At 33.9% G+C, this 144,179-nt stretch overlaps 1 protein-coding gene across 2 annotated transcripts; it reads left to right on the top strand.

Annotated features, from left to right (window-relative positions):
* The first annotated feature begins 28,952 nt into the window (after positions 1-28,952).
* Positions 28,953-114,064, top strand: LOC129235308 (cytoplasmic aconitate hydratase-like). Of its 2 annotated transcripts, XM_054869041.1 has the most exons (23): positions 28,953-29,214; positions 30,593-30,685; positions 31,940-32,114; positions 42,369-42,506; positions 51,478-51,816; positions 57,008-57,077; positions 59,667-59,850; positions 69,465-69,604; positions 70,606-70,777; positions 70,983-71,083; positions 71,824-71,940; positions 72,545-72,704; positions 78,049-78,184; positions 79,478-79,562; positions 80,233-80,389; positions 86,780-86,844; positions 90,873-90,932; positions 93,044-93,148; positions 101,955-102,097; positions 108,338-108,485; positions 108,643-108,765; positions 110,892-111,077; positions 113,412-114,064. In XM_054869041.1, exons 1-23 carry the CDS (start codon positions 29,202-29,204, stop codon positions 113,529-113,531), a joined length of 3,030 nt encoding a protein of 1,009 aa, XP_054725016.1. In that variant the 5' UTR covers positions 28,953-29,201; the 3' UTR covers positions 113,532-114,064. The 2 variants fall into 2 exon arrangements, with proteins under 2 accessions (XP_054725016.1, XP_054725017.1); XM_054869042.1 differs by lacking the exon at positions 51,478-51,816 and having other exon boundaries at positions 28,973-29,214.
* Positions 114,065-144,179: the final 30,115 nt, after the last annotated feature.

Genomic DNA, 144,179 nt, shown 5'->3' with positions numbered 1-144,179 from the left:
TAAATAATAACAGAAATCGTTCAATTAATTTATATAGCGAGTCTTTAATGAATGCCTAGAATTTTTTTTTCTTTTTTGGTTGAAAAAAAACACTGGTCTGCGAATGCTTTTTTTTTTTTTTTTTGGTGTATCACTCAATTGTGGGTTAAAAAGAAAAAGATTGAGAAACGCTCATCTGGCAGACATGTGTCACTTTGCGTTGTGCTTTTCTTGAAATAGGTTCGCATTTGGGGCCGTGGTAGCCTGATCGGTAGGGCATTGGACTCGGGGCCGGAGGGGCTCGGGTTCGATCCCCGCTGGTCGAAGACCCACCCTCGTCATTAAAGGGGACTGGGCGACGTTAAATATGCTCGTGGTCTCAATGTCCTCCAAGTGAAACGATACCTCTGGGGGTGCTAGTACTAGGTAGCTATTAGCTCTTGGACTAGTTCTAAATTCTCATTAACTGTCCGATCCGGTGATGATGCTGCCATCTATCGGTATATAAAATAATGGAGGCAAGGCACTTAGTATGCAGATCCCTCGACATAATACAGTTGTAGTCAGTTGTGACTCTTGAATAGAAATAGAAATAGGTTCGCATTTCTCCTAACACCAGTCACAGGTCATAATTTTGCCATTACTGCTAAGACTGTCTTTTTTTTTTGCTGAATAGAATGAGATTTAAAAAATTAGAACCTGTATTCGCTACAATATTTTAAATATCACTCAGAAAACTACAGCTCTTTTAAACTTTAAATGCTTCGAAGGCGCACGTATTTTCCTTAATTTAGTTCTGATTTTTGCAATGACATTTTAGTTAAAATGAATAGATGTAAATTTATCGGTGGCCTCTATGAAGCTACCATATTTATTTATCTATTAGTTTTTATTTTTTAAACTGAAGCTGGTCATTCGTTTGTACAACGTACAGAATACTATTTTTCTCGTTAAAAAAGGTTTAAAACGTCCATTTCGGCGGCCTTTAGTTTAGTAATCTTATTACACTACAGAATCTTAGAGGTTCTTAAACAATATTTTTAAGATTTCATTTTCTTTTGAAATTCTAAAAAAAGCTTTCTTTTGTCTCTTTTATTCCATTTGTTCATTTATAATTGCTATTTCAAATTTTTAAGACTGCCAAAGTTCTTCTCTTCTTCTTTTTCTTTTTCTACTTCTTCTTCTTCTTTTTTTTTTTACTCCATCACTAAAATGAAATTGGCAGCCCCACTTCTGAAAGACAGAAGGGGGTGGGGTGAGGGAATATTTCCCCCAGCGACTTCCCTGATTGTATATCTTAAAAGTAATCTAAATTCGTACAAAAATTAAGAGACAAACGAATACGAAGCCCGAATGGAACTTGTACTGATCAAAGTTTGGTTGCAGCTCAGGTTCTAACTAACGTAGAAGCTCTTATGCGGAAAAGTTCAGTTCAGGCAAAACTGAATGAGTCCCTGAGAAAATTCTGATTTTTTAAATTCTCGCCACGACCTCTAACTCATGCAGTTCTCGACAAGATTGTAAGTGAAAATATTTAAATTTAATTCATCATTCACGTTGGCAATTTATTTGAACCAATTAAAACTCTCCCAGACAATAACTAAAATTTACTCCTTAAAGCGATTTGCACCAAAAAACGAATCAATGCCTGTTTCCATGCAAAAGTTGCCTTGCATGCCAAATTTTGTCTGAATACGGATATTACGTCTTGAGATATATAGCCAGTGTCGGATGTACCAAACAGGGGAGACGGGGGATACTTGATCCCCACTTTAGTTTTCAATTTTTTCCTCTGCTGCAATTATCAGTTTTTTTTTTAAGTAGTTTTTTTCATAATGTTTCAAAAAAAAAAAAAAAAAAATACAATTTCTAATTTTCTTTACAAGATTATAATAATGTAAACACAAAATAACATAGTTTCAAATTTCCCTAGAGATTTGTAAAAAAAAAAATGTACACAACTTTCATGAACTTATGATGCTTTTGATCAGTTACTTATTATCCAATACAGTTGCGAACAATACTATATTTTATGAATAAAACTAACATTTTTTTAAGTAGCGTAATGAAGCTAAAATTACAACAAATAAAACAAAATAGGATGACAAGCACGAAAATCATTTTATTTGCTTCTTGTCTTGCAATAATAAAATTAAGACATACATAAAAAGTAGTCGAAAACTTTGTACTGCATAGTGAATAAAATATGACAACGTATATAAAGTACAAATTCAAAATGAAAAAAGGTTAAAAAACCAGCAAACAGCTGTTTCGGCACTCTAAAATACAAGTGCCATCATCAGTGCAATTAAAAACGAAGACAGGTTCAACCCGACTAAAACACAGTCGAGGCGAACATTGGAATGAGAGACGAGTTGTAAAAGATATGAGAGCAGTACCAGAAACGATGACGTCAAGGTTACGTCAGAACTACAGAGGACAGTTGCACTCAGGAGAAAACGTCACGGACAAAAAATAAATCAAATAACAGACTTCCAAACATTAGGAAAAGGGGGAGTGCTAGACAAATCATTGACGATTAAATTAGCATTTTTCCATATGTAATATGACTCCCAAAAATCTAAATCATGAATGGACGAACACTCGTGAATAACTTTGGCGGAAGAAAAAATAAAATTATGGCCACAAGACCAACAATGTTGAGCAATAGAGGAGCGTTTGAGATCCTGTTTTTTGACGTAATTTTCGTGTTCTTTTATCCGGAATTTGAGGGATCGTCGAGTCTGCCCAATGTAGGCCAATTTGCACTGGCAGGAAACACTATAAATGCCCCATTTGTCAAGGTTCTGAACAGGGTGTTTAAGCTGTGAAAATTTTAATTTATTAACAGGAGAAAAAGTGACGGAAAAATGAAACTTTTTTAAGATTTTGGCAATTTGTAGACTGATTTTAGGAAAAAAGGGTAAGACAACGGAACTCGAATAGTTCACAGGAGCAAGTGTTTGATTTTTGTTAGCTGAGCTACATAGCTTCTTATAAATGGTATCAATAATATCTGATGTGAATCCCCGATCAACCGCAATACCTCGTAGGTAATTCAGTTCTGATGAAAGTAAATTGGAATTTGAACAAATGGCTAAAGCACGGTAAATAAAAGATCTAAAAGCAGCCAATTTTTGTTTAGGATGGTGAACGGATAACTTGTGGGGGGGGGGGGAAGAGAAACAGCAAAGGGTTTACGGAAAACAGTAGTTGTAAACATATTGTTATGACGAGTGATGGACACATCAAGAAAAGAAAGATGATTTCCAGATTCCAATTCAACAGTAAATTGAATATGTGGGTCAATAGTATTTAGGATGGATAAAAGGTTATCAAGGTCACTGACAGACGAGTCCAAAAGCACAAAAATGTCGTCAACGTACCTGACGTAAAAATCAAATTGTATAATTTTAAATAATTTAAGTTCGAAATAGTGCATGTACAAATCACTTAGAATTGGACTCAAAGGGTTGCCCATAGCAAGACCTTCAGTCATACGGAAAAAATTACCGTCGAAAACAAACGTGTTTAGTTTTAAGCAAGAACGTGTTAAATTGCATAATTCATTGATCTCAAAATCGGAAAAGTGATGTTCAGTTAATCTCATTTTAAGGCAGTCTAACGCACCTTCAACAGGCACGTTAGTGAAGAGTGATTTCACATCAAAAGAGGCCATTCTATGGTTATTTAGCTGAAAAATTCGAAGTTTGCGAACAAAGTCAAGAGAGTTCCGAACAGTAAAACAATTGCTGGAAAGAAGAGGTGAAAAAACGGAAACTAAAAATTTGGCCAATTTGTAAGAAGCACTACCAATGTTAGAAACAATGGGACGGAGAGGAATGAGTGGTTTATGCACTTTAGGCAAAGCGTAGAATCTGGAACATTGTGCAACAGAAGGAATCAAGCGTTTTTTGTGAAAATCTGGAATCAACGGAGATGACTTAATGGCGTTACTGATAGTTTTTAATTCTTTACCACAAGGATCTTGTTTGATTTTTTCATATGGCCCGTCTAAAATTAAGTTATTGCATTTGTTGATATAATCTTTTTTGTTTAGAACAACAATTTGGCCCCCCTTATCAGCGTTTGTAATGACTAAATCAGAGTTAGCACATAAATCTCTTACGGTACGAGTTACATTATATAGCTTGTTGTTATGGAACTGTGAATTGAAGTTGATGTTGTTAGAAATGAGATGACGGATTGAATCTTTCTGTGTGGGAAGTTAAAGCACTAAATTTCAAGGCCTTTTCGACCGGAGCAATTAAAAGAGGAAACGACGGTTTAGATGGGGTCGCAAAATTACTATTGAATTTTAAAGCATTAACTTGAACAGAATTTAAGGAAACATCTGAAAGATTGACGACAGCATTAACATTAACTTTTGGTAAGTTATAAGTTGTAAGATTAGAAGAAACTTTACATAAACTGGTTAACTTTTTATTAAGTACTGATTTGTGTTTGTTTGAATAAAAAGCAGCTCTCTGCCAAGACCTCCTGTCAAAAAATTCAAAATGACGACTGGAATTAGCAACACGTAAATGTAAATCAAAAAGCTCCTGCTCAATCATTGCAACTTTGTGTCGCGTATCTTGGATGACAGCTCTTAACAGAGCCAATTTAAAGTTGAACAAAGTTTTATCAATTCTCGTTGACCGAGATAAATTGCACTCAAGTGAAATAAAATTAGGAATAACTCGTCTCCTTTTACATTCACACAAAAAGGATAAATGATCTAAAAATTTAAATTTCTTAACCCGTAGGTTACAAAACCTATTAATGTCAGACATGATTAAAATCAAGGACAGAAACAAACAGAAGAAAGGAATGGAAAAATGGAATCCACTTACGACCAAAAGCCCGTTGAAGCTAGTGAATACATAAAAAGTAGTCGAAAACTTTGTACTGCATAGTGAATAAAATATGACAACGTATATAAAGTACAAATTCAAAATGAAAAAAGGTTAAAAAACCAGCAAACAGCTGTTTCGGCACTCTAAAATACAAGTGCCATCATCAGTGCAATTAAATTGCTGGTACACCTACACACACACACCTACACTCACACACACCTACACACACCTACACATACACACACTCATGCCTATACATACACACACACACGAACGCCTACACGCACACACGCGCGTACACACACAGCACTACATACACAACACTAACAAACATGCATACATACACTCACACACACACGCACCCACACACATGCGCCTACACAAACACACACACATGCGCCTACACAAACACGCACGCGCATACATACACACACACGCTCGCGATTGCGAAAAACATAATTTGGATTCAAGATGCCAAAAATTTAAATTAATATACATTTTTTTAAATCTTAAATTAATATAACTAACCATATCTATTTTACAGCAGCATTTAGTTGGAATGGACAGTATGCAAATTATTTTCTTGAATATATTATCGTAGAACGAAATGAAAAATGTTTAACTGCGAGAAAGAATTTACTTTATTGCTTACATTCTCAACTGAAAGGTTTCGCCAAATTTGTTTAGGGTTATTGTTTTAGTATTGTGCGAGCAAAGAACCCTTGGCGAGATTTCGCATGTCAGTTAAACCATTTTTATTTTTTATCATGAGGGCAATTCAGGTCAACCAGAGGCCTTCAGGTCATACAGGCAGTAAGGTCAACCAGATGATCAAATTTTCAAAATTAAAATTTGTAAACAAATGAGGTGTCATTTTAAAGATAAAGAGTTGTATATTTTGAAATGCTTGCCTAAAATTTGATCACTTCAGTTATAAATAAGTTACAGCAGGTTAAACCAAGTTCAACATCTTGAGTATTTTCAAACCATATTTGGAGACTCTCGAAGAAATTCTGTTTTTTCCAAAAAATACATGCTAATATTATGAATCGAGCTGAATAACCATTTAAAGATACAGAGTGTTGCTGGTGATGTTGCAAAAATTTGTGTCAAAATATAGTTCATTTTGATTTGTAAAAGAATTCCTCTGGGGTACATTAAGTGGTTTACGTCTGACACAAAAATGGGCAGTTAATTATGCTGAGCCAATAATTTTAAACTACATACATGTATTTTTGGGTACAAAGTAAGAATTTCAATCTCTTTGATGTAACCTATTTTCATTTTGTAAAAAGTGAATATTTTTTACTAAAATCTAGGTGTCGGACATAAAAAATTTTTTACGTCCGACACCATTTACGTCCGACACTGTTACATTCCTTTAAATAACATATGTTTTCAACTGTGTTTCTCCTTTTTTTGCCTTTAATTTCAAAGTTAAAGTGAAACATGCATAAAAAAACAACTTAGTGAATTTATTGTATGTACATTTAGGGTTGATAGGGGTAAGTAGGACCCCTTTTGAGAAAAGGTGTGTTGAATGAACGTAATACAGTTGATTAAGATCAATTTTGGAAAATTTGCCAAAATTATAAGTGTAAAAAGAAATTAGAAACACTAAATGACTGCGTCTATGTAAAGTTTTCAAAGGAAGAACCATTATCAACATTCAACCCATATAAATCTTGATGGTTTTCTTTCATGTAAGTTTCACAAATAACTAATCACCAGCTTTTGTAGCTGAACTATCAATTCCTACTAAGTCATCATAGTTGTCTTGTATTTCACTAATACAAATATTTCATCAAAGTTGCTTTTGATTTTCAAATCCTCACTGTTGGGGGAGGGGGGAACTACTTACCCCATAGTGTGGGGACGTCTTATAGCAAAATTTTACGGGGTAAGTGGGGCCCCTCCTCTAAAACAGTTTTTAATAATATTTTACTCAAAAATTCTGACTGCAGTATGCACTTTAAGTTAAACTGTACATGAATGTTTAATAGGGTGGGACGAAAAAAAACAAAGTTTTTATTTTCGAATCGTAATAGTGCGGAAAAGTTGCGATTGGTGAAGACTTACAAAACAAAACAAAAATTTTAAAAATCGGATAATATCTTCCGATCCCGCAACGAGCCTGAATATTTGAAAAAATGGAAAAATTCGTGTTTTCTTAATGATTTTTCAAACATTTTGTTTTAATGTTTCTTTTTAAGGCTCTAAGACGGAAAGTTACGATTGGTAAAGCCTTCAGAAATAAAAAAAAATTGAAATCGAATAATACCTTCTGATCCAGAAACAAGCCTAAAAAATCGAAAAAATTGAGAATTTCAGGTTTTTTTCCGAATTTTTAACATTTTTGGTTCAATGTACTTTTTCAGGGTACAGAACGGAGAAGTTACGTTTAGTGAAGACTTCAAAACAAAAAAAATATCTTTTTGAAATAAAACAATATCTTCCGATCGCGCAACGAACCTACATGTTTGAAAAAATGTAAACTTTAAGCCCTTTTTCAGCTTTTTTTTAAATTTTAGTTTAACGATTAATTACAAAAAATTAGGAGAGAAAAGAGCCAAAATAGAAAGGATCTGCAAAGTGGTATTAAACAAGACTCCGTTTGTGGTATTTATTTTGACGGAAGAAAAGATGATACTTTATATATAAATAAGATTGAATCAAAGCAATTTCGGCGAACAGTGAAAGAAGAGCATTATTCTATTATCAAAGAATCTGATTCCGTTTATATTGGCCACGTGTCTTCAAACTCTGGATCAGCCAAAGACATAGTGAATAGCATTGTTTCATATCTAAATGAACAAAGAATTTCACTGGATGATTTAGTCATCGTAGGTTGCGATGGTACTAAAACCAATACTGGGTGGGAAAGTGGCGCGATTCGTCAATTTGAAATTTATATTGGACGACCATTGCAATGGGCTATTTGTTTATTACATTTCATTGAATTGCCTTTCCGCCATCTTTTTCGGTATTTGGATGGTGCAACAACTGGCTCAAATTCGTTTTCTGGACCAATAGGAGATCAACTCAGAGGTTGCGAAAAACTGCCAGTAATAGATTTTCAAGCAATTGACTGTACAATTCCAGATGTAAACAGAAAGTGCTTGAGCAAGGATCAAAGATATCTTTTAGATGTATCTCAGGCAATAAAGGGTAGCAATTGCCCAAATGATTTGTCAAATCGTGACCCCCGGCCCACTCTCACATTCCAGATGTCTCACTTGTGCAAATAGAGTCCTTAGACTGTACGTAAGTGTATCGATCCCATCAGGTGACTTAAAATACAAAGTGACTTTTATTTTGAGATGTTACATGCCGGTCTGGTTTGAAATAAAGAACCGCAAAAATTTCACAGACGGTGCCATTCATGTTTACAGAACAATTCAAACCTGTCGATACTTACCTGACAATCTCATACAAGTTGTTCACCCTGTCATTGAAAGAAACTCTTTCTTTTCGCGTCCCGAAAACTTATTAATGGCAATGGTGTTTGATGAAAGGAGGCACATAAGAGAACTAGCGTTTAAAAACGTCTTAAAAGCCAGGGAGTCTGTTTCTAAAGGCAAAAGCATTAGAAACTTTGTCATTCCATCTCTAAATTTCAAAGCAGAAGATTACACAGAGATTACTAATTGGAACACGACAAAGTTATCTTCTCCACCTTTTCTTCGAAAAGTTCCTAACAAAGACATTGAAAATCTTATTGCAACAAGCACTATACCCGACTGGGATATAAAACTATTCCCCTGCCATACGCAAGCTGGCGAAAGATGTGTGAAGCTAGTGATGGAGGTTTCACTCCAAGTGTGTGGATTTAAATCAAGAGATGGTTACATAAGAGCAACATTGAAATCTAGGTCAATTATGCCCGAATTTTCCAAAAAATCTGATTATAAATTAGCTTTAACAAGTAACACTTAAAACAATAAGACTTGTATACTGGATTGTAAATTTGGTAAATATTTTATGACTTTCTATTATTTGAAAATGTTTCATTGTTGTAAAGAATGGTAGTTTTGCATGTTTAGAAGATACCTTAAAAGTCATTAGATAAATTAATGTTTGAAAAAAAAACAAGAAGAACAATTTAATTTTTAATCACTATAAGAAAAAATGAAATTCTCCTTTTTTTTTTTTTTACTTTTCATGCTAGTTCCTGGATCAGAAGTTATTATTTGATTTCAATATGTTTTTTTAAATTTCTGAAGGCTTCAGCAATCGTAACTTTTCCGTCTTAGAGTATTAAAAAGAAACGTTGGAGCAAAGTTTTTAAAAAATCGCTAAAAACACATGAAATTTTTCCATTTTTTTCAAATTTTTAGGCTTGTTGCGGGATCGGAAGATGTTATCCGATTTTAAAAATTTTTGTTTTGTTTTGTAAGTCTTCACCAATCGCAACTTTTCTGCACTACTACAATTTGAAAATAAAAACTTTGTTTTTTTCGTTCCACCCTAATGTTTAATGATCATAAAAAAATAAATGCTAACAGGGAAACACTTCTTTAAAAAATGCTGCTTAAACTCGCGAAAAAATATTGTTCAGATTTTTTTTGAGCAATTACGATTGCTTATTGTTCTCATTTGACTGTTTTTGGCGTTACGCTGATTTTTCCCACTGCCACCCTCCGCACCATCACCGTGGACCGGCTGGCTCCTCACGATGCTGCTCCTATAGCGAAAGCCGTCTCCAGGTTGCATCCATGTCCTACACACACGCGCATACATACACAACTACACGCACACAAACACATACACAACTACACACACAAACACATACACCTACACACACATACACAAACACATACACACATACAAACATATACACACACATACACACACACATACACAACTACCCACACATTCATACATGCACACAGACACAAACACATATGCCTACACACACATACACATACCCCCCCCACACACATTCATACACACACATACACATAACCCGTACACACAAACACACATCCCTACATACACACACTCGTGATTGCGAAAAACATAATTTGAATTCAAGATGTCAAAATTCAAATTAATTTTCTTTTTTTGACTAAGTTCTCTGACCTAGAAAAAAATTCCACTTAACCCAAATATATGCAAAACTAATCGCTATGATGAACCATGACATGATCAATGTAAAAAAGTATAAAAATCGTATGGATATTTCAGTTTTTGGGGTGTGACCCACTTACCCCAGTGTCCCACTTCCCCCAATCAACCCTACTTTTGAATTTACTTGGTAAATTTTGTTTCAGTATATGTAACCTATAATTTACATATTTATAACTGTAATCATTGTTATGTATTTACATTTAAGAGCAATAGTTTGCATCCAATATGAACAATTTACGTCCGACACCAAGCTAAAAATATTTTTTAAAATAATTTTATTCCTCATAAGGTCATTTGGAAACTGTGATATATGCTTCAATAGTAAGTGTACTTTAGAATTATGCTGTTTGTAAAATTAAAATGTAAGCCAATTCACAGACTTTTAATAATTTTTAAGTGAACCATTAATTTTACTATTTGTGTGTTTACATCCGACACCAACTCTTTAAATTTTTTTAATTTATACTTTAGAGATCTATTTTGAAAAAATAACATGATTTTTTATTCAGTGGGATGTAGTAAGTATCTTGTAAATAAATTTTATCATTTTTTAACAGTTTATATTTGGTAAATGGAATTAAAACTGAGAAATTTTTCTTCATTTTTTACGTCCGACACCATGGAATTGCCCATGAGTGGAATAAAATGGTAGAAAGATTAATAGAATTCGGTAAGTTAAAAGAAATAATGGTAGATCAATTGAAAAGAAAACTACCACCATATATCCGTGAGAATTTTGTTGATGATTTGCATAGTATGACATATTTAAATCATTGCTCAGAAATCAGAAACATACGAAATAGAAAAATTTAAAATTAACGATTTGGCAATTTGAGAAAAATAACCACCTACAAATGCAAAACAATAATTCGTAATGCCATATAATTAAATTATCTAGCATTAATTGTTATTCTTGTTGGGCCACAATTATTATTTAGTTTTATCAAGAATTGATAAATATCGAATTCAACATCGTGGAAATGGCTGCTTAGAACTACGAACTAAGTAATTTGCATTAATTTTTGACGTTTAGTAATGTTTCTTGAATTCTCATTTCTTTCTGCGTGGACCAGAATATTCACAAGACTTTGAAAATTAATTTAAAAAGAATAACGCGAAAAAATCATGCATACGAACAAAATTTACTATACATTTATGAGCATTTTCTACGCTACGGCATGCGTTTGTTTTACCTTTTTCATCCGCCATTAGACAGTGACTGCAGTGCCCCTAGAGTTTGTTGGAGTTGAAAGTCAAATGCGAACAATTCGTTTGATGTAGTTCTTGAAGTTCCGCTCAACCCAACTGGATGTGTGCAGCTCAACACATTTTGTCAATTTCTCAGGAAAAATAGATTGATTAAACATATTACCTTCTCGCTTCAGAAAACTTATTTCAAACTCTAGAAATCAACTTTGCATTCTATCCACTAATAGGTCAACATAATGGGCAACTCAGTTTTTTGTTTTAAATCTAACTATAGTAAAATCATTTATTTTTTCTTTCAAACAGATTTGACATCTATTTCAACTTGTTCAACCTCATTTGGCTGATCAGTAATTTATCAGTAGAGTTAGTTTATGTTTAGATGTTTGAGGTGTTATGTTGGTTACAAGTGCGAACTGATATTTCAATTGTTTAGCATATTCGCAACTCCAACGAACTATAGGGGGCACTGTAACCACTTTCTAATGTCGGACGAAAAAGGTAAAACAAACGCACGTGGTAACGAAGAAAATGTTAATAAGCCTAGTAAATTTTGTTCGTATGCATGATTTTTTCGCTTTATTCTTTTTTAATTCATTTTTAAAGTCTTGTTGATATTCTGGCTCACGTAGAAAGAAATTAGAATTCAAGAAGCATTAATAAACATTAGAAATTAATGCAAATTATGTAGTTCATAGTTCAAAGCAGCCAGTTCCACGATGTTGAATTCGATATTTAAAAGTTCTTGATAAAACTAAATAATAGTTGTGGCCTGACAAGAATAACAATTAATGCTAGAAAATTTAATTATATGACATTACGAATTATTATCAAAAGAAGATGATACTTCTTTGCCTTGCTTGGCTAGCGCTGATTGTTTTGCATTTGTAGCTGAGTTATTTTTCTCAAATTCCCGAATCATTTAATTTAAAAATTTTCTGTTTCGAATGTTTCTAATTTCTGAGTTATGATTTAATTATGTCATACTATTCAAATCATCTACGAAATTCTCATGGATATATGGTTTTAGTTTTCTTTTCAGTTTGATCTACCATTATTTCTTTTTACTTATCGAATTCTGTAATCTTTCTACCATTTTATTCCACTCATGATAAAAATTAAAAATGGTTTAACTAACATGTGGAATCTCGCCAAGGGTACTTTGCTCACACAATACTAAAACTATAACCCTAAACAAATTTGGCGAAACCTTTCAGCTGAGAATAAAAGCAATAAAGTAAATTCTTTCTCGGTTAAACATTTTTCATTTTGTTCTACGATAATATATTCAAGAAAATATTTTGCATACTGTCCATTCCAACTAAATGCTGCTGTAAAATATGGTTAGTTAAATTAATTTAATATTTAAAAAAAAAAACCCATATTCTTACAATTCCCACAAAACAATAAAATTTTTTACCTGGTATAATGTTATCCAAGTTTGTTAATCCAAAGTTTTCTTGTGTTTTCGCTTTCACCATTTCTCAATCAACTCACTTTTTAGAAGGAAATAAGGAAAACTAACATTATTTTGAGAAGCTCGAGAATACTATTAAGGGACGAAACAATTTCTGTAGCTGAAAGCAATCTAAGACACATCGATTGCGTTAATAAATATTCAGAACAAACTGCCTGTGTTTACGTCAACAGACACACGTGGAACGCAATGTGGCAATGCTTTACTTTTTTCGGAAGTTTTGTAAATCAACGCAAGGTAGCGTATTCGAGCGCTGGAGTTGCGAATTTACAGTAGTGATTGTTTAAATTTATCACTCAAACTATGACTAATTTTATAATGTGAACATGGTTGAATGTTTAAAGTTTATGTCAAGTAAGTAAACAACACTTATATTGTTTTCATTGCGTTTATAATTATGGATACTTGATCCCTACGATCATGTATCCCTCTAAACGAAGGGATCAAGTATCTCTAATATACGATTTTTACAAACATACTTGTTCTATTATTAACAATCAGAGGCAATTTACTAAAAATATGTCTCAATTATTAAAGACTGTCTATACTTTAACATTACATTTCGGATTTTTTTTAAAGTTGTATTTAACCGATAATGTAAACTTCGGAATGCTTTCCTAAAAAAAAGTTTCCCTTGTCACATTCATACGATCATTTCTTGAGTTGAAACAAAATGGCTGAAAAAAAAAAAAAAAAAAAAAAAAAAAAAAAATATTGCCAGTTTTTATGTACAAGTATAACTTTAATATAATTGTCAGGTTTCAAACTTCTACTTAACGATTTGGTACATTTTTGGCTATGGGATCATGTACCCCTAGGGATCAAGTATCCCTAGTCTCCCCTAACAATTGTGAGGGGATCCGAAATAGATTCAAAGCATATTTAAAAGTATTTAAACAAAGTATCCCCGAAAATGCATTACGACGGGCATCTAAGTGTAAATCCGCCACCGGATATAGCAATCAAAATCAATCAGAAAAAAATTATGACGTTGTAATGCATTGGCACTGTAAATGAATAGCACCTGCAAATCATCTTCTATCTGCTCTTTGGACTATCTGCATACCATATTTTGTTTGACTCTTCGCACTACTTCGTAAGGTACAGCAGTCGCGCTTAATGATAAAAGACAATTGTTATGAATAGGAACGAATAACATGTAAAAAGAGTAAGCGGTAAGGTCGATTGAAGTCAGAGGCACCAAGAACTATTTGGAAGAAAATTATTTTCCTGTTAATAGAGGCGGATCCAGCCAGAATTGGGGCATTTTGAGAGGGGCCATTCGACACATTTTAACAAACTTTCTTTGGATGCTTGTCCTAATGGTCACCTCTCAATCAGTGCTGGATCATTGACTTTTCCAACAAACCACCGCCCCTACCCATCTTCAACTTTTTATATCAAGATTGAATTTAAAAATGACAACAGAAATAGGGTGAATTTGTAAAATTTAAAATAAGGTAAATACCGAAAAAATCTTTATGTGTAATTTATTGCTTTGAAGGAATACATAGTCAATTCGCGATAACTCGAATCTAAAGGGATTGACGAAAAACTTCGACTTATAAGAAGTTGAACTTACCGCTAGTTTCGGTTTTTAATATTTTAATATTAAAAACCATCGAATATTTAAATTAATATGTACATAGAAAAGAAAAAAAATAGAGAACTTAAAAGCTCTTAAGCACAATATGCACAGTTTAATCAAAAACATTGTGAGAAAAAAATTCAAAAGCATGGTTTTGATTTCGATACTGCTGGAACCACTTGAATGGAGCTGATTCTACTTCAGGAAAGGTCCACATTTCATTCGTTTCAAATTCGGATTCGTGGATTCTACCCTTTAGAAGTTTCTATTCTTTTAATATCACTGACAGAGTACTTGCTTAGTCATCTTTAATAGTAAAGAAAACTCACTCTGTCTCTCAGGAACTTACCAGCAAATGATCGAACTAAAGAATGAAGGTAGACGAATCTTAACTTAGGTCAGCCTTTGAATAAATGTACAACTTGAAAGCTTAAAAGCAAATTTGTAGTCCAGCAACATGTCAAAGTGTAAGCAGTACAGTGCAACAAAGAAAAACAAGCTAACTCATTTCCGCACGTGTAACTCCTTTATCGCACATTGGCTCAACAGGTGTTCTTCTTGCTTTAGAGGTCGCAAGGAATCGCAAGTGAAGGTGAATTAATTTTTCTCACATAGTCACTTCTTTCTTTTTTTTTTTTTTTTTGTTCCTTCTTTTGAAATAAATTTCGAGACATCTTTAAGAAAACATCGAGTTAAAGGGAGTTAACTTCGAGGTATTGAGAATAATTACAATGGAATTAAAGACAAAAGGGTCGGGATTTGATAAAAACTTCGAGTTAAAGTAATATTTGAGTTATCGGATTTCGAGTTATCGCGAATTGACTGTATATCAATTTTTTAGTTATCGTTCGTGGCATTTGTGTAGGAGCATGAGAATGAGGGGGTCTTCTCCAGAAATGCCATTAAAGCCCTAAATCCAAATTTTGTCACTATTTGGCCTCGTGAACAAATATATGTACGCAGAAGACAGCAGCATTTATAGATCGTCTAAGTGTCTAAAGTTAGCATCAAGAAATGATGTAAACGAATGAGCAAAATTTTATAAATAAAATTGTTTTTGTCGGATGTCTTTTCATCCATAATCTCATTACTTTTTGCATTGAAAAAGGCTTTCCCCGTAACGCCGAAACACGTGTCTGCAGTAATCTGCAATTTGTGCTTTTCTGACGTTGTTATTTCTAACTTTATATAATAGTTTGTTTCGAGGAGACGGATATGTAATTTTTCTCCCAATTAAAACTTGAATTTCTTTTAAAGTAAAACTCAAATGTTGAATTTTGTTATTTTCTCATAATAGTTTTTTTTTTCCTTCTTAAAAAAAATTCTGCACTCACAAGGTTGTGGGAGGGGTCATGGCACCCCTCTTAATCCGCCCCTGGCAGTACTTGATTCTAGATAATGCAGCCGAAAACAAATATAATTCCAAATAAAAAATTGGGTATTGAAAATTTAAAATTGTATCAAAATTTTTAAATTCGGAGATTCTAAATGCTTGAATTTGTTGACTTCTCGTGTCTCCAAGTATTAATGCTATTTTCGGGGACATAGGATTAAATTAATAAATTAAATTAAATTAAAAATCTTCGAAATTATTTCTGTCAAATTAAAATCGGATTCAGGATTAAGATAGTAATTTTTCGAAGGGTAAAAAAAATCTATGTGCGATAAATAATTTATTTTTTTCTTCTACATCGGTATAGTAGTTGAATAAATATACTAAAGCGTAGTGTTTCGTAAAATAGAGTTTCCAAACTAAACAAAATAACATTTTAAATAAAGACAGAAAATCCCAAAAAACCCTCTTTAAAAACTTAAAGTTTTCAAAAAATTAAAAATAAATTAATTAAAATGAACAAACAAAGCAGTTTTTACTTACTTGAAATAAACGTACATATTTCACAAAAAAAAAAAAAAAAAAAGTGAAAAGATTTATCGTTCTGGGGGGAAAAAAAGAAAGAAAAGAATGAATAAGCTGCTCTTTCATGAATTTCACTAATCACGCCGTGACGGATTACGTGACTACCTACCAATTGCATAGTCAGCAGAAACATTAGTACATCGGCCATGGGAAATTAAAAAAACAATATTGATTGCAAGAAAAAAAGTTTGAATTTCGAGAACTTGAATTATGTTTTTCGGAAACACGAATTGCGATAGGTCCACTCGTTAGGTTTTTTGTTTCTACTAATGGCCTTTATTGCAACCACATTTTGAATTCAAGACGTCGAAGTTCAAATGAATGCCATTTTCGCTGGATGTTATCTGCTGGATGCTGTGCGCTGGATACTACAGGTGCAGGGCCGACCAGAGGCGATGTCAGCCAAGTTGGAAAAAACTTCCTAGGGTCGGACTGTCTATGCAGGTATTTGGGCAAATGCCCTGCGCGCCGCTCCAAAAGGCGCCGGTCGACCGTTGTCTTTTTTTTATTGAAAATTTTACTGTATTAATTTTTGTCAGTTTAGAAATGAAGGATGTTTTTGCTTGCAATAGAAAATATCGGAAAGGGAAAAAAATCTATTTCTAGACTTCCCGTAATTCATTTCCTTTTTAACCACCCACCCCTCATAAGCGATCGTTGCCACTTCTTATCCTAATGACCATTGTAGGAAAAGGACTAGAGAGGCCCTGGGGCAGAGGATCTCACACCACGTACAAGTAAATGAGCCACATTTGTTTTTTGTTCATCAACAGGAGCATTATTGAAAATTGCCCCTCTTTAGCTGATAACGATGTAGTACAATGTACAGTACTCAACAGTCAACTCACATGAAACATCTCACGGAACATCTTACCGTTTTCGTTTCCAAAAGTGCTTCAAGGTCCCGCCCTGTCTCTGTCGGAAGATTTCCAAGAGAATTTTATTGAACTTCTTAGGGCCCAGTGGCGCCGACTCCATGGGGCCTGAGGGGGCCCAAGCCCCCTCAAAAATATTTGGGGGGGGAGCCCCCCCCCCGATAAATCAAGAAAATTATTAGTTATATTATGCTTTCTAAGCTCATAAATTTATTTTTTATTTTCCTTGTCTTACTACTATTATACATGCGAAAGTTTGTCTGTATGGATGTATGGATATTTGTTACTCTTTCACGCAAAAACTACTGAACGGATTTTGATGAAACTTTACAATAATATAGCTTATGCATCAGAATAACACATAGGGTAGTTTTCGTCCTGTTATGGGGCGCAAAACCCTCTTAGGGGAGCAAAAAAATACAATTTTCGTATAAATTCTCTAATATAGGGATGAAAAAATACTTGCACATATTTACATTATATGTCCATCGAAAGCTCTGATTTTTCTGCTGAAGATGGCACCTATTCGAAATTTCTAAGCAGAATAAAAAACGAGTTATGAGCTTTTTAGTTCCATGTTCGAAGGCTTTCCTAAACTCAATACAGTATTTAGTGTATCATCTCAACTCCCTGTCGATAGCGACAATTGTTGTATTGTTGACTATCTTTGCTTCTCGTGACTGTTCAAGGCTTTTCTCAAGTCAAATCTTGAAGTAAGATTTTTTGCACAAGATTGGCAAATAATATATGATTTGGCTGATCATTTTCCATTTAGGCGGAACTTCAATGTAATTAATGGTTTTTATTATTATTTATGCTGATTGAACACTTACTCATTATCCAATCAACCAGCAGATCGCCAAAATTTTTGCAGAAAGATTTCCGTAGCTGCATTTGGCAGTTTTTTTTCAACGTCGCTGTTTTTGAAGCCGAAGACTACGTCATAATGTTTCTCAGCTTTCACTATGTAAACAAAATATCGCCAATCAAAGAATCTTTAAAAAACTTTCTTTACTGTGTTAAATGATCCAGCAACTAAATTAGGCAAATCCATAAACAGCACAAAAACTTCCATTAATTTTCCTTTTTGCACAATTTCAAACAATCGCCAAATTTTACTACTTATTTTGGAAACATTTCGGATGAAACTCTTTAGCACCATTTTATGGTGACCAAAAGTAACTCAGCACCTGGCGATAATATCTTTGTAACGAAAATTAATATCATATCGTTTTACAAAGTAAATAAAGAAGGAGGGAGCATCATCGAAGGTATCCCAAAACGATTCCCGCAAATTCGGTAAAATCGCACCAAGAGCCCACAATGATTGAAATTTCCAAAAATAACTAAGCAAGTATAAGGGGATTAAGAGCAACTTCAATAGCAATACAGAGAAGGTTTTAGACTCCATGTTAAAAAAAAAAGTATCAACAAATTAATCTTTTTAAACATGAAAAGAATAAATTCATGTTTTGGAAATTTGTGTATGCTTAAATATAGTGCTTTCGTTTCTAAATTAATATTATTTTGTTCTTTATACTTATTGCTATTTTACTTTTATGGGTAAGGAAGAAACTCGATTTTTAATCGCGTCAAAAAGATGTGTTTTAAATTCTTTCACTTAAACCAGGAAAAAAAAACAAGTAACGATTTTTTTCTCATAATTATTACTGAGGTCCCAGGCAACCCCGGGTATTTTTGCTAGTTTGAAGATAGTTTACCTCGTAAAATACATTCAGTAATGAATTAAAACAAATAACTATTACGGTAGTAAGCAGGTTAACTTCAAAACAAGTGATGTGAATAATGATGATGTTACGGTGCTGCAAGCACACTTAGAATTTGTCCTAGTGCGCGAACTTACGGGTCAAAGTCTGTCGTCGGTGGGCAGCACTGCGGAGCGCTCATCTAAGTATTGCTGATCTGGAAAAAATATATGAGGGTTTGATTTGTATATTAAATAGGAGGCGTGATAGTTATGAATACTTTTGGGAATTGTGTTTTTTAGAAGTGTATTTAAATTTTTTTATACAACAATTGCTTGAAGTATAAGTAAAAAGATTACTTTGAAATGTAAGTAAAAAGAATGGTATATACGTATAAATATATTAATTGATTTATTATAATTATTTATTATAATTATTAATTTTGTACTATCTTGTTAACAGAATGTTTTGTTAAGATTTGTTAACGATCGATTTTTCTTGTTGGTGTTGTAAAAACGGTCCGTTCACTAACGCTTCGCAAAATTTTTTTTAGTGCTGTTTATAACTATTACGCAACAATAGTTGCGGCTCGTGCCTTGAAAAAGTGAGGGGACCAGTGGGTGCACGTACCCCCCCCCCCCCCCCGCCCCACCCCCGTCGGGTTTTGAAAACAAAAAAGTGTTTTTTTTTTTTTTTTTCAAATATTCATTCAATATTTAAATTTTCTCAAAATAGTTATTTGTGTTATATTAATAAAGTTAAATCCTTTTTAAACAAGGGACAAGCTACAAAATACTTAAACTACTAAGTAAATCACGAAATATATTAATCTCATGTTCATGTCCATGATTGCCGCCAGGGTGGTGCACTTTCACTCCCTGACTTTCAAAATAAAAATTTAAAAATCAGATTGGGAGAAGCTACAAAATACATCACGAAAATTATTAATCTCACGTTTATATCCAGTACGCTTTCCGGCGCTGCAGTATGTCTCCCCGTGCAGGACCGGTAAGGGGGGCTGCAGGGAAGGCTTTTTATAATATATAAATTTTAAAAAACAATATTAATCTAATATTTTCAATAGTAATATATTATTGTAACGGATTCGGTGCGACTTCCACTTTCTTGAAATGAAGACACAGTTCTTGATAAAAACACAGGAAATTTATTTACACTATGTACAGGAAAGATCTTCAACAACTGCTAAATTATTCATCAGCAATTAAGCAATTATCACACAACACCGTAAACTCAACGTTTACACACGTATTTACTTCCAAATACGAAAACAACACAGCGAAATGCCTCGCTATAAACAGAGCAAATTCACACTCTCAGTTCGAAATCCTCAATCGAAACTAACTGTTTATCCATCGCTAACGGCTTAAATACACCGAAAAGAAATCTCTCAAATATTCCAGAAAATGCTACGACGTTCTACAACTACACTTCCATTGATAAAATCAGTGAATGAAATAAGAAAAAAAAGAATAGGGGGTTGTATACTTGAGCCATATGTTAAGGGGTTGTATATTCATTACGGGAAACTATTTACAGGTTACGTTACTACAATAATTACTATTTACAGGATTTGTAACATTGCCCCCTTCCTAAGGACTGCACGTCCCGGGCAGTACAATCCCCAGAAAGGGTGCCAAACTTCTATCACAAGTTCACAATTACACACATTAAATAATAACTAACAGATACAGAAAACACAATAATAACAAGAAATATTACTAAACATTAAAAGCAAAAATTATCTACAACTTTTATGTTATCAGCCATGGTTGTTTACGTAATACTCATGAACTATGGCCATAGTATGGGGCTAACCGATCATAATGAACAACCCTGGGTTTTGCATTAGGTGATTTTTGGATCCTCACTACGACGTCATTTAGTCGGTTAAGGACTTTGTAGGGTCCATCCCAATGCGACTGCAATTTGGGTGACAGACCTTTCCGTCGGATGGGATTCCATAACCAAACCTTGTCGCCTTCGTTGAATTCATGTCCAGTAGACCTTGTGTCGTATCGGGTCTTCATCTTCTCCGCCGCGATGTTGATTCGCTCTCGTGCGAAGTTATGAACGTCTTCCAACCGGGCCTGGAGATCCTGGATGTACTCCTCAGGCGACGAAGGCGCATCCGGAGGACGACCGAAGACGAGATCACAAGGTAGCCGAAGCTCTCGTCCGAAGAGCATCTGAGATGGGGCATATCCGGTAGTCTCGTGGACAGCACTGCGGTAGGCCAGCAGGAACAAAGGTAGCTTCTTGTCCCAATCCTGTTGATTTCTGGATACCATAAGCGAGAGATTATTCAGGATTGTGCGGTTAAATCTCTCCACCATGCCGTCCGATTGTGGGTGTAGTGGTGTTGTCCTAGTTTTCTCAATTCCGAAAATTTGACATAGGCCCTTAAACACAGCAGAGATGAAATTCCTCCCTTGATCGGAATGAATCTGCAAAGGTGTTCCATATCTCGAAATCCAATGTTGGACTACAGTCTCTGCTACGGTGGTAGCTTCTTGATCTGGAATGGGATATGCTTCCGGCCATTTGGTGAAGTAGTCGATGGAAACAAGAATGTATTTGTTCCCATCAGCAGTTCTTGGTAGAGGACCCAGGATGTCGATCCCAATTCGTTCGAAAGGAGCTCCAACGTTGTACAGATGTAGCTTCCCTCTGCTTCTCTTCTTCGGTCCTTTACGAGCAGCACAGGCGTCACAAGAATGGCACCACTTCTCCACGTCATCCTTCGCCTTGCTCCAGAAGAAACGCTCCCGAACTTTATTGAGGGTTTTCAAGACACCAAAATGTCCTCCAGTCGCACTACTATGTATTTCTTTCAGAACATCTGAAATCCTTGATCGGGGAAGTAGTAACTGCCACCTAGATGTCTTGCCGTCGTCAGATTCCCATTTCCGGTGTAGCACGCCGTTCCGTAAATGGAGTGGTTCCATAAAGCCCAGTATCTTTTTGTTGCAGGACTGAAGATGGAAACGTCCTGCCAGCTAGGGCGTCGACTGTCACTTTCCATGAACTCTAAAATTGGTTTTATGTCGGGGTCTTCAAGTTGATCTTTTCGAACTTGGTCATCACTCCATGGATCTGGTTCTGATGATGTTGGAGTCACTGTCACCTGATAGGCGGTAGGGCTAGTCGTTCCATACTGTTTCTCGATTCGGGAACAATAGTGGCAGTTCTCAGGACAGGGTCTCCTTGATAAAGCGTCAACATTACCGTGAGATAACCCTTTTCGATGCTTGATCTCCATGTCATATTCCTGGAGCCGCTGTATCCATCTGGCTATCTGACCTTCCGGATTTTTGAAGTTCAAAAGCCAAGATAATGAGGCATGATCTGTCCGAAGCAGAAATTTTCGGCCGTAGAGGTAATGATGGAAGTGTTCTACAGCTTTCACTATGGCCAGTAACTCCTTTCTGGTGACGCAGTAATTTCGCTCCGACTTTGATAAGCATTTGCTCCAGTAAGCGATGACATGTTCATTTCCGTCAATTTCTTGGGATAAAACAGCTCCGATGCTCTCGTTGCTCGCATCAGTGTCCAGGATGAAGGGTTTTTCAGGCTGAGGATAGGCGAGGATAGGCGTTGATGTTAAAGCCTCCTTCAGTCGTAGAAATGCATCTTCGCATTCTTTGGACCATTCAAACTTTTGCTTGCTCTCCGTCAGCTTATGCAAAGGTCGTGCAATGTTGGAAAAACCCTTCACAAACTTCCTATAGTACGTGCAGAGCCCCAGGAAACTTCGCAGCTGATGGATGTTTTCGGGACGACTCCAACTCTTGACCGCAGATACCTTCTCTGGATCAGTTTGCACACCCTCAGAAGAGATGATGTGACCAAGATAGTTCACTTCCCGGCGGAACAAATTACATTTGGACGGACTTAACTTCAGATTGGCTTCCTTAAGCTTTTGCAGCACCTTCCTAAGATTTGCCAGATGTTCTTCGAAGCTGCGTCCCACGATGATGATATCGTCTAAGTAGACCAGACAGGATTCGTAAGAGAGTCCTCTTAACACTGTCTCCATAAGACGCTCGAACGTAGCTGGTGCATTGCAGAGGCCGAAGGGCATCACTTTGAACTGCCATAAGCCTTGTCCAGTTGTAAACGCTGTCTTCTCTCGGTCATCAGGGTGTATCTCAACCTGCCAATAGCCGCTCTTCAAATCCAGGGTCGAAAACCACTTCTGTCCGGAAAGAGTGTCCAAGGTGTCGTCTATCCGTGGAAGAGGGTAACTGTCTTTCTTGGTGATTTCATTCAGCCGTCGGTAATCGACACAAAATCTGGTGGAGCCATCTTTCTTTCGGACTAAGACGATGGGAGAAGCCCAAGGACTGGATGAAGGTTCGATTACATCATTCTCCTTCATCTCTTTCAGGAGGGTCTCAACCTCTTCCTTCTTGGCGAACGGTAGTCGTCTTGGATGCTGTTTAATAGGGGGGTGTTCTCCAGTGTAGATCCTATGCTGCGTTAAATTCGTACGGCCAACATCCTCCGATGTAGATGAAAGCAGATGCTTGAAGTCATCCACCAATTGTTCCGCAGCAGTTCTTTGATCTTTCGATAAGGGTGCACTCCCAATTAACTTCGATGTCAAGGACTCAGAAGACACAGTCTCGTGGGAATTGATTCTTCTAATGATGCAGTTTACTGGAGTACAAGTTGCTAGCACTTCACCTTTCCGGATATTCCTTGGCCTTTCACTCACGTTGACGACTCGCACAGGAATTACATCTTTAGAAAGGTCCACCAGCGTAGATGCTACCAGCATTCCTTTTGGGCTATTGCTTAAGTTGGGGTATTCAATGAGTCCAAATCGAAAACTATTGCTTTCTTCAATGGAGCCAGGTATTAATGATTCTGACCTTGAGGGAATCGATAAATCTGTTTGGGCTATTATTTGATGAGCGGATTTTACATCACTTTCTGCGGGGAAAACGGCTATGTCTTCTCTCATCGAGTGCAGCTCATTTGTCTTCAAGTCGAGGTTGAAGTCATACTTCTTTAAAAAGTCCAATCCGAGAATGAAGGGGTCTGTGATAGCAGCAACGAATGCCGTATGATGGCAAGTGGCGTTTCTAAACACAATTTCTAAGTTTACTTTACCTTCAATCTCGATCTTGTCACCTGTCACAGTTTGGAGGGTAACGCAGGGCGGCGTCCATAGAATGTTGAGTCCAAATTGACGAGCCACATCTGTTCTAATGATTGTAACATTGGCTCCAGTGTCAATAATCAGTTCGCAGGGAAACCCGTTTACGTATGCGTAAACAAACAGTCCATTACTGCCGCCACTCGTCGATGAAATCTGGAAAACTTTAAGATGGGGCTCATTCCAATTTGGCGACCTCCGCCCCGCGAGATTGCCATGGCTTAGTTTTCCTGGACCTGGGAGGGAGAGGTGCTCTTCCCTCTGGTTTCTTGGCGAGCTTCACAGTTTCTTCGTAAGTGACCCTCGCCACCACATTTCCAGCACTTAAGTGATTGTCCATTATGGTCCTTGGGAGCCGAAGTCCTTTTGAGGATTCCTGCAATTTCTTTTATTTGCTTTTCCAGTTCAGCAAAACGTGACGAAACCGGATCAGGCTCATCAGTTTTCACGCCGCGGATTGAATGGCGATCCTTGCGGGTTGCTTGCTGGGCGGCCTCTAACTTCATCGCATACACAACAGCAGAACTCAGGTCTTTGACATCCGCCATCCGTAGAGCTTTCTGGATTTCCGGATCTCGAACCCCGTCGATGTAGTAGTTGAGTGCCAGGTTGTCTCGAACATCCGCCGGACAGTCACAAAAAGCAAGATGAGACAATCTCTCGACGTCCGCCGCTAGCTCTTGCAGGGTTTCCCCGGTTTTCTGGAAACGGGACTTCAACTGGAGTCGGCTGAAATCTTTCTGGCACTTCTCACCGAAGCGAAGCTCCAACGCAGATGTGAGGGCGGCGAAATCCAGGCGCTGGCTGTCCGGAAGAGTCTGAAGAATGTCCGCTGCGTCACCTCTCAGGGATGCTGCAAGATGGCAGGCCTTGGTAGCAGAGTCCCATCCGTTCGCTTCCGCCACTATCATGAACTGAGTTTTGTAAACCTGCCACGAAGTTTTCCCATCAAATGTGGCAAGTTTAATGGACGGTCGAGCAACCGATGTGGGAGCGCCAAACTGTACAGAGCTGCTTTCCGCGGTCGCCAATCTCCTTTCCAGGTCTTTAAAGATGTCTTCTTTAAGTTGATGAAATTTTCTATCTTCTTCTTCCAGTTTATTTTCTACAGCATTGCATCGGCCTTCAACGGAACTTAATTTTTCTTCAAATTTCTCTTCGATTTTATTTTCCACTGCGATGAATCGGCCTTCAACTGCCTCAAACTTTCCTTCAATAGCATCAACTCGATGCTCTATCTCATTAAATTTATTTTCCATCACAGTCTTTACCGAAGTAAGATCGTTTTTAATTTCCTCTTGGTTAGAAACTAGGTCATTTTTCAGCACCGTTAAATCACTTTTCAATTGGTTTTGATTAGCCGCCATATCATTTTTAATTGTTCTTGATTAGCTGCCACATCATTTTTTAATTGTTCTCGATTGGCTGCCATATCATTTTTTAATTGTTCTTGATTAGCTGCCATATCATTTTTTAATTGTTCTTGATTAGCCGCCAAACTTTCGGTCAAGTCACTTTTCACAGCATTAATTGCTTCCAGAAGTTGTTTTAATTGGTCATCCATTGCGCGAGTAATCACCATAAAAACAAAGTCTATAAATTCAAACAGTCTTTATGAAAAAAAAATGTCCAAAGTCACACTTACTCCAAGAAAGTCCAGAAGAAGCCCCACGTTGGGCGCCAAATTGTAACGGATTCGGTGCGACTTCCACTTTCTTGAAATGAAGACAGTTCTTGATAAAAACACAGGAAATTTATTTACACTATGTACAGGAAAGATCTTCAACAACTGCTAAATTATTCATCAGCAATTAAGCAATTATCACACAACACCGTAAACTCAACGTTTACACACGTATTTACTTCCAAATACGAAAACAACACAGCGAAATGCCTCGCTATAAACAGAGCAAATTCACACTCTCAGTTCGAAATCCTCAATCGAAACTAACTGTTTATCCATCGCTAACGGCTTAAATACACCGAAAAGAAATCTCTCAAATATTCCAGAAAATGCTACGACGTTCTACAACTACACTTCCATTGATAAAATCAGTGAATGAAATAAGAAAAAAAAGAATAGGGGATTGTATACTTGAGCCATATGTTAAGGGGTTGTATATTCATTACGGGAAACTATTTACAGGTTACGTTACTACAATAATTACTATTTACAGGATTTGTAACATTATGTTTAATCTTTTAATAACTAATTATTTTGAATGAGTCAAATTAATTTTATTTTGAGCAAGACTAATTTACAAAAGTGTGAAAATATTGTTATCGGAGAAATATGTAAAAATTATAAATTAAAACCCTTTAACAAAGATGAGAATAGATCTCAGTATTCGCTTTAAAGTAAATAAGGTAAAATAGATAAACTAAATTTTTAAAAAGGAAAAATAAATAAATTAAGAAACTGGGTAGTAAAAAAAATTCTGAGCGATTCTCATGCGAGTGCACTTTTATGCATATTATTCCATGGGTCAGATACATAATTTTTCTGCAGACAAAGAAAAGAATATTAAACCTATAATTTTCTTCAAATTAATGGTAACTTCTCACATTTTCTTTAAAATTAAATGATAGCAGTAACTTAAAACAAGTAATAATTTCTGTGTAACAATGAGACAAAAAATTTTTTGAATTAAAAAAATAATACTTTGACAATGTATGCACTCATGTACATACAACACAACACACAGCAGTGGCGCAACTAGAAAATAGTTTTTAGGGTGGGGAGGGGAACAATAGGAAAATATCTCATCAATTTGATTGATTTGATTTGCTCATCAAATCTCTCAATGTTGAAACTTTTAGTAGTTTTGAAAACGCAATTTTAGACTGTCTTTGGTGATGTTAGGGGGAAGAACAGTACAGAGGACTCCGCGGAAATTTGCAGAAATCGAAGCCTTAAAACGCGGTTTTAGACAATATTTATTGACGTTATAGTAAGGGGTGGAGCTTCGGGATTCTCCTCGATCTTTTATTTATTTATTTATTTTTGAAAAATAAATAGAAATAAACCCTCCTCCCGCCTCCAATTTTTCGAAATTGCAGTTCCAAAACGCAATTGTAGACAAACTTTCAAGATTTTTACAAAAAGGGGTACTGACTATCTCCCCTGGAATTCGTTTCAAAATTGAAATCTTAAAAACTTAAGCACAAGATTCTATGGTAATATGAGGAGGAGAGACTATTCCACCTAAATTTTTCGTAATTCGCTGTTTAAAAAACCTACGTTTTGATGATTTTAAAGGAAGGCGGTTTTGGGGGGCCCTTGCCCGAATCAGGGGCGTAGCTAAGGGGGGGTTTTGGGGACAAAACCCCCCCCCCGAAAAGTTAGTCTCAAAAAAAAAAAAAAAAGAGAAAAAGAAGAGAGAAGAGAAAGAAAAAAAAAGAAGAAAAGGGAAAAATTCCAAGCGATTATATATATATATATATATATATATATATATATATATATATATATATATATATATATATATATATATATATATATATATATATATATATATAAGAAGTAACCCCCCCCCGAAAGTCGGGTCTAGCTACGCCACTGGCCCGAATCTTTTCTGAAAATGAAGGCTTAAAAATGCGATAGTAGGACCATAATTGGTAACGTTAGGGACAGCAATCTTTTGAAACTGAAGCTCCTAAAACTCAAATTTAAGCGATTTTCGAACGCAATTTTAAGCGATAAAAAGTTATGAATTATTGACTAGTTTTTAAAAAATTTGAAATTAATCTCCTTATCTTAAGAAAGATGTTAATGCATTGGAAAGGGTTCAAAGGCGGGCTACAAGGCTAATGAATGGACTTTCTCACTTAGACTATGAATAAGGCTTAAAGGCTATAAAAATGTACAGTCTTGAGCAAAGAGACCGAGGAGACATGATTCAGTTGTTTAAATTTATCAAAATGAAAGATGTTACGGGGCTGAAGTTTAGCACTGAAAACAGGGCAAGGGGTCATTGTTTCAAGCTATTTAAATCTCAGGCTAACATGGATATTAGGAAAAATTATTATTTTAGCAGGGTAGTGGAATCTTGGAACAGTTTACCGAAAGAGGTGGTAATGAGCAAGGGAGTAGATAGTTTTAAGAGGGCCATTGATCTTCACAGGGGATTGCAAATTTACTAGGACCAGTCTAGCTGGGCCCAGAGCCTGTTGCTGGTCGTCAATTTGTATTTGTATTTGTATTGTCTGAAAAAGTGAGGAGACCTGGGACCGCTGCGGCCTCTCCCACGAGCCGTCACTGCACAACACAGTATGGTACAGTGGCGTCCTCAGCGGTGGGTTGACAGAGCTGTAGCCCCTAAAATTAATTTCTGGGTAAGCCATTGGAACCTGCAACATGGTATTTATTTAACTTTTCTTTGGCCGGTATTATAGTAATCCTCCCCCTTGCGGTTCTTCAGTGATACTTCAGCTCGGAATCGAAGTAATATCAATTATCAAAGGTACCTGTGGCCCTCAAACTGTGAAGGACTGCGTGCCTGGCGCCTTCCCTTCAGAAGACAACACAATAATAGATGGTAGTGCCATCTATGGGCAGTTCGAGAATTTAGAACCAGGCCAGGAGCCGAATAACTTTCTGGTCTGGCACCCCCAGAGGTATCGTTTCTCTTGGAGGACATTGTGACCACGAGCATATTTAACGTCGCCCAGTCACCATTAATGACGACGGTAATTAATATAAGTGTTATAAGTTTAACGGCAGGATGGGGCTGGGGACTAAGCTGACCAGGAGCCCGCTTTACTCTCAGCGGCTCTGTATCAATCTTTAGAATCTGCTTGGGAACTTGTCTATGGGGAACTACTGAGTCCCTATTTTTCATATAGGGACTCTACAAGGAACCACTTTATATGAATGCAAAAAATCTTTACCGATGTCTTTTGATTGAGCTTTATACCGAATCTTTAAACCTGAAGCTAGAATATATGATTGAAATTCTAAATAGAATATTTTGCAGTTATTTATTTTTTACGACACCTGGTGGATATGTAATGAAGTAAAAATGTATGACGTATTTCCCTCATGTGACCTATCTGTTTTGTTGGCTCTTTACCTTACGTGAGTTGATTATGAATGATTGATTTTATAAAGACTTGTGAAAGGCGTTTATGCTGTTGAACTTTTTCCTCTCATCCTATTTTCCTCATCCGAGGTCTGAATTGTTTGTGTTGATTATGTGAATTGCGAAACATTTGGGCTGCGTGAGAGTGCTGTGGTGGTCATAGTGAGTATCTCAGAGAGGTTTGAGAATTGAGCAACATCAGAATGGCCCTCTCTAGTAAGTTGACAGATTTTAGAAATTTTTTTGGACTTCTCACAACTTTATTTTTTTTTTATTTCATCTTGAACTACGCACAGCATAGGGAAATTTTTCATTCGGGAATGCTATTAGAAGCAAGCGAAATCAACTTTATTATTTTTTTAATTAAAATATGTTTGCTTGAAGTTTTGTTGTCCTTATGTTTACTGGTTGGTGGTTAACAGTAGCAATTTTAGCTCCCAAATATTTGTCTACCTTTCTTGTCTAAGCTTGGTGATTTGCTTAGTTCTGCGAAATAATAGTGGCTACATAGTAAGAAAAGAGTTTTGTGGTAAATGGGAGAAAGGTTTGTGAAAACATTTACATGTGTGCATAAATTACGTTATTTAATTTTGAAATTCGTAATTTAGATGAGTGGAAATAAGAGTACGTAATTCGTGATGTATTCAAACCAAGTGTACTTCTTGATAAAATTGGTCTTACATCGCACATTTCTGAAGTGCAAGTCACTAGAAATTTATTCTCTTTTTTTTTCTTTTAAAGAGATTCATTTAAAGGTTAATTGTGTAAATGTGTGAAAAAAAAAGTATATTTTGAATTAAAAAAAAAAAAAACATTCTTCATCAGCTGCGAATGAAATATTTTCACTTCATTGCTCATTTAAAAATCATTTTAACCCTTTCTGTACCTTTCATGCATGAAGCATGATTCATTCATGGGTAGATGGTAGATAAGAATTAAATAGACTTTTCTATACCTCATGAGAAGTCGAATACTTTCCAAAGTTTTTTTTTTTTTTTAAGCTCTTAAATTTAAAGATAAAGTGATTTTTATGTTATGATTTTTTTTTTGTTTTAGTACCTTAATGTTTTAATTTATTTTTGTTAGTTTTTATTTATTTTTTATTTTTTTGTGACACTTTTGATTTGGGAATGTCACTGGGAAAAGTCGAGGATGGTTTGAGTAAAAAAAGTGAGAGAATTGCTGTTTTATCTTTTATGGTTAAAAGATAATTAATTTTTCATAAAAACTGTTTGGATGATTATGTTGCCTCTATGAATAAATTTTCGCACATTACACGGTAGGTTGAATCACGTTTGGATTAGAGTGCAGAATTGCGTGATTCTAGCAATATTTTCTACAATCCACTGAAAAAAAAGATCCCTTTACATGATATTCTCCATACAGATCCTACTTAACATTTTGGTCAAGGTAATCAATCCCAGCTTGGAATTTGTTTTTGAACTCTGCTTGAAAAATTGCATAATGTATCAGTGCTTGATTGGGGGGGAAAAAAAAACTATAAATATTAAATATGAATAGCCATAATGCATTGCCTAGGTACGTCATTTTTCTTTCTGACATTTAATGTGATATGTATTAATTTCTTTTTCAGGTAATCCCTTTAAGCACCTTTTAAAAACTCTGGATGTTGAAGGGGAGAAATATGAATACTATGACTTGCTGGCATTGAATGATAAAAGATATGGTATGGTAACAGTTTTATTTTAAATTCAACTACCTTTTTGTCTTTTAATTTCATTTTATATATGTCAAGTTTCTCCAAGAAAACTACTTTGCTCATAACGCAAATGATCAACCATATTGTGCACTTACTAAACAGTTCAAGCATGAAGTGCTCTCATAACATATCATTAGGAGACCTACAGCTAAAAAGTATTAGATATAAAGAATTTTCTTTGAATGCATATAAATCCCCCCTTCCCGCACATAGACACACAAAACCCTTTACAATTTAAAATATTCTTCCACAGAAATAAAAAGCTTTAAATTGCATTAACAGTTACTTTAAAATGTCAAATAATCCACCAACCTCATTGTTTATCACCTAGCTGACCAAGCGACCAAGTTACCGAAACCCAGCCGATTAGCAAGCGAAGTGAACTCCAATCAATAAGGCGATCCGATCTTTCGTCTAAAATGTATAAACAAAAACCCCACTGTCTCCTCTTTTCTTCGAAGAAAAAGAACGTAATTAAAAAACACATTATATATGTTGTACAAATGGAAAATCCTGTCCCCTGTAGAAAAAAAGAATTCAAGTACTATTCCCTGTAGAAAAAAGAATTTAACTAAAATATGCTACGCAATTTACAAAAAATGATCATTCGGCTCCACTAAGAAAAAAAATGGTTTAAATTAAAATCCACATTGCAAATACAGAAGGAAAATTCTGCTCCCCCTAAGAAAAAAAAAAGTATCTCAAATACACAACACAATTTGTATGAAAACCAGAAGTGATAAAAGTATTTATTTTGATTTAAGGATCACACATGCCAAAAAAACTCACAGATACACAGATGGCAGAATTTTTTCCTTCTTACTCGACACTTATCATGGACAATTCACTCAATATCTTTATAAATTATAGCCTATGTTTTATCCTAATGTATAAGCTATATTATTGTAAAGTTTCATTGAAATCCATTCAGTAGTTTTTGTGTGAAAGAGTAACAAACATCCGTACATCCATCCATACAAACTTTCGCGTTTGTAATAGTATGATGGAATACAATCCATTTAACATATAATTCTGGGAGTAATTGTCAGTTAAATTGTATCATTGCTTGAATTAAAAATTAAAAACTGAAAAGAAATGCAACTGAATTTATTATTTGTGTCTGTCAAGTATTTATTATATGTAACACATTGTATTTGTTTGATACTATTGTAATATATCTTTGAAGATTATAGTAATTGCATTCATATTAATATTTTACAGATAGACTCCCATTTTCTATCCGAGTTTTATTGGAAGCTGCTGTACGATGCTGCGATAACTTTCAAGTGAAAGAACAGGATATCCAAAATATATTGGATTGGGAAAATCTGCAGCATAAAGAAGGGGGTGTCGAAGTAGCATTTAATCCCGCCCGAGTAATTCTTCAAGATTTTACGTAAATATTTTTTATATTTTTCTATCACTTTCGCATATTGTTAAGCTAATTATAAATATGTATTATTGTTTCTCTTAAATTTATAGATTTTGTGAGTGATAAAGTACCTACTTTTTAAAAATATTTTATTACTAGCACAGCCAGAATTTTCTTGGCCACAACACTCATGCATTATGCTAAACTAAAGACAAAAATCCAAAATATATGTTACTTTTTACTCTTTCAACTTTATAAGTTTTTTCTTTGTCACAATTGATTGTAATCTTAAAATTAATAACAAAGAAAAATACGTGAAAAAAGAAAAAGAAATAGCTTCTTTTGAAAAACCAACATTTTAGTAAAAACCAGTAACGTGCTGTGAGTTATTTAAAAAAAAAAAAAAAAAGCACTGTATTTCCTATACTTTACGAAGTAAGCCAAACAGATGCCATAGGTGGCTGCTGGCATAGAAAGGGTAACCATCTGGTCGCCGCAGGCATCTTGTTAACACTAGAATTACCTAATTTTGTATACCTAAAAATACGGCGGGGGTCATTTTGACCCTCGCTAAAGAAATCGACGTAGTTTCCTACATAATGTCATATATTTTTAAAAATGAAGTTAAAATAAACTAATTTATAATAATTACTATTTTTCTGAGGATAGAAAAGTTTTAAATCTATATAATGAAATATTAATTTTTATTTTTATTTTTAAGTGAAGTTGAAATATCTAGCGTTGTTTTCGGTTTCATTCAGAACATTTTAGAAATCTGCAATAAATTAAGTGAATAATTTATCAAATTTTGCGGGAAAACAGTTTTGAACCCAAATATTTAAGTAGATGAATGTTTTTTTTTTTACTAAAAGTGAAAATAACAAATAATTGTACTTACAAGGTTACTTGTCTGCACAGCATTTTTTGCACGAGCTAATCTTTCTAATTTTCTATGCACAAAATCAACACACAAATATCTTATAGTGGCACAAAGTTAAGTTTTTTTTTTTTTTTACAATTACATTCCTTTGTTTAACATTTCTTTCTTTTTTTTACTCCACTGAATCTTGCACTTACATAAATTTATTTACAGCTAGAAAAAGTTTGTTTATGCTTGGTATGTGTTCATTTCTGAGTTCTCTTTCTGCTAAACGTAATTAAAAAATCCTTCCGCTGACACTTTCTTTTGTACATGTCCTGAACAAAATTCATGCATTTATAGCTGCTTAGTCCAAAATATTGTGGAAGCTACATGGTACGATCCAAAAGTAATGAGCTTCACGTTATACTGGCGCATGTACACTAGGGTGTATCGAAAAAAAAAGTTTTTGATATCAAATTTCCAATAGTGTGGAAAAGTTGCCTTATGTTATTGTTAGTATGTATGAAAATTTTTATTGATCTGAGTTATTATCTTCAGTTGCCTCCATGGGTGCAAAACCTTCCGTCCCAGGACGGATTTCCGTCTTGGACAAAATTTCCGAGACGGAGATTGGGATCGGGACGGAAAAAAATTCGATGAGTCCTTCAGTTTTGACTTTAAAAAAAAGTGTTTCAAAAATATGCTTCAATAACTGGACCTTTGCATAACTACGAATTTACATCAACATTCTCTCGATTTTCCGCCATGGGCTTGTTTTGTTTGCAACGTGCTTTTGGAAGAGTGACTTTTAAACTCGCGCCATTTGACTTTTTTTTTAAGTAGCTCTGTTATTTTATTTCCAACTCACTGCATTGCCGACCGAGGAGTTGCTCGCTAATTTTTCGAATTGACCACCTTTTGTCTCTATTTTTCACTTTCTATTTTAGATTATTGTTTCGTTTTTTTCTCATTTGCGTTTTTTTTTTTGCAAACTTTGCACGCATAAATGAAAATTATGTGCGCTTTTAAATTGTCTTGGAGTTGAATCTGGATCACCGGTTGAGAGTGATTGATGACGGGATAAAATGTTTACGCCAGATCAAAGGGCGTCCACATACCATCAGGTAAAACGGGAACTGTCGGGTATTTTGAAAATTTCAATTAAAATGGGAATTCTGGAAAGAATCGGAGGCAAATTTCAAGCTGGTTTGAAACACCGATTGGCAACTGTTCCTGCATTTTTGACATATTTCTGGTAAAATGTTCCAAGACTTGAGGAATTACTATGTTCCAATGACTATCAATCTAACACTCGCTAGAATGGAAATATGGGTGGGGGGGGGAGAAAGGACACGAAAAATATAACAGCAGCACGAGTTTGCGAAAAAACGCTGCTCTTGCAAAGAGGGTAAGTCCGCAAATTCCCACGATACTGAAGTCTTAAAACATTTATAATTTGGAGAATCTAAAAGGGGAGGGGGGGGGGGGCTACTCAAGGGCCCCAGAATAAAAAATCGAAAAACTTAATTGTAAGCTATTTTTGAAGCTAGGAGTGGTTCCAGATTTCTCCTCTGCAAACTCTAAAAAAAAAAAAAGGTCAAAAATGCTTAGGGGGTCTTTATTGATGTAATGTGGGGAGGGTGAGGTTTAAAAAAAATTGGAAACTGGAGTCTAAAAAAACAAACTTAGGTAATCTTTGGTGAATTTATGAGAGATGGTTTCGGTGTTCTAACTTGAAAATGTTTTGTAGCTGATGTGTTGATAACTATTTGAGGCTATACTTAAATGATTTAAGACAAAGGGTATTTAAGATCCTCTCCCGACAAATGTTTGTAATTGAACTTTTATAGGCTGTCTTTGGCAATGTCAAGAGGGGGGGGGGGGGGAGTGCCTCTCTTTAGGCGAAATTCCGATACTGGAGTCTTAAAAGCGCAACTTTAGACCATCTTTAATGAACATAAGGGCCGTTTCCATTTACACTTTCGACCCCGGAAAAAACCTGCTTTTCACCGCATTCCGGTTATTTGCGGGGTTTATGTGGAATCTTTCTACTCCTGCTAGCTTCTGGAGTGAAAGCGGTGTTTTTACCCAGAATGCATTACGCGAAACAAGTTCGTCTACTAGCCGCTAAGGATGCTGGGTAAAAACAGCTTTCTCTGGTACAATGAGAGAACCTCTTTTTACATGGAAATGAAGAATTTTTCAATCGGTTTTTTGTGGAGCCAGAGCGGGGATTTACCGGGTCGTAAAAGGTGTTATAAAGGCAGAGGGTGGGGTTCGGGGTCCCCATCCCCCTTCAAAGCTGAAGTATTCAGACCTCTGCTTTAGGTAATCTTTGGGGACCTTAAAAATAGGGAATTCGAAGGCTTTCTCAATAAAGTTTAGAGATTGAATTCTTAAAACTTCGGTTATGAAAAGGAAAACCGGAAATTTAAGTCAACTTTACTGAAAGGGGAAAGAGTTCGGGGGTGGGGGTCCTCTCTCTCTCGAAAATTTCTCCATGCTGAAGTATTGAAATACTATTTTGGCTATTTTTGAGTGAGTTAAGAGTTAGGGAACTCGGGGGTCTTTCTTAAAACATTTTCGAAATTGAAGCTTTAAAACTTCGGGTTGTCTTTGGCGATGTGGGAATGGGGGTTGCTCTTTCAATAGAAAAATGAATCTTAAACTTAAAACTGCCTTTAGTGCACCTACTTCACACAAGGAGAGAGGAGTATTCCGCCGCCCAGCCCGAAATATTTTCGTTTTTGAAGTTTTAAGAACTCTTGTTTTGGGCTATCATTGGATGACTTAAGTGGGAAGGGAGTCAAAAGCTTCTGTCAAAAAGTTTTCGAAATTAAAGTATTAAAACTTTTACGCGTTCATAAGTCATGTATATAGGTAAAGGGGGTACTGTTCCTTGAAAAAAAATTTAGAAACTGAAGCTTTAAAAGTTCAAATTAAGGACATTTGTGGTGAACTTAGGGAAAGGGGATCAAGAGATCCCTTCCAATTATTTTTTGATGCTGAACTATATAAAACGCTTCTGTAGGCTGTATTTGAGTGCCTTTTGAGGGATATGATCCGGGAGCTCTCCATGGGGTAAAGAATCAGTTCCGCTATTGTTTTTTTTTTAATTAAAGAATATTGAATAGTGTTCCTCGTTTAAAAATACATCTACTTCCCTGAAGCTTTTTTATCTTGCTTATTTTACTAACTGCTATATTATAAAAGAATTCTTTTACAAATGAAGACTGAGGGAATGGTGCCAGTTACCATAATCGCCCTTACCCTTCCCCCACCGTTCCTTCTTTTTTAGTTTGTTCACGCTATCTTGGGTATACTTTCCGATGAGAACTGTTATTATGTTGCTGAATAACTGATTTATGTTGCAAAATTGAAAATCTTATTCCCAAGCGATTTTATTGCTGCAATAAAAATGTTTATGATCGGCAAAGAACAAATAGCAGGGAGCCCTGAACGTTTTTACCCCTAACATCATCCAGCATCGTCTAAAATTGTGTTTTTGGAACTTCAATTTCGAAATATTGCCGAAGGAGATTTCTTGAACTCCATCCCTTCAAACGCATTCAAAAAGTGTATAAACGTTATGAAAGATGGAGTTCATTTTTAAAGCTTCGATTTCGGGGAAAAATTTCTGGGGGAGAGCCCCAGACCCCCCGTTATTGGCGGGTTTTAGATTTTTGGAACTACAGTATCAAATGCTTAAATATTACAATTTAAACTGGGTCCATGTTGTTAGAAAAGACAGTCTTAAAATTGAGATTAAACACAGATTCCAAAACTGCCATTGTTAAAATCTACAATAACAACACTTACACTCACAACTTTTCCCTTAAGCACGCATGTGAGGAGGGGGGGGGGGGGGTCAAAATATTTCCGTCTTGAACACATCACCAAACTTGCACCCATGGTTGCCTCTGGGACCGTTCATTATGCAAAATTCACTAATTTTATCTTTTTTTAATATTTTTTTAAAAAAACTAAGATATTAATTTTTTAAGTTCCAATAGTGCCAAATAATTGCCATATTACATCTTTAGAGCGTGTGCAAATTTTTATTGATGATGGTTTATGGCTTCAGTTGCTTCTAGGGGTTCCTTATTTGGCCAAATTCGCTCATTTCAATGATTTTCTTTCAACACTTCTACGACTGTAATTCTTTTAATTAGGGTTATTTATTTTAGCATTTTTTTTGGTCGTACAAATTGTAAAAATGTGCAACGCGTACATAATGAAACAAAATCCACAATTACTAATTTAATAAGCGTTTAATTAAAATGCAAACAATAGAATACAATTAGAGTATGGATCAAATACAGTTTAAAATGCATTCCCTTTAGTCTTGCTGAGTTTTATAATCAGATTTGGTATTGAAACTGGGTATTAGTTTTCGAGATGCTAGTTTAGATCGAATATAACCATCTCTAGTTTCAGTACTATGCACCGCAGAGGATGCCTCTGTAACCAGTTTAATGTGTCTCTCTACCGTCTGAGTGTGACATGGAAATTTTCCAACTCCATGAAGTTCACCTGTTTCAACCATGTTCTTTAGAGCTTCTTCAGAATTTTTTTTTGTAATTGGTGGTTCAGTCAGCTTGCACGTTTGCCAATCTATCATATCTATGTAATCAGATGAATCAAAGTTTAGTAAAGGGATCTTGAATTTACGAATTTCTTCAGTGGATGAATTGGATTTCATTCCTCTAGCTTTCATTATACAAATAAAGCTAGTTTCCTCACATGCGGACGTTTTTGTCAGAGATCATTGATAAAATAATATTCTCATGATGACCGTAAAAGCCGTTTCTCTGAAGTATTGGGTCAATAACTGCCTTAAGTTCGCTAGAGAGATAACGTGACAACTTTATTGTGTTTCACAAGTGGCGAGCACCATCTGTGCACAACGACTCAACTTTTATCATAAACCACGTTTTACAGTAGACTCTCATTATGTACTCGACTAATGTTCGCAAATTTTCCGTTGGCTCACTGCATCCCACATAGTAGCGTAATATTCTGTTGGCTGTGGTTAACCAACGTGCATGGGATAGTATTCCTGGATCCATTCTTGCCAAAGATTGGGAACAGTTTCCACTTGCTACTGCTTCGCATATATTAATCAGATACTTTTGATCAGTGCTAAGGCAGGCTGAGCGGTACTCTTTGTCAACTTTGGGTAATTCCACTTCCACAGGAGTAAACTTGACTACCTCGAAATTCTCACAGAATTTTAATTGTTTTCCGATCGGACCAGTGAATCCATGAGGTCCTGAAGTCAGTTCGTCCAGGTGCTCAATCAGGTGTCGAAGAGGTAGTTCGTTGGAATGTAATAGACAAATTAACCATTGGACAGGTCGATCAAGTTCCTTTTCAATTAGAGCAATAACTTCATTACTTGCCCCAACGTTAGCATTAGTCCCATCGCATCCCACTGCTACAAGTTCTGAAGTTGATATGTCTTTGGAGTTCAGCCAACTGATAATGCTTGACTTAATAACGTGACCGTGCCCAGATGCAGGACTAATGTGTCCCATGTAATTTGAGCCTTGCTCACTTATTAAAACCACATGTTCTTCTTTTATAGTGCTTTTGCTAGATTTGCCTTTGACTTTATCCATCACGGTTGTGGTGTCTTTACGACCATCAAAGTACAAACCTTCAAGTACTGATGCTTTTTCTTTTTCTTGTATATTTATCTCTAATCGAAGTTTTTTCTTTTCTCTTTGTATTTTAGTTTTGTCTATTACTTTTGACTTATCTTCTTTTGTGATGATTTTTAAATCCTCCAAAACAGCGCTTGCTAATATTGCAACCCCTCTGTTCGAAACCCCTGTCCTGTCACAGGCCATTGCTAATGATGGCAAAGATAGCCTCATTTGTTTTGAGTTAGCGTTATTCTTCCGTTTGCGGCTATGACGTACCTTGAGAAAATTTGGATCTTCAACTACACTTGTATCTGTAGCATAGTCAGCTTCAGAATCATCTGATTGCGAGGATGTTGTTAAGTTTTCCAGTTGCTCAAAATTTTGTTTATGTAAAGCAGCAGCACCGATTTCTTCGCCTTTAGAACAAATTACTTCGCTCTTTCTCTGTTCTCGTGCCTAGAGTTGTAGACTTGTTTTAATATCAATAGCACTCATGTACATTTTCCTGATGGTTCTCTGGTCTGTTAGAAATTCCTGCTCTTTTATAGGTATCTTTTTAATTTTCGGACAAATACATCCAATAAAATTGGAACATTTACACATAGAAATATCAAAAAGGGTTTTGGCTGCATTTTCTTTGAAAGCCTCTACCTTAGCTTTGAACACATCTGTCATCTTTGGTCATGTTTTTTACAAGGTTTCTATATTTACTGTGATAATCGTGAAACATTTTACGAACCCGCTCGTGAGACACACTGGGAATGGAAACCTTTTTCCATAAGTCTTCAATCTTTATTGATAACATTTCTAATATTTCTTTTAAAGAGGGTTGTTTGCCATTGTTCTTTTCTCTAAACTTTTGCATAAAACGTCATAAACTTTTTCATAACGTCCTGGTATGTTGGCAAGACATTACTTTTCAAGTCATTTGGAAATCCAAAGATAGGACAAGTAGACAGTTTTCTTGTCTTCCTTATGGTTTTGCTTGCCATTACTGTAAAGTAAAAATGGTACAGTAAGTTAAGGTAAATAATGCATATAGTATTATGAAATGCAGGGTAGGTAGTAGGAACCATTTCAGTCATGGCTCAGGCTACGCTTCGATCTTAGCAAAAAGGCAGCGAGCGAACACAAAGCACGTGGTCTCTATGGAAGCCGCCATCTTGAAACAACAAAGTAGCTAAGAATAGAATTATTATAAAAAGTACTTACTTTGAATCTTTACAATCTTTAGGATCCTTGTAATCTTTTGAATATTCGTCTATAATAACCATGAACGTTAATTTACAAGTTTTGACAACATAAATTCTTGATCTGCGACACGAATGCGAAGACAGCCAAACAACAACGAAAGTGGTGGTTTCCTAGCAGCGTAGCTGCACAACACAGCAACATCTGGTGATGATATTTTTAACAAATATTGAAAAAACGATAAAATTTGTGAATTTTGCATAATTAATGGTCCCAGAGGCAACTGAAAATATTACTTCAGATCAACAAAATTTTGCACATATACTAACAATAACATAGGGTAACTCTTCCGCACTATTGGAAGTAAAGATTCCTAGTTCTTATTATTTTTTTTAACAAACACTGAAAAAACGATATAATTAACGAATTTTGTATGATGAATGGCCCCAGAGGCAACTGAAGATATTAACTCAGATCGGCAAAATTTTGCACACATACTAACAATAACATAAGACAACTTTCCCGCACTATTGGAAATTCAAATTAAAAAAAAAAATTAAATTCAGCCTTTTTCAATACACCCTAACGTACACCCTGTAGCTCGCTCTGCCTGACAGCGACGGTGGTGGGGTTGTTGGCTTTACAGTGCAACGCAGGTCAGTTGCCTCTCAGCTTTTGCAGTGGTACCGTCAACTTTAACAATAACCCCTATACAGTGGTACGTTACACGGCGATATCGAAAGTTTGACAGAGCAACACAAAGAGATCAAATTTTGTTTCCGATTTCCTTCCCAATGCTTCAACAGGCCTTTGGGACTGAGTGTCTGTCTTATTTGCAAGTAGAAAAATTGTACAAGGCCTTTTGTAAGGCCGGGAAGTGGTGACTGATGAACCCCAGTCTAGACGCCCGTCCTCGGCCTGTAGTGCAACAAGTGTGTGAGTTTTTGAACACAGACTGGTGTTTGAGTCTCTACCATATAGCAAAAGCTTATCGAAAACAACGATGCAATGCATTGTTATGGAGAAGTTGCACTAGGACCCAAGTACTCTAGTAATTTATTCCAGATATGATGAAAACTGGATTTGTATAGGGAACATACACACATATATACACATACAGTCGAACCCCGATTTCAAGAACCTCTATTTAACAAATTTCGCGATTTAACGAACTTTCTCTTTCCCTGATTAAAATGAAGGCAAAACCCCCTATTTACTGAATAATAAGCCCCAAATTAACGAATCATTTTAACAGCCGAAATTTTTTTTTTTGTTAATTTGAATTGGGAAATATTGGATTGTTTTCCAAACGTTATATCCATATTGTCCAAAATAATAAAAAAAAATGTCTTCGAATCAATCTGCAATTTTTGACGGGCGAGGGGGCAAGCAATGAATATTGATTTTGATGCAGAAAAGCGAAAGTGAAACTCCCATTAAAACTTGCTTTTTCAAATGCTTTATATGGCCTGGAAACTGTAAAAAAATATCTCATGCAACAGGCTGCAAATGGCTCAGAATTTTCTTCTCCCCATAAAGTCGAAAGAGAACTATTTTGAGTCAAGTATCCAAAAAATTGTCAAACATCATTGCTTAGTGTTAGTAGTTTAAAATTTCAATTTAACCAGTGATAAGTCGTGAAATGCTGAATAAAAAGGTTCTAATTCAGTTTTAATTTCTAATTATGGATATTTTTGCACAGTTGCTTATTAGGGGTTTTAGATAAGGTAAGTGCAGTTTTTAAAAAAAAATTTCACACTCCAGTATTAGGAATAATCTTGATTTAATGTATAAAAGTTTCAGTCCCAATGAATTAGTTAAATCGGGGTCCAACTGTGTATATGTATATATATATATATATATATATATATATATATATATATATATATATATATATATATATATATACACATACACATATGAGACAGTGAGAAGCAAAGGAATAAGTGGACATTTTCAAATTTTGAGTATGAAATGTGTTTAAAGATAATATCCTACGTAGACTTTCATTGAAATGTTTTTCTGAATCATGCTGTATAACCGAACTTACCATGGTTACTAGTACATTAAAACCTGTGTAAGTTGACCACTTGCGGTGCACTACTTTTGTGGTCCACTTAAACAGGTGATCAACTTACAAGGGTGGTTAACTTCACAGGTTTTACTGTACTATCTTTTGCCTCAAGACAGAGGAGAGGTTCGCCTATCATTTGTACTAGTTATCTCCAAATTTTTAATTTTGCCACTTATATCCCTTTGCTTCTCACTGCCTCCTATTTTCTTTGTTTTATTTATATAGTTTTCCACAACATACCTATTAAACTACCAGAAAGGTCAGGAAACAGTTTTAATGTTGAATAGTAATTGTTTATGTTTTTAACCTGAGTTTTTTACTTATGGATGTCATTATTCATTCTCTCCAAGAAATAGTTATATCTTTAACGTATAATTTAATGATTTTTAGTTTTTCAATTCATTGAATTAAATTTTTCTGGTTTCCTCTTTTGTAATTTAATGTAAGTAAAAGTCTGCATTTTGATGACATAATTATGTTTTAACATGTATTTTGTATTTTAGTGGTGTACCATGCGTTGCGGACTTTGCTGCTATGCGAGATATAGTTAAGAAACTTGGAGGTAATCCAGAAAAAGTAAATCCACTCTGTCCAGCTGATTTAGTGATTGATCATTCAGTTCAAGTTGATTTTTCTGAAAGGTATCTTTGTAATGCAATATGTTTTGATCTAATATTTTGTTAGGATGACCATTTCATTGTCTTTTGCATAGTTTGGTGTTGAATTCCTTGATAGATATCTTTTTTTTTTAAAAATCACTTCTGTTAATTTTTTTTCAGTCTATAAGGACTGATTTAGTTTTTCAACAATGCAAAAATACTTTTTTTGTGTTTGGGGAATACCATCATAAATATAAAAGATTGTTACTTTAATGCACTTGTGACACCAAAGAAGAGGTTGATTAACTAGAATTCGTAGAGCTCTTTTAAGGCTTTTCCGAGTAGTAACCTCATTGTATGCTTTTTAATCTATCATTGTTCGGATTTTCATCATTGTTAATAAATTAATACTTGACCCAACATTAATCTATCCCCCCCCCCCACACACATAATAATATATTTCTACAAGTTTTGATTTCGGAGAGGATTTTTTCCCTTCATAACCGTTTTTCAAAGATTGACAATCAATTCCTCACCTGCTTATTTTTTAGACACTGTGTTACACACTTCTCTTGTTATATGACTCATTCTGATGTGTTGCACCATTCATCTGTCTCAAATTAAAGGAAATACGCTTTTGCTTTAAAGCTGAGACCACTTAATTAGTTAAAAATTGTATTTCTTAGGATTTATTTTTCCTTTCTTTTTAAGACAAGCGATAAAACAGTATTGTATTCAGTTGTTTTTAATTTGTTACTCGCTAAATTATAATTGTTTGGATTCTTATTTTACTAAGGAAATAATGTTGAAATATTTGTAATTCGTTTTATGTTTTAAAGAAAAGTGGCAGCTTGATATCTAATTTTCTTTTGTTGATTTTGTTAAAAAATTTCTCCTGCTATAAGAATTAACTAAGTTTTTTTAAATGAGCAAATCAGCTACTGAAATGTTAGTTGACTAGTTACTTTTAATGACCTTTGTTAAATTGCATTTTTGAATATATCACTCTTTTTACTTGTCTCCCGACAAGCTCAAGTTTGATATAGTGAGAGTTCCTATGAATTTAGAAATTTAAAAAACACTCTCAATTGGTTATCATCTCAACCTTTCAACTTAAATGACAGCTTTTGTCTCAAAATTGACAATAGCTTTCTAGGGCTGAGAGGGATAAAAAGGAAATTGCATAGGAGCCCGTGGCTGCCGGGGGCAAATTAATTTAATAGCAAAATAGATTTAATAAAATTTGGTCGATGTAGATTAAATAAGTTTAGATTGTTTTTATTTTATTAGAAACATAGGGTGTTTCATATTGAATAGGCAAAAAGAATGCCATTGTACAAATTTTGCATTTGGTATATTTAGCCAAAACAGTGTTTTTGAAGTTACAAAGTACTTACTCAATTTCTTTACTTCTTTCAAACAATATTATAATTCCCTTAAAAATGTCATTTTACATGTTCATCATTTAGTCGGGGGGGGGGGGGGGCTACTGGGGAAGAAACTATTTTTTGATAAAATTATGAAACTTGGCATGTTTGTAGACATTGTATGCACAAATATTTTAGAAAGGGGAGACATTCCAAATCCCCCCCCCAAAACCCCCTGGCGACCATTTTTGGTCCAACACCAAAAATGGTGATTTTTTAAAATTATAATTTTATAATTTTTTTAATCATTGATTGTGTCACTCCATAGATGTTAATTATATTTTTTGCCATTTAAAGCTCCATTAAATGCCTAATTTCAGAAATTACTTCACAAAAAGTGGTTAAAAAAAATCGACATTTTTGAATTGTAAATTCTCTGACGTGAATTTTCCCCCCTTATAACATAATTACCGGTTTCTGAATTTAAAGATACATTTAATTAGGGTTACATTAAAGTGGGTTCCAGTTATCCGAATTCTAATTGCCCGAACTGTCCAACTATCAGACCATGATGCACCTCGTTTTTTGGTGACTGAACACAAATAATCAAAACTATTTCCAAAGGGTATAAGAGTTAGTACTTGAAGGAAAATGGGGGAAATTAATGTCAAGACAACATAATTCTAATACAAAGAAATTTAAAGTTTGAATTTTAAATTTCTTCTTCTTATTACTATTATTGTTATTGCTGTTGTTAATTCTCTGTTACCCGATTGATCATTAGTAAGCTTTTACTCATTTTATGGGGGGAAAAAACATACCTAAAGTATATGATAAAATGTCTCCAACTACTTCTTACAGAAAGATTCACATCTATGCAATGAAGACACTTGACAGAGAAGTTTTTATAACTTAAAAATCCGAGAAGGAAAGCACCATCTCAATGTTCAAGTTTTGGAGCACCGTATTAAAGCTGGGGATTTTAATATTAATGTTTATTACATCACAGCTTTCAACCAACTTGAATATCTTTACTGTAACTTTGAAGCAGTAAATTCTATGTTTTTTTCCTATTTTATAGCTATATTAAACAATGTACATATATTTTTTAGTAACTCTGCTCGATGGTTACCAGTTTTCATAAAAAATTCTTTTTTAATCCACAAACTTACCAGACGTAAACAAAGCCTATCGAAGAAGGAATATTTGTTGTAAAAAAGACAACGTGTTTTCTGTAATTGGATTGGGCCATGCTTACAAGCAAAACAATGCGGTGGTGAAAGAAGACTTTTTTAGTCTCTCGTTTTTACAGAAAAACCAGTTAGTATGTTTAATGAAAAGATTAAAATTCAATGTAGATTCATTTTCAAAGCTTTTCATTATTTCCAATATCGTAAATTTAAACCTGGATGAGTTTCTCCTCTATGAAAAAAAAACTTCCCTCCAACGATTTCAATAAATGGTGCTCTTTGAACGAGAAATAAGTCTAGTTATTAAGTGTTTCCTGCTCAATGAATTAAGTAATAGTATTTCTACGGATGAAGAATACTCTAGAAAGACGAGGATGAGTTGAGAAGGGTTGCTGAAGATGAAAATGATGAATGCTAATTTTTTTTTTTTTAAGAATAAGTGCAGAATACATTGTGATTCTACTGTCTATGATGGTGAATATATATAGAAAGACTATCCTGATGTTATTGGTGCATTTTTATACTTATCCCAACCTCAAAAAAAAAAAGCATACCTGATTAAAAATTTCAAATATCTTAGCGAACCTTTGCTACTCGTCTTCATGTAACTTCCGTCCATAAATGAAGCTAGAACATATTTTTCCACCAACAAACAAAGGTCAATGATTAACTTATCACCCACAGCTGAAGCCCTTAGGCAACTTATTTAGTTCTTACCAAGGTAGATATTAATGGGGCAGTAAAGCTAAAAATTTAGCCTGAACTTAAATATGTAATTGGAGTTTACAGTAATTGATGAGAAGCACGTTCTTGTTTGTTTGAGTTTTCCCGCAATTTCAAGTGTTTAAAGGGAATTTACGTCATGCAAGTGTAAAAAAACAACTGCTCTCAAATAACTTGTGGGTGCTCCAAAAATGGACTTATCTGCACAGCGATGTGTAAATACTGCAATGGCAAACGCTATGTATTTGTGTAAACTACTACTAAATTTAAACGTTTTAAATTACCTTCTACTGTATAATCATTGTACACATCACTACTCGGATTTGTTGTAGTTTTAGTATTAGTTTTTGTAATAGTGAGTTATATTTCAATAAATAACAATTCTATTAAGGTAACAATATTGTTTGCTTGATTGACATAGCACTAAACTTCTCATTGCAGTTATTAATAATTTATTCCTCTTACATCGTTTAAAACATAAAACAAACGCTTTAAACCGTCTAATGAGAAAAAACTTGAATTTTTTTATTTTAAAGCTTTTAATAATAAATTTTGGAGTTCTATGAACAAAATATCCGTGCCCCACTCATCATTTTGTTAGTGCAAATATGACTTATAAAACTGAAGAATGGCGAGTCAAACTTCCAAAAAATTGCGAAAAAAGTGTTTGAATTTTTTTTTGCCGATAATTAAAATTCAATTTCATTTTACCTAATCAAGGTATTGTATTCATTCTTAAATAACAATTCAAATATTTGTTTCAAGTTAAAAAAAAAAAAAAACTGGCTTTCTTTCTGATTTTTTATTTCTAGTTTTATTCTTAGTTTCGTAATCAATTTTTATCAGTAGATTTGAAAACATATGTTCAGATTGTCAAATGCTTCCGATTTTTGGGGCTTGGATTATTGGATTCTACTATAAATGAATTGATTTTCTCTAACATAGTGCTTTGGAATACATAAAAAAAATTTCTCGAACAACCATTCCAGAAATTTTAAAGACTTTAATTAGTTAAAGGTTTGTTTAAAAAATCAAAGTTTTTGAAATTATTATTAAAATTAAGAAGTTCAGAGATATTTTGATGGCTTTTTAAGCTTTAGCAAGCATACTAGAACTCAGAAAAGAAGATACAGTGGGTGTTTTTCTGAAAATAAAAAATAATAGTAGTTTTAGATTTTTGACCAAAAATGGCCGCCAGGGGGGTTTTTGAGGGGGGTTTCAAAATGTCTCCTCTTCTAAAAATGTTTATAAGGACCTTGTCGGCATGCATGCCAAGTTTCATGATTTTATCACAAAATGCAGTTTCCGGCTATATTTTCTACAGGGTCTGTATAATAAGTAATGAGACTCATTTTTTCCTGATGCGACTATACCTCTCAAGTGCACAAAAACTGGTTAGGTCGGTGGTGTGGGGGTTACTGTGAGACTCCCTCCGGTCCAGTCGCCTGGGAGTCTTTGTTCGGGCAGCATCGTCGTTATAGTGTACCTCTGTTGCTAACGCTGGTTCCAGCTCCCAAATGCAGAAAACGTTTGAGCAGCTTTACGCGATTAAGTTTTGTGTGGAACTTGATAAATCGACCTCAGAGGTTTTAGAGATGTGTAAGCAAGTGTTCGGAGATAATTGTATGTTAAAGGCACATGTGTTTTGGTGGCACAAGTGTTTCAAATATGACCGTGAGTGCGTCAAGGATGAATCTCAAACAGGGTGTCCGTCAACCAGCAGAGCGTACGCAAATGTAGTACGTGTGCATGTTGTGCTCAAGTCGGACCTCCGATTAAGTGAGAATGATTGCAGATGTAGTTGAACTAATAAAATTACGCTTCACTGCATCATCGCTGAAAACTTGAGTAATGCTGGAAACATCTGCTTCATCCTCCAATACTTCCTGGGCAATAATGGTATCTTCCCAAGCATGCCTACAGCCACTATTTAACTAAAGCCGACTTCTTTCTATTTCGGAAGATGGAAACATCACTAAGAGAGAGTCCGCATGGAGCTCTGGAGGCCGTGAAAGGACTGGTACAAGACTTTTAAAGGACATTCTGTTATCAGACTACAAAGTTGCCTTCAAAGCTTAGAAGACTCGCTGGGATAAGTGTGTTCAAGGCCAAGGGTCTTATTTTAAAGAATTTTAGGTGTTAGTATTAATATCTGCAATAAATTCTTAGAACACAGCTCAGTCTCATTACTTTTTGTACAACCCCTGTACCATAGCCCCTCTACTAATTGTGCTCTTTAATTACACTAGTCAACAAAAAAGAACTTTTTGTCTGCATCCTGGTTTTAAATAGTCAATTTTTACTAATATTAGGTTGAGAAAAATGAATATGGTAGTGGATTTTTTTATTAGTTCTTGTTTTTAAGATACATAAAAGCTCACCGGAGAAAGTTGCACAGTAACGACACATTGATTTAAATGTAATGTTAAAAAGGGGAAAAAAAAACCTGTACGAAAAAGTTATTAAATAGGTTGTGTTCTATTAAACAATGCTTATGTTTCGGAAAGCAATGACTGCTTTTGACTTATTGCTGTAAACGCTTCATTTTCGATTGCTTTCTGTACGTCAAAGAAGGAACATCTCTTGTAATAGTTCAGCGCAATTTGGTGAGCATTAACTGAGCCCAATGACCCTGACATCTGCGTTCCATTGTAAAGATATCTTGGTGAGACCTTTCCTCATGCTCAGTGCTCATAGCTTTAGTTCTTAAACAAAATATCCTGGAAGAAGTGAACAAAATAGAGTTTCAGATACACATCAATGGTCACAAAACTTCTGTAGGGATTGTTTCACCAATTGTTTTTAGTTCTCGTCTTCTCTGCTGCTTGGAAATACTTGTATACTTAAAGGCTTCCTGAGTTTTTTTTCCTCCCCTCACATTTTTTTTTTTTTCAAAAACAGTGATTTTTCATAGTTGCAAGTATTTGAAGGGCTGTTAAAATTTTGCTCCTTAGCCTTAGCTTCAATATATTTTGGAAATTTCTCTCTAAGGTATTGGAAAATTGTCTTTGTACACACTTTCACAAAGTTCTTCATTATTCCCATCAGAATGAACATGAGTGGAATCAGAAATGGATGGATCTACTAGAGGCTCATTTTGGGCAGTTCTCTTCCAAGAGTTTTAATTTCTTGAAGTCTATTGCTGTTTCCATTTAGTGAGATTTTCTATCCCAACCTGCGATTGAAGTTTAGAAGACAGTCAGTCATATGGGGGGGGGGGGGGGGGGGTTATCTGCGAGGAAAAAAGAGCATTATAAAGGATTCACTATCCAGTTGGCTTTATCCTGAAAACTAGGACTAATCTTAACTTTTTATGGTGATTTTCGTGTTTAGCGAGGCAAAATACTTCGGGATTAGCTATTTTTGAGCCGGATGGCATTTTTGATGTTGACTAGTGTTATGAATGTTATTATTATTAGTTTTTGAATGCATACAAGTTTAAAATTTTCAAAAGTAAGTAAAAATTCACTACTTACTTATAAAGAATTTATGAGAAATTCTTTTATGAATGCCGTTAAAGAGTTCTGGCTGCATTCATAAGAGAATTTAGCTGGAATCAACTAATGTGTCCAAGATACTTCATCCTGTGTTTGCATTTTTACATTTTTTTCCTGTCTTTGATGCTTGTGTAGTCTATGTCTCTGTGAAGTACAATAGTTAAATGCACCAGTCAATTAATTTAGACTTGAAAATACCCTATTTCAAGTAACTAAAACCTGCTGTTACCTTTTGTTATTGTTCATTTATAATTACAAAAAGGGACATAAGGTTCTGTCTAGAACAATACTAACCAATTAAGTAAGAAAAATTTCTCTGGTACTTGGTGAAATTTGAACTAATCAAAAGTGACACATTCACATTGAGTGAAGTTAAATATAATGCAAATATGTGATCATGGAAAGTAATGTGTAAATCAATATGCAAAACAGTAATATGGAGTCCACATCCTTTATATATAATTTTGTTCAGCCAATGAAATGTTACTCCTGAAAATAAGCTGCTTAATAAAGTTAAAAGTAATGTTAATAAAAAGAACCACTGTGCTCTCTTTTTATATAAATGTTGATAGATAATTCCTTCAGTAGTTGTTAATTAAAATTTTGAAACATTTTTAGCTTCTTTTTTGAGGATGTTTAAAATCTTCAAAGATCTAGGCACTGAAAAAGTCTTTAAAGCTTGAGAAACTTTTATATATTATTACTTTTTTCAAAATTTCATTTGTCAGTGCAAGGGGGGCCTATTAATTCAAGTATTAAAAGTGAAATTTCAGATATGCTAGGTGAGAAAATTTAAGCTGGATCTATAAGTTTGGTTGTGTATTTGAGAATTAACTTAACGATGTAATGGTTTTTTAAATAAAATTTATGACATGTTAAGGCTTTAAAACTTTTATTTCTTCTAAATAAATCTTTAATGAATGCAACTTTTAAACTTTATTTATTTTCATGACTTTCTGTAAAAAGAAATGCTTTTTACATCCAAAACCTATACTTTTCAAGTCAGCTAATCAATTCCAAAAAAAAAAAAAAAATGTTTCCCTTATTACCAAAGTCAAAAAGAATCTCAAACCTTTATACTAGCATCTCCTCCTCCTCCCTTCTCTGTTTTTTTCCCTTTGTAATAATTAGAAACTGCTTATATATATATATATATATTTTTTTTTTTAAGGTTTTTTTTTTCTCTCTCTCTTTAGCTTTGTGTGTAATAAATATTCAAAAGAAATTTTTTAATTAAAATCCTTTGGCGGTTGTCTGTGTCATGTAATGCTATAAAGCAACAACTGCTAAGAAGCAACTCGGGTTGTTTTCCGAAAGTTGATATGTCAAATTTGTCATCTTTTCAGGAGAGGGAAAACAAAACATGATATGTTGAGTGATGAAATTTTAGTGCAGAATTAAAATAAACACACCAGTTGTGGCCAGTGCTTAGCATTGCTTCAGTAGTGGCCACTTCAAGGTTTATATTTGAAAAAATAAGTGCAACTACCTAATATAAAACTTTTTATTATATCATGTTTTGTAGTTCATATTTTTTCCGCGTAACAAATTCTGGCTTTAAAAATACCACTCTAAACACATATCATGATCGGTGAAGTAGAACATGATCAAATTTGACTTATTAACTTTTGGCAAATAACCACAGAACTAAATTAACATTCTAGTTAGGTAAGTAATATGACTATTCGTGCATTTACTAAAAGTAATTTTTGCACATTTTTTTTAAATAACAGTATTGCTACAAAATTGGGTTTTAAAAATTATTTATGTACTTTTTTGCTACAAATGTTTTGTATTTGCTTCAAACTGTGTAGTGACAGTGTACAAAATGAAAGATTTTGTTACGAAACCTTGAATTCACCTGATATAAAACTGATTATTGTGATACAGAACTGCATTTTTACTGATACAAAACTCTTTGTTCTGATACAAAATTGGCATTTTTGCTGATACAGAAATGAATTTTTGATTTTCCACCCCTGTTAAGTGATCAGGAAAAATATTGTGTAAATTCTTCTTGCAAAATTACTTGTGAACATATTACACATGACCTTTTTATAGTTACTATTTTAAATAGGGCTAAAGTTTCAGCCCTGAGAAAGGCAATGATGCAAATAATATAAATGGGGAAATTCAAGCAGCTTCTGTTTGTTTCTTTTTAATTGCTTTTCCTATCTTTTGATCTGATACCTATGAAAGCTGCTTATTACTACGAACTTTTCTCCCCCCTTTTCAGCACTCTCCGTGACAGCCCTAACCCTGGTGGTGGGAGCCGACTGCCTTCGACAATCGAGAAATGTCAATATGGAGCTTCCTTAAGGCAAGAAAGTGAAAATCTTGCTGCCAGATTTAATCGTTGCTCAAATAGTGCGCAAAGTGAACATAGTATGAAGTCGCCACATACACTTAAATGTGAAAATGAAAGCAGGATCTGGAGAAGGAGTAGTAATGACATTGGCTTATCTAATTCAGCTTCGCATTTAAAAAGAAATCTTCCAAATCCTATTGTCTCTCCTCATCCTCATTTACCTCTACAGTACAGAGACTGCCCATTCCATAATGCAAGATCAATAGGGTTGGTTTCAGTTTTTTCAAATGTTAATTTAATCATATGTGAGATGATCTTGCTTAAAAGTATAATTATTGATTTGTACCAAGCTTAAATTTTTTGCTCTAAAACACAATCACCTTTTAAACTTTTTTTTAGCCGCATTCTTTTCAGTTGAATAATAAATGGTTTTCTATAATACAAGATGGTCAAAAATAAAAGCTTCTTCTTTTTTTTTGAAAATCTAGAAGCTTATCCACAGTACCAATCAAACCAGAATTTCATCCATGGTTGTTAGAAGGTATGTGTTAAAGATTCTGATATAGTTTTAAGCAACGTAGTGCATGAAATTATAGAATAGTAACACTTACTTTTGCCTTTTCACAAAATAATCAGCATATTAAAAAGCCTTAAAACAATTGTCGTGTGAGGAAAATTACCCTTGTAAAGCATTAACAAAGAAGATCATTATAAAATGCTAATGACAACAGATGAGAAGCTTTGACTAACGTTGCATAATTCAGAGTTAGACAGTAGTAGAAGTGCCAATTGTAGAACACATGCAAGCATTATTAGAAGAAAAACCTTTAATTAGCTGTGTTGAAAGAGTTTCTTTGGCCAGGTGTGCAAATGTGCCAATAAGCAACTTTTTGTCACACACCAAGAATTTCAATGCTATTTGATTTTTCAATACGCTGATCAATTTGAGCAATGAAAATAGCTGTTGCCATTCAAAAATTTCAAATGTATCTCAATGTAACCAAAACTATGAGCTTTGTATTTAAATTCATCAAAATCTTCATTGTTTGCCTTCTAACAACCATGTTAGAAATATTGGTTCAATTGGTTCAATGAATAGGCAACTATAGGGCTTCATATATAGGGAAAGTTTCTTTTTTATTACCGTGGTATTTGAATTTTCTGCAGCTTGAAGTTCGAATATTTGAAGTTTGTATGTAGATAATGTATTTGTTGTTTGGATGGTAAAAAGTATTCTTTAATTATTTTCTTTAAAAACAAATTGAATATTTTCCTCAACAATTAAAATTTTAAAGAGTAGGATTTTTTCTTCAATCAATTCAAAATGAGATACTACTGAACGACGATGATGGGACAAATTCATTTAGATTTATTTACGTCATTTTAATTATGTTGCAAATGTTTTTTTTATTTGATAAAACCATTTTGTTTTATGTTTTCTGCATTGAAAACAGTTTAAGAGCTAATTATTATTTTTTTCATGTTTTATTGTATAAGCAAAGTAACTTTTGCTTAAAAAGTAAACTTTTGTCACCCCACCCACCATATTTTCAACATTTCAGATTTTGTTGCATAGCTGTTGGTTAAAAAACAAGACATGTTTAATTTTCTAATAAATTTAGTATATTTTTACTAAACTGAAATGATACTGTTCAAACTAATAAAGGGCCAAGTATATTTTAAATTTTAACTGTTAATATTAATTATCTCTATCATAGTTTTGAAACATGTTTAAAAAAAATGTGCATAATACAAATATTTATCAGAATGTAGATATACTTGAAGCACTTGAAGTTCTATGGATTAGTGATTCCCAAAGTGGGTTCCACCAAACCCTAGGGCTCTGTCACAAGTTAGTTGTTGCAAAAAAAGAAAAACCTTTCTAATTTGAGGGGGAAAAAGATTAAAAATATCGTGTCAGATTTTGCGTCACCATGCCAGCATAAAAATTAAATAATAATTTTAAAAAACTGCCATCTGATTTGAAGTTCTTGATAGAGCTTTGAAAGACATTAATTTCATCCAAATTCGAGCTCTCTATTCAAAACTATTCAGTAAGATTTATCAAGGCATCCATATTCGAAACAAAATCCCTACTTCTCCAAACAGAAATACTATGGCCATCCAAAATAAATGTTTTTGAATGATTTTACTAACCGCCAGATAAACAGAGGGTTTTTAAAATGGAGCAAATGACATCAATGTCTTGAAAAAATTCAATGTTTTGCGTAAGAAGCCATGATTGATAAAATCAGCTTATCTTGTGGGCATTTTTGGTAAACTGAAAGAAGTCACTATTTCCTTGCAAGGGAAAGAAGTTACCACATTTAATATGAGAGATAAAGTAACTGTTAAAACTACATTAAGTTTTTGTATTCCATGCCTAAAAGAAAACCATTGTTTTTGCCACTGTTTGGATGACTAGCAATCTACAGTGTGAAAGAGGAATATACATTTTAATGTTTTCACTTAAGCTGGCCTCAAGAAATCTTTTCACACGATATAATTGTTGGCAAATGATTGGAAAAATGGCAAAGATTTAAAACTGTTATCTGTTGCCATCAAATTGATAACAAAAAAAAGTTTGTAATTCATGCATATGATTTTCATTTTTTTTTTTTTGCTCTCGATTCAGCTTTTGCAAATTGCAAAACTTAGTAGTTAGCAATTTTACCAGAGAGTTAAGAAATCATATAAAAGATATAGAAGAAAGTTTTGGGATGGCCATAATATAATAGTTATCATTTGAATTCCAGATTATTAACATTTTGAGTTCCATTACCAGTGGGTGATTGGGCAGTGGGAAACAATAGTAGGTGTCCTTGAAGTAAATGTGAACCGCTAAGGGTTCTGTAGCGTAAAAAGGTTAGTAACTGCTGCCGTAGATGACTACAATACATAAACCTCCATATATCCGAACTAATTAGAGAGTGCCTCTATTTGGACGCACTAAAATTCAAATGGTCAGCTACAGAGGGGCTTGTGATCAGCGCCTCAAAACTTAAATTTTTGAAAGTTTTCAATTTACTGAAGGAAGTTCTAAGATTTTCCAAATAAATAAAGTACATACTTTCACATATCCCTTCATCTAATGATACAGAAAATCTAGAAAATGAATTTTTGAGATAGTTAAAGAGAAATTTTGGATTCAATTCTAACAATAGTGAAATGTTTCCTCCTTTTTAAATTCATATCACAAACTATTTTTTCTCTCTAGGAAGTGATTAAAACCAATTCAAAAATTCAATTTTCTCAATTGAAGGTTCTCCAAAAATTTGCTTTTAGTTTTATTTCCCTGATTTTTTCTTAATATTTACTAAAAATGTTGATTCAGTTTGTGAAATTTGTAAGTATCTCATCATTCAAAATGTTTTTTTTTTTATATTGTCAAAATTTATTTTTTGTTATGAATTGGTCATCCTAACTTATTTTCAATATTACTTTATTTTTGAAACTGATTGGGAGCGATATCAGATAAATTTAAAATACAGCATTGTTACATTTATTATTTATTTATTCTGCATGTTTTACACCTTTTGCATGAATTGTAAGGAAAACATTTAACCATGTAAATCTCTTGAATGCTTCTTAGTTCAGTAAGACATTCTTTTCGTTAAGTTCTTTGCCCTGTTCATTTGCTCTAAACTAATTAATATGTTATGATATCCTCAGACCAAGGAAACCAAATAAATGAACTTGCTGCTTGCTGAATGTGACTAAAATTGATTTATCACCAGCTCCTTGTAGCAACATTTGTATTCAAAACTGATCGAGCAACATTTAATATATTGAAATGCCAATCAAATTCATATCTGCATTTTTCATCAAAATTGAGGTACGGTCACCAAATGATTCTTTGTCGCATATTTTACCTAAATGCAATGTTTTATGGTCATTTGCGCATAGGAAACATTAAAAAAAATTTTTTTGAAAAAGTTGCATCTGTATCAAGTATATGGAGGCACAAAAAATAGCAATTTCTCATTTTGAACTTGAATGCAGATATGAATTTTGTGCTTCGCATGGCAGTATAGTACAGAAAATGGAACACCTTTGATAACTACTTTTACAGCATAAAATATTTTTTCAGTTAAAAATTGGAGTTATTTGGTACAAACCAATAACAAAGGCAACAATTCCTGCGCCAGAGGGCATGTTGGTACACGGATCTCTAAGAATGTCTAAAAACAAACACCACAATCCAACTTCCAAAATACCCACATTTGTTTTATCCTATTATGTTTGTTTTCAAATGTTTTGATAGCTTCTTAAACTTTCGAAACAATTTTCAAGTACAAAAATTATATTTAGAATGATCATTTCATTTTTAAAATTTAAAAATTGTTAAGAATTATTATTTTTAATGCTATTATAGACCATTTACCTAGAATCCAAATTTGTATTTGCAGAATGAGACCTTTTCTGTTAATTGAAGTATTGATTGATTAGTATCTGGATGAGCAAGGATAGTATTATGTAAATACTATCTTCTTTTCAGTGACCAATTGTTTTGCTTATGGGAAGTACTGTATTTGTGATAATGTGGCCAAAATTTTAAAATTCAACATGGAAAATGTCAACTAAACTCCTTGTCTGTTTCATTATATTTGGCACTACATTTCTTTTTGGGCTTTGGCTACTTTCTGAAACGTTTCCCTGACTATACCAGAAAGCCTACAAACTAAAATATCCTACCAACCATGTATCATTTTTACAAAAAAAAAAGAAAGAAAAGTTTTTGCCAAATCTCTCTTCTTGCTCCATTTTAATTGATAATTTTCTAAGGTTTTGTAGTTTGCCAGTTGTAAAAAAAGGGCCAAGGGGGGGAGGGGAGCTTACTTCAATTCCATCACACTCAACTAACAGATAAGAAAAGCATTGATCAGTAAAAAGTCACTATTAAAGTATCTACTGTTCACAAGGCAACTAACTTAAAATTTTAATTTTCAGGTTTATCGCAGATTACTCTTTTTTCCAGCCATGAATCACCAATTTATTTTTAGGGACCTGAAGTCTAAACCTAGACAGTCCCTTCACCTTTCCTTTGGTGTCTAGTTCTTTGTCTTTCAAAAAAAAAAAAAAAAAAAAGATTGTGTCAAAAGTGTTGAATTTGGTTCTCTCCGAATCCATTTTCAACTGATGGCCTCCCATTCTCATTCTGTTTATTCTTTAAAATTTCATTATTTTTCTGGTTTTAAAGATTTTTCACAATTCTAAGTTAGAATAGCAGTTATAAAATTGTTGTTTAGTATCAAAAAATATATATAAAAAAAAATCTGCATTGAAAATAAGTTCCTTTCTTGTAGGCTTGAAGCATGTATAATTGCATTTACTACATTTTTAAAAGCTTGGACTTCATAAACATTGTTTTTATCATTCATATTGCAGTATTTTGAAAAACTTCCGATTATCTCCTTATGTTCACTACAGTAATTGAAACTTTTTTAACCATTTTCAGTTCAGATGCTCTTGAAAAAAATCTTGATTTAGAATTTGAAAGAAACAAAGAAAGATTTATGTTTTTAAAGGTAAAATTCTAATTTATTTTTTGTATCATTATTTATTGTAGTTGAATCAATTCTTTCTTCAAGTATAGTGTCAAAAGAATAAGCATTTTCTTTTTCGGAATTATCTTATGAATAAATAAAACACAACAAATTGTGACTTTGGTAGAAAGAGAATTGGTTTTTGTAAACAATAAGTCCTAACTACCTGCAGCCATACTTATTGCATCATGAAAGTAAATCATAATTAAAATACATTCTATGTTTTTTTTTTTTTTTGAATGATATGGTAGAAAAATCCCCCAATCATAATTAAATTTGGTACAAAAAAGGGTAAAATATTCAATTTGACAGGAAAAAAAAAACTATTGAAATATTTAAGCATCTTTAAGGAGATGGTCACAAAATTCCTTCAGTCTCATTCTCTAATTTAGGAAAAACATTGTGTAGTAATCCTACACTGTTGAAAATAATTACTTAGGAAGCATGCTAATGGAAAATAATTACATCAAAGAAATATTTTGATATCTTGGAAAACAGTTTAGAAAAACCTAGGAGAAATGGCCAAGTAGAACATCATCCAAGGGCGAGTATATACTTCTTCTAAGTCTTCTTATTTGGGCATAGGTTAGGCCATGTAAATATCAACACTTAATCAACAAAAACAATGTTTGCAATCTGCATACAGTAAAAATTCTATCATGTTATTTGTCATAAAGGCAAACTTGAATTGCTACCTTCCGATAACTAATTTTGTAAGATTCCTTGACTAAGTCTTAATCATTAAGCAACTGGTTACTTAAAAGTTCCAAACTGTGCCAACACCTCAGAATGGCTGTTGCAAAATACTTGATACAGAAATAGTCTTTAGCTAATATATGGTTTGACAATTTGCAACATAAAATGGATGGTCACATACTAAGCTTGGAAAAATTTAGAGGCTCCAAATTACCAAATAAATACCAATCCAGGCAATTTAAGCTTTGCCAGTCACAGGAAAAAGTGACCACACTTTTCAACTGCTTTTTACACCAATGCTGTTGGCCAATATATGTTCTGCAACGTGTTTATTACCATAGTTGTCATGCATCTAAACTTAGTTTCAAGCTAGCAAACATAGCTGAATGGTTAAGTTGAAATTCTAACTGGATATATTCAACAGCTCAGTCGTACTTGAAATGTTTGCCACGTTCAGAGTATGCTGTTAACATTTCACAGACATATTTAGCTGTAGTGCTAAATTTTAAAAAGGAATTCCTATTGTTGATTTAGATAACACAAAAAACTCCAGAACGGAAAGGTAGAATTATAACTCCAAGTATGAAATTGCATGATAATTTGCTAAAGAAACAAAATAATAAAGGCTTAAATCCAAAGTTTCATTTTACTTTAGGACATTTTTTTAGACCCTAAGCAGGTTTCCCTTCATCAATATGTTTTCTTCAAAGAGAGAGAAAACAATCAAGGGAAGATAACATTGAGCTGTTACAAATTTTTTTAATTTGTATGCCTGAAATAAAGCTACTTTTTCCAAAATTTATTTCATATTTCTGATACAATTATATTTGGACATCAAGAGTATTTACATACAGTGAAGATGGGGAAATTCTTTTGTAATTGATATCATTATTGAAATATAATTGAATTAAAAAATCTTTTTTGCCAAGGAGTATTTTCTGTGTTTATGTTTTCTTATATGCTTATGAAGTCTTCCGTTATTTTTTTAAGGGGGAAACCAGTTTAGGATGCTGAAATTTTGGTGTTTTTTGTGATTTTTTTTAACAGAAAAAATCAGAATTTCTTTAAACACGGAAGATATTTTATTCCTCTTTTGAAGCACACCTTGTAATTTTTGAAGTCATTTCCACCAGAATTAGTGGGATTAGAAGCTGCTGTCCATTTGTGATCGCCATCAGAGCTTGTTGCTGGTGTGCATTACCGAAGCCAAAATGTTTGCCTGTAATCATTACAATTTTTCTTTCTTGTAAACAACATATTTCCTTAGAATATGAACCTGATTGTGATAAAAAGAGAAGAAAGAAATTGAACGTTTTTGAGGTGTTTGTTGTTATGTTTTTCTACAATTTTTTTTTTCAAATTTCTGGCATTAAAAATAAATATTTTTGTTAATAATATCATCAAAGAATTAGGCTCATATAGAGTAAAATTAATTAAAGAATATTCACATTAATTTTCAGAACGATTGGTCAAAAGCTCTTAGAGCTAGAATGCACACCAGTTGAAAAAAAGTTGTTTCGAGAAAAATACATTAAAAAAAAATGCTGTGAACCTTTTCGAATCTTTACATTCACTTTAAGTGCTCATAGCATTGGAACTAATCAAATTTTTCACTCAAATTTTGGCAACATATTCTTGAATAGTTTTACAAACAATTTATGACATAAAAAAGTGGATTTTTTGACCGTTCTAAACTGGTTTTCTCCCTTAAGTTGTTCCCCCCATTCTGTTCATAGCCTATGAATTTTACAAAATGTTACTGAATACATTTTTGTTTTTTAAGTAGATTGAATATGACTGGAAAATATATTCTGTATAAAAATATTTTGGTTTATGTTTATAATGCATTAATTTTGATACATTGCATTTATTTAGTGGGGTGCAAAAGCTTTCAAAAACATGACCATAGTTCCACCTGGATCTGGAATATGCCACCAAGTGAATTTGGAGTTCCTTGCAAGGGTTGTTTTCAACAACAAAGGTTTATTATATCCTGATAGTTTAGTTGGAGCAGATTCTCATACAACAATGATAAATGGTCTTGGAATTGTTGGATGGGGTAAATTTTTATTTTGTACTATATTTTCAATTTAGTTGTCTTTTGTCTTCAAGGAAGTTTTGAAATGATGAGTTTCAAAAAGTAGAAATCATTGATTAAAACTAATTATTAAAAGAATACCATGATTGAACTTTACTGAATATGCAAATAGACATTTATAATAGACTAGCTTACTACCTGGCATTGCCCGAATTCTTTTCAAAGCAACATATCTTTTATATAATTGATCAATTTTATCTTTATGTTATGCAGACTAATCTTGTAAATTTTTGTAAGTGTTTGGATATGCAAGGGCATTCTGAAGAAAAAATTGCTTTGAAAAAACAACTTTACAAAACGTGTCTGCTTGCCACTTTTCATGGTGATTTAATGTCATGCCATGGAGTAAAATTGGAAAAAAGTAACTTGAATAAAAAGATGCCAATATTTTCAGATTAATTCAAAATTATCCTCAATGGTCCAAAAGTTAAGCAGATAGTCCACCGCACAGAAAATAGAGAATTTAGTCACTGTTATCAATATACGTTAACATTCCGTTTTGCATATTTTCTGGTGGTGTTTTTTGTATCAAGATATCACGTGTTAAGTAGACTTATTTTGTAAGTTTTTGTTAGTGTTCAAATATGCAAGCACATTCCGCAGAAAAAGATTCCATAGTATAAATAACTTTACAAAATGTGTCAGCTTGTACTTTCTATGGTGATTTAGTGCCATGTCATGTAGTAAAATTAGATAAAAGGAAGTTATATTGAAAGACGCATGTCAACTACCATTTTATTTTCTTATATTTATGTAAAATTTCTATTCTCGTAGGTAAAAAAGACAGTAATATTACCGTCTTGAAGCGATGTGAAATTCGTCTAAATTAGATTTCAAATTCTTAAAACCTGATGCTTGCCGTAAATGTAGTTCGAGATATCTCACACTGATGCAGGTAGTGGGAGCACTTATTTGAGTTCGTTACTCTAAAGTATTCCCTTGAGAATATTGAAATTTTAATTTCTAGAAGCACACTCATCATGAGGGGTGGAATGGGTCAACTGAATAGTAGTTGCCATAGTAGTTACAGTTATTATATAATTTACGTAAAGGTAAAGCATTAAAAATGGAAATAGGTAGATGCATTTATGGTACAAACTATTTGAACACAATGAATTGAACTGCCTTATAGAGAAAGAAGAGAGCGTGCACATTTTGATCACTGTATGCGTTATTTTTATTGATTTATTTTTTCAATAGTTGCAGATCATGAAATAAAAAAAAGTCTTGTTTGTACTTACAAGTGTATTCAGGGGCGGACTGGCCAGGTCGACTAGTCGGGGATCCCCGACTGGGCCAACCGCCAAGTGGGCCACTTCAAGCAATTTTTTTTTTTTTTTGTTGTTGAACTTAATACATTTAAATTCAGACCTAACATTTTTTAAAATGTCATTAAAAAAATTTTAAAAAAAAACATGTAATTCGTTTACTCTATGTGAAAACAGCGTTTGGAAACAGGTTTTCTCCCCCCCCCCCCATCCTAAGCCAGGGACCAAAGTAAATAGCTGAAGTTCACACGTGCGAATGCTTTCCTCTCTTATCAACTTTCTCTCTAGTTTTTAGAGCTCTGAGGGCCATGCAGGGGTGTGCACAGGGGGAGGGGAGAATAGGCACTTGTTGGCCCGGGCCCGAGCCTGAAAGAGGCCGAAGATTTGAACTAGGGGTGAAATATATGTAGAGACATAGTGTAAAACAATATGGAGGGGGGTCGTAAAAGTCATTTGTGACGGACCCGAAAATTTTTGCGCACACCCTTGGGGCCATGGCTCTTATATTAAGGAAACCGGAGGAGGCCAGAGAAATTGGGTTCCGGCACGGCCTGAAAAAGGGCCCGGGACGAAAAAAGAGCGTTAAAAACTTGTATTTTTACGTCTGTTAACAAAAATTGAAGGTACTTGCACCATTAGACAAAGCGTCCCCAACCTTGCTATAAATACGTGGGCCATGCTTTGGGGTGTTGATACATGAGCAGGAGCATGCACGAGGGGGGATGGGGGAGGGAGAAGGGATACCTGTTGACCCGGTTCCGTAAAGGTAAACAAGATAGAGGGGCCCCCGTAAAAGTCATTTGTGACGGGCCCCAAAACTTCTGTGCATGCCCCTGGTATTCACTGGTTGTTATATATTCAACTAAATGCTGTCCGTTGGCAATATATTTTATTGGTCTATTGTAAATTATAGCTATAAAAGTATTTTCATCTCAGAATCGCATACGGGAAAGCAAGTCTGGACTACGATAAACTGAACCTGAAATAGGACAATATTTTGACTTAGAAGAGAGAGCTCCTGAACATAGGCAGATTTAGGATTGAATTCCAAGGGGGAGGGGAGGGGCAAGGTTTAATTTTTTCTATTTTCTTTTGAGCAACATATTAGTAATAATCATGGCCAAATTTCTTAAGATATTTCAGGTATGAGGCCCCTTTATAGTCCTAAAATCACCAACGATAGTCTTAAGCCTTCAACTGAGAACTTCGATGCAACAACCAGTTTAGCCTAAACTTTTTTTTTAAATTCATTTTTGTGTATAGAGAATATAGAATTTCTTACTGGTGCAAAAACGGGACACAAATGTAAGATCAGACCTCTGCTTTCTAATAAATAATGTGGGAAATATATTAATTTAATGGCCTTTCTGCCGGGCACTGATGTTATTTGATGGTCTTACCGAAAATCAATTGAACCTTCGCCATTCCCTTAAAGTCACTAAAAATAACTTAAAATTTCACTTTTTGAAATTTTTTTTGGAGAACTCTGTAACCCTTTTTTTCTGAACCTAAAATTTGTTTCAGTTTCAGAAAAAAATGCCCGGAAAGGACTGGTGTTTCCCCCAGGCTAAAAACGGGCAGTGCGCTTTCAGATAATAGGATACTTTTTAAGAGAAGTTTTGTAAAACACAAAAGGTGCTTCTTTTACTTTTTGGTTTTCTAAGTACATACGAAGTTCAAGCGTTTTCGATAGTAATTATTTTTAAAATATTGAAAAGCTTTTGATGTTTAGTTTTAAAGGTGATATATAGTGTTCCCGCTAGGCCGTTTTTGAAGGGCGCAGCGCCCTGCCCTTTTCCATATCAGCAGAATGCGCCCTGCCCTTCTTTTAGATCGTGAAATGCGCCCCGTCCTTTTCAAAAATAAGAAATTGCACCCTGTGTTTTTAAAAAGATGCCCCAACCATCGTTTCGACCTGCCGCGATATCGGACAATTTTATTTCTCCAGCGATCGTCTGCAAAAACGCAAATGTCTTATCCTAGTTCCCAGAATTTCACCCTGAAAACGGCCCCATAAACAAAAGGGGAAGCAAATACCTAGGCTAAGAGAGGATGAGATTCTCAGAATTCAAACAGGTTTATCAGTAGGAAACAAAGGCATGTTCTTTCTTCCCTTCTACTGAGGGTGGGTTTTTGAAAGGTTGTGGGAAGGAGTAGGGTCTTCTGGGAAGGGAGTGATCTTTGTTTCATTCCTTCCCATCCTTGATCTTCTGAGAATCAACAATGAGAGAGGGAATAGTACATTTCCTAACATTTTAGCCCTTTGTGTCCGTTTTTCGTCTGCACGTGGAAATTAGGCTTAGCTCATTTTAGCGCATTGCTAGTGATTGTGTAGTAATCTTTTCACATCTGTTTCTGGAAAGTTAACTTTCTGATTGTTTCCTAAGAAGAACATAGTACAAAGCTTACTAGGCTAAAATGCAAGAGCATTTTTTTAATATCTTGGATTTTTAATCCCCCCCCCCCAAAAAAAAAAACCGTTTGAAATGGAAACATCGCATTGAGAGAGCTTTCATCAATTCTTTCCTTTTTGCTAAATATTTTTATTATCTTTGTATATGTGTGTGTGTGTGTGTGTATTTGTGTGTGTGTGTGTGTGATTCATATAGCAGATTATTTAAAACACTTATTGACATAATAAAAAGCATACTTTTGACATACTTGTGCTTTTTTCTAATTAAAATAATCTTGCACTGTTTCTTTTTCTTTTATAAATATTATACAATTGATTTTAAAAAAAAATCACAAAATTAAAATGGCGAAATATTAAATTTTCACAAAAATTGTCTGAGATAAAAATCTTAGCTTGGCCCAAGCTGCTTATGCATTGCATTTAGGAGCGCATATATCTGCCAACACATTTGTGTTATGAATTTGAACTCCAAGACTAAGAAATAGAGCTCAAATAAAGTATTTTTAGTTTTGCAACTTGCTACCACTGCATTCTTGAAGCACTGCACACAGCATTTTAAGTTTATTCTATTTGAAGTGTAATATATTTAAAGAAGGAGAATTTACACGCATCACAATTTTGATGTCTACTAAAATACTTAATGGCACAATGCATATTACTAAGCAGTTTCTTTGGTAGGAAGGGGAGATCAGTAATTAAATATTGTTCTTAAATTGAAATTCAAAGGGTTTTGAAATGCCTAGAATTTTTTTTTTACTCTTATGGGTAGTTAAAATTATGGCTTGAAAAGTGTTGAAAAACACACAAAGCCAAGTTTCAGCATTAACTAAATGTTCCTATGGAGTGTGGAAAACGTACTTAGCTTAGTTGGCATTTGTGTGTGTGGGGTGGGGGGGGGGAGTTAACTCTATTCTGAAGACAAGTGCGTTTTCTGGATGAAATCATTTTTAATACTAAAGTTAGTGGTGATGGTGATCAAGGGGGGGGGGGGGGGGTCATGGTGCAGACTAGACTGTTTGAATTTTTGCAAGGTGTTTTAAGTGTTATGTCTCCTCTTAATTTTTTTTGGGGGGGAGGGGTGCTCAGTACTTTTTGAGTGGTGCATCATTGGCCTTGGGGGGGGGGGGGGGGGGCTGACACCGCGTTAAAACAGTGCCCTTTTTTTAAAAAGTGCCCTTTTCAAAGGCTAGCACCCTGCCCTTTTTTTTTTTCTAGAGTGAACACTAGTGATATAAAAAAGATTCTGATAAATTCTAATCAGATTCTTGTGGATAAGTTATTGAAACGAGAGAGTGACATTTCAAGGATAGGCTTGTGTGAAGCTCTACCTTTCCCTTTTGCGAAGTTTTGTTTAAACTTTTAATGGGCAAGAGGGGTTGACCAAGTTAAGGGTCAAAGGTTAGCTTAAAAGTAGAAGAGCACGGCGCCCTCTAAAAATCTTGGAGGAAACCCTCGGGAAACCTGTCCTCTTTTCTTTTGAGGTTTTGAAACATATTATAAGATTACTTAAAATACACCGCTAACTCAGTTATTCCATCCGAGGACTGCAGTTTCGTGCTTTTTAGCACTCATCAGCCCGGAATAGGAATCACATGAGCTGAAGGTGAGAAACTTCTTAAGGGAGCAAGCGAGCCAAACAAACTGGTAGCTAATTCAGAATTAGCTACCAGTTTATTTACTAGTTATTTAAGTATTTCTGCCTTAGCCCTGGCTTTAGGGCGGTAACTTACTACAAAATACCATGCTTTGCCATCAATCTTTGAGTTGAACCACACTATTGCTGCAGTCGCACATCTGGTTTGCTAATTCTGCATTAGCTACCAGTTTGTTTGGCTCTCTTGGCTCCCTTAAGAGGTTTTTCACCCCCAGCTCATGTGATTCCTATTCCGAGCTGATGAGTGCTAAAAAGCACGAAACTGCAGTCCTTGGATGGAATAACTGAGCTGGCGGTGTATTTTAAGTATTTCTGCTTTAGGCCCTGGGTGGTCATTCCAAGCTCGCTAGCTTGCGAGATCGAGATTTTCGCTCACATGAGCGGTTGTGACGTAGAAATGTTGAAAAGTAGTATTCTAATCTACTCGAACCTAGCCGCAAGCTAAGTGCGAGTAGATTAGAATACTACTTTGTGACATTTCTACATCACAACCGATCACGTGAGCGAAAATCTCGATCTCACAAGCTGACGAGCTTGGAATGACCACCCTGGCTTTAGGGCGGTAACTTACAACAAAATATTATAAGATTATATTTTTAAATTTTCAGTGAAGAAAAATTCCGAATTAGAGTCGCTGGATTCCCTGTAGAAACTAAATGTAGTTTTAATATGGGTAGAGTTTACTTCAGTTTTTAAATGCTTCCAAATGAGATCACTAAGCGTTCTCTTCTCTTAAATGTGACCAATGACAGTTTTGGGTTTTTTAATAGTTCAAAGTCGAAACGGTTTCGTAGAGAGCTCCCGATGCTTCCCTGTTCCATTAATTTTTACCTAAAATTGCATTTCTAAAACTTCCCGTTTCGGAGAATTTCTGGGAAAAGCTCCCGACATTCTATTGTAAACAAAGATAGACAAAAATAGACTTCAATGTTGAAAAAAAAAGTTAAGAAAACAAATCGTGGGGGAACCCCTTCTTTTACCTCTCCTCAACGTTACCGAAAATTGTAAATTTGCAGTTTTTGACATCAACTTTGAAAATATCGTTTTGAATGGAACTAGAACCCCTTGTCCCGATTCTTTTCTCCTTACGCTTACATAGATCAACGAATTTCAAAAAAATTCTGGGGGAATTTACCTGATCGTGTAACCTGATCTTGTTAACCTTTCCTCGTGTAATTCCTATGTTGTCAGTATAGAAGCCTAAATATGTGCCTTATCAGACTTATAACCATTAGTATCCTTCTTTGAAGGCACATAAAAAATGTGTCAGTGGTAGCTTTATTTTACGTTTCACAATTTTCTTTTTTTTAGAACTTTAAAACTTGATTTAGAAACTTAAAGGAAAATTGAAACTAGCAGTAATTTAATGCCTTTGCTCGACTCGGAAGAATGGAGATCCGGTACTGGTTAATTTAACTTTTTTAATTTACAGAGGTGGGCCAAAATACTCTTTTGCCGACTGGGCCAAAGTCAGCCAGTCCGCCCCTGAGTGTATTACAATGTTTTTGTTAGAATTTCACAAAAACATGTTGCACATTTTGTTCCACGTATCCACAGCTTAGTGGTATTTATAAACAGCCAATAATTTTCGACTTTGCACAGCAAAAGTAATCGTATTGAGCCTGTTAATTGGGAATATGTCTTTGTTCAACTTATTTCATGATGAAGACTAAAAAAAAAAATTATAATGTAGCGCAATATTTCATCATGCTCAATTTAGTAGTAATTTCTGTGCATCATAAGTTGCATCATATCTGCTAACAGGTTTAAAATTATTGCTAGTCGGCGAAGATACATCATCAGGTGTATTATTGCTCGAGTATTAAGGTAATGTAAAATTTTAAATGATTAAGAAATTTGTTTACCTAGAAAATATAGCAATTTTATGCAGTTTCAAACAGTTTAAATTTGAATTCTTGTTTCTTTGCAATTTTTCAAACTTCAAGTTCTACCCTTCCCAACACTGAATTCCACCGTAGTAAATTTCCGTGTGACTTTGCGGGGAAAAAGGGGTACAGCCTTTTATTTTACCGCCTAATCCTAGTATAGTAGTTATGTACATGAAAGAAAAGCCATGACCATCATTCCCCCTTTGAAAGATAAATTCCACCTACTCTATTATGCATAAATATGATCATTTTGCAATTTTTTTGCTTTATCAGTATTTTTACCCCTGTTTTTTGCTAGCCTGGAGTGACTTCTGCTAAACATAACTGAACGGCATTAGATAAAGACCGGACGTAAATCATAGAAAAGTATAAAGAACATATGCATATTGCATATTGGTTCACATAAGGATCATACAACATTAAATTTTTGTCATTTTAATAAAATTAACCTATTCTAATGCCAAAATTGTTGAAGATTATACATTAATAATGAGTGCGTTATTTAGACCTAACTCATTTTGGTATTTTCTGTACTGTTGATAAGAAGAATACTGATGAAACATTTTGCACAACCCTTTTTGTTATTGCTTGAAAAAATATTAGTAATACTCAGTATAGCACCGTCAGCGGCCTCAATTCATCTCTGTGGCTTCATTGAGTGCAATTTAAGAAACGCTAAATAGCAGCCTTTCTTATTTGTTCAGCTTACCTGTCAAACATGCTCTACGCTTTGTGCTAATAGGCATTGTTGGCCACTGTTGAGAATACCTTTTGTGCCAATTGGTCTTTAAAATACTACCTGGTGGTTATGTGTTGCTAATCATTTTCATTTGGTTGGAACCTAAGTTCAAAAATTTAATGATTATAGTTAATCTTTGAAGAAATTCATTTAGGGCAGTTTTTACAGGCTTTTCATTGACCAAATTCATTACTATATGAAAATTCTTTCGTGATCAAAAGAGCAATTTAAGGATTAAAAATATAAATTTAGACCTCTTTGACACATTTTAAAATTCTAAAAAACCCCTGTGTATGAATTTCTGAGCAACAGTTTACCTCTGTGCCAAATTTTGAAAAAATCAGACTAAAACTGTGGATTTGTATAAGGAACACACACTCACAAACATCCATCCATTTATATATATATATTTATATATATATATATATATATATATATATATATATATATATGTGTGTATTTTCATGGTTTTGGATCAAAAAATAAAAATAAATAAATAAAAAACAGCACTGAAGGATATATGTACTGTTGTGGAATGTTATTAACAACTCTGTGGAGGCTTAGCCATCTCATAAGTGTATGTAACTGAATAATCTTTCTCTTCATGAACTCTAACCTTTAAAAATGACATTAGAATGTTTTATTATTTTTTGAAATGTTGAGTAAAAATAGCAAAATATTGCTTATCCTATTTAATTTTTTGTTACTTATATTTAAAAAAATATTAACCTAATTATTTCACAAGAAACATTTTTGAAAAAAAAAAAAGTAACCTGCAAGGAAAGTTACTCAATGTGCATGATAAGTTTTATTAAAAAAGAAAAAAAAAATCTATAGCTTGAGCTCTTTATGAAATTTCACTGGTGCATTTTCAAGTATGTTTCTTTCATTTTATTATTCAGTTGATTTTTATTTTATTTTACTTATTTCAAATTTAATGTAAGAAGAATTGTTTGAATTTCTCTGAGTGTTTTTCTTCTTAATAATGCATATAAATATATTAATTTGAATTTTAAAAAAGTGAATTGTATTTTGTAGTGAAATTTTACTGTTTACTCCTTTTAATTTTAATGATAAAATATATTAAATATAAGTAACTACATTAATTTCAATTTCAAAATCACATTGTATTTCTTGGATAAAATTTTAGTTTATTCTCTTTAATTTTATAATAGTATAAAAAAGTAATGTGTGGTGTGTTACTTTATTCTTTCTAAACATTGCATCCTAATATTAAAGCTAAAAAGAAAATATATTTGAAAAAGTCAATTTGAATGGCGTTATTATTATTATTATTTTTTTAAACTGTCGTAAATAATGAGAATTCTTTCAGATATAGCAAACCAAATTCTTTTGTCATTCTTCCATCCGAGACATCTAATGCATATTTACTTCAAGAAACATTTTATTACATTTATGAAAAAATTGTTACTATTCCTCTTATTTCATCACTCAACTTGTACCCAACCCCAACATCACCCAACTAACATTCAACTTGTGAAAATAGCAAAAATTTGATACGTAATTACAGTACTTTTCTTTTGTAGTCTAAATTACTTGCTTGTGTTTTTAAGTTTATTTATTTATTTGAATATATTTATTATGATTATAGGTGTTGGTGGCATAGAAGCTGAAGCAGTAATGCTTGGACAAGCTATTAGTATGGTCTTACCACAAGTAGTTGGGTATAAACTGACTGGAAAATTAAATTCTTTAGCAACATCCACAGATGTTGTTTTAACCATTACTAAGGTAAGATAGATTTGTGCATATCTATTGTACTTAATAGAAGGTATTTAGATTTTAAATGAATTTTTAACTATGTAAATTTAAAATTTTTGAATTTGAGGATTAGCTCTATAATCAGTCTTGCATGTGTATCTAATGTATTATTTAAAAGTAATATGTTACAGCAGTAGGCTATACTTAAGAGTACAACAAAATATAAAAAATCACATAAATTGAAATGATGATTTGCCATAATAATATGTAATATAATAATAATGTGAAACAAACATGTAAAATTACATATACACATGTAGAGTGTTGTTCTGCTTTCTGAGACAAATTTTCCAGAACTAAATTCAATCTGCAAGACTATATTACTCTATATATGTAACAGACCTACATAAATATTTATTATAGGAGGTGGGGGGGGGGGCGGTCTCGAATCTTTTCTCTTAAAGTTACTTACAGACATATAGTACATACAGACATATTACATAGCTTAAAGTAACATTTTTTATTTCTTCAGTTTCAAAAAAATTTCCAATTAGAACAGGCAAACCTTTTAGTAATTTTACAGAATTTCTACAAATTAAAAAAACTCTTAAAGTCCCACAAATAAGATAAGCACCCATTAAGATGCTTATTTGACTCAAAACTCGACATTTTCGTTGTGAGAGAAAAAATTATTTGATGGTTATACAAAACTGATATTACTTCAAGGATATGATGTTGCAAAAACTTGAAGCATTAGCTTAAATTCTAGAACTTTTTTTACCATTGGAAAATTTTTGCGTTGGTGAATATTTTTTAAATTCTACTTTGATTTTCAGCTTTAAAAAAGTTAAAATTCTTATTATAATGCACTAAAGTATAACTGAGGACTTTTAAACTATTATTTTTATTTAAAATGTTTAGCTTGTAGTTTTCCATTCTTTCAAGCATAGTTTCTTGATTCTATATTAGTTAGGTAATTTAATATTATATCTCTTTTTCAAATGAGCTGTGTAATTTCTGTTATTTTCTAGCATTTGAGGCAAATAGGGGTTGTCGGAAAATTTGTGGAATTCTTTGGTCCAGGTGTTGCTGAATTATCCATAGCTGACCGTGCTACAATTTCCAACATGTGTCCTGAATATGGAGCAACTGTTGGTTTCTTCCCAGTAGATAATAAAAGTATACTTTATTTGCAACAAACTGGTAAGATATGTTTTGAGTTCAAAATAATTAGCTTGTTTCTGTAATCAAAGATAAATATTTTAAACGTTCTAATAACAAAATGCATTTTGTGAGGAGCACAAATATTTTATGTACACATTTTTTTAAAATTTTAATACATATTTGTAAGAGTATACATTTTAATCCTAGTCATAAATGTTTCAAAAAGAGCAATTATGCTTTTCAGGTCGAGAAGAAAAACATTTAAGTTATGTCAAGAAATATTTAAAAACTGTACATATGTATAGAAATTATAATAATTCAGTTCAAGATCCTGTATTTTCTCAAGTAAGTATTTATTTTTCTTGTTTTAATTTACGGAATTACAATTTCATCCTTTAAATCTTGCTAAAATCATTAATTGTGTTTCACAAGAAAGTATTTTCTTTCAACTTAGACTTTAAAACCTTATAGCTAAATTTTAAAAATCTTGGTTTGCATCGAATCTTTTCTTTCTCAGCTTTAATGTATGTGAAGTAATAGAAAAAAAAATGTTTCTCCAATGGTGATATTTCAATTCTTCATCAATCGCCAGGGCATATCAAACTCAAAATGATAGGGGGACAAGTGTGAACCCTTATAAATTCAATGTTTTCACTATGAATCCAAATAAATAACGCATGAAAGAAAGAACACTTTTCTATTGGGGGAAAATAGTAAAATAATAAACAATAGTTTGTGAACATTAGTAGCAAATATTTTAAGTGTCATTTTAATGCATCTTGTTTTAGGAAACCCCATTGGTGGCATTTCCCCAAACATGAAGCATGACAAACTATTCAGCATATTTTCACCAGTAGTGCTTTGTGAGAAGTCATACAGATTGTAGTTTTTGACTTCTTTATGTTCACATTTCTGCTTATGCTCGAACTTTGATTCCCTATACTAGTAACTATTCTATATTTTCATATGTTTTTTATGTTTCCTAAACTATTGTAAGCTACTATTGACTAATAAAAAAAAACTGCTTTAGATTTTTTATTTTCTTTAACTTTCTTAATACATTAAGTTTTTGTCTTTCCACTTAGGTTGTTACATTAGATTTGAGTACTGTTGTGTCTTCCGTTAGTGGACCAAAACGACCTCATGATCGAGTACCTGTACAGGAGATGAAACAAGATTTTCAAGATTGTCTTGTAAATAAGGTAATTGCACGGAATAATATTTTGGGCAGTTTCATGGAGAAGCAGACTTTTGTCTTGCACTTGGGAACTCTGTTTCATTTCAAAATGTGTAATAAGCAAAACTTTTTTGCCATAAAATTTAGATTTGTATGTGTCATTTATTTGACATTTTTTTTTCTTCTGTTTATTACATTTTATAACTATTACTTTTGAGATAAAATACAGATCTGTCAGGACCAAATGTCTGGTTTTCCATGGAATGGCGTACTATTTATTTCCTTTCAAAACTAAGAACTATTCTAATACAATTTCTTCTTTTTCGACATTTATATTTATAAAACTTTGATTTTAAAAATAGCACTACATGTGTTAAGTAAAATTTTTGAATCACATTGTCTAGGAAATTGTCTGCAAACTTCAAATTATTCTGTCAATTTAAATTTTCCATTGAATGTAAGAGTGGTGGTTTGCAGATTGGTCACATTCATTGATCTCCTAAAATGTTTCATCTTTTCTAACAAACCCGCATTTCTGTAATCTTTTATTTATGAACCTTTTATTGCAATCATTGTTATATTAGTTTATTTGCTTTTAAATAATGTTTGGTTATTAATATTTTCTGTAGGTTGGTTTTAAAGGCTTTGGTTTAACCCCAGAAAAACTTTCTGCTTCTGTTCCATTTATGTTTGGTGACAAACAATTCTTCCTTCAACATGGTGCTGTAGTTATTGCTGCTATTACAAGTTGTACAAATACTAGCAATCCCTCTGTTATGCTTGGTGCTGGTAAGTTCCTAGCTGGATAGTTCTGGTATATTCTTCCCTTTTATCTCAAAAACTAGCATATAATTTTTTTTTTTAAATTCATAGTGAAAGCTCTGTCCATAAGCCTATAAATCATGAAAAAGAGAAGTTTTTGAATGTTAATTAAAAGCATTTTCTGAGAGCTTTAAAATTGAATTTGTCTATTTCTCATGAAATAAGCAAATTTTTATAAATACTGTTGAAAGAGCTTTTTTTTTGAAAGAAGAAAAGTAACCAAAGCTCTAAGTTCCAAAAGTACAACTTTTTTTTTTTTTTTTTTATAGGTTGATACTGTTCTATTAACCCCTTCCCTCTCGCTCCCGTGAATATGCCGGGCTGGGGTTTTGATCTTCATTTTTCGCTCCCGTGATATTGCCGTGCTGGGGTGTGCAACATTAACTCGACGAAACAATTAAAATCAATTCATTTCTTTGGCCCGGAATACATTTTATTTCTCTTTTTATACACTTGATGGCAGCACCAGTCAATTTTAAACGCAATTGCGGATTTTAAATGTAATTGCAGAGATGCAGGTTGGAATTTTGGTACTAACTTACCAGATTGTGACGTTGGCCTCTGTATCTCAAGCTTTGAAATTTACCACACAAGAAAAATTTACTTATATTACACAAAAGATTAATAAAATTCTTTTTTAATCTTTAACAGACGTATTTCTTAAATTTTTGCTGCTTGCTTGTTGACTTTTCATAAAATTTTAATTTTTTTTTAAGATTTCAATCTAAGAAATATTGAAAATAAAAAATTGAATGCACATGTTGTTCATACACTTATTTTTATATAATTTTCTTAAATAAAAAAAATAGACACTTTTATGACCGTTTTCTTGAAAATTATTCAATCCTTAAGGGGTTAATAAGGTATCATTAGCTCCCAGTTCTTGTTTCCTTCAACTTAGCTAATATTCTACTAAAAGTAAGGTTGGGAAGGAGGGCGGGGGGCAATTAAAACAGAAGTTCTGGAATTAAACTGTTTGGCATTACTGAGGCTGTACAGCTAAAATGCTTCGTTTTCTTGCATGAACATTTGTGTAGCATTGAATGCACTGAGTAATGTAACCCAGGCAAGGGCAGATCCAGGGCCCAATTAAGATATCGGGAGGCCCTAGACTAAAGAGTTTTCAGAGGTCCCCTTGTCGTCAAACCTTAAAATTTTAGCCATTGGCCAAAAGAATTTTTGCCATTTGAGGCCACCTAAAAAGCAGGGGCTTTGGACCGTGGCCTAGTTGGCCTGTTCATTAATTAGGACCTGGGAGGATACAGAAAGTTTTCAAGGAGGAGGCTCTTGATATTTTGACTTACCTCTCTCTTACTACATATGAGGCAGTGAGAAGCAAAGGGATGTAAGTGGCAAAATTAAAAATTTGGAGATAACCAGTACACATGGTAGGTGAACCTTTTTTCTGTCTTGGGGCAAGAGATGGTACTAATAGCCCTGGTAGTTGCTGCTATACAGCATGATTTAGAAAAAAAATTCAATGAAAGCCTACCTAGGATGTTATCTTTAAATTTGTTTTACTCAAAACTTGAAAATGTCCACCTACATCCCTTTGCTTCTTACTGCCTCATATCTGATTTGCAATTACTTGGAAGGGGTGGAGGGGGGAGTCTCATATTTAAATACTTTAATTACAAATTTCTTTTGAAAAACTATTTTTATTTATTAAAAATATAAAAATGATAAAGCCAAGAAGGGGAGGCAGGAGGTCTCCAAAAACTATTCCTTTTTTTTCTGATGCCAAAGGTGCTCTAAAGTTTTGTTTTTTAACTTCAATTTCACAATAATTCCAGGAAAATCCTTCCCAGTACTTTACTTTAAAATGTGTCACATGATTTGGGATCTTTTCATCAAAATTCACTCTCTCTCTCTCATATTTTATTCCTTCTCAATGAGTACCCAATGGTGGCCAACCTTTTTTTTACTAGAGGGCCAAAACACATCTTATACATATAAAATCTGAGTATCTATCTATCTATGTCCAAGCTTCTTCTCCCGAACGACAGTGAACTGACCATCGAACCAGGTATCGATGGATTCGTCATCTTCCCGTCTTTATGTTTGGCTATTTAACATAATCCTCCGATAATAATTAGCGGAGATATCAATTAAAAATTATTAATTATGACTCTTAGATTTCAAAATAAAATCCATATTTTTCGCAGGCTTTCCTCCATTCAAATTATTATTCAGTGCTTCAACTCAACTTTCCGGATGAACGCTTTTATTAAAATTTACAGCGTGAAACATAGACTAATAATAAGAGTAGACCGAGCTATGGCAACCCTTTTGCTGCTCATAAACCAAACCATGTGACTGGTGGATATCCTAGCAACAGCGGGCATTAATCGTAGCAGACGATCAACGCCAGCGCTAAATAAAATAAATAGAATTGATGGAACACGGAAGAATGATCTTTTATGGAGTCCGATTTGTAAATTTGTTATTCTAAGTTGTAAATATTTTGTTAATATGGTGAGTTTTTCGTTTAGATAGTATTGTGCATTTTCTTTAGTCAATTTTAATAACTCTCTAAGCAATAAAAGATGCAAGCGACCAAGAAGAATCAGCAAACGGTAAGATTTTTACCTACAGTTTCAATTTAAGATACCGATTAGTACATTTTTGCGTTAACGCAAAACGTTTACGCCATTTCGTTCACGCCAACGCTGACAGCTCCAAATGAAATAAAAGTTACCGAAAACTGATCAAAAACTATTACTAATGTCAAAATAATGCATAACTAAAAGAAAAACAGTTCAATCTCTGCACCTGGAAGTTTTTTTTAATGAAAACACATTGTCTTAAAATACATGTCGAGTGCCAAACTATAGATAATGCTGCCATCTAGCAACCATGCTGCCAAAGTCATCGCCAAGCCCTTCCACTAGTCACATGATACATCTATGAACCAATTTTCTTCATCAGCAAGAATGAGAAAGCTCGGTCTACTCTTATTATTAGTCTATGGCGTGAAGAAAATCATTGAGATGAAAGATCTGTTGCCATTTCTTTTCCTCGAATATGAACAGGTAAAATTCTTGTTTTTGTTTTGAGGCTTTTCCTGTAATCAGGGGATTTAAATTGTTTACTTTTTTGGGGGGTTTTCCGCAATCTGCCGCAAAACTACACTGACTTTTTTTTTTGGTTCAAGCCTGAGTGTTGAACTCGCGTCACTTGACATAACTTTTATTTTTGAGGTGGACCGTGCAAAGCCGGGCGACGCAGCTAGTAGAAATATTTAAATATTTTAAAACTTTATAAATAGCATGAGAAAACATGGAAACAGAAGGAAAATTACAAATAAGAATTGTTATCATTACTTCATTGCTTGATTCTTATTTTATTGATTGCATTTGTTTTCCAGAAACCAGTCTCTAAATGTCTTGCTCTAAATTTGTGATGTGAGCAGGCAGGGATCCAGAAGGGCGTGGATCCATGGCAGTTTTGGTCCCCTTTTAAGCGACCAAATATAACCCAAAGCTGTATTTTGAAAACCTATACTTCAAAAAATTTTCCTCAGATCCATGGCAGTTTCGATCTCCTTTTAAGCGACCAAATATAACCTAAGCTGTATTTTGAAAATCTATATTTCAAAAATTTTTCCTCAGATCCCCATTTAGACCTGAAATTGCACTCTGACATCCCGTACTGATTAAAGAAAAAAAAAAAAAACACTCACACTCAAAAACCAGAAGCTGTGACCATGCTTGATTATGACTAAATATAGTTTTTGATTTGTAACATTGAACAAAATAACGGCCACCCAGATCGGCTTTGCAGGCAATAGGTTGGACACCATTGTTTTTAGCCCCATTTAATTAAAAAAGTTTCTATGTTGCCTTTTGTAAATTTCTGTTATTTTGCTGCATTTTTCTTAACTGTGTAACATAACCATAATTTTGCTTGATAAAGAGGCTTGATTGAATATTTATTAATTTTGGGTGGCTAAGGATAAATTTGAGAAAGCACTCACAAAATTTGTTAAATTCCTTAATGGTCATCACAATCAGGAATTTTATCAGGCTAAATTTTCAATACATTGGACACTGATTACTTTTTAAATTTAAAAAAAAAAATGAAGTTAAAGTATTCTAACTTTGTGCATTATCTTTGGTAATTGTTGAATTTTAAGATCTATTGTGTGTGTGTGTATTTTAAATTTCTTTTTGTTTTTTACTACTTTATTTTGCAATTTTCAAAAATTTGCTGTAATACATAAGTCAAATGTTGTTTCATTTTTAAAGTTATTTAAGTTACTTTCTCCCATAATCCTTGCTGATTTCTTTTTAATTGTTACCAAAGCAATGCAAAATAAAAGTAAGCATAAAGTTAATTTTGGTAATGAAGTTAATAAACATATTTCAAGGTGTTGAACTTAAACAGAGATTTGTGAACTTAAGGCATTTGAAATTTTTCAAATAATTTAGGTTTTTAAAGCTTTCTTTCATTCAAGTCATCAAATTAAAGGGGTTTTTTTTAAACTTTTCTTTTTCACCATGGGCAAAATTGTTTTTTGATTTGAGCATAAAAACTTGGCAATATTTAGAGCAGATTAGCTGTTAGCTATTTTCCATTTATGCACTTTATGTTTATATTACAACAAAAGTGAATGCCTTCTTTAATATTAAAAAAATAATAGTAAAAAATAAGGATGAGTAAGAGTTCAAAATGTTTAAAATTTGAAAAAGTTTCACCTCAAATTTCAAATGGAAAAAACTGATGCTTATGATTTCTTGATTATAACTCAAAAATTGCAATTCATATTAATATCTTTATATTTAGGTTAATTAAAAAGCAACCAATAAAATTTACTTAAAAGAAATTGAGAGAAGAAATTGGTAGTGTACAGCCTTATATGAATATCTTTCACTATATTGCCTGTATTTCTTCTGTCAGATTTTAAAATTAAATTTTATTGGTTGCTTTAGAATTGCATTAAATATAAAGATATGATGAACTGCAATTTTTGAATGTTATAATCAAGAAATCGTGATTCTATTTCATCTCATTCTTTTTTGTGCGAACCAAGCAAATAGAAATACTCTTTAGATTAAAAGAGACTTTTTTTTACTCATTAATTGTTCGAAATTGGTTGTTATAAAAATTGACTTTGTGCAATTTCTATTTTGAGATTTTTAGAAAGTTAGTGCTTGTAAATTTCTAAATAATATTGTAATATAATTGTGTAAGTGCTTGAAAATTTTAACTAAAATATTAATAGTTGTATTTTGATCTATTTTGCAGTCAGTAATTGCTTTAACATGGTTTGTTAGTACATTTGACTGATATTGTTTGGATTTTGGTTTAGGTTTGCTGGCAAAAAAAGCTGTTGAGAAAGGTCTAAGTGTCTTACCATATGTCAAAACCAGTATGTCTCCTGGAAGTGGTGTGGTTACTTATTACTTACAAGAAAGTGGTGTTATCAAGTTCTTGAAATTGTTAGGGTAAGTATTGGCATTATTTTTTCTTGAAAATCATTAAAAAAGTCTTTAATGTAAAGATCGTTGAGTTTTTGTAGGAAAGTTTATGTAAGTTCGAACAAACTAATACTCTTGTTTATGGTTACAGTGAAAGAATTTCAAAAATTTTCAATGGCCTCACCCATTTCTTCCTCGCACAAATTGATCAGAATATTAAAAAACAGATGGCATTGGAACGATTGATCAAAACAAAAATTGCTGAAGCAAAGCGAAACACATTTTTAAGGACCGATGACAACACAAGAGAGGAGAAGCTTTGGCTAACTTAGCATAATTCACATCATTAGACTTCACCAAACACTGAACACCATGGACACTTTTTTTTTTTTTTTTTTGTGGAAATACCTTTAACAAGCAATTTGCAAAGAGTTTCTTTAGTCAGGTGTTCAAGTATTGCAAAAAGCAACTTTCTATGTGCTAATTATTCCAACGACGTTGGTGATTTTTCAATATGCTGGTTAATTTGCACAAGATAAATTGTCTATTGCCTTTTAATAAATTTTGAAATTTCATCACTGTAACTGTGAGTTCTGCATTGTTTAAAATCAATTGCCCAATTTTCAAACAACTATGTCTGAAATTTTGATTTGATTGGTTCAGTGCACCACTAAGGTTTCATATATGACAAAGATTCTTTTCGACGACCTTGTATTTATTTGAAGGAATTTTTAAAGATATACTGGCCATTGATCAGTGAGTAGGAATTCATAATGTGAAAAATCTTGTTTCATAAAAGAGAAGTAAATTAATAAATATTTTTTTCAAAGTCATTCACTGTAATGTAAAAAAAAAAGGTTGAGGTAAACAAATTGCATTATCAGCCATGTAGTTTTCCTTTTGAACATGTGTAGAAAAATATTGTCCTTTTTTTTTGACATTAGAATATGTATATGTATTTAACATAGAAAGGTGTAAGCCTCTGATAAAGCAACGTTATTTTTATTATATTCACATGTTTTTTAGCAAAAGCATTTTATAATATTTGAAATAGATGGTTGAGGGCATTTGTTAAAACATTTCCTCATATCAATATTTGACCTTTATTGAAAATTATCACTTTGTGAATCCTTTTCTTTGCTGTATTATTATTCTGAATTTTCATTTTTTAATTTATTTTCAACATATAATTTTTGTGCTCATTTTTATTGTATATCAAATATTGTATATCAAATTTCAAATCATAAATGTGTATTTAAGTAACATAATTTTTTAACATGTTCTTAAAAATGAAATGTTTTTAAATTATTCAATTTTCAGATTTGATGTAGTTGGGTATGGTTGCATGACCTGCATAGGAAATAGTGGTCCTCTTCCAGAGTGTGTTGTAGAAGCCATAGACATGGTATGATTTTGGCGTCATAGCTTTTGAGAAATAAATTATACTTATATACACCGTGTGACCAGACTTTTTAGGGATAGAATAAAATGAGCACGGTGATATATTTTAAAGCTAATATTTATTCAAAATAAGATCCATTTAATCCAATACAATGTTTTGAATGGCCAACCAATTTATCCAGACTTAAAAATTAAGGTTGGGAGTGGTTTTTAGCGCCTGTGTCATGGCTACTTGAATGACTGGAGCATACATCATTGTATAAAGCTCCTTTCATTGCAGTTTTCAGTTTTGGAAACAGAAAATAGTCACATGGTGATAGATCAGGCAAATAGAGGGGTTTTTTAGGGGCACAAATCTATTTTCTGTTCCTAGACCTGAAAACTGCAATGAAAAGAGCATTTTACGATGGTGTTAGAGCCATTCAAGCAGTTGTGGCACAAAAGCTAAAGATCATTTCCAAAACTGAATTTCAAAAGTCTATGGAGAAATTAGTTGACCTTTTAAAATGTTGTATTGAGGTAAATTGGCCTCTTTTGAATAAGTATTAGCTTTAAAACATATTATCAAGCTTATTTTATTCTATCACTGAAAAGTTGGGTTATTTTTAGACCACATTGTACATAGTTTTCTGCATATTTATAATGTTTATATATTTATAAAAAAAATTCAATAGGGCGAACTTGTTGCCTGTGGAGTTTTATCAGGCAATAGAAATTTTGAAGGCCGAATTCATCCTCATACAAGAGCCAATTACCTAGCATCTCCTCTGCTTGTTGTGGCCTATGCATTAGCTGGAACAGTGAACATAGATTTTGAAACAGAACCGATTGGTAAATATGAATTTCATGTTTTTATTTCAACAATTATTGTTTTGACGTCGATTTTACTTTGAGGAGATTTTCATTTTAATATAAATAACTATTGAAAGGTTAAACTTTTTTTTATTTGTAATTTTTAATATATATAAATCTTTGCTTGACAATGATTAAGAACTAAAAGAATGTTCTTATAGAATGAAAGGGGTAACTTTGCAATTTGACATTTTGCTATGTTATACTTAAATATTGGAAAAGAAATGCTTCAATTTAAAATTTGTTTAAAAAAAATTTAATTGCAAGAATTAATCTAATACTCTGATATTTTAAGAGAATGAACTTGGTATCCTTTTCATTCTAACCAGAAGGTTCCCTTATGCATAATAAAGTTTTTTTTCCCCTGATATTTATTTAAATGGAAAGACTTTGGATCATAAGCCAACCAAGAAAAATATACAGTCAAACCTCCATACATCAAACTTCCACCTATTAAAATTTTCTATATATTGAACTCCCAGAAAATTCCGATTTCCATTACATAGAAAAATTGTTTCTAATATATCGAAAAGATCTCTATATATTGAAATATTTTTCGAGACATTTGGGGATTTTTTCCCACTTGTGTTTATCTCATGAAAAATGAAGGTTAGGGAGGTAAATGAAGTTGGGTAAAGATTGCTTCAAAACTCACAAAGAAGCTGGGTTGAAGGGTGTGCAGGTAGGTCATTGTTCCATTATGGTGTTCTTAAATTCCCTCAAGTTATTTTAAATCTTGGTTAGAACCAATAATACAATGAAATCAGTTTTAAGCTTTCCCCTTTGTCTGTTGATTATCATTCCTAGTCTCTTTACCTTTAGTGAAACATTTTCAAATTAAACAGTGTTTTATAAACTATTTTTGATTTTTTACTTTTGTCTCAATTACATTGTCAAAATGAAAATCCCTCAATGTTGCGGATCAAGTTTAATTGCCGAGAAATGAAGATATTGCAAGGCACAAAAATGCCTTTTCTGGTAAATTTATTATTTCCGCAAGCAGAGTGTCTGCTATGAAAAGAATTCACAAAGACGTAGTCAGGGCCGTCCGAAGCTCTGACGGCGCCCGGGGTGAAAGGTCCCTGGCGCCCCCCCCCCCCATACATACAGAAACATCAAGTTAGCTATAACATTAGTGCATAATACGTACTTGAATTTCTTACATATTAATGAACAGAACAATCAGAAGGCTATGCATAATACAAATTAAAAGACAAGCTGTGAACATGTTTCTAATATTTGTCAAACATTAATGCCCAAAAACTTTTTGAAAAATGGAAATGTTAAAAATCTAAATATTTATCCAGTAAAATGTTATCGCACTTAATAAAAAAACTAACAATTAAAACCGAATTGGTTATTCATATTGATCAAACTAAGAACACAAATAAATTAGTTGCTAATTATAAATAGAAAATGTATTTATCAAAGTAAATTACATCAAAATCAGATTTCGATCTAGACTCATCCAATGATTCTTTTCAAGAGTTCTTTTGTGGTTTTACTTGTACCAACTTAATACCAACTTTCATATGTTTTATAGACAAAGATGTTATTCATTTGCATCAAATATTTGTAAGTTTTAGGGAGAAACAAACAAATACTCAACAACATCGAAAATCGCTCAGAATGGCGTTTTGGAGCTCTAATTTCGAAAAATCACTGGCCTTAATATTACAAAATATGGCCTTACAAATTGTGTTTTAAGACTAAAGTTTAAGAAAATATTCGTGCAGGAGTCCCCATGCCGCCTTTCTTTGTCATAAAAAATGGGTTTTTTAAACAACACTTACAAAAAATTTAAGTGGAACTGTCCCTGAATGCAAAACATGGCTTAAAGTTTTTGAACCATAATTTTAAACACTTTTCCCGGGAAATGCTCCAGATTCTCCCGTCCATAAAATATTCAAAATTCGTCTAAAGTTGCATTTTTGAAACTTCAATTTTGAAAACTTGCAAGGGGAGAAGGAAATGATTTCAATCTATTTAAAAAAATAATCGATCGGAAGCAGTTTCTAAGCTCCCTACAAAACGTCAATAAACATGACCTACGGCCACATTTTTAAGGCTAAAATTGCATTTTCAAAACTAGAAGTTTCAAACTTTTGACTAGACACTTTTTGACCTTTTTTCCTATCAGATCAAATAAATAAATAAATAAATAAATAAAAATCTGTTTTTTGTTTTTTTAATGTGCTCCCTTAAAACTTTTTCTGGTTACGTCACTGCACGCAAGGGCAGAATTCAAGCAAATTTGGTGAGAACTAGACAAAGGAGAAGTGCCTTTTGTTTGATTCTAAAGAGTTATATTCTCAGAAATTGTATCTGCTTCAATGATACAAAGGAAACTAATGTTTTGGAGACAGAGGGAGGAATATTTTCGTGGCCCTAGGAAAAAAAAATAGAGAATCATTGCGATGATTCTGTATTTTGCGTTTTTGGCTGTATCTATAATACAGAAAATGAGGGGGCGCCGCAAGGCACCCCTAATTTTATGCAATCGGGGCATTTTCTACTATGAGGGGCGCCTTGCCGCGCCCCTCATTTCGTGTGATTGTCATCGTGTTCTGTTGAAACGAGGGGCACCTTGCGGCGCCCCCTCATTTCATGGCGCCCGGGGCGATTGCCCCGCTCGCCCCCCTCTTGGGACGGCCCTGGACGTAGTGAAAGTATTTAAACTTACAGAAAACTTTCAATAAAAACCATAAAAGTGAATTATAGTAGGTTTTTTAGAAATCATGTAGTGCTCATTAGATATTTGACAGTAATTATTTTTTAACTATTAACTTTCATTTAATCCAATTCCCATATAAATTAGAAATTGGGTTTCATACACAAAAACTAACTTTAACTTCAATGTTTTAGGAGCAATTAATGATTAACTAAGATCACTTTTATGTATCAAAATTTCTGTATATCGAATTTTTCTCAGACAATTGACTACTTCGATATATGGAAGTCCGACTGTTCTTTTAATTTTGCAAAGTTGTTGTTAATACTCTAGAAAGTTGACTTGTGTAGTTCTGTACAATTCCTTGTTTTAAGACTCATTCAAAGTCCAATCCATGGGTGCAAGACCTTCCGTCTCAAGACGGATTTCCATCTTGGACAAAATTTCCGAGACCGAGGTCGGGACGGAAAGAAATTCGATGACTTTTCTTCAGTTTTTACTAAAAAAAAGAAAAACTGAGTGTTTGAAAAATTTGCTTTAATTACTGGACCTTTCCATAACCACGAATTTACGTTGACATTCTCTCGATTTTCCGCCATGGGCTTGTTTTGTTTGCAAAGTGCTTTTGGAGGAGTGACTTTTAGACTCACGCCATTTGACTTTTTTTAGGTAGCTCTGTTATTTCCAACTCACTGCATTGCAGACCGCAGAGTTGCTCGCTATTCTTGCTAATTTTTTGAATTGATTGCCTTTTGTTTTTATTTTTCACGTGCTATTTTCGATCATCCTTTCGTTTTTTTTCTCATTTGCATTTCTTTTTGCAAACTTTACATGCAGAAATGAAAATTATGTGTGCTCTTAAATTGTCTTAGAGTTGAATCTGAATCACAGGGTGAGTGTGATTGCTGACGAAATGAAATGTTTATGCCACATCAAAGGACGTCCACATACCAGGTAAAACTATATCAGGGATTTTGAAGATTTTAATGAGAATGGGAATTTTGGAAAGAATCAGAGGCAAATTTCAAGCTCGTTTGAAACACCAATGGGCAACTATTCCTGCATCTTTGACATGTTTCTGGTAAAATATTCTAAGAATTTAAGAATCACTAAATTCCAATGACTTTCAACCTGACACTCGCTAGAATGGAAATAGGGAGGAGGAGAGAAAGGAAACGAGCAAAATAACGGCAGCACGAGTTTGCAAAAAAAGGCTGCTCTTGCAAAGAGGGTAAGTCCGCAAATTAACGCTCGATACTGAAGTCTTAACACATTTATATTTTGGAGAATCTAAGAGGGGGGGGGGAGTTACTCAAGGGCTCCAGAATAAAAAAATCGAAAACTTAATTTTAAGCCATTTTTGAAGCTAGGAGTGGTTTAGGATTTCTACTCTGCAAACTCTAAAAAAAAGGTCAAAAATGTTTAGGCTGTCTTTAATGATGTAAAAGTGGGGAGGGTGGGGTTTTAAAAAATATCGGAAACTGGAATCTTAAAAACACTAATCTAGGCAATCTTTGTTGAATTTATGAGAGATGGTTTCGGTTTTTTAACCTAAAAATATTTTATAGCTGATGCATTAATAACTGTTTGAGGCTATACTAAAATGACGTGAGAGAAAGAGTATTTGGGATCCTCTACCAAAAAATATTTGTAATTGAAGTCTTAAAACTTTTAAGCTATCTTTGGCAATGTAAAGAGGGAGGGGGGCTCTCTTTATGCGAAATTCTGAAACTGGAGTATTAAAAGCGCAACTTCATCTTTAATGAACATAGAGGGTGGGGTTTGGGGTCCCCCTGCCCCTTCAAAACTGAAGTATTCAGAACTCTGCTTTAGGTAATCTTTAGGAGACTTAAGAAGAGGGAATTTGAAGGCTTCCTCTCGATAAATTTTAGAAATTAAATTCTAAAACCTTAGGTGATGAAAAAGGGGGAACCACAAATTTAGTTTAAATTTAATGAATTTAGTATGGGCTGGAGGGGTGTCTCTCTCCCCGAAAATTTCTCTATGCTAAAGTATTGAAATGCTATTTTGGCTATTTTTGAGTGAGTTAAGGATTAGGTAATTCAAGGGTCTTTCTCGAAACATTTTTGAAATTGAAGTCTTAAAACTTTGAGTTTTCTTTGGCGATGTGGAAAGGGGAGTTGCTCTTGCAATAGAAAAATAAATCTTAAACACAAACTTACACTGCCTTTAGTGTGCCTGCTTCACACAAGGAGAGGGGCGTATTCTGCTGCCCAGCCCGAAAAATTTTCGTTTCTAAAGTTTTAAGAACTTTGTTTTGGGTTATCTTTGAATGACTTAAGTAGGAAGGGAGTCGGAAGCTTCTGTCAAAAATTTTCCGAAATTAAAGTATTAAAACTTTTAGTTCGTCATAAGTCATGTATATAGGTAAAGGGGGGTACTGTAAATTGAAAAAAAAATTAGAAACTGAAGCCTTAAAAACTCAAGGACATTTGTGGTGAACTTAAAGGAAGGGGTTTGGGAGTTCTCTTCCGAAAATTTTTTGATGCTGAAATATTTAAAACGCTACTTTAGACTGTATTTGAGTGCCTTTTGAGGGACATGATTGGAGGGCACTCCCTTGGGTGAGGACTCAGTTCCCCTATTGCTTTTTTTTTAATTAATGAATATTGAATAGTGTTCCTTGTTTATAAAAAATATATCTACTTCACTGAAGCTGTTTTTTTACTGCTATCATATAAAAGAATGCTTTTACAAATGAAGACTGGGGGGGGGATGGTGTCAGTGTGTTATGTTACAGAATTGAAAATCTTATGCCCCAAGCGATTTTATTGCTACAATAAAAAGATTTACGATCGGCAAAAACTAATGGTTTGGAGCCCCCAAACACTTTTACCCCCTAACATCATCCGACATCATCTAAAATTGCGTTTTTGGAACTCCAATTTCGAAATATTACTGAAGAAGAGTTCTTGAACTCCATCCCTTCGATAATGCATTCAAAAAGCATATAAATGCTATGAAAGATGGAGTACAATTTCGTTTTTAAAGCTTCAATTTCAAAATGTTCAAAGCTTCAATTTCAGGGAGAGAGAGCGCCCCCCCCCCCCCAATCTTTCTATAATATTTTAAAGATTGCCCAATATTGTGATTTTGGGACTATCAGTAAGAAAAAATTGAGGTAAAAGAGTCCCTAAACTTTACCAAAATGGCCTATCATTGAGTGTTTTGGGCTTCAATTAAAAAAATTTCCAAGGGAGAGCCCTCAGACCCCCCCCCCCCCCCCGTTAATGGTGGTTTTTAGGTTTCTGGAACTAAGATATCAAAACGCTTAAATATTACAATTTAAACTAGGTCCATGTTGTTAGAAAAGTCAAAAGCAAAAAATTCAAAGTAAAAGTCAAAATTATTTTTCTTTTATTTCATTTTCCTGTCTTGTCATTCTTTGTCTATATATCACTAAAATTCAGTTTGGCTTGAATTTATTTTCCTTTTGGAAAAACGTTCATAGAATAACACTTTTTGGGCAGTGAAAGTCATGTGTATATTTATGTTGTCTTGTTGAACAAGTCTTGATATTTTTTTTTATGTACAAATGATAGTTTTTGCAAAGACTTAAGTTTTTTAAGGTAAATTTTTTAAACCCATTTGCTTATTAATTTATTTTGTGATAATATTTTTAAGTGTATTTATTATTTAAAAATATTTATCATATTTTAAAAACAACAAAATTATAGGTAAAGGCACAGATGGACAAGATGTCTTTTTATGTGATATTTGGCCTTCCAGAGAAGAAATTCAAGTAAGTTTGTTTTCTTTCAAATATAAAAATAGAAATTTTTAATTAAAATTTTTTTGGGGGGGACCTTGTTCAAATCAACAAAATTTCATGACATTTGAAAGTTTTATGTAATCAGTGGAAAAATTCATAATTTCCATCTGGCAAAGCTGACTTATATAGGGTTTGTATGCATCTTTTCAAGTACTTACAAGTCCTTCCTTTTATACAGGGTTCATACGCTCCTTCAAAACTCCTCCAATAGTCCTTCATTCAGGAAATTTTTGTAAAGGGCCCTTCAAACTCCTTCATTTTGGTTTTAACTCCTTCAAAACTCCTTCTTTTTTAGTTCAAGACCACATAATTTTCCTCTATGACAGTAACTTAAAATACTTCGATCGACAACATAACATCGTCACAAGGACAAAGGTATAAGGACGATTTTGATGTAGTAAATTCGTGTATTTATTTTTTTCATAAAGATGTGATTTACAAATTGATCATAGATGTCGTAAAAGTTGAAGGTGAAAATACTATTAGATGACTAAGACAATTCATAAGTGAAGTAAAGCATGCTTAAATGGTGCTTGGTTATGTTTTCAAGTTTTATAATTATTGCTTTTTCCTACACCACTCTCAGCAGTCAGTTTGTCCAGTGTATTATTTAAAAATTTAAAAATACATTAGTAGATGTACTATATTGAGTGATGGTGTGTTAAAAAAAAAATTATAGTAAATCACAGTTATGATAGTGTAAAAAAGGTCATCCACATCCACAAGTGATGTCATGCCTTGAGAGGGAGACGGGTTCATGAAATTGTGACAAGGGGAAGAGGGAGGGTGACAAAAAGTGACATCACACAGTTATTATATCAATATGTTTATAAAAAATATGACATATGACAATAGGAGTAGTAAGGTGAAGTGTGACACTTTGTGACAAAGGGGAAAGGGGGCCGAATGTGTTGAAAAAAAAAGTGCAACATCATTTAAGGTCGGCCCGTTAGTACTCCTTCAAAACCCCATTTTACTCCTTCAAAAGTCCTCCAAAACTCCTTCATTTTATTTCTGAAATTGAGTACGAACCCTGTTATATGTGCTTACAAATCCTTATTTTAATGCCCAGCTTTAAAAAACTCATTTTTTTCTCTGTCATTTCTAAAAATCAGGTTTTCATTTTTCAATCAATCACTTGCACCACCCCAAAATGTCCATTGAATTACGCACTTGCAACTGATCTTCAAGTAATGGTTGGTTATTCTGAAAAAGCTCAGAAGAAAATGAAAAAGACATTGACCGTGTTGCAAAATAAACGTATTTTGGAAAAGATTGCGACAAAATTTTGTTACCCTTAAGCAGATTTTCTGTTAAATATTGTTAACCTAAATTCATTTGAATTTGCTTCTTTCAATCTGAAGAATGTGATTCTCTGGATACATTTTTACACACTTATTTTAGTGGTAAGAAGTATTATGGAAAAGTTTGGAAGTACTATCAGAGTGGTATCAAAGTAGAAAAATAGTATAAAATTCAAAAGATGCTTCTTAAATTTCCCAATGCGTAATTAATGAGTTCATTAAGCTGTCTGGGTCACTTAATGACATAAAATAACCAAAGATACGAGGGTTGTCTGAAAAGTTTCCGACCTAACGAAGAAAAACAATATTTACCTTCCAAGTTGACTATTATTTTTCAACATAGTCTCCTTGTAAGTCCACACACTTGATCCAGCGATGCTCCCATCCTTTTAACCCATCCAAATAGTACGATGAGTCTTTCTCTTCGAAATAACTGTTCACGAAGTCTATTACCTCTTCATTTGAAGAAAACCTTTGTCCGCCAAGAGCTTCTTTCAGCTTAGGGAACAAGAAAAAGTCACTTGGGGCCAGGTCTGGTGAGTAGGGTGGGTGCTCAATCAGTTCATATTTCAATTCATGGATTTTGGCCATTGAAACTGCTGAGGTGTGTGCTGGAGCATTGTCTTGATGAAAAAGGACTTTTTTCTTTTTCAAATGAGGCCGTTTTTCTTCAATTTCATTGTTTAATTTGTCAAGTAAAGTCGCATAGTATGCTCCTGTAATGGTTTTACCCTTTTCAAGATAGTCTATGAATATAATTCCATGGCTATCCTAAAAAACAGTTGCCATCACTTTCCCAGCAGAAGGAACTGTCTTGGCCTTTTTTGGAGCTGGTTCTCCCTTTGCAGTCCACTGTTTTGACTGCGTTTTTGTTTCAGGGGTGTAGTGGTGAATCCAGGTTTCAACTACAGTGATCAGTCGTCGGAAAAATTCCGTTTTGTTGCGCCGGAATAGCGCCAACAGAGCATTGCAACTGTTCATTCGGACCCGTTTCTGGTCCAAAGTGAGCAAACGCAGCACCCAACGTGCGGCCAGCTTGCGCATGCCCAATTCTTCGTTCAAAATGTGGCAAGCACGTTCCTTGGAGATATTCATAGCTTCTGCTATCTCCCTAACCTTCAATCTACGGTCATCCAGCACCATCTGATGAACTTTGGCGATGTTTTCGTCAGTGGTAGCAGTTTTGGGCCGACCCGAACGTTCATCATCACCCAAGCTGGTACGGCCACGTTTAAATTCTGCTACCCAAAATTTGACTGTGGTAGATGATGGAGCAGAGTCCCCATACACAGCGTCCAACTCATCTTTAATCTGGGCAGGCGTATTCCCCTTCAAAAACAAGTAGCGAATGACAGCTCGATATTCGATTTTTTCCATTTTCACAAAAACTGTAACATCAACTCAAAAAAATGGCTGACAAACAAACAATTTGAGCTCAAATTGGCGCCAATTTCGGTTCCGAGCTACCAAAGAACGCCTAAATAAGGACACCCCACTTTGAATTACTAGTGCTGCCATCTTCATATCAAGGTAGGAAACTTTTCAGACGACCCTCGTATGAGATTGGTCGCTACATCCGCCAGAGCCATGGTGCTCAACCTACGGCCTCGAAGCTGACCAGTTGTTTTGTTTAATTTTTTTAAATCAAAATGCTCAATTAACAATAATGTTACGAAGTTGAATCCAGATATTCAGAAATTAGGTTCCAAAAAACAGATACAGTTAACAAAAGAAGCACAGTAATAATGACAACAATTATTTGCTTTTATTTTTCTTTCCTTTTCCCTACTTTCCCATCTTGTTTCTCTTTAGAAAAAATTTATATATTATGAAATTTTATAAGTGTTCTGGCTAACAAGAATCATTTTAATATGAGATGTGGCCGTTATGTAGAAAAAGGTTGGATGCCACTGTGCAAGAGCAAAATACATCCTTTACAGTAAAACTTGCTTATAATGAGCCCTGATTTACCAAAAACTCACATTTAGAGAAGAAATCAGAGATTTGGTGGGTACAACATTGAGTCTGGACTCACTTTTTAGAGCAAACTCTGTTTTAAGTGAGCAATATTTTCTCAATTCTTAAAATTTTTATTGACTTTCAGCTCAGCGTATCCTTGCTCAGAAAAGTCTGTTAATATTCCAAAGCCAACCGAAAATTATTGAAGAGTCATAAATCCTAAGCCCTTTTTTGAAATTAATGATTTAGAGAAGTATTTGAAAAGTATATATTTATTGATGCAAATGTTATCATTTCTGAAGGCATTGTAACTCAAATTCAATCTAATGGAGATATCTTCTTGATATAAATGTGATTATATCTGAATTTTTCATTTATCTATTTTTTTATTTTCCTAAAATTGTCCCTAAACATAAGTGACAAATTTAAAAAAAAGAAAAAAATAAGAAAACTAAAGAAAACTCAGATTTTAAACAAATAATATGCAAATCACGACACATTCAAGAATTCTCGTATTTCGAGAGGAATGCTTAAAAAATCAAAAAATTGGCTAAGTGATTGCTGAAAATTGTAAATAATGTAATAAGAGTCGATTATTTTGTTGCTTTTCATTACATTCTGGTTGTTTTGAAAGACATATTTTTACCACTGTGTGGAAATTTATTGAAATGAAATAAAAACAATTATTAACTATTAAATATAAAATGAAAGTAATTTTCATTCTTGTAATTTTAGGAAGTTGAAGCCAAACATGTTCTTCCAGCCATGTTTCAAGAAGTGTATTCCAAAATCCAGGCAAGAATAAATTATATTATTTTTTAGTATTAGTTTTTCTCTTATAAATCACATCTGTTACCGAATAAATATTTATTCCCACTTGCTTCTTGAGAAATTTATAGCTTCAAATGCCATTGATTGTTGTTGCTTTTGTAATATATGATGCTAGAATTTTGTGGTCTTCAAACTCTCCAATTTGTTCAATAAAATCCGTGAAATATCAAAAAAAATTTCTCTACAACATACACTCAAACCTGGTTTTATGTGTGTTTTTTTTTTTTTTTTTTTTGTCCAGTAGTATTTAAATTTCAATCAGATTGGAACTCATTTGACAAAATAGTTTAAAACTAGTTAGTCTTCAAATGATGACAGGGGCTTGCTGATGGGAGGTCACTGTGACACTAGGACCTAAAAAATTCCTTATTTGGGAAATTTTGCCTCACGATTCAGCGAAATTATCATCATTCGGCAGAATTTAGAGCTCAATTTCGCAAAATTATCATAATTCGGCGAAATTTACAGTTCCATTTGGAAAAATTTGGAGTTTCATTTGACATAATTTTCATCTTTAGGCAAAATTTTGAGTTATATTCTTCAAAATTTGGAGTTCGATTCAGCAAAATTTAGAATTTCATTGGGCAAAACTAATGTCATTCAGCAAAATTGGGAGTTCCATTCGGCAAAATTATCATTATTCCGCAAAATTTGAAGTTCTATTTGGTAAAATTAGAGTTCTAATTGATGAAATTTGGAGTTCCATTTGGGCAAAACTAATATCATTTGGCAAAATTTTGAGTTATATTCAGCAAAATTATCATCATTTGGCAAAAGTTGGAGTTACATCGACAAAATAAAACACATGTGAATAAAATGTTTAACATTTTTTGCAAGTGTATTTTATAAACCAGATTGTAAAAGGTGTGGCAAGATTCCAAGTAGCTACGGTATCTTGAAGTTATTTAAAGAAGTAATTCCTAGTTATTTCGTAAGTTTTTGGGTGAGTTTCTACAGACTACTTTTATGCGGTCCTTATCTACCGCACAATTTAAAAAAAAAAAAAACTGTTGCAAAAACTATTTTCTATAACTACTCGTGAAGTTCTGAAAGTTTTTTTAAAAGTTTTGTTTTTTAATTCGGTCTCTATCGCTCAAAAACAGGTTTGAGTGCACTTGCATTCTGTATAACTTAGTCTAAAATTTGTTCTTTTCGTATCCATTTTATTTTAAAATGTGCTTAGTTATTGAATTAACTAATACTTTAAATTTAAACATTTCAGTTCATGCTTCAGTATTCTTTAAGAAAGTACTTGCGTCCTGTGGCAGGTTGGTGCGCACCTTCATCTCCAAAAGTACAGGAGCATACTGTTTTTGGCATTGTCCCCCTTTTGCCCCCTAAGATGGCATAAGTTAGCAATTCAAAGAAATAGGTGAAAAAAGTAATTCATCATCCACAAGCACTACTCCTAAATCTGCTTTTGCTCAGACCATGATTTATTGGCGAGTGGCCAACTGCTTTACCAATTCCAGGGCAGCTTAGAAATTAATTGTTGAAAAATGACATTTTTAACTGATGTCTCTGCTAATTAAAGCCATACAAAGTTTAGACTGAGCTATCCATGATCCTCCTAAAATTTCAAATCTTTTGAGATCTGGTTCGACCTCCAATCCTCTGATGTTCTCGGGGAGTTTGAATGACATACCATACATAAAATGGATAAACATGGTCAGATTTTTTTCATGCATGCAAGTTCAAATGGCATATCATACATATAGATAAGATACAGTTATAATTTGATCTATAAAATGTTTAAAGATGTAGTTGAGAAGAAATATAGGACAGCGTCTCTTCTTTTTTTAATACCTTCTGTATTTGAATATGTAAGCATCTCCTTAACTACAGCACTTGGTATATGCATTAGAGAATAAATATCTTGCCATTTGCTATGTTGTTTAACTCTGCAAGGTAAATTTTTTTTAAATCCATCCCTTATAGTCTTTCTTGTATAGAATGTGTGAAGATTCAAAATTTTCTTCACATGTAATTGAATTCTTGCATGCATGTATGTATGTTACATTGCAAATGTTAACACATATTCCTTTTGTTAAACTTCACTTTTTACTTTCTTTTAGTTTGGAAATCAACGATGGAATTCTTTACATGTACCTGAGAGTGATTTATATCCATGGGATGTGAAATCTACTTACATACGTCCTCCACCATTTTTTAACTCAATGGTTTGTTCTTTTATTGTTTGAAAACAGAATCCTTTCTTAAGATATCCAGCTCTAAAGTTCTTTTTTACTGTTTTAAAACTGCTTGTGTTTCTAGTAGCATTGCCAGGAAAATTTCAAGCATGAGATTCTTCCATGGTTAATAGCAGAATTAACTGTATCAGCCTTCAAAAGCAACAGTTTCACCAATCAAAAATTATTCTACAATTATTTAGACTTTCAGCATTAGATTCTTCCATACCCAAAAGCAAAATTTACTGTATAAGCCTTCAAAACCATCAGTTTCACTAACCAAAAGCTATTCTGCAATTATTTCCGACTCCCAACGATGTGCAAACAAGCTTATTATCATTAAACCTGATGGTTCTCTAGATTTCTTTTAAATTTCAGGTACCTAACTGGTATCTAGAATGCATGTAAACAATAATGAATATTTTTTTTCGAAACTTAAGAGTTGAAACAGTTATACAACAAGCTATAAAAAGAAAACAAATGTTTTTTTAAAAAAAAGACTTTCAATTGGTAAACAGATACTTGCTTCAAAATTCTGCATATTGCAGGGTTCGTACGGGTCATGGAAATCCTGGAAAGTCATGGAAAAAAAATAAGCAAATTTCAGACCTGGAAAAGTCATGAAAAATTGAAATTTTCATTCAAAGTCATGGAAATTTATTTCAAGTCATGGAAAAATGTCTTTGACAAAGAGAAAGTAACAGTAACTAAAAGAGCGTTAGAAATTTTAAGTGATTTAATAGTATAGCACATAAAAGTTATTAAAAGTCAAAAATTGAACGATCCAAAAATCAGATCTGAATTTTGAAATCTCATTGCATCCACTCCTGTCGCAACCACTCGCCTTTTTTAGTGATGTGATTTTACTGCTTGGGCATCACTCATTTTGAATTAATTATTATTTTCAACACTTTTTATGTTCTATATTCTGTAGTAGCTAACTTTCAAGTTCTTGGTTTGGCCACGCCCACTCTAAAGACGCAATTCAATTGCATCCGAGTTGGTTTCCATCACTCGTAATAACTTTAATATTAAATTTATCAGAGTTTATTTTAATTTGTTGAAGGTTTTAGAAAATAAAGATCTTTAGTCAGGTGATAAAATACAGAAAAGGGGGAATTCTAATACTTTAAAACAGTAGTGTCCAACATATGGCCAGCAAAACTAATCCATGCAGCCCATTGCTACGTTCAATGTCGGGAATCACACATTATGTGTTGAAATTTCTGAACTTGTTAATTTATATGCATTTGAAAATGTGCAAATAAATAAGCAAAACAAGTACTTTTGAATCAGAAGATTTATTCACTACTGAATGGATTTTTTATATAATTACCTAGTTTAGAAACACACAAAAAACTAAACTATGTGGCTTTACTTAAAAAAAAACGAAAATACTTGAAGTTATGTGGATGATTAAATGCCATTGTTGACACTAAAAAACAACTCTGGAAGCAAATTTATTGAAACTTAGTGATGACTCATTAACCTTTGTCCCATTGGTTATCATTCTGCCTGTTTATTAAAAAAATATTAGACATTTACGCATCATTATATTTCATTTCTACAATTTTACTTTACTTAAACTTATATGATAAAGCGAAATAAAAAGTTTAGTTTTTTAAGTGTACACTGATATATTTTCCCATTACTAGTAAGTGCTTCAATGAAGTAGTGGCAGTCATGTAGAATTTTTGCTAATGCTCATTTCTAAAAATTGGCAAGTTAGATATTAAATAGTGCTGTTCCTGTTAAATATTAAATAATGCTGTAACAAGGTCATGAATATTTTTATTGAAGTCATGAAAAAGTCCTTGAAAAGTCATGGAATTTTTTCATCCAAATAGAGTATGAACCCTGATATTGGCTTGTACAGAATTAGAATCATTGGAAATTAAACAGTTTTATGCTCACAGTGAAATTGACATTTCAGCTACAGATTATTTTCAGCATAAGGAACTGAAAAATAAATTATATACATATTTTTTACACGTTAAAATTACTATCAAAATCAAGAAATCATATTAGATCAATATGTTTACTTTTTACTCCCTTAATTAATGATTTTTATAATTACTGAAGAAGGATAAAGTTTTAACTCATTTCTCTTGGTTTTATTGTGTCATAAACTATTTATAAGAAGGGCTGCAAAACTCAATAAAAAAATACAATTAAATGAAAAAAAGTCATTTTATTGTTACACTTTAATGTCTGCATTGTTTCATTAATGACCATGAGGTAATTATTATCTTTAAATATTAATAGGCTAGCTGTTTTCTTTCGGTACCGATTTCTCCTCTGTTTGTGAGTCGATTTCCTTCATTTTTTTTTTGTTTAGTAGCTCTTGCCGAGTTTTAGTGTCATCAATGAAATTTTTTGAAATTGAACTGTAATTAACTGAGATACTAATTAGAAATGTGTTTTCGAATAAATTGCTGGATAATATTGTGGTGTTGCCATTTCACGCTTGAGCGTAAAGAAATTAAATACTTGCATTTGTTTTTATTATTGAGGCTTTTTGGGTAACTACAAGCATTTAAAACATTTTAATTTTGATTATGTTTTCGCAATTTTAATATTTAAAAAGATTTTTTCAGAGGGAGGGAGGACTTTCAGTTTTGATAAAATCGCCTTTTGAAAAAAAAAAAACCGACACAGCTCCTAATAATACCTGCATTTGCTATCACTACAAACAGATCTCAAGGTGAAACTTTTGATAAAACTGGCTTATTATTACAACGTCCAGTGCTTTTGCATGGAGAATTAATTATATGTTGCCGCAAGTAGAATTCGTTCATGTGACTATTGAAAATTTTACATTTCTAACGGCAACGGTCATGCCTACTTTTACGAAGAATATTGTTTGCATGGAAGTTTTACGTATTGAAGAAGTTTCGTGGTATCATTTCATTCATGAAGACTTCCAAAATTGTGAAACTGGCTAACTTTATCCATTGTTGTCAAATTTTTGGAACCAATGCCACTGCAAGAAATATATTTTGTATTTGTAAAAAAAAGTTAAGAGAAAAGCCTATTTGCAAAGAGTGGACAACAAATGAAGTCCCCCCACCCCTGTTACAAGGGGGAATAAATAAATGGCAAGAGGGACATCAAGCCTTTTTTTTATAAGAACGTTTATGAAAACAGTGTGACATGTGGTAATGGAAAGTGGGGGTATGGTGAAGTGTGAAACTTTGTGACAAAGGGGAGAGGGATCAAAAATTTTGAAAAGGGCATTAGTCAGTTATCCACTAAACCATAAACAAATCACAAACATGATTTTTTAAAATAAAATTGTACTATTATTGTGGTGTCCAGTGTTTTTGAATGTACAATTTTTAATGTAACAAGTGGGATTCGTTCACTTTACTGTTTGAAGTTTCAAATTTTATGTTTCTAATGGCAGAGGTCAATGCAACTTACTCAATAATATTAAACTTTAAAATAGAAATATTGTTCATCCAGAAGTTTTCCGTATAATCTGAGTTTTGCAGCATCATTTCATTCGGAAAGATTTCGATAATTGGGAAATTGGCGCTATTCATCTATTTCCGTCAAATTTTTGGCATCAATTGCAGCGCAAGAAATGTTTTTTCTCTGCATACGAAAACAAAGAGTAGGGAAACGTATATTTGCTTACTGTTACCACAAAATAAGGGCTGTCCATGAATTAAGTTCCGCTTTAAGGTGAGGTTCACGAAATAGTAACAATTTGTGACAAGGGAGAGGAAAGATATGAGAAGAGGAACATACAATGGGGAGAATGTGACAACAAGCCTTTTTTTAATAGGAACATTATGAAAAACAGTGTGACATGTGACTAAAAGAAGATGGGGTATGGTGAAGTGCGAAACTTTGACAAAGGGGGGAGAATGTCAAAAATGTTGAAAAGTGTGATATCAGTTATGCACCGCTCTTAACCATAAATAAATCACAAAAACAACTTTTTTTAAAAATGAACTATTATTGTGACATCCATTGTTTTTCGAATGGACAGTTGCCATGAGTAGAGTTCGTTCATTTGTTACTTGGAAATTTATATTTCTAACTAGAGGACCTGACAGACGTTGTTCCGTTCAAACTTTCTAAATTGAAAAGTTAAAAAATTTAAATAAACTATGAAGTGTTTGAACCGTTCTGTTGAAAAAAATAAGTTAAAAAAATGTTTTAAAGCTGCTATGTCGTCAGAATGCGTAGATGTATTACAACTTGATTTATCTAATGTCCACTGAGCAGTTGTTTTAGTAACTATTTTCCTCTTCCCTACTTGATGGTTTGTTCCTTCAACCATACTCAAAGGATAAAAATCGTCCTCAGATAGTAAGTGTAAAAATCTAACTACCTATCTGGAACAAACGGGAAATCTCACTGCAACATCCCCTACATGAAAAAGAATAAAACAATCGCAATGATATCGTTTAGAAAAATTATAAAGGTAAAAACAGTTCTCTAAATAAGCGAAAATCACTCATCCCCCCCCCCCCCTCTTCCCGATGTAAAAAACACATTCTTCAACTAAAATGACTAAAAACTCTTTAAAAACAAAAAAACAATTCTTTTCAGTTTGAAATATTGCTCCAAATAAACAAAAAATACAATAAATTACATTAACAGTAGCTTTAAAATGTAGACGCATGATCACTCAACTCTATTGTTTATAGCCAAAGTCGCTAAGCCACCAAGCTACTGTAATCCAGCCGATCAGTGAACAAAGCCAACTCCGACCGATTAGCGGTTCGATCTTTTGAACAAAAACTTTTTAAACTTCATATATTGCTTAATTTGTCAGACCTGCCAACTCTCCCGTTTTTTACGGGAGACTCCCGTTTTTTACTCCATTCTCCCGGTTGTACGTTTGAGTATCCATTTCTCCCGTTTTTTTACTCTTTTCGGGTTTTTTCTTTTTTTTTTAAATTAAACTTAATTTTATTCCTTAAAATAGTTACTCACAGCCCTAATAGATGGCGTGACTTGCAGAGCAAACCCGCACTGCTCAGTGAGCTTACGTTCGACGAGCACGACCGGTTAGTTAATCACGTGACAGCTAATGATCACGTGCTCCAATCAACCAATCAACTGCTTAGAATGGTAACGGATGCGGTAACCGGTTGATCATAGAACGCTGCGGTTAGTAACCGGTTACTTACCGGTCGACTGGTGAGGTTCGTCGAACGCAAGGTGAGCTGCAAACATTCGGTGGGTGCGTTCGGAGTGTCGACCGAAATGCTTCCGGCAATGGAGTTTTGGTTTAACTCCACGTTCGCACTTCTACTTCTATCTCACGCCTGCGCTGTTTACGCGGTATCGTTCTGTTTCAGACGCATGCTAACTGCGCCGCGTATTTTCATCTTGTTCCTTAATCTACCGCATGTGTTGTAGTTTAACATTCATCTTTAGCGATGTCTGAAAAAATGTAATATCTACAAACTTATAAGAGCTATTATGCGAGTGAATTCTCTTTCATGAAAAAATCAAATAAATACTTGTTATAACAGTGTTTTTTACTTATTATAGCATCGTTTAAAATCTCCCTTTTTCTCCCTTAAAGCTTTGACTGGATCTCCCGTTTTTTCTTTTCATAAGGTTGGCAAGTCTGATTTGTTCTTTCTACCAAAGATAAAGATCTTCCACTGCACTGATCTTTTGTGTACAGAACTACCCTGTTTCGTCTTTAAATTCCATCATCTTTTCCTTTAATAATGTACTGATTAGTTAGATAATACTTAAAGTATTCTTGACTTTGGGGCCAAAACTCCAATGGATTTCAGCCGAGGAACAAATGTTTCTAGCTACGATTTTTTCTGATCATTTGGTTAGGAAAACCTAAAGCACCAATCTGGTCACATGGTTCAACTACGAGGATAAAACACATGTTTTGTGTGAACCTTGTAGTACTTTACTTTAAAATGTATCACAAGACCTAAAATCGTTCCTTTTTAAGAAATGAAGGCTTCACTCTCTCTCTCTACGTTTTATCTATTCTGAATTGACATATCACAGTAGGAAATTTCATTACAAAAAGCAGAGCTGGCTTTCTTATTGTTCGTTGGCAACGGGTTAAATATTTATTTCAGTTCTTTCTGAACAATAGGTTAAAATAAATATTAATCATCTTGGAGATATAACCATCCAATATTTAAATTATTTAATTAATTAATTAAAAACGTTTTCAATTCGATCCATCACGCTTCGAAACCATGCTTGCCACAAGTTAATTACACACAAAAAATTTGATCAACATTGGTCCAGCCGTTTAAAAGCCTTATAGTGATAAACATCCGCACAGAAGATTTTTATATTTTAATATGACAAAGAAGCAACTTACTCAATAATAGTAGACGTTAAGTAATATTGTTCATACAGAAGTTTTACGAGTTTTGATGCTTCATTTCATATGGAAAGATTTCGAAAATTGGATAATTGGGGATTTTTATTCATTGACGTCAAATTTGTTGTTTCCAATGCCAGGGCGAAAAATGTTTTTCTTTTGCATATGTAAACAAAGAGTAGAAAAATATATATTTGATTAGGGTTAGCACAAAGCAACATGGTATCTAATATAAAATTGTTCAAGCCAAGAATTTGACGACCACACAAATTTCTCAATGGAATTGCTTCCTTTGGTCAAAAGTACTACTTTTAGTCACTGAAATTGATAGAATAAGCAAAAAAAATAATAATAATATTAACTTGGAGTCGGAAAATACTTTCATTTTCACAGCAGTTATTAAAAGTCCGATTCTGGATATAAGGCGCTCTCTTTATGATGTTACAAGTGATGCACTTTGCTGCGCTGCTCCATCGAAGCGCTAAATGTTTATGCTTTGCTGTCAACCCCGTTTCCAGGTTATGATAATTTGCCATGTGGGCTAATCGCATCAGTGAATGGCATTTTGTCGCTTTTGATGCAATGTGCAGAAGCATAAAAAATGAATTTCAATCTGCGCACCGATTAAAATAATTGTTAAAAAAAACATTTTTTAACAACTAAAATCATTTGAAAAATGGCTAAAACTCATGTTTTGATGCATGCTCTTTCAAAAACAAAAATACTTTTAAAATTTCAGAAATGACTTCATTACCGAAATATCCTCTTTCACCCATTTATTTTGAGATTAACAGACAAAAAGTAAAATTGGAGTAGATTATTACTGTTTGGTATTGCATGTACATATAAAAATTGTACGTTTCCCCCGATATGCAGTAAACTTGAGTAAGAGTAGAAATAAAAATGTTGGAAATACAGTGAAACCTCCCGTAACGGACACTCCCGAATAACACATTTCATACTCAAAATTTGAAAATGTCCACTTATTCCTTTGCTTCTCACTGTCTCATATGTGTATGTATGTATGTATGTGTATATATATACAGTGAAACCTCCCTTAACGGACACTCCCGAATAACGGACATCTCTAATTAACGGACATTTTTGCAAGTCCCAGTCCCTCAATATAGGCCATTTCATGTAATTCACTCTGAATAACGGACACTTCAAATAACGGACAGTTATTTCACAAAAAATTTCCCTTGCAATCGTAGCACTTCCAGTTTTTTTTTCTTTTCACAGAATTTCTTAGTAACTGCTTGCCTTACAAAGCTTTTCATTCTCCACAACTGATATTCCCCCCCCCCCACCCCCCGTCATTTCCTTATCACTGTTTCTTATAATTAAAAGGGTGGTAATGGGCAGAAGCAGCAATTGGGGCTTAAAAGTTGGAGGCAAAAAAAAAAAAAAACTAAAAGACATGGTACTTTTTGCGGGCAACAAAAAAATGAAAAAGAAAAAAAAGTCATAATTTTGTTATGGCTAGTTTTGAGAGTATTTGAAGCAGATAAATGAAAACTGATGTCAGTCTAACAATTAACGTACGTTTTTCTTAAGATTTTAATGAATTTTGTACACAATAACTATTCAAAAGTTAAGATAAAAAAGAGGAAACTGGGAGCTTTTTCTAACTGGGGCTCTCGGGAGATGCAATTGAGCAGACCGGCGCCGGTAGCAGTCGGCTTTATGGGGCCGTGGTTTCGTTGAGTTGTTTAATTTTTAGACATGAAAAATATTTGTCCATATTCAAGGTCATATTGCGAACTGTCAATCATGCAATAGTGATACTCGAGATAAAATAAATTAACGATAAAAAGTGTGTGTGGGGGGAGGGGGGTTGCTCCGCCGAATCGCCGCCGTTGGTAATGGGATATTTATACCCTGAGATGAATTGATTGGCAAGCGAACCTGCTTTTCATGCAGCAATCGTAGCTTTGCAGTTGCAAACTTTCCTAAAGGTGTGTTGATTTAGTTGATTTTTTTGTGTGACAATATTATTTGAGTTTTAAAATGGCAACTAAAAGAAAGAGACTGACATTGAAAGAAAAAATTAATGTTTTGGATTTTGTAATGTTTTAACTGATTACTTTAATTGATTAAATGCTTTTTAAGACAAGTGTGTGCTGTTAGTATACCTTTATTAAGAAAAAACAGATTTATTACACTTGAAGTAAAATGTAGTAAACCTTTCGCAATTGTTTCGATTGTGTTTTACAAAGGGTACAACAGTCCGTTTTGAAAAAGGTAAATTAAGTAGTTCCTCCTAATATCGGACACCTCCCAATAACGAACAAAACTTCTAGTCCCTTGACTGTCTGCTATTCGGAGGTTTCACTGTAGTTAAATTCATTCAAGTTTTCTCAAATATTCATTTATGAATATGATCAAATTTTGACCACTGAGGGAACACTAGTATAAATAAATATTCATTTTTGATTGATTTATTTATTTTCTAATGTCTTTATGCAGGCAGTTGCTTTACCTGTAATGAAAGACATTGAAAATGCTAGAGTACTTCTGCATTTAGGAGATTCTGTCACCACTGATCACATATCACCAGCTGGTAGTATATCACGTAACAGTCCTGCTGCAAGATATCTAGCTAACCATGGGTATGTTTGATTCATTTTGTATTTTTCTCTTATTTCAATCAATAAATAAGTGAATGACATATTTATGTATTAAAACCTCATTACTGTCTGACCACGGATTGTATGGAAAGACAAACATCTGTTTTACAGCTGGAAATCGACAAATCTATTATTTTTAGCAATGTCAGCTTTTGCAGAAGTAGAGTCTCATTCGAATGAGCAGAATACGCGCATCAAATTTTTACTTTTCCCCCTTATTCAGATAGATTCGTCTCATCTGGACGTTTGAAAATTCCATACAATCTGTGGTTGGACAGTAAAGTAATTGCACTGATCTTTAGTCTAATGACTTGCAGTCACTGAGCTAGAAAGAAATGTAGAATGGTGACTTTGCTCTTGAACCATGGCAGTGATTTCTGTTTCATTATCAACGACAATCTGTCAAAAAGGCGTATAAAACAATAGGCAATTTCAATCACATATGGCCTTGGAATTTTACATTAGTTTATTTATTACAGTAGCGCAGAATTACCTTCTGGAGGGTTTGTTTTGAATCATGGGCGGATCCAGAAACTGCTCAAGGAGGGGTCGGTTGATTTTTTTTTTGACAACACTTCTTGCATGGTTGGGGGGGGGGGGGAGTTCCACATTATTTCTTCTGATACAACTAAAATCTCGAGATTTATCCAAGGAAGTCCCCGAACTTATTCCTTTCCTTTTCCGTTGAAAGAGTTATTCTAAAATTGTGTTTTAGAGCTTCAATTTCGTAGTGATACCGGGGAAATGGTTCGAAACCCCGTCCTCCTTAGGTGATTGAAGGTCGTCTAAAATAGCGCTTTGGAAGCTTCAGCTTCGAAAATTGCAGGAGGAAATTCACTGAACCCATTTCTTCTCCAGATGCTACATGAAGTGTCTACAATTGCGCCATTAAGACTTGCATTTTAAAAAATACCCAGGGGAAGTCCTTCAAACTCGTCCTCCTAACATTGCTAAAGATAATAATCTGAAATAACCGTTTTGTAACTTCAAATCTGAAATGTTTCCAGAAGGAAGATTCGAACTTCATTCCTTTATAGTATTCCAGTAGCATACTTAGGGTAAAAGACCCTCCGTGGGAAATTTCGTGAGGAAATTGTGAGACCAATTCTAATGCTTTCCTTATGGCCTATATAACTATGCCTCACCGGGTGTTTTGCTTGACATTGTGTCAGACGGCCTGTGTGACGTCATTAATCCAAGATGGCGGCTGCAGTAGATATTGATGAAAATTTTCGGTTTTGACTCATTTTTAAGGCATCTTATGAAATGTTTTCAACTTTTATTACATATTTAATATTTTAATACTATTATATTTCAAATTTAAAAACAAATTATATGTATAAAATTTATTTATTTTGTTATTTTTTGATTTTCGATACAGATTTTATGAACTTTTTTAGTAAACAATAGCAGTTAAATACATTTTAGAATGCTTGTACGATTAAAATCAAATTTATTATTCCAAAAAACCTGTAAAATTATTTGCATACATGTGCTTTTGGGGTTATAAGAAGCTTTTTTTTTGTTTTTTAATGTAGAAAAAATTTACAATTTCCGTTGCTTAATATCGGAAGCAACGACAATTTTATTATTTACATTTTTTGTGCTCTAAGTAATGAATAAATTATTTAAACTCCGATTTTAATTCAAAAATATAGATTTAAAAATAAACAAGCAGGTCTTACTTAAAGTGTCATCAATATCGCTTTGTTGGCTGCGATTTTCACATAAGTCCTCATCAGCTCCAGACATACTAAGTTCAGTTCATGCAATGTTTTAAGATTTGCATTTGCATGAAACAATGCATTTGCCCTTTACGCAGCTGCATCGAACTAATTTCAAGATGGATTCAGGTGCACACGGATGTACACATAACTGAAGCATATAAGTTGTCTTTCTTTTAAATATTCGAAGTCTAACGGTGTTGGTGAATTCGGGTGCTGCTGGTCAGCAAGACGCCACTCTAATACCTGATAATGCGCTCTTAAAATATATGGGTACAAAGATGCCCTTGTAGGAGGCAAAATTTCATTTTTACCTACTGCTTGGAAAACATGAACCAACGAAGTTCTCTAATATCTGAAATCTTGGTCAGCAGCATATACAAGGAGCAAATAAATCCTTCAATAGCAACTTTATCATTTGCATTAAATTCTTCCGTTGACCCCAGATGACTCAGAGCATCAAAAAGTATTTTTGTCTGCCGTCTTATAAATTTTTCAAAAAGATGGTTTCCCTTCTTAGCAAGTGAACCTGTTGTATCACATTCTGGTAGAGCATGGAGTTCTAATATTCCTCGAGTTTTTTCTGGTCCTAATGCTGTCATAATGCCTTAATTTCTCTCTTTGTGTTTTCTTATCTTTTAATGCTTCCCCATATGCTGAACATTTGGGCTTACTTGTCTTTGCAATTTTATAGGACGTTATTTCAGTCAGGAACTGAGGTAATGTCGAAAGGGAACGGGATGCTGAAGGTATGATAAGAGAAAGTGGAATTTGTCTATCCGAGTCTTTTTTCTGTTGATAAAGTACCATTACAATTCCATGCAAAGTACCCTTCCCATAAGATGTGTCATCAAGGAAATCAATGTTATCTGCAGCACAAAATAAAAATCTTGCCTTTTTCAAATCAGGAGGAATATACATCCCGTCACTATCATCCATGCGCCTTATTAACCCATTTGCGAACTATGTTTCCAAGCGTAGAACTTTAGCATAATCAATCGAAACACCTAGTTTGTGTAAAAAATCAATTATACATTTACTTCGGGTAGCAGAGTACATAGTAAGGCCAACACCAACTTGCAAAGGCACATCTCGGACGTGTCGATGAACAGTTTCTTTCGAAGCTTGGTACGGAGACAATATTTTATACATGAATATGTGTGACAGTCTTTTAGCTTTATTCAGCAGGATATTGTCGTGCACCTCAGAAATAGAATTAATTTCGAATTTTCCGTTGCAGCACCATTTAAAAACTGATCAACTTCGATTGGAACGGCATCAACTATTTGATTCTGTTCAAAAGATCCTGTAAATGTCCATTTCTGACCAGATAAAACTGCTTTGCGTAAAATGTTTGCAACTTCAATAGTTCTCATTTTTTTTCCAATGTCTATAAAATAATCTTATGCATTAGATAGGGTAATATCTGCAGTTTCCTTTAAAGATACGCGTCGCGACTCATTTACACTTTTTGGATTACTAAATATAGCATCATCAATTTCTTCTTGAATGAGATTTTTAATTTCTTTATGCGTTTTATTTTTTCCTTAATTCTTATTGGCAATTGACTGATAATTCATTTCAAGGTCTGCTATTGTAGTAACATTTCCCTGAACAAGAAAATCATTTACTGCACACAGGAATTCTACGTCTGTTGCTTTATTAGAAATAATGTCTTGTGGCTCTGTTACTACATCAGGATCGCAATTTTTTCGTAAAAGATTAAACACATGTTTTGCCCAGCAATATTTATGGTCTAAAATGTTCTTTGCATGAGGATCTCCTGGATCTGTACAGTCACTGAGTTTAATTTTGAAAGTTTCATTTTTGCAAATTTCAATGGCTTTTTTTAATTGCTGACCTGCAGAATCTGTTTTTATCGCCACCAATGGTTTTCTTATACCGCCTTTTCCGAGGCAGAAAAACCACTTATCTTTGTCACCAATGACAATTTTGGATCTCGTTGTGTGTAGCCTACAACATTGTCTTCATGAATGGAAGTAGAACAATATAGTTTATTCGTATCCATTTCGTGAAATCTCTTACTTCTGTCCATGCTTGCTTTATGGGTGCACTTTTCTTAGCATCCTGCATGCCATGATGCGTTTTCATTTTTCAATTCTTCTACGGTCACATTCGTTAATCGTTCAGTAAGTAATGTATATACTCTTGGTCATTCCATTCTACTCTCTTCTTGATACATTCTAACAATTTATCATAACCAATGGATTTAACTAATGGGCACTTCTTCTTAATCTGACAAAAAATACATAGTTTATTATTAATTTTTAGCCTTGCTTTTTTCGAAGATGGAGGCAAAAAAACTTGTAAATGAGTTTCTGGGAGAGAAGACATTGTGAATAAAATAGCAGTGATAAGTTAAGGAAAAAATAACTGTATTTGAAGATTTGCAGACTATTCACCAACGAACTGACAAACAATACCATCTCTACGCTGAAGCTTTCTCTTCTACTATCCCTACAAATTCCTTAAGAGCACCCCCAGTGTACATTATTCATATCCGGTCAAAGAGTTTAGGGGGTCAGGGGGTATACAGGTTATTAAAATTCTGTAAAACGATTATACTGTCAAACCACGTTAAAACGATCTCAACAGGAGCTAGTTTTCTCCGAAAAACAATAGTGTTAGATGTGTTAAGTGTTTTTCAACAGAAGGACGGGAATCGCAAATGTTGTTCGCTTTAGCAGTAGTTCGTTATAATCGTGTTCGAATTAACGAGGCTCGACTGTACTAATGTTTAGTGATCTTAGCCTGAAAATTAAAAGTAATTTTAACTGGGAAAGTTCACCTGAGGTACTTTTAAAACAGCTAATTCTGAGAGCCAAAGTGAAAAAAGATTTATCAGATTTTTTTTTTAAATGAATTAATAAACAAAAAACTTAAATATTTTGTTTTTAATTTATAATAAGAAGATAAATAGAATATTAATCAAGTAAATTCACCAGAAAATTAAGAAAAGTACCCAAAAATTAACTCATAATTGCAAAAACTCATTAAAGCCGCCATCTTGGATTGATGACGTCATACAGGCCGTCTGACACAAATTCAAGCAAAACACCCGGTGAGGCATAGTTACACAGACCATAAGGAATATATTAAAGTTGGTCTCACAATTTCCTCATGAAATTTCCCACGGAATGTAGTATGCCCCCCTACTATTAGTTAAATGTCGTCAAAGGTAGTCGGCAATTGCGTTTTAGGACATCAATTTGAAAAAAATGCCGATGTAGGCTCCCTCAAGGGAGGGCCGATCGCCCCAATCACCTCTCCCTTGTATTTGTCTTTGTTTTGGACAAAAGAGTCCATAAATGTGTATGAACTATTGTATTAAGATTCGTAATTATGTTAAAACCAAGATCTCTAGGTGATGTTTTTACCCTTATCCCCTCCTCCTTTCACCACGCCACTGATTTCTGCAATTCTGTAAATCAAAAAAAAAAATGTTTTAGTGAACCTAATCACATAAAACTTTTTTTTGATTGAAGAAATTGCCTCCTTGTTTAAATTGGCACAAGTACCCAGGCCCGGATTTGGAAATGTGGAAGCCCAGGGGCAACAAAGAAGTGGTGGCTCCTAATCAGGGTTCAAAAAGAGCATCATATTTTCAAGAATATCAGATACTTTGATATATTATAGGGGTTTCACCAACTTAAAGGGCTAAATCCTTTCTTTGGTTTAAAAAAAAAAAAAAAGAGGGCCCCCATACAATCTATTTGCTAATAGAAAATTATAACAGATTTTTAATGATTAATTCAGAATTCTTTGTTATCATTAAAAAATGTCAAAAAAAAGGGAGAAGTGGGAGAAAATCGACGTGTTCAATAGATATTTTTGTTAAATTTCCATTCAAGTCATTTCGTCAAATAATTTTAAAATTTTTGCGCTCAAGAAGCAAGAAGTTGTAAGGATGACCTGCAAAGTTAACCGTTTTTCGGATTTTTGTTACTTACTTTATTTCTCTTTAACTCATAGGTACAAATTAAATGAATAAAAAATATATATATTGCCACTGAAATGCTCGATCAAATAAAAAATTGATAGTAAATTGATACTTGCAATCAGGGCTTTCTGATATATCGATAATAATATTATTTTTGTGCAAGCATTCTTTGTATAAATACAAAAAAAAAAAATGTCTGAGAGAAAAAAGGTAAAATTTGCTGACCCGTAAAAGTTAGGATATTTTGTAAACATTTTATTGTGGGGGCCCTGGGGCAGTAGCCCCACCTGCCCTCCCCTAAATCCGGCCCTGCAAATACCAACAGCTCTTAGTCTTTTTTTAACATTACCTTTATAGTACTTAATGTAGCAGTTGTTCAATATACCATTGTATAATGTACAATAATATTACGATTGTTTTTTTAATCTGCTCGTGTTCAATATGTATGCAACCATTTACAATGCTTTAAGTTGAAAAGGTTTCAATTGTACAACAGTAATTATGAAACTTTTGTTAATAGTAAATGTAATATTTCAGCTTAACACCGAGAGAATTTAATTCATATGGTGCTCGCAGAGGAAATGATGAAGTGATGGCTCGAGGAACTTTTGCAAACATACGTCTTCGTAATAAATTCCTAAACAAAGCCGCTCCAAAAACAAAGCATATAGAAAGTTCCGTTGAGGTAAAGAATTTCTTTTAGTTAAATAATTGAAATAAATCATAGTAACTTGATGTGAACTTTTGAACATTTTTCTCAAATATTTAATTATCATTAATGTAATGAAAATAAAACTAACTCTGAAATCATATCAGTTTAAAATATTTCTCTTATTTTTTAGATGGATGTTTTTGATGCTGCAGAGAAATACAAATCTGAAGGCAAGCAATTGATCATCATAGCTGGAAAAGATTATGGATGTGGTTCATCTCGAGATTGGGCAGCTAAAGGGCCATATCTTTTGGTTTGTTGAAAAGTTATTCCAATTTTTTTATAGTTGAACATTTTGTTCTTATTTTCCAATATTATAATGCAGATTTTCTTCCAGGAATCAAATTATAAAATAGTTTTTTTAAGTAACTTGAAAGCCTTTCTTTCTTTCTTTTTTTTAGTTACCCTTTTTCCAAAATGACGATCTACATAATGTGCATATTTTTAAAGATTTGTGTGTTACGTCCTTAATGAGTCACTAAGAATTGTGTGTCAACTGCTGAGAAATATAATGGCTCCAAAACATAGTTTAATTAGATAAATAATAATTTACATAAGAACGTTTATGATATATATGTTGCCGTTAAAGTATGAAATAATGTTCTTTGTAATTCCAAGTGTCATTTTAGTAATCCTTGTTGTAACAAATGATTTTATGATAAGTTTCCATAAATACCATTTATATGCTGCATAAATTAGATAAATTGCTTCTTTTTCATTTTAATTGTCTATCATTAGTTTATTTATAGAATGCTTAGTTATTTCATTTTAGATAAATTGTTTATTTTACACTTTAACTGTCATTAATTAATTTATAGAATACCTAGTTATTTCATAGAATAACTAATTAAAGTGTCAAATTAATAACATGTTACACATTTTAACGGACACGATCAGTTATTTCATGGAATAACTAGGTATTCTATAAAATAACTGCATTATATACTTTAACGGTAACATATATATAAATTTGAAAGACAGCCAAACCTTATCGCGACACACGGATTTCACATTTCAGGACTGCACCTTGGAAACATGAAGTACTGCCACTGAGCCACTGGGCTTAACACTTAATATATAATGGCCTGATAAAATTTAGAAAAGAATATTAGCATTTTCTAGGTTTGATTGGTGGGAATTTTAATTTCAGACCATGGAATGGCACTGTCGGCAAGAAAAGAAAAACTACTCCAAAGCTGCAAAAGTCTCAGATCTATGGATTTTTCTTCAGATGAAAAATAATCATTTATTGTATGCAAATCAGTTATTGCACTATATTTTGTTTACTCTCTTTGGCACACATGCATCATGTGTGAAAAATTTGGCTACTGTTACAAAAAATATATTTAATTTTCGGACATGTATGTACTAATTGAAAATTTTAATGAAGAGTTTGCAACTTCTTAGTAACTAGATTAGAGTCAGCAGTAAGTTTTATATACTTATAACTATATATACTTAAATTTTCACATTCAATTAATTTTTAACATAAAATATTAGTAATAGATTTTATTTTATTTATATATTTATTTTATTATTATTAATATTTTTTTTTTTTTTTTTTTTTTGACATTTTCACACACAAAACAATTTTACAAAAAAACATACTGTTGGACAGTTTCAGGCAAAACCATTATACTGTAGTGTCCAAAACCTTGCCAACCTTGGCTTAAATGAATCATTTACCCCAAGCACATGGTTCATCATTCAAATCTTTTTATTTTATTTATTTATTTATTTATTTATTTATTTTTTTTTTGTAGAATTATTTATTTATTTTTTTGTGCTATAGGGAAAGAAGGGGAAGCAGGATGTTGTCCACTTGTAATGAGTTTTCCGGGGACCAGTCAATCGTAGAGTGAGGTGTAGAGAGACATGGTGTTTGCAGGGCTTCCATGTTCTTGGTTTTGTCACCAGTAGTGTTACCATTATTGCAACAAGGCTCTCATTCTGAGGACTACTGATCGTTTTGTAAAAAAATGTTAAAATTAATTACAGCCCCTCCTTAGGCATTTTTTTATGCTCATGGAAGTTAAAATTTGAATTCTGTAACTCCTTTATCACGCTGCTTTATGGTACATTTTTTTCATAATCAAAGATTGTGAATATCTTTAACGAACATATACTTATAACAATACTTCATCTTGTGTAACTGAAAATGACTCCTCTTGCATTTTTGTAGGATTTCACATTAGAAAAGATATGAACTAATTTTTACGTAGTTGAATAAGCCTCTTAATTGAATCTAGACTGTTAAGAATAAACTTGATTCATATAGGTAGCGGTTACTGTAGGCCAAAAATTAGCTTTCTTTTTTTAATTGAATTATATGAAATATAAGAAAATATCTTTCTTTTTCTTCCCTTATTCAACACTTAGGGTGTACGTGCGGTCATAGCAGAAAGCTTTGAGCGAATCCATCGTAGTAACCTTGTAGGCATGGGATTGATACCACTTCAGTTCTTACCTGGAGAAAATGCTGACTCTCTTGGGCTGACTGGTTATGAGCTGTATTCAATTCATATTCCTGAGAACCTAGTACCTGGGCAGAAAACCGTTGTGCAGGTAATTATTTTTTGTGCAATTTTGGGTTTTTAAAATCAATTTGAAACTTTTATGTAAAACTATATTTATTAAGAATCCAACCTTAGTTTAATAGTTTAACAATTACCTTATTAGAATGCCAATCACACATGTTGAGGAACTTAAAGTTGTTTGGAACAATTGACAGTGAAAAATGTTTTGCTTAGCTTTGGTTCTCCAATGAAAAGTCATGGTAACCTTCCAAAAACCCCTTGCTTGGCAAATTTTGTTTTATAATTTGGAAAATTTGGAGATAGTATTCTAATAATGAATTTTTTATATGAAGCATTATGCCCTAAATTTTTGAAGCTTGAGAGTATACGCTATGTGTCTAAAAAATGTATGAGAGCATATGGCGTACATGGAGTATAACTCTATGGGAACACCACTGCTGCAGCAGTAGATGCGTACACAAGAATTTTTCTATGGAGAAGTCCAAGACTGAACATCATTCTCATATCATACTCCAACATGAATCCAAACGTATTCTTTTAATTCTCATATCATGCTCCAACACAAATTCAAGCATATTCATTTAAATTTATTGATTGAAAACATTTTTTAAAAAATATTGAGTAAATACTTAGCATTAGTTAATAAAAGAAATTTATTAAAAACAAATACTCTTAATTAAAATACCAGAAAGCACAAGAATGAATGTATTTACTTTTCTCCTAATTGAAAATCAAAACAGCAAAGAAAAATCATCATTGTAGAACAACTTATGTTGACCTTTAGTTCGATTTTGCAGGGGAAGGAATAGAAAAAAAATTTTGATTGAATCTGAAATTACTATTACCTTGACTTGGAATCATTTTACGCACTACATACACAGGATTATTAGTCAATCAAAAAAACTCAAGGGCGATGGAAGCAGTGTTGCCAGATGGTCAAATCCAGATTTCCCCAATTCCCTTCCAATTTTTCCCCAAAAAGCGATGTTTTCTACCAAAATTCCCCAAATTAAAATTATTTTTCCGTTAATATTTTTAGAAAATAAATCAACTTAGTCTAATATTTTTGTCTCTTGGAAATTTTTTTTTTCTTCCCATTTTTGCTTTTTTTTCTTCTTTTTTTTCTTTTCTTTTTTTTTTTTTGTCTTCTTTATCAATACCTTTCTTTATCTGTACTAATAATAAAGCTGAAAGTTTCTCTGTCTGTCAGGTCTCTGTGACACGCATTGCGCCATTCTGCCGATTTTCATGAAATTTGGCAAAGAATTAGTTGGTAGCATGGGGGTGTGCACCTTTAAGCAATTTTTCGAAAATTCGATTTTGTTCTTTTTCTATTCCAATTTTAAGAACATTTTCCAGAGCAAAATTATCATAAGATGGACGAGTAAATTACCAAGCTATCATAAAGTGGAACCGTAATGTGGGCAAGCCAATTGGCGAGAAATTCACCATGTATCATTTGTATATATACAGGGGAACCAAAAGACCTTTTAATTTTCTACTACGGGCAAAGCCATGCAAGTGCCACTAGTCATAAATACAAGCGCCTGACCGAGAGATGAGAAATAGCCAAATGTTTTTTTTCTACTTGCATTTACTACTCTGCTTCTGTATGTACATTTAAACTATGATTTTTGTATATATTTATCCAAGAACATTCTTCATCATACTTATTTTTACCCGTTTCACGTATCAACTAGTTACTCAAGCACAACATTAATGCCAATTCCGTAGCATAATATTCCACATAATGCGAAATACGAATTCCATAAAGTTGATTAAAGCTAAACTAACGCTGTTTGATACAAACAATGTAATTACTGCTTCTTGACGCGAATCTAAACATGAAAAAAAATATTTTTTCCTGGAGTTTTTTTCCCCCAGGTTTTCCCCCAAGAAAATTTTTTTTCCCCAAAGAATTCCCCTCAAAGCCCATTTCCCCAAAATTTCCCCAGAGAGCACCAGATTTCCCAAAAATGGGGAAATTTCCCCCAATCTGGCAACACTGGATGGGAGGGATCTGGAACCCCTCGACCCACTCCTTGTGTGCACCACTGTGCAACAGGTATGGGAGGAACTCGATTTTTAGTTAGATGTGTGCCGTGCAACAAGAGGGAGATGCATTGACAATTTCTACGTAAAACTTGCAAATATTTCAAGCACTTGAAGATGTTGTCCGTCCCTGTATCTACATTTAAATAAAAATTACACACTTTTGAAATGTGATGAACTTTTTTGAGACACCCTGTGTACCATATCATAAAAATTTTAAAAACTGTATGTTTAAAAACATGGTTGCTAGATGCTCAACTTTTATTTGTGTTAATGTTTTAATCATGCATTTCAAAAACTTTTTTTTCAGCTGAATGATGGGAAATCCTTCGAGGTGATTGTTCGCTTTGATACCGAAGTTGAATTAACATATTTTCGCCATGGAGGCATATTACAGTACATGGTGCGACAAATGTTACAAACTGCATAATAGAAGTGACAGATTTGGCTTCTTTTCTTTTTTTTTTTACTTTGAATATTTTTTGATTAAAGGTGGAAGTAAAAGAAAGTATATTAATTCATTCTTTTTCCTATTTTGATGACAGATATATAATTTAGATGGATGAATTATTTATTAATTTATTACATTCATTTAGATATTTTTTAAGAATTATTTTGTTTGAAATTTATTTATTGACTTTAATGATTCTTTGTATTGTGCGGGGAAAATATACTCTGAATATTGATTTAAATTATTTGTCAGAAAATGTATTGTTTTTATAATTGACAATTATTATTTAAAATTTTATTATATTCTTTCAAAAAATATTCAAAAATAGTTCTTTTATTACTTATCATAAATTTCAAGGTGAATATGAATTTTATACCTGATGCTTTATTTCTGTGTAAGACATGAGATAGTTGTATTAATGATTCTATGCGCATGTGTTTATGAATTTCAAGAATTTGACTTCCTATTAGTCACAAAAAATTAATTTTTTAATAAAATTTTACCAAAAATCATGTGTGCATTTTCTATATATTGCATTTTATTTCAAGCTTTTTTTATGTTTACACAAAGAATATTAAAAAAGAAAAAAACTTTTAAAATCTTCCGTTATTTGCTTTCTGAACTTCGGTTTTTAATTTAATTTGAAACAAATATGGTTTTAAAAAGACTTGCAATGTCTACACTGCTTTAAAAGTTCTTGAAATTTAAATTTCTCCTTTGATGGGCAGTTGACCCATCGACAGAGGCGTAGCTAGACCCGACATTCGGGGGAGCGGGGGGGTACTTTATATATATATATATATAAACTTTTTTTAGTATTAAAAAAATAAGAGGGAGGTGAATCTTAAATACTTTGGAATGGGGTGCTCGAAGTCTGATACACTTGTGTCAAACAAAACAAAAGCAAAGAAATTTTTTTTACATTTTTTTAATGTTATGGAAAATTCAATATCTGATGAGCGTGTTCCGTTCATTTCAGGGTGACTGCTTAATTTAGAGGTTAACACACATCTACAAAAGCTGGTATCCCTGAAAGTTAATAGATACTTCCATTTCCGCCTGTAAACTGAATGTTTGGCTTTCAATCTCATCGGTAATCAGACTATAAAGACTATTTTTACTAATTTGATTAGCATTAAAAGTATGAAATAAAATAAAAAAAGACTTCTTGAATTATAACCCGCAAAAAATGAAATTGCTTTTCATATCGTTATATTTATATGTTAATTTTATTTATGTATTTACATTTGTGCTAATTCTAAAGCAGTTAATAAAATTTGAATAAAAAAAATTAGGGAAGAAATATAGACGGTAGAAAGTTATTCGCTCAAAGCTGCATACCATCTGTTCCCCTTTCCAGTTTTTATTTTTAATTTTATTAGCTGCTTTAGAATTTACATAAATATCTATTTGAGAGAGCAACTGCAATTTTCGAGTGTTATAAACAGAAGTCTTCTTTATATTCTACTTTTTAAAGCGAACCAAGCTAACAGAAATAATCTAGATTCATTTCGTTTTTAAACATTTTATTCATGTAATGCTATGCAGTTTTTCTTTTGAATTAAAATAAAATTACCTTTAGAAGGGTCCGATGGGACTAATGCTGCTTTGCAGACTGTACTTCGTTTTCTTCAGACGACGTTAACTTTCTCTTTTAGAACAATCCTTTTCGTCATTTTCATTGTTTTCTTTGTGTTTAAAAAATCTTGTTATCGGTTTTGCTCGCTTCATTATGTAGCAACTTTCACTTAGAATGTACTATTCTAAACAGACTGTACGTTTCCAAAAGAATACGCAGTTAATACTGGCTGAAAAATCAATGTGATTGCAATAGATACTCTGGTTACCAAAGGCAGTTTTGACTATGACCTATGACACACACGAGACCAGACCAACAAAAACCTCTATCGTCTCTAAGCACGGTTATGCTATCATTTTCGGATTCGAAGCCCAGTGATCTTTAAAGCAGCAAACAAAAACATTTTCTTCAACTTCAGAAACAGAAGAATTGTCTTCAAGAGCTGAGAAGGCAGTGGAAAAAAGGGAGAAAAACGTTCCACGAATAGGCTTTCTAGGAAGATTTAAATAAAAGGACAGTCGTTTCGCGCACTTTCTTGGAAGAAGAGTAAAGGGGTGAAATTCAGAGGTTTGACATGTAAGATGAACTTTTCAAGTTCATGGTTAAACGTCATTCAAGTTAAAAGCCATTTCACTCTGTTATCTGGATTAGTACTGTTCTTTGGTTGCTCTCTTTCTTAAAATTGTGATTCCTAAGAAAAACGAAATGATAGAAGTGAAAAGAAAATATAAGATTTTTTCAAGTGATGAAAAAAGGAAAATCATAGAATATTAACCAAGTTAGATTTGCAGCAATTGCTAACCTCAAGAGGATAAATAATGAATCAAAAAAAAAAAAAAAAATCAGGGATAAAAAAAAAAACCAATAAAAGACTTTTTCTTGAAAAAGATATGCTTAAAGTTTCTTTTACTGTCAAAATGATTCCTTAAACTCGCAATAAAGCACTTAATAATGTAATAAAGGAATAAATACCTAACAAAAATTATTCAGAGGAATTTTAATCAAGAGCCCATATTGTCTTGAGTATCGATCATATTGCAAATTTCTATAAAGTTTCTTAAAGCCCCCATATCTCCAAAACTCTTTATATCGATTTTTCTTTTCTTTCCTGTGAAATTCGAAATATACAGATTCGACTGTATGCAATATTCCCACTGCGCTGCTCATAAAATTAAACAAATTTAACAATTTGCAGAATCTATGACAATGAAAGGCTACATATACGTGGATGTAACAAATCAATCTCATTTCTAAAGCGAAGTGTCAAATTTCACTCAATCATCGAAAAATTGTCGCAGTAGAGGGATGCGTCTTTATACTTGAGGGTCACTCATAGAGCAGATTTTCAATGGCATTGGGGGGGGGGGGGGAACAAAGTGAATTTTTGACCTTTGTTACTTAAAAAAATGTTCTGTTTTTTTTTTCTTTTTCTTCTTTTTTTCTTTCTCTTCTCTTTTTTTTTTTTTTTTTTGAGACAAGCGTTTCGGGGGGGCGGGGTGTCCCCCCCCCCCTAGCTACGCCCCTGCCCATCGAGGCAGATTGATTTTGTTTGGTAACCCATGTTTAAAATATTTTTCAGCCAATTGTTTAAAGCCAAAGCATAACGCTAAGAGGTGAGATGACACAGAGAAAAGCGAATTGTTGAAGTTTATGTTAGATGACTGAAAGAAAGTTTAAAAATTGGCACCTCAAAGAATTAACACATACAAGCAGGTTGATACTGGTGTTTTTGTCTTGCTTTGATCTCCCTAGCTCCACAATTTCACCCCCTCCCCTTATTCCTAATTTTTGCAATTATTTCATAATTATTAATATTCATCAATCTCTTTCTCTCCTATTATGGCCCCCTGTGACTTCTGGCTGTTCCCCAAACCTAAGAGGTGATTGAATTGTACAACATTTCAGAACAGAGAGAACATTATGGTTGCATTGACTGCCAAGCTAAACTTCTTTGTGGAACGGGTCTTTTCGGAATGTTTCTAATAATGATAGCAATATTGGGAAAAGTGTGGGGAGTTCCAGGGAAACTACTTTGCCAGGTTGGTGGGGGGGGGGGGTTAATTTTTATTGCTGAGTATTCAGATGTTTTTTTCTTTCAGCTAATTGTTGGATACTTTCCTAACAGACCTTGTACCCATATGCATAAAAATTGTGTCTTTTTAAGTATTAGGTGTTACAGTATATTCTCGATATCTTGGACAATTATTTTTCCTCTTGATTTTGCGAATTTATCTGTTATTTTTCATTCTTATGTCAGAGTTTTTAATCAAACCTTGTTTTGTCGAATATTTTTTGAAATCAAATATAATTTTTACGGAAAAAATCGAAGTTCCTTGTCTTGTAGAAACTCTAGGAATGTTATCAAAAATTTCTCACACCCTTCATTATTTCTCTCGGGGGGGGGGGGTTAGGAATGATTCAGAGAAGCTTATCTACTTCACTTTCATCCTAGACCCCAGGGATGTCAGAAAAAAAAAATCCTGAGGAGACCAAATAAAAACCTACCTAAAACTTCTCAATCCTTTCTCACGCCATTTCATTGGACCTTTTGACAGTATTTCCACCTCCGTAAAAAGGGGAGATGAACGGAAAACCCTGGAACACGGAATGGGGCAATCCTTCATCCAACTTCTTTTTTTCCGGCGCTCTCGAAACTCGTTTGAAACCATTATACAACTTGGTAATTCAAATATTTGATAAATTTAATCGTGGTAAATTACTGCATTTGGCTACTTGACTAAAGGGTTCTTTTTTCTCTATTATTTTTGGCTCATTTTAAAAATTAAAATTTTTTTTACTGTATTGAGATTTTTTTTTTCCAACTTTCATTATATTTTTCCACTTATTCTTAACTCTCGTGACTAATTTTTAGAATATTATTTTATGATAATTATGAACTTGTTATTTTGAAAACTCGATGCCTCTAATTTTTTTTACCTTCCCTTCGACTTTGTGATATCGCGAGCACACTGTAGTTTGAAAAATGACCCCTCGCTCCCGGTTTTTACTTTCTTCTATATCTAATATATAGAAGAAAGTATTGGATTCGTGCAAATTTTCGAATTTCGAATTTTGACGGATTCGAACGTTTTGAGGTGTGCTGAGTCCATTTCGACCATTTTTGGAAAATGTCTGTCTGTCTGTATGTGTGTGTGTATGTGTGTCACGTCTGTGTGTGACCAGTTTTTTGTGGCCGCTCTACAACAAAAACTACCGCATGAAATCGAACGAAATTTAGTACACGTATGTGCCACTATGTGAACTTGTGCCCATTAGTTTTTGGCGCGAATTCCTCCAAGGGGGGTGGAGCAATGGAACGTTTTTCGAGTTACGCGTGCTTGCTATTCCTCAGGAAGTAACTGGCGGAATCAAACAAAATTTGGTCCATATGTTGGTATTAACAGGAACAGGTGCTGATTCAATTTTGGTGTCAATAACTCAAACGGGGGTTGAGCTATAGAACGTTTTTTGTCGTCAATTGTGACTGCTGTATCTCAAGAAATAATGAACGGAATGAAAGAAAAATTTATCGGCAAGTAGCCCTTAGTGGGTATAAGAGCTGATTTTATTTTGGTGTCAACAGCTAAAAAGTGGGTAGCGCAATCGCCCGTTCTTTTTTTCCATTGTGAGTGCCCTATCTCAAGAAGTAATGCTACGTTCTGGTTGAAATTTGGAATATATGTGAATCCATATGTAAACAGGCTTTGGTTCAATTTTGACGCCAATCGCTCCAAGAGGTGTTGATTTTTTTTTTTTTTTTTGCGAATAAAAATAGCTTTATTAATGCAACAATAAGAAAGATAAATCGTAATAGATTGTCGTCTGCGTATTTCTCGTGATTTTAATTGTATGGAAATGACCGGAAATATTATCTCAATGATTTAAAATTTTTAACTGTTGCCATCTTATGTTTGTTAACACATAAAATATTTGTAATTATTTCAAGCAAGGCTTTTAAAATAACTTTCAATTTTCGCTCTTTGCTTTGCTTTTGCAATAATTCAGACATTGGGATAGTCGTCAAGTTTTTGCATGTGTAATTTGGTTTTTGTTGGGAATATTGCTTCCTCGTCAAGCATGGGGAGGGATCAGAAAAAGGAAAAATATAGAAGAAAGTTTCGTGATGGCCACAACATACTAGTTTTTTTTGGATGAATCTTTCAGGTATTTTTTTAGGAACTCACAATCATCCCTGCATATGTCCTCATGGCACTGTAACAACTCCTTAACTAATTAATTTTTTTCAAGACCATCATTTGTTACGATTCATTTAATTGGAAATTATTCAGGGTAGGGTCAAAGGGTCAGATGACACCACTGTGATGAAAACACTTTTCATCAGTCACACCGCCATTAAGAACATGTAAGAGATGGTGCAGAATAAAAATCTTTCAATAAAATAAATTTTAAATCCTTTTTTTTTATTTGCTTATTATTATTATAGTTCAACTTCAGTTTTTAGCTCTAAAAGTACAGATAATCAGTGTTAACCGTTTTTTACTTAGTTTTTTTAACCATCTTTTGGGCTCGTCCCACAGTTCAAAAGGAGGTTAGTTTAGTTTTTTGCAGGACTGTTACTTTGCGGTTTTCGCTCATTCCAGGGGATATTCATCTCTAACGAAAACTGGACAATTTCTCCTAATATTTTTTTTATAAATTTAGTTTGAATTATTTTACAGTAGTAATTTTATAGTAGTATTTGAATTATTTTATAGTACTAATATTTTGAGTTTATGGTAACGTGACCAGCCTGTCATCCTAAAGAAATATGCCCACTAAACAAAAATGCGAAAGCAATATTTTCTATTTTCTTAAGAAAAAACATCAGCAGAATGATTGCTTGCCAGTTAGGTGTCGCTTTGATTGGGCAGAGCCTTTGTATTTCTTTGGTATCAGGTTTGAATCTGCAGTTCAAGTGTTTAGCCGGTGGATTTTCAAGACACAGAAAAGCGTCAGGATCCTTGGCACATGATTGCTGCACAAGATTCTTTGAGCGCCTGCTTGGCACAGACACTCTGAGACAAAAAGAACGAGAATTTTTTTTGAAAAGTATTGGTTTTAAAGAACGAGTACTAAAATAACTCTGGAAATGTGACATTTCTGTATGAAAACAATTTCACAATAAATTTAGTTGACTTTTACTTTTATTCGGAACACATTTTTCCTGCCGTTTCGGAGATATAATTGAAAACCACAAATTTCGATTCCCCCTTCCCACCTTTAAACCCTCTATCCCCCTCCCCAGGGTCGGGGACTTTTAGTACATTTACTTATTAATTACTTCTAACAAATTTCTTACTGAGGAAGTGCTGGCTTTCTGCACTTCCTCAGTCACTTTCATTGAATAATGCAATGGGTATGGAGCTAATTCAAACTGCATGTACATAGTTCTGTAAATCTTTGTCCAATTTCTTGGTAAGGGGCTGTCCATAAATGATGTTGCACTTTTTTTTTCAATTTTTTTAACACCCTCGCCATTTGTCACAAAGTACTTTTCATAAACTAATTTTTATATACACATTTGTATTAAAAAATACTTGATGTCACACTCTTTTCCTCCCCCTTGTCACAATTTTAAGACCCCCCCCCCCCAACCGTTAAACATCATTTGTATAGCATTAATCCACAAATACTTCTTTATTGTCCATCAGGATTGCCAAATTCATTGAAGAAAGAGGAAGTGTGCGATCCTTTCGAGTCAGTTTGAAATTTGTGAATGGCAAGTGTTCCATTTTTTGCCATGAAAGTGCATGGTTCAAATTCTGTAACTCTAGATTGGTTGAATAAAATATAACAAAGTAGCATATCAAATGGAAGGAAATTTAAAGCTCTACAACTTTGTCATTTACACTTTTCATGAATACTGATCCTGGGAGACACTAAGAGCAAATGTTTGACAAAAAGAGAGAATTTTTTCCGAAAATCTTCGATTTTTCATAACATATACCTGGAAAATTATCAAAAATTAGGCAAATATGTGTAGAAACAGTATCATAGAAAGTTTATTTAGCTTCAAATTTTATTTTAAACGAATTTTTTTGCACCATTTCCGACATTTTCTCAAAAAACCCAAAATATTCTTTCCCCCCCCCCCTCCCTCCTTCCTTTCCCCCCAGGGTCGGGGACTTTTAGTATGTTTATTTACTAACCACTCCTAACAATATTCTGAAGTAAAAAATTATTGCATATTCCATGCACGCTACACCCCTACCCCTGTTTTGAGCACTCATTGACTGGACTACTTTACGGTGCGCTGAATTGGTTTAATTTCGTTTTGGGAGGCAGGCCCGGCTTCTGATGTAGGCGACCTGTGCCATCGCCTAGGGCGACAATTTTTATCACAGCAAAATGTGAGGGGGAAAAAGAAGAAGAAAAAAAATGAAAAACTCAAATTTGTTGTTCATTTTTTTTTTCTTTGCAACTCAAATTGCAGCAATACTTGAGAGTACTCTATGATTTGAACCCTAGTGTCGATTCCATTCGGCTTAAAGGGAGGGGAGCTCGCCCTCCTAATAATTTGATTGTGTGTATAATTTTTTTAGAGGAAGTGGCTTGTGCTTTTGCTTGAGGAGTGATTTATGTAAAGACTTGTTTCTGTTTGCTTAACGAGTGTCAGTGAGAGTTATGACAATTTGAAGAAATTTGTAGGTCTTCATGAATCTGTTAATATTATAGTACATTAAAATTAGGTCAAAAAATGGCCAAACCCAAGCATCCAAAAAAAAGTTGAAACCTGTTGAAAATTACTTCTTACCCTTCCAGCAAGAAGGAGTAAAAAGTCCAAGCACTTTGCGCGTTAGTTTTGGGGGGAAAGCGGGGGGGGGGCGAAAAATTACCCTTTTTAAATAAAAATAATTTCTATTACTTAAAAAAAATACTCAAAAGTCACACAAATCACTCTATAATAGTTAAATAATAAACTCTCACAGAAAAAAATGCTAATTAACCGGGGTGCAAAGGGGGGGGGGGGGGTCCATGGCGCAGATTGTGTCATTGGAATTTTTAAGGCAGTTTTTTCATTTTTTTCAAAGGGTATTTCTTTCTTTTTTAAGGGCTTTCGTTCTGGATGGATACTCCGTCATAAAATCCCTGTGCAGCATAAAAGTCCAAAGTGACTGAAGTTTACCTCCTTCTTCTTAATTTACATCAATTTTTCTCTAATCGTATGCCATTACCGTAAGGGAGGATAAACCGAAATTGCCAACAGTGAGACGGGCAATGCTGCAATTCTGCACCCTCTAAGTCAGTGGGGGTTCTCGTTTGCAAACACCTAGCTGCCTCTCTTTTACACAGCCAGTTATGGGAATTATGCTAAATATACGAACATATACTTGCGACACTTACACTATCTGAAACTTTCAAGTACATTATGCAATAAAAAAATTTGATAAAGGTGTCATATCAGCTACCAACGATCCAACGCAGTGACAAATTTAGGTGGACCAGAATCTAGTGATTCAAAGACAGAAGTCTTGATGAGAGCGATGAGCAATACAACAGCAGGATGCTAAATACTACTCTTCTGCTCTACGGGTATTGACTCAAATTAGTAGTGGTGTTGCTCACCGGTACTGGTCGGTCGCTGATAAGGTGAAATTTGATGAGGTCTTTAACGTTGGGGTAGTAACATAAAAGGATATGGAAGGCAAAAAAATTTAGTGGCATTTCTTTGTAAAGGAGGTATGCAATTATGTCTCTAGCTTCTGTTACGAGAGTATTATCTGTAGAGATGTGTAAGCCCAAATCATCTTTTACACCGAATGTTATGAACAGTAAAAAAGATGGAACAACAAATTGCTAAATACTTCTAGTTCGAGTTGTGCGCTGATCCTCCATCAGTATTCGATGAATCTGGTTTAAGAAGGAAAGAAAACCTGTATGGTTAATGTGTTATTATCTGAAGCAAAAGATCCATCCACGCGACCATCACAAAACATGCAGCAGGTGTCATATATGTTATAGATGGAAGATACCTTCTCGATCATGTTTTTTTTTTTTTTTTTGGTAATGATCTGCAAGCCTCAAGGAAATATGCCAGCAATGCAGTGTATATGTCACTTGTAAGTATGGGAAAGCTAGGGTCATTTTTGATGGATACAAAGAAGAAGAAAGCACCACAGAAATATCTACGTCCTAATACAACAGGCAAGCCTTCTGCTCTAGAAGACTTTCTTTGCCTCATATCTTGTGCTTGCTCTGAGGGGTTCATTGGAAAAATGAATGTTGTTGATAAGTCTGAAAGTGGACTGAAGTGCTCAACTATATGCGCAAACTGTGTTAGACACAGCTGCAACAATAACAAATTTGCCGAGGATCTAGATTTCAAAAAAAAAAAAAAAAAAAGATCTTGATAACAAAGACTTTTTGTTACTAGCTTAGGAGAAATCATTTGAGAAATCCAGTTCTGGTGGAGATTTTATCTCAATCTGATGACGTATTTGAGGTATGCATGTTGTAACGCAAACTAAAAATTTTGCTTTTAAGTACTGCAAAAAAAGCAATATAGTAAAAGAGGAAAAAAAACCAGTGCAGCATAATTTTCCTGACTATTTAATTAAATGTGCCATCACGGGGGGGGGGGGAGGGGGAATCTTTAAGTATATTATTTTGTTTTGGGAGTTGAGCTACTGTTCTTGTGAGGTGGACAGTCCTGATTTAATGCATTTGAGATTTACATGAAATAATACTTCTACTTGAAATGGAAATGAGAGGAGGATTGGCGTATTATTTTATTTGGGGGGGGGGGGTAACTTTGTCATCCATCGCACCTGGAGGATGGACACACTTGATTACTAACTTTGCGTAAAATAATATTTCCACTTGAAATGTATGGAGGGGGAACAGGGGGTACTGCTTCATTTTACGGGGATAGGGGGCCTCTATAGCATTGGTGGGTTGTGTCATCCCTCTTGGGGGGTAAACACCTTTATTTTCATGCTTTTAAGTTTAGTTTGACATAATATTCCCTCTTGAAATTTACTCTAAAAATTCCGAAAAAATGCTCAAAACAGCAATTTTTAGATGCCCCCTATTCCGAAACCCGACGCACAATGGAGTGAGACTTTTTACCTGCTCTTATTGGGAGGATAATAAACAATTTGCAACAGGTTTAAACTTTTTTTTTTTTTGTATGTTTTGATCCGACCTCTATTTTTACTGTACTATTAAAGCATGCTTCAAATATGAGGAGGGGGGGGGAGCTTGGTGGACTTCAAAAGCTGGTTTTAAATTTACAGCCTCAAGCAACGTATGTCCCACTGCATGCCTTCAGTGCAACAGCCTGGGGGTGGCATTAGCAATGCTCTACCTTTTGTGACTGAGACTCTTCCTTTAAAACAGACATGTGATTTTTCAGTATTTTTACTGAATTCAATATTTTTTGAGAGAGAAAAATACTGTTCAGAAAAAAAAGAGGCATTGGAAGCTAAATACAACATACAAAGACATACAAAAGTGACGACCAGCAACAGGCTCTGGGCCCAGCTAGACTGGTCCTAGTCAATTTACAATCCCCAGTGAAGATCAATAGCCGTCTTAAAACTATCTACTCCCTTGCTCATTACCACCTCTTCCGGTAAACTGTTCCAAGGTTCCACTACCCTGCTAAAGTAATAATTTTTCCTAACATCCATGTTAGCCTGAGATTTAAATAGCTTAAAACAATGGCCCCTTGTCCTGTTTTCAGTGCTAAACTTCAGCCTCGTAACATCTTTCATTTTAATAAATTTAAACAACTGAATCATGTCCCATCGGTTTCTTCTTTGCTCAAGACTGTACATTTTTAGCCTTCTAAGCCTGGAATCATAGTCTAAGTGAGAAAGTCCATTTATTAGCCTTGTAGCTCGCCTTTGAACCCTTTCTAATACATTAATGTCTTTCTTAAGATAAGGAGACCAAAACTGAACAGCATACTCCAAATGAGGTCTTACCAAACTTCTATATAAGGGCAGAAGACATGTTCAGTTCATTTCATGCATCCAATTAAAATAGTCTGTTATATAGATACAAAAATACATAAGAGAGCTTTCGGTGTAGTGCAAAAAACTAACAGTGTTGTGTTAGTTCACACAGTCATGCAATTTCAGTATTTTTCATCCAGTTTGGGTCACATGTCTGTTAAAATTACCATTAAAAAAAGGTCAAATTCCGGGGGGAAGTCCCCAAAGGATCTTTTCTATGACGTCAACAAAGAAACTCTTAAATTGCTTTTTAAGGAACTTCGATTTCTAAAAAGTTTGAGAGGAGGGTAAAGAAATCCCCCTCTCCCCCGGAGGTCATCAAAAGAGGCCTAAAATCGTATTTTTAGGAATTTCAATTTCAAATAATTTCCCCGATAGGGCTCCAAACCCCACCCCTTACCCTAATGTTATGAAATATAGCCAGCCTATAGTAGGATTTTAATTTCAAAAACATTTCAGGGGAAAAAGCCTTCAAACCTCGCCGCTCCCCTAACATCGCTAAAAGACGGTCTAAAGTTGCATTTTCAAAACTATAATTTCTAAATATTTCGGGGAAATGCTCCGAATCTCATTTTTTCATCTAACGTCATCAAAGATAGCCAACTGAGTTTTTACGAGTGAGATTTAAAAATCTCCGAGGATTTTGTAAATTCAGTTTCAAAAAAATTGCTGGGGAAAAGTCTCTGAACTCGATGTTACTAAAGATGGCCACAAAATGCTATTTTTAGAACGAATGTTTCGAAACATATCCATGGTAAATCTTCCGAACCTCCCCTCTCCCTAATATTACCAAAGATCGTCTGGAGTTGTAGTTTGGAATTTCTATTTGGAAAATTCCAAAGGAGAGTTTCGAATCCCATTCCTTCCCCTCATATCATGACAGGTGCTGTACAGTTGCGTTTTTTCAAGAACAGCACTTTCGAAATTTTTCCATGGTAAAGCCCCCTTTCCTTAATATCATCGAACATGGTATTAAAATGCATTTTTGAAACTTCAATTTCGAATATTTTCTGGGATAAATTCCTTGAACTCCTACGTTTCTTCTAACGTTATCAAATATATTCTTCAACCACCTTTATGATTTTAAATTCGGAAAATTTACCAGGAAGGGCATCTGAATCTCCCCTCCCCCAACATCTCCAAAGATCGTCTATGTGTTTTTTGAGCTACACTTTTAATAATTTTTCTGAGGGAGAGCCCCCGTGCCCCTATTTCTGTGCTATGTTACTTTACGTCTGAGATTATGTTGCTAATTGTAGGGCTTGCTAAAAAAAATATTAAAAAAAAAAATACAAAAAAAAAAACGTCTGTGTAAAAACCAAAAAAAATTAAAGAAAAAATAAGCCTAGTAAGAATTTTGTGCTTCTGAATAAATTTACCATTGAAATAGTTTTGTAATCGATACACACATAAGACAGAGCATTAATTCAAAGGCAGAATAGAAGTGTCAATAGTCGGGGCCCATTCAAATTTTACGGCGTTCCTTGATTGCTCAAAAAGGAATGGGCCCCGACTGTTGATCCTTCTATTCTGCTTTGGAATCTATGATTTGTCTTATGGTGTATTAATCGAATTGTATCGAATATAAAACTATTTCAATGGTTTTGTTATTCGTTAGTACTTAATAACATTCTAAACTCCTGGGCTTATTTTTTTCTTTTTAGCTTTTTTTTTTTGGTTTTTAGGCAGTTGGGTTTTTTGTTTTTTGAGCAATCACGATTTCTTATTGTTCTCACTTCACCGTCCTTGGCGTTTGGTTCTTTTTTCAACTTGGACCAGAGGCCTCTGCTGCACCACCGGCCTCTGGTCCTGAGCACTGTCCCCCGGAATCCGCTGCTCCTGGTCCGTGGTGTCCATGTCCTATACACACGCATAAAGGTACATATATGTACCAAATTTCGTTCGATTTCATGCGGTAGTTTTTGCTGTAGAGCGGCCACAAAAAACTGGTCACACACAGACGTGACACACACATACACACACACACAGACAGACATTTTCCAAAAATAGTCGAAATGGACTCAGCACACCTCAAAACAATCGAATCCTTCGAAATTCGAAAATTTGCACGAATCCAATACTTTCTTCTATGTATTAGATATAGAAGAAAGTAAAAAGAATTTTCCTTATCGGTACAGGCAGGGGCGTGCACAGAAATTTTGGAGCCCATCACAAATGACTTTTCTGGGCCCCTCTCCATATTGTTTACCCCTATATTTCACCCATAGTTATAAAAATATTGGGCCCCCTTCAGGCTCGGGCACGGGACAACAGGTGTCCCTCCCCCATCCCTGTGCGCGCCCCTGAGTACAGGCGTCTTCGAGTATTTAGGTAACATTGTACAAATAAAAAACAAATCCAACGAGTTCAGAACCGTAGGTTCTGAACTCGTTGGATCTTTTTTCAATGGTCTTTTTTCAATGGTCTTTTTTCTTTTTTTTTTTTTTGAAGCCTGCTAATTAGTATAACCCTAAATTCAAATTGTATTGGCGGCATCGTGAAATAGTAAATCTAGAATATTGGTCAAACTTCAGAAATCAGACCAGTTATATTTTATACTAGCAGTACCCGCACAGCGATGCCCGTGCTAAAAATTTAATGGAGGTCCGTTGATAAAAAAAGAAATTGCCGCCCCTCTGATGTGAAATGATAATTTTTCTTTGTATAAAATGCGTACTCACCTTTTCAAAAAAAAAAAAAAAAAAACCTATTTAAGTTTTTTTGTAATTTAAAACTTTTCGTCAAATGATTAAATTAGATTTACATTTGCTTTAAAACTCTATTTAGCGAGTGAAGCGGTTTTTATTGCAATATAAAATTTTTCGCCAAATAAACAAAAAAAGACATCAAATAATATCTTTCAAATGTAAAAATAACTCTGCAACTTTATTGTTTATCGCCAAACTTGCCCAGTAACCACGCTATCATAATCCATCCGTCTAACGAAAAAAAACATGCCGTGGACCATTCAAAAATCGTCGTCAGAAAAAAAGAAAATGTCTTACATTTCACTCAGATAAAAACAAATCAAAAGTTTCTTTTATTTCAAAACAAATCGCCAAAACAATGAATTTCATTAACGGTTGCCTTAAAACAATAATCCTAGACAGAACTGCTCAGGGCCCAACGCGCCAAGAGAGCACGCTACCGGAAGCCAGTCCTTTTGCGAGTGAAGCGTATGTTTTTTCTTTAGCAATAATAAATGTTTCGCCAAACAAACAAAAAGGTATATGATCACATTAACAGTAGCTTTCAGATCTTTATATATTAAGAGCTGCGTTTCCCGGCTTTCCCCGGTCTACCTTGAGAATTAAAATTGTGTCGAGTGACATATAATCAACAACCAGGCGTAAATAAAAGAAAAAAAAAAAACACCATGCAAAATTACCCTTCCAAACATTGACGACAGACATTGAAGTACTTTTAAGAAATTAAAATGCGAAAGATGAATTTTGAAAGCGTAACCATGGAAACATGAAATAAAATAAGTTTAAGATATTAGTAATTAAATAAACAATGGATTCAAAAAGCGTAACCGTGGAAACGTGAAAATAAAATAGTTGACAATCTGAATCAAAATGACATATTTCGAAATTGATTTTAAAACGCTTGTAACTCTTTTTCCTTTGAAGATAGAAGCTAATAATTCCGACCATAAGTCGAGATATTTCTGGAGTAAAAAATATCGCTTTTTTCAATGGTGTCAAAAAGAAAACTGTGGGACAATTCCTTCACTTTTTATTGATAGATTTAATGAAGAAAGTAGTGCCTAAATTTCAGCTAAGCCTAAAAAAGTTCGAGTTAACAAGAAGTTCTGTCTAGAACTAAACGAGCCTACTTTCCCATATACCCATACTACTTTCTAGTACCTGATCAATATTCTCAAAAATAGCTAAAATTTGCAAATTGTTTCAAATATATTTTTTAAATATTTTAAGCTAATTTCTAGGAATAAAATATTCCTCACTCATCTTTTAAAAAAAAAAAGCAGCACCTTTTAAACAAAACATCTAATACACTTTTTTCCATAAAATCTTTAACAGCTTTCAAAACGAAAAAATAATAATTAAAATTTATAAGCTTATTAAAATAAATACATATAAAAAAATCGTTTCTTTTTCCCCTGTTGCCAAAAAAATTTTTTTAAATGAATTAATGCAATTACCAAAATAAATAAAAACAAGAAAAATGTCAACTTAAAGAAATAATTTTCATTGTCAAAAAAAAAAAAAAAAAAATCGTCTGCGTATATCTTTATGTAGAAACATGAATGACTTCGAGTTTATTCGCCGAAAACTGAATGCCTAAATTAAAACTTTAGCGTCAAAATAAAGACAAGTCATACCAACAATAATTATTTCACAGTTAAAACCATAGCTGCGGAGTCGGAGTCAATCTCATTTTGGGATAAAGGAGTCGGAGTCGAATATCCAAAAATCAGAGTCAGTCATTTGTCCTCCGTGTATAAATTTTTGCCAAAGCTACGAAGTCGGGGAGTCGGAGTCCGATTAATTATCGGGCAAAAGGGTCGAGTCGGAGTCAGGTGCCCCTAAATTCTCCGAGTCGGATTCTGGAGTTTGGCGTCAAGAGCTGTTTGCAACAAAATTTGTTTGAAGTAAATCCGCCTTCAAGTACGGAATCTACATTGACTTTCAGTTTCCCCGTAGGCGCTAATGTTAAGGGATTTGAACTGTTCAAAATTGAACGGAAAATTGTTCAAATCAAAAAGATATTTTATATACAAGTTTTTCATCAAAAGTTTTTTCCTACAAAGTTTGTTTGAAGCAAATTCACCTCACAGTTCGGAATTGCCTTGAATTTCCCCGTAGGCGCTAATGTTAAGTTTTTTTGAACTGTTCAAAATTGAACAAAGAATAGTTCAAATCAAAAAGTGAAATATGGGAATAATGTGTACTCGCCGAGATCTTTCGAACAAAAAAATGTTTGTTCGAATCCGACTATTCATTCAAAAGTTATTAGGGGGGGGGGACAGACAGACCGACAGACATTTTTCCCAGCTCAATACCCTACTTTCCAATTTTTAATTTTTCAATATTTATCTAACTATTTTATTTATTTTTTACTTTTTTTTTTGCTTTTCGGGATATTTTTAAGATGCATTAAGCCTTCTTTCATGCTTTTTTTCCTCTTTCTCTGACTTTTACTGGGAAAGTAGGCTAAAAACGCAAATTACTCCCGTCGTAATGAAGTTAGAGCATCGAAACAAATTGCTTAGAACGCGGAAAATTCTACCCTTTTCAACGATATATAATATTAATATGTGCAAGTAATTTTTCACCCCTTTAATAGCCAATAATAGGCATTTTACATGAAATTTGGGCCTAATTTGGAATAAAACAAGAAGTTCTGTCTAGAACTAGACGAGCCTACTTTCCCGTATACCCATACTACTTTCTAGTACCTGATCAATGTTCTCAAAAATAGCTAAAATCGCAAATTGTTTCAAACATATTTTCCCAATATTTTAAGCTACTTTCTAGAAATAAAATATTCCTCACTCATCTAAAAAAAATTAGATGCGTAAAAAAAAGAAAAAAAAAAAAAGAACAAATAAAATAGTAGCACCTTTTAAACAAAGCAGCTAATACACTCTTTTCCATTAAGAAAAAATTCTTCAACAGCTTTCAAAACGAAAAAATAATAATTAAAATTAATAAGCTCATTAAAATAAATACATCATATCAAAAAAAATAATAATAATTTGAATTTTGTCATCTTGAATTCAAATTATGTTTTTCGCAATCACGAGTGTGTGTTTGTATGTGTGTGTGGGGGGGGGGTATGTGTATGTGTGTAGGCATGTGTGTTTGTGTCTGTGTGCAGTCATGAGTGTGTGGGTAGTTGTGTGTATGAGTGTTTGTGTGCGTGGGGGCGGGGTATGTGTTTGTGTCTGTGTGCAGGCATGAATGTGTGGGCAGTTGTGTGTATTTGTGTGTATGTGTAGGTGTCTGTATGCATGCGTGTGTGTATGTGTTTGTGTATGTGTGTAGGGGTATGTGTGTGCATGATGGTGTTTGTGTATGTGTGTAGGGGTATGTGTGTGTATAATGGTGTTTGTGTGTGTATGTGTTTGTGTGTGCGTGTGTGTTGGTGCGTGTGTGTTGGTGCGTGTGTGTATGCGTGTGTGTGTAGGATATGGACGCAACCTGGAGACGGTTTTCGCTAGAGGAGCAGCATCGTGTGGCCGGCCGACGCGACGGGTGGTGCTGGCAGAGGGTGGCGCCGCGCCGGTGGGAAAAATGATAGTACGCCAAAAACAGTCAAATAAAAGCAATAAGCAATCGTAATTGCTCAAAAAAAAAAAAAAAAAATCGTTTCATTTTCTCCTGTTGCCAAAAATAATTTTTTAAATGAATTAATGCACTTGTCAAAAAAAAAAAAAAAATCGTCTGCGCATATCTTTATGTAGAAACATAAATGACTTCGAGTTTATTCACCGAAAACTGAATAACTAAATAAAAACTTTAGCGTTAAAATAAAAACAAATCACATCAACAATAATTATTTCACAGTTAAAACCATAGCGTCGGAGTGGGAGTCAATCTCATTTTGGGATAAAGGAGTCGGAAACGAATATCCAAGAATCGGAGTCAGTCATTTGAAGTCGGGGAGTCGGAGTCCGATTAATTGTCGGGCACAGGAGTCGGATTCGGAGTCAGGTGCCCCTAAATTCTCGGAGTCGGAGTCTGAAGTTTGGCGTCAAGAGCAATTTCCAACGAAATTTGTTTGAAGTAAATCCTCCTTCAAGTACGGAATCTACATTGACTTTCAGTTTTCCCGTAGGCGCTAATGTTAAGGGATTTGAACAGCTCAAAATTGAACAGTAAATTGTTCAAATCAAAAATATATTTTATATACAAGTTTTTCATCAAAAGCTTTTTCCTACAAAGTTTGTTTGAAGCAAATTCGCCTCACAGTTCGGAATTGCCTTGAATTTCCCCATAGGAGCTAATGTTAAGTTTTTTTGAACTGTTCAAAATTGAACAAAAAATAGTTCGAATCAAAAAGTGAAATATGGGAATAAGGTGTCCTCGCCGAGATCTTTTGAACAAAAAAAAATTTTGTTCAAATCGGACTATTCATTCAAAAGTTATTAGGGGGGGGGGGGGAGACAGACAGACCGACAGACATTTTCCCCCATCTCAATACCCTACTTTCCAATTTTTAATTTTTTGATATTTATTTAATTATTTTATTTATTTTTGACTTTTTTTTTGTTTTTCGGGATATTTTTAAGATGCATTAAGCCTTCTTTCATGCTTTTTTCTTCTTTTTCTGACAAAGGGGGCTTCTTCTACTGGGAAAGGAGGCTAAAAAGAACTATTTATCGGATTTTTTTCGAATTATAGCCTATGTTACTCAGTGAGATAGCACCTTTCATTCAGTGAAAGAATTTTTCAAATAGGTGCAGTGGTTCCGGAGATTACCTCGAACATATAAACACACAAAAATTCGTCCTCTCTCTTTATAATATTAGTAAAGATAATTAAAGAATATAAATTAAATCGTGGGGGAGGGGTGTTCTGTATTCACTTTCCCCTGAATTGAACACTAAATATATTTAAGAACTGGAATATTAAATAAAAGAACTTTACATTTTAGTGCCTAAATAAAGTTAGTTATTAGTAAATAAAATATTAAGGAAATTTATTCAAATATTAAAGTAGCAAAATATATATATTTTACTGCTTTGCTACGTAGTAATAAATACATTAGTAACACCTATAATAAAAAATTAACAGGCTGCGTATCGTTGCGAAAATTAATCATCCATGTGCCGCGAGAATTAAATATCGTTTAAGAGGAGGCCAAAACCTTAGGTGTGAAAATACACCGATTGCAACAAAAGCACTTGACTGTGACGTATGAAATTTAAAGTTTCTTGGATTTCTCCGGGACCCCTTATCAGATCCAGGCCAAATTACAATGGGACCATCTGGGAGGTATACCCTTCCAAACAAAAAAAATAGGGGAAAATTAATTTGAATTCTGAAATTTTGAATTCAAATTATGTTTTTCGCAATCACGAACTGAGACAGGACCCTACTCATTGGAGTTATTGTTTCTATAACGGCTCCTGTCCCCCCCCCCCCCAAGTCTGCCTCTCCTCCTGGGCGGTTACTTGTGCATAGTTGTGTGTGTGCGTAGACCTGTGTGTATGCACGTAGGTGTGTGTGTGTGTATGTGTGTGTGTGAACGTGTGTGTGTGTATGTGTGTGTGTGAACGTGTGTGTGTGTGTAGGACATGGACGCCTCCAACCAGGAGAAGCGGATAGCTCAAAACCGGAGCAGCCGCGCCGCTAGCAGAGAATGGTGGGCGGTGGTGCTGCAAAGGCTTCTGGTCCAAGTTGAAAAAGGCACGGACACCAAAAACGGTCAAATGAGAACAATAAGCAATCGTGATTGCTCAAAAAAATTTCAAATCGGTCCAGTAAATTTGGAATAATTCGAAAACACACATAAAAAGCCGCAATACGAAATCATAACCTCCTTTTTTGAAGTCGGTTAAAAATAAGGAACGTAAAATCCGTTAAAACACAGAAAGATCATAAATGAACGGAAAAATAAGAAATAGAATTTTCGTTCAGTCACGGGAAATTTATAAACGGAAAACTACAATTACGGAGAAAAAAGAAATGGAACTTCTGTTAAGTCACGGTAAGTCATTGAACGTAAACGTAATATTTACGGCAACTTTGCTGCCGGTACTTTCTCCGTTATTTTCAGGAAAATTTTTTAACAGTGTAATTTTGAATGTTCTGTCCATTTTTGGATGGCTTCTTCAAAGCTGTTAGATGAGAAGGTATTATTTGGTGATATTTGAATGGTGGTTTTCCTGATGAATACATTTCCCAAAGCTGATTTTCAATGAACTGTAAGAGCAATTAGTTGAATTCCCGCAAGAACATGTAGAGTGGTATGAGCTGACATGTTCTCGCGGGAATTTCACCCATTGCTCTTACAGTTCTTTGGAAATCAGCTCTTTTCTTTAGAAACAGTTCTTTTCTTTTAAAAGAATGTAATTTACGTGCCAAAAATGTCATTTTAAATTCTTTCTCTAGCTTAAGTCTCAGGAGGCAAATACGGGGCGAAGCTCCAAAAGTACCCCTGCAGTACTTCCAGGAAATTAAGTGTTGCAGAAACCTGCAGCAAGTAGGTAGAGCGAGCCGCCGTAGGCGGCGTGTTCTATGCTGCGCAGCAGGCAGCGGCCAGAAAGTCCCCGAAAACCACTTTTAAGGTGGTGTACATCAACCCACCTAGAATTTATATATTATTCTTTACTATTTCTTTGACAAGGTGTTTTGCATTTGCTACTTTTAATGAGGTTAAATACTAATTTCATCTTATGCACTGTATTTCTTCGCATGTTCCACACCTTTAGTAACTCTACCCCGTTCTACATTTTTGACAAGATATTTTGCCCTTGCTACTTGTAACGAGTTTAAACTGCTCGGTGACCACTAATTTCATTATGAGCCCACTCTTATATAAAGAGTACATTCCCCCCTTGACTAAGCAGGAAGGGGATGACTACTCGAATAAGAAGGACAAACGGTTTTGGAAGAAGAATTCGTTCCATTAGGCGATTAAATTTGTCACCCCCTGCTCCGGAAGTTGATGAGTGGAATCCACCCCTACCCGAAGTATCTATGGGAAGATTTTGTTCTGTTTGATTTCGTGTCGGGGGGTACGTATGACAAATATGGAGATGAAAATGTGTAGGGAAGGGAACGACCTCCCCCGCTTTATTGTCATGAAGGGGATGAGTTTGGGTTGCGGGAGAGATATGTAATTGTACTGGGGGAATAGGAGATCAAGCTGAGATGTAGAATTTTTACGTCGACTGATGTGATCGGGAAGTTGTGTAGCTCCGTTGCTTTTTGAGACTTTATTCGCTAGCAGAATTTGTAGTCAATATCCTGATTTCGAAATCTGCGAATTTCGTACTAGGTAAAAAATTAATGCTTTTTTGCTGCTTTTCGATTCTTAGTGTACTCATTTTTCCCCTTTTTTTAAATCATTCTTTTCTTTTCTTTTTATTTTATTTTAAACTTGTTAAATTATTTATTACCTTTTATATCGTATTCCACATTTCATTGAAAGGAATGCTCTACTAAGATAGATTATAAATACATATCGTCGCCTGAGCAACAGTAAGACATCTACATGAAATACACCCCCAGCTCAGTCATTCCATCCGAGGACTGCAGTTTCGTGCTTATTAGCACTCATCAGCCCGGAATAGGAAGTCATCATCAGCCCGGAAGCTGGAGGTGAAAAACCTTTTAAGGGTGCCAAGAGTGCGAAACAAACTGGTATGGTAGCTAATGTAGAATTAGCACTGACCAGACGAGTGACCGAAACAATGGTTCGGTTCAACTATAGCGCCTAGAAGGGGTAGTGTTGCAATCGAAACAGAAACCGTAGCACCTAAACGGAGGAAACAACTAGATTGTCCTCGCCGGCGTCAGAGCTACGTTGTTTCTCCCATCGTTTCAATCGAACAATCTCTCATCGTATTTTATTTTGTAAATTTACAACAAATCTTATCAATCAGAGAAAAATCAATATAAAACGTTAATTTAGAAAATATATTTCACCTAAAAATTGATAAACTGAGATAAAATTAATAAAAAAAAATATTAATTTGAATTCTGAAATTTTAAATTCAAATTATGTTTTTCGCAATTACGACAGGATCCTACTCATTGGAGTTATTTTTTTTCTAGAAACGGCTCCTGTCCTCCCAAACCTGCCCCTTCTCCTGGGCGGTTCCGTGTGTATAGTTGTGTGTGTGTGTGTGTGCAGGCGCGCGTGTTGCATGTGTAGGTTTGTGTGTGTGCGTAGACCTGTGTGTATGCACTTAGGCGTTTGTGTATGTGTGTAACGGCGCGTTTGTGTGAGCGTGTATGTGTGTGAGCGTACGTGTGTGTAGGACATGGACGCCACCGACCAGGAAAAGTGGATTCCCTGGTTCAAGCTGAAAAAGACACCACAACGCCAATGACCGTCAAATGAGAACAATAAGCAATTGTGATTGCTCAAAAATGCAGTTTATGAAAAATTGACTTGGTATATAATTTCTGTTTTCGTTGTGTACGTCTTTTATCATTTCGGTGAATCAAACAAAAGAGAAATACGTGAAATACACCGCCAGCTCAGTCATTTCCAGCCGAGGACTGCAGTTTCGTGCTTATTAGCACTCATCAGCCCGGCATAGGAAAGTGACTGAGCTGGAGATGGAAAACCTCTTAAGGAAGCCAAGAGTGCGAAACAAACTGGTAGCTAATATAGAATTAGCAGACCAGACAAGTGACCGAAGCAATGGTTCGGTTCAACTCGAAGATTGAACGCGAGGCAAGGTATATTCAGTAAATTCCCGCCCATTAGCCAGGGCTAAAGCAGAAAGACGTGAAATATACCGCCAGCTCAGTCATTTCCAGCCGAGGACTGCAGTTTCGTGCTTATTAGCACTCATCAGCCCGGCATAGGAAAGTGACTGAGCTGGAGATGGAAAACCTCTTAAGGAAGCCAAGAGTGCGAAACAAACTGGTAGCCAATATAGAATTAGCAGACCAGACAAGTGACCGAAGCAATGGTTCGGTTCAACTCGAAGATTGAACGCGAGGCAAGGTATATACAGTAAATTCCCGCCCATTAGCCAGGGCTAAAGCAGAAAGACGTGAAATACACCGCCAGCTCAGGCTAATGGGCGGGAATTTACTGTATATACCATTACAGTAAATTGTAGGGATCTTATGGAGTTAAAATTAATCCACCAAATTAGTGAAACAACACGCTCAAATATTATTAAAACTGCTATTAACATGTAAATTAATCCACCAAATCCATTTTATATCTTCAGACTCACCAGACGACTACGTTAGCGCGTTGACGATTTTTTAAAAATTTTAATGAAACTTTTAATTTATTTATTTTTTTTTTTTTTGTGTTTTTAAGGATTAATGGTGCTAATTAAGATTTTGTGGAATTAATATCCCTTTTTTAATAGCGACAATAGAGAGTATTGTTCTTTCTTTCTTTCTTTTTTTTTATTTTTTAATTTGTTTTTTATACTATCGGACCTGTACTGATGAAGATTTTTGGAATTAATCATGAAGGAGATCTTCAGAGGGAGATGTTATACGAAAACGCTGATGTCACCATTCTAATAGAGACTTTAGGGAATGTTTCTCTTTCCGAAATGAGAAGTTTTTTATACTATTGTCCTCATTTAAATGGGACTTAAAAAAAAAAAACTGTTGTGCTTACTCTGATTTCAATGGTATTTTTACTCTGAACTTTTTTGATATTTTAATCAGGACTGTTTACGTTGTTAAGAAACAGTTGATTTCCTTCACGTGGAAGATTTGAAAGGGACATTAAGGGGGACGTATGGGGTCATAAAGGGACATTATTAGAATCTGGATTTGTAGTGACTGTTGACCCTATTTTGGGACGATTTCTCCGGTAAGAAGCTATACAATAATTTGGATAGCAGGTGTAGCGCTGGATACCATTTGACGGGGATGTGGATTATAAGGGAAATGGTAGACTTTATTTAAGAATTGTTGACCTCACTCGAATTCGAATTTTTGAGAATTACTCAAACTACTTTACAACTCCTGAAGGTTTTCCTCATTTATGTTGTGTGATTTTTTTGGCGTCTTCCCAGTTTCGCCGACATTTCATTTACCCCCCCCCCCCCCCCTTGATTTTTCGTTTTCAGCGGTTCCGTTGCAGTAATGTTCGAGTAAAATATAGTTAACACCTTTTGTGAGGTTTTGTAGACAAATGTAATATGGAAAAAAATACGTTTGGCATTTAATTTAACAAAAGAAAAACAATCCGCAAATTTTTAATTTTGGAACTCGGTGTACGATTTTACTACATGTTTCGAAGTTATTCCGAGTAAGGGCGGTTGAAAGGGAGGGGCAATCAAAATTAACTTTTGAAATCTGTTTTAGTTTTTTGGAAACCTTGCACTGGGATACTGTTAAAAAAGAAGTGACCAATTTCAGTTAATCGAAGCATTTTACCCCAAAAATTAAAAAAAAAATCTTGGAATTTGATTGAAATAATTATTGCTTATTTTTGTCGAAGAAGTTCTTGGGAAAAAAAAAAAAAAAAAAAACGGGCGAGTTTTTTCAGGCTGGGTCCAGTTTGACGAACCCTGCCTTTGATATGCTAATGCGTTTTTTGAAAAGAAAATATTTTAAACATTAAAGTTAACTCTGCTCTAAATATCTTTCTAATCTCTAATCCTCGTATAAATAATCGCCGACGATCGAGTAACCCGTGTGTTTCAACAATGAAACTCGCGCCACGGCATGATCATTTGAATAAATGTTTTGGTAATGTTTAACATGCACGGAAAGGCTTCATTGTGACCAGGCTAAACTCGATCCGATAACTTAACTGTTTTACTGTAAGACTTTCATTTTTGGAAAACGAAGAAATTAAAACAATTAACGCTATCCACTGGAGTTTAGGATTAATCCACTGGTGTTACGGTTAAAACTTCAACATTTAAAATATCATCAAACAGGCGATGGCTTCGTTCAAATATAGAAACAATTTTTACCCGTCATACCATGAAGAGCGACTTTCTAGTTGATATATAATTATTCAAAGCCTGTCATAACATGACAACGGAGGACTGAATAGATTTATAAATTGACGCGTAGAGGATAGCCTCCTTTAAATCTGAAACTGAAATCACATTTCCGGTAAAATCAAAAATTCTAAAATACGAAACCGTTACAAAAGGCATTGAATTTAATACCAAAAACAAATACATAGCATCTACAAAACTTTTTTCTTTTTAAATTTAACACACAAATAGTTTTAAAAAAGGGGGGGGGGGGAATCGAGTAATTGTGGTCAAGTCGTTACTTTTCGGAACTAAAAAGGTAACTTATTTTTTTTTTCTAAAATATATTAATATTACGCACATTTAAATAACATGCAAATGTGCTTACCGTTTTTTTATGTATGGTAACACAAATCAGTGAAATTACCACGAATTAAAACTAAAAAAAAAAAAAAAAAAGACTATAATTGCACAAATTATAATACAAGGTATTTCACCGAAAGAACCAAAATGGGGAGCAGCAAATTTCTTGCGCCTCGAATGCTCAGCCTTATGTACTATAGTATTCACGGCTCCACATTAAGAAGGAAAATGATATATGTGTGCATTAATTAAAGATTAAAGTCACTTGTTTTCAGTGCAAAAGATTGCGCTTTTGAATAGCATGTTTTGACACAACAAGTCAATTATTTTCCCTTATAGATTCTCAGCGAGACAGATTAATTGTTTCAATGAGCAGTATAATTTCACTGCCGCCTTTAGATACAATGAAGAATTAAATTTTACTTTTTGGTTAGAGATTCCCCCCCCCCCTTCATTTGGAGCATTTTTGATCGGTAGAGCTCGGCGCCTTTTTGGCTCTGGTGCCGTCGTGCAGCGCACTACCTTGCACATAGGGACGGCGTGGCCCTGAACATGGCTGCTAAAAAGATTGTTAGAAATTAGCAGTGTCCCAAGGTACAAACGTCCCAAGGTACTCTCTCTTCTCTACTCTGAACTGCAAAAAAAAAAAAAAAAAAAACTGAAAAATTCTTTATTGTCAATATAAAACAAAGTAAACCTTATTTGATAAACTCAAAAACATTATCAAAAATCCCGTATTTACTTCAACGGAAGGGAGAAAAATCAATTGTCATATTTGGGACACTGATGTTGTTATTTTATCTTTTATCTTTTTTTTTTCACTCCTGCGTGTTCACTACATGCAGCATAGGATCAAATCCTCTACACTAGATTCTCCGGTGTCCTGATAAGGACATTGTACTAATAAGGCCAAGCATGACCTTATTGGACAGAAATCTACTTTTCTAGTTTTACAAATCAAAGGGGAAAGTGACGGTACACAACGATATTTTTCTCTTCGAATTCGTCAACTACATAAATTAAGTTTCAAGAAAAATAAACAAGTCTTTCTTGTGCAGTGAACCACGTAGAAGTGAAACTTACTGTCAAATAGTCAAATAAAGGTCAGATGGACTTGACGTGCTATACGTGAACTGATGGCTGATGGTAAAAAAAAAAAAAAAAAACCGCCTTTAAAATCATTTAGACTTTCCGATGACAATGAAAACACGCTCTAACTCATTTTTGTTATTATGTTATGTATAAAATCAAAAATAACATAGGAAGTAGATGAAATGTGCACAATGCTGCATTTTATAGACCACATGAAGAGTGAAAAAACTAAAAAAGCTTGTATTTAAAAAAAAAAAAAAAAAAACAGTTTCAAGTTCCCGGTAATCTAGGTCAAAAATTACATCACTTGGAGTTTTACTAAAGCTATTTCTCAAAGTTTCAACTTATGGCTTACAGAGTAGCTGAATCAATTATTTCAGTTAAAGCGTAAGTCCAATGGATTTCCACATGGACCAGCTGAACCATAGCCCTTTCTGAAATAATTGGTTCACTTGACCTTTTATACTGAAATTAACATTTTTGAGACCATTTAATTAAGCATGTCGTCTCGGAATTGCTGCGACTTTACTTGGTGTTGGAAAAACTGGCTTCCCCCTCTTGCCTTTAAAACTCAGTCAGATTCCAATAATTTTATTATAAAATTTTAATTCGCCTTGTCTATGGAATGGAACTGGACTCCAAGTAAAATCCCTACGAAAATATCATTTAGAGTACTTATTCTTACAGAATCAGCAGCAGGTCAGTTGGCTCATTATCCTCGCCTTTCCATGATCCCTACAGATTTCCTTTTCCAATTTAAGTGATTACAATTTCCAATGAAAATTTCTTTTACCATCGCCATCAACAAATCCGAAGGTCAAACGTACAATTTTACTCAGTGCACTACGTTACATACGGGAACATTGCTTTGCTTATCTGCAACTACATGTCCCTCTCTCTTGATCAGAAAATGAGGTAAATAAATTTGTTTTAAAATCTTATGAAAGCGAAAGAAAAGGAGCTGATGTGTGCATCTTATGACTTCCTTTTACTCCAGTTTTAATGCTATTTTAACATTATTGGCAATTTTAATGTGATCCAATAGTTTACTCTCTAAATATCACCACCATTGGCCAAATTGAAACCAGATTTAAAATTAAAAAAAAAAAAATCGCCAAATTTGTCGCCAACTTGGCAACAAAACTTGGCGACCAAAAGACTGGCGATATATTGCCAAGTGTCCGCCGAATTATAACACCACTTGAGTATACATCGAAATTAACAATGATTTCACCCCAAAAAGGGGCAAAAGACTCCTTTAGAAAGTGCACAACTAGACCCCACTAGGAGTCTACGTACCAAATTTCAACTTTCTAGGACATACCATTCTTGAGTTATGCGACATACATACGCACATCCGCACATACATGCATACGTACATACGAACGTCATGAGAAAAGTCGTTGTAATTAACTCGGGGAATGTCAAAATGGATACTTCGGGTTTTTATACGTTCCTAGGCACTTATCCGCGCGTGGTCGAGTTGAAAAAAAAAAAAAAAACTCAACATTAATTCGGGGGTGAGCAAAATGGAAATTAAGGCCGAATTTTGAGTGAAACTTTTTTCGCGAATACAATACTTCCTTTTTAGCCTACTTTCCCAGTAAAAGTCAGAAAAAGAAGAAAAAAGCATGAAAGAAGGCTTAATGCATCTTAAAAATATCGCGAAAAACAAAAAAAAAAAAAATCAAAAATAAGTAAAATAATTAAATAAATATTGAAAAATTAAAAATTGGAAAGTAGGGTATTGAGATGGGGAAAAATGTCTGTCGGTCTGTCTGTCTGTCTGTCTGTCGGTCTGTCTGTCTGTCGGTCTGTCTGTCGGTCTGTCTGTCTGTCCCCCCCTAATAACTTTTGAATGAATAGTCCGATTCGAACAAACTTTTTTTTGTTCGAAAGATCTCGGCGAATACACCTCATTCCCATATTTCACTTTTTGATTTGAACTATTTTTTGTTCAATTTTGAACAGTTCAAAAAAATTTAACATTAGCACCTACGGGGAAATTCAAGGCAATTCCGAACTGTGAGGCGAATTTGCTTCAAACAAACTTTGTAGGAAAAAGCTTTTGATGAAAAACTTGTATATAAAATATCTTTTTGATTTGAACAATTTTCAGTTCAATTTTGAACAGTTCAAATCCCTTAACATTAGCGCCTACGGGGAAACTGAAAGTCAATGTAGATTCCGTACTTGAAGGCGGATTTACTTCAAACAAATTTTGTTGGAAACAGCTCTTGACGCCAAACTCCAGACTCCGACTCCGAGAATTTAGGGGCACCTGACTCCGACTCGACTCCTGTGCCCGATAATTAATCGGACTCCGACTCCCCGACTTCGACTCTGACTTCGTAGCTTTGGCAAAAATTTATACACGGAGGACAGATGACTGACTCCGATTTTTGGATATTCGACTCCGACTCCTTTATCCGAAAATGAGATTGACTTCTCAGCTATGGTTTTAACTGTGAACTAATTATTGTTGATATGACTTGTTTTTATTTTCACGCTAAAGTTTTAATTTAGGCATTCAGTTTTCGGCGAATAAACTCGAAGTCATTCATGTTTCTACGTAAAAATATACGCAGACGATTTTTTTTTTTTTTTTTTTTGACAATGAAAATTATTTCTTTAAGTTGACATTTTATTGTTTTTATTAGCCTATTTTCTCAGTAAAAATCAGAGAAAGAAGAAAAAAGCATGAAAGAAGGCTTAATACATCTTAAAAATATCCCGAAAAACAAAAAAAAGTCAAAAATAAATAAAATAGTTAGATAAATATTGAAAAATTAAAAATTGGAAAGAAGGGTATTGAGATGGGGAAAAATGTCTGTCGGTCTGTCTGTCGGTCTGTCTGTCTGTCTGTCGGTCTGTCTGTCGGTCTGTCTGTCTGTCCCCCCCTAATAACTTTTGAATGAATAGTCCGATTCGAACAATTTTTTTTTTTTGTTAGAAAGATCTCGGCAAGGATATCTCATTCCCATAATTCATTTTTTGATTTGAACAATTTTTCGTTCAATTTTGAACAGTTCAAAAAAACTTAACATTAGCGCCTACGGGGAAATTCAAATCAAAAATAAATCTTGAACTTAGAAGCGAAGTGGCTTCAAACAAACTTTGTAGGGAAAAACTTTTGATAAAAAACATGTATCGAAAATATCTTTTTGATTTGAACAAGTTTTCGTTCAATTTTGAACAGTTCAAATCTCTTAACATTAGCGCCTAAGGGGAAACTGAAAGTCAATATAGATTCCGAACTTAAAGGCGGATTTACTTCAAGCAAACTTTGTTGGAAATAGCTCTTGACGACCTACTCCCGACTCCGACTCCGAGAATTTAGGGGCACCTGACACCGACTCTGACTCCTGTTCCCTACAATTAATCGGACTCCGACTCCCCGACTTCGACTCTGACTTCGTAGCTTTGGCAAACATTTATACACGGAGGACAAATGACTGACTCCGATTCTTGGATATTCGACTCCGACTCTTTTATCCCAAAATGAGATTGACTCCGACTCCGACTCCGCTGCTGTGGTTTTAACTGTGAAATAATTATTGTTGATATGATTTGTTTTTATTTTCACGCTAAAGTTTTAATTTAGGCATTTAGTTTTCGGTGAATAAACTCGAAAAATATGCGCAGACGATTTTTTTTTTTTTTTTTTTTTTGACAATGAAAATTATTTCTTTAAGTTGACATTTTATTGTTTTTTTTTTATTTTGGTAAGTGCATTAATTCGTTTAAAAAATTATTTTTGGCAACAGGGGAAAAAGAAACGATTTTTTTTATATGATGTATTTATTTTAATAAACTTATTATTATTATTTTTTCGTTTTGAAAGCTGTTAAAAAAAATTTTTAATGGGAAGAAGTGTATTAGCTGCTTTGTTTAAAAGGTGCTGCTATTTTATTTGTTCGTTTTTTTGAAGAAAAGTAAGGAATATTTTATTCCTAGAAATCAGCTTAAAATATTAAAAAAAAATGTGTTTGAAAAAATTTGCGATTTTAGCTATTTTT

This window comes from Uloborus diversus, chromosome 2, assembly GCF_026930045.1.
Source record: "Uloborus diversus isolate 005 chromosome 2, Udiv.v.3.1, whole genome shotgun sequence".
NCBI lineage: Eukaryota > Metazoa > Arthropoda > Arachnida > Araneae > Uloboridae > Uloborus > Uloborus diversus.
This window is presented reverse-complemented; position numbering and strand designations above follow the sequence as displayed.

Bases quoted from the DNA above. Each gene is read 5' to 3' on its own strand.
- LOC129235308 (XM_054869041.1), top strand. The intron at 51,817-57,007 runs GTTGGTTTCAGT...AACCATTTTCAG, and splicing joins CATAATGCAAGATCAATAGG to TTCAGATGCTCTTGAAAAAA. The intron at 71,084-71,823 runs GTAAGTATTTAT...CTTTCCACTTAG, and splicing joins AAGATCCTGTATTTTCTCAA to GTTGTTACATTAGATTTGAG.